Consider the following 121,959-nt stretch of genomic DNA (forward strand, 5'->3'; position numbering starts at 1 on the left):
ACTGAATAGAACAAATTCTCCCGATTTGTCACATTCATGACAGATTAATGACAGAAAGTGACGATACGCAACATCACACAGCTCTGGTCTGCTGCAGATCAAGTATGGGTCGGTAATATAAACTAACCTGTTCAGTCCAGTCAGAGTTCAACTGAAGCTTGTATGGGTCGGTAATATAAACTAACCTGTTCAGTCCAGTCCAGTTCAACTGAAGCTTTCTGATCCACTTTGAGCTTTTTCACGCTGCAGCTCAGGTTGTGGGTCATGAAATTGGAATCCGTAGACGTCCGAGAAGAGAGTGCATTGACTTAATTGTGTCAGACGTGCACAGACTCCGGCTCCGACTACGGTATGGGATGAGGTCCAAACAAGGTAGAGCAGCGCATTTTTCCCAGATAAATTCCACTTTATTTCACGCGCCGGCCAGACAGGTGGCTACTTTTGAGGACCTCTGCTCTACAACATTCCTACAGGCCGTGGTGGCTGTTTTAGCCTTTCTAGGTGGCACTAGAGAGCACATTTTGGAAATCTGGGGGTTCATTTATAAATTTTCTTAAATTTTTTGGCAGTCTTGATGAGCATGCCAAATTTGGTCAACATTAGAGCAGGTTTAGGGCATCAAATTTGGGCTGAATGACGCGTAAGAAGTGGTAAAAAAACAAGAAGAAACATTACAAATAGGGTCCTGGCCTCCTTCGCCCCATTATGTTTACAAAATTGCTTGTTGTTTGGTTATTGATTTTTTGTTGTTGTTTTAAACGTTTATGAGTTGACCTTGGGTGCAGTGAAAGCCACCATTAAATAAAATGCACAATAATAATACTAATAACATCAATGCATAAACGGTCACTTGTGTCCACAGTTCTCTTGTGGCATAATAAACTACTCCGTTGACTGAAACGTTTCCCACATGTTTCACAAGAATACGGCTTCTCACCTGTGTGAGTTCTCTTGTGGACCAACAAACGGCTCTGTACAGTGAAATGTTTCCCACATGTTTCACAATCTTCTTTTCAGTGACGGTTCCTAAGTTGGGACTTGTTCTAGGTTTATTCCGGACATTTTCACCAGATGTTCCGTCACCAAGAAGCTTCTCACCTTCAGCCTGCTGCTCTGACTCAGGAACCTCGTCCACACGGTCGCCAAGAACTAGACTGCATTTTTTCAGCTCCACATTTCTAGTTGATTCGGAGTGGATATGTTTTGTCACATGGTGGACTTCAGAGTCATGAGAGAGGAGCTGCTCAGAGACTGGTTCTTCTTCTGGTTCACTCAGGGAACTTTGCTCCTCAATAGAAGGAACCCAAAAGGAACCATTTTCTACCTTCAGTGTGAGACTCCCTTCCTCCTGGCTGGTACCGAGTTCCTGCTGCTCCTCAAGCTGGGAAACTTCTGATTTTTCCTCTTTGACCTGTGGAGGTTCTGGTTCCTCTTTGATCTGTGGAGGTTCTGGTTCTTCTGGTTCCTCTGTGATCTGTGGAGGTTCTGGATCTTCTGGTTCCTCCTTGATCTGTGGAGGTTCTAGTTCTTCTGGTTCCTCTGTGATCTGTGGAGGTTCTGGTTCTTCCTCTTTGACCTGTGGAGGTTCTGGTTCTTCTGGTTCCTCTTTGATCAGTGGAGGTTCTGGTCCCTCCTGCTCTCCACAGTAGTCTGTTTCCTGGTTAAAGAGCTGCTCCTCCCTGCAGTCACGGTGCTGTTGGAGCTCTGGAGAGACAAACAAGTACCAGATGAAAGGTTAGTTATGTTACTGCTACAGTTCCAACTTAAAAAAAGAAATCTGGGCCTAAAGCTCTGAAAGTGAAAACTTTCTAGATTACACTTATCTTCTGTCATTTTCACACAACATTGTGTTCACTGTTTACCATGCTACCTGAGATGGAGTCATGATGAGACGTCCTGCATTTGAATGAAATGCCTCTTCAGAAAACATCAATGTTCACAACTTGATTGGGCCGTCCATGTGGGACTGAATGTGTTGATTCACACTTTTCCATACCTGTTCTGTGGAACTTGAGTTGAGGTTTCCAGATGTTAACCAACAGTCTGCGCTGACGGTCAATCTCCTCCTCATACTGGACCACAGTTTGTTGAAACACGGTGAAGATTTCTCCGGCAGCAGCAGTTAGTCGCTGGGTGGTCCAGTCTCTCACAGTCGTGGAAATCATCATCCTCAACACCATCCTCCTCCTCTTTAATGTGTGGAGCTTCATGTTCCTCCTGCTCCACACTGGAGCTTGTCTTCTGGTGACCAATGTGTCGCTGTGGACTCTCTGGAGGGAAACAAGACAAAAGTGTTTTCCAGCGACACTTGAAGCATCATTTTTCTTGAGCCCAAGTCCAGTTTGTTTGTTTTTTCCAGTCAATAAATCACTTCTAACGGCACAAAAACCTGTTTCCTCTGTTTGTGATACAGATTAATCTATTTAATGCTGAAGGTTTCTGACTTAAAATCCCTCTTGTTGTTTCACTTTGAACCAGAACTGCAGCCGCAGCCTCATTTCTGTCTGCCAGCTTCAAAAGAAAAGCAAAAATCCTCCAGCAGTCAGATTCACGTGTTCATTCGGACTTTTCCGTACCTGTTCTGTGGAGCTGGATTTGACGTTTCCCGCTGAATTCCAAGACAATGCGTTGACGGTCAATCTCCTCTTGGTACTGGACGATAGTTTGTTGAAACGCGGAAGCTATTTCTCCAGCAGCAGTTAGTCGCTGGTTGATAAAGTCTCTCAAAGCCTGAAGTGAAGTCATTGTTGCTAAAGGAGATGAACTATTTCCTCCATGAGACTGAGGACACAACTGAGTCCAACAAGCTCCTAACAGCTAACAAACCTCCTTCTTCTTTGTGTAGTGGCAGTTTGCTTCCATATAGTTGCAATACCGCCACCTGCTGGTTGTGGCTCTACCAGTCACAAACTGACACCTGCTCGACTATAGACATAATATATGGAAACGGCTCATTTTTATTTAATTAAATTTAATTAATTAATTTGTTTATTTATTTTATATTTGTGTGTCCAGTTATTTCTTTTTTTTATTGCACAAATTGGGGAAGATCCAAACGGTGCAAACAAACCAAAACAAACAACTTTAACAGACGGCGCTCACAAATAACACTTTTGTATAATCTTAAGTGCTATGGTATGAACTTATAAAGATTATAACAAAAACAAATACAAATAAGTATGACTTTTTTATTTTAAAAGAATAGTATAATTAAGAAGAAAAAAATAGACGAGGCAAACAGAGGGACTCATTATTCTTTTTGGAATAGTTATTTAAACTCAATAGTTTTATTACTTTTTTGTGTGTTTATGTTTCTTAGTGTTTTAATGTGTTCTTTAAACTCAATATAAAGCTTTGGGCTTAACTTTGCTAATCTGCATTTGTGAATGTGAGATTTTCCAAATAGGATTATTAAATTAAACTATTAAACTATGAATTCTATATCTTTATTTTTGTAATTATAATATGCAATTACACTTTTACAATCAATTTGAACATGATTTTTAGTTTTACATAGTATATAATTCTCAATTTTAGTCCATAAGGTAGTTGAATAAGAACAGTAAAACAAATAAATGATAATTTCTAAAAATTTGGATAGTGTACATTTGTTATATATATGTGGTGCAAAACATTATTATGTACATGTTTAATGTTATTGATAATACTGTAGTGTGCAAGGACAGGAGTTGGCTGGCTGTTTTAATGACATTAAGACGTTCGCTTTACAACCACTACGTAGCAGACTTTTAACTTTGTGAATTACTCACAAAAGAACAGCAACAGGAAATTACCAACCGTATAAACTGTCCCCCCCGGAACGCTGTAACTTAATTTAGGTCACGTGGGTGAATTATGTAAACTCACTACAATACAAAATTAGTATCTTAATAACCATGCTCTCTGCCAGTCAAGTTAAGATACTATTCCAAAATGATTTTCCTCGGGGATTTATTCTCCTTTTCTCATATAAAGAGTTTCTCAGATGTTTATTACTACAGTTATAATTCAAAATGTCTATACCATTAATAAACGACAAGGGTTTTATTCTCAGAACTCCGTGATATTGTCTGTGACTCTTCAGCAGGTGAAGTAAACCAGTGGGGATGGCTTTTATGACAGAAATATATTCTTTGTATGTTACAGGAAACAACTTAACCTGAAGAAAACGATCATAATCAAGCAATAAGCCATCAGTGTCAAATAAATCAGCATAATATACTATTCAGTTGTCTACCCAATTTTGCTTGAAAATCAATTTTTTTCCCAATAGTTCTGTCGGTAAAACAAGAACATAGTTCTGTAATTGTTTTGTGTGGGAAAGATTCTGCAATAACATAATGTTCAAGCCAAGAGGGCCTGTTGACAGATTCTTTGATCCAGGAGTCAAAGAAAAAAAAAAAAGAATAAGAAACATTACAAATACAATAAGGTCCTGGCCTCCGGGCTCGGTCCCTAATTAGAATTTCAAATTTCCTACTATTTGAATAGCCAAATGGCAGATCGATCCATCTGCTTGGGAAAATGTTCAACGCATTTAATCACTCCAGTTTCACATTATACAATATTGTACAAAGCCCATCAATACACTGACAGAAGATTACACATCAGACTGTCTGCTGAGGAACAATCTCACCATGGTGACTTTCTGATAAAACAAATTTATGGCTATACCCCCCCCCCCACCCCCATATGTTTGTGTATCGTCTGATATGAGCGATTAGTGATGCATTGGCTCTAGAATCACATCAGCCGAAATATTGCTGTCCTGAAAAATCTACATTAGTCACCGGGATCAGATATCTGATCCAAAAGCCCGACTGCGAGGATTAGTCACCACGGAAGAGCAGCATGGCTGTGTGAAGCTCAATGAGGGTTTACTGTTACACCTTTTGATTCAAGCTTAGCTGCATGAGACAGTATCATGTGTCAAACACAGCTTTGTGCTATCAAAACAAACCCGGGAACTGTCAAATCCATCTCGGCAGAGCTGTCCGGGAACAAATCCCCTGCTGTGAATGATGGTTGGGATGGATCATCAAGGTAATATCAAAGTCTCAGGTGCAGAGTTCCTTTTCACTGACGCATACAGTGTACAAATAAAATATGTGTGTGTGAGAATGTATGTGTGCAAGTAACGACTTCCAGTCAGTGTATCCATGCGTGATAGCAGCTGCATTGCTTTTGTTCCATTCTATTGCACATTTACTCAGCTGCACGGATGTTTACCAGGCTCAATGTGTGTTGGCAATATTGTAAAAACTCCAACATAGCACTGGAAACAGAATTTTGATTTAATTGGTTATTAATTGATTATATTTTACTTTATTGCAGTAAGTAAGTTTTTAAAATAGATTTTATCTGAATTAGCGTGGACACACACACACACACACACACACACACACACACACACACACACACACACACACACACACACACACACACACACACACACACACACACACACTTCCAACTGTACAACCTGGATGCCTTCACATGTATCAAGTGAATTTCTCTTTATATACCTATAGTGTTGCAAAATAACAATAAGACGCATGGCAATTTGCTTCCTTTTATGCTATTTTGGCTGAAAATAGTTTTCTCTCTCCTTTTCCTCATAAAAGTACAAAACTTTTGTCTTTATTTGAATGTTTTTTTATATGATAATTGTTTTACTTTGCTGATGGGAAGTTTATATTCCCCATAGTCCCTGAAGGCAGCACCATTGCGGGACATCAGAGAAAACGAGATTCTTAACTTGGTAAAAAATGTGAAAATTAATGCTTGAAACCACTGGAATAACTAAAGTTTAACTTCAGTTTAGCAGTTTTAATACTTTTAAGCTGGTGTACATTAAAAAAGTTCAGTTAATTAATTAATTTTTTTATGTGAGCTTCGGTTGGTCTGTTAGCTAAAAAGCTAACAAATCTCAGCATTAACTTGATTTCACTGGATTAATAATCAAAATGTCACTAATTTCATTTTATCTCTTTCACACAGTTTTATAGAGAAAATCCTTGACTAAATAGATAACATGTCTGCTCAGTCTTTTATTGCCATTTCTGAGCTCCATCCCAACTTCTCTCATCCGGTGAGTAAAAGATCATTATCATACATTTTCTCTTGAAATTAGTTGATTTTATAGGATTATCTGGATTAAAGCTGCTGTAAATTACCCTGATTATTTCATCCAGCTCCCATTTTACTATAGAGTCATGATTTCCATCCTGCTGTGAATGAATTAATGAATAGCTGAGTTTTGTCTTTTCTAAGAAGTTAAACCAGTTCAGATTTGCACATGAAACACACATTTTTAATCTGTCTTGAATGGAAAATAAATTCTATTGTCTATATCATCGGCTCCATTATTTATTTACAGTCACAGAATAGATATTGCATGACTCCCACATGCACACAAACTTAATTCACGTCCATTTAAAAACCGACATGTGAGTCATAATAACCCAGAATCACTGGCAGGAATCAAAAACACAAAGTCATTTTATAATATATCCTAATTGTTGCCAAGAAAGAATTTACTTTATTTGTTTCATGTGTGGGGCTGATGAGGGCTCAGCTTTCTTTCTCGCTGTGTTTTACATTGTCCTGTTGTGAAATATCTACATTTATTATCTATAGATGTGTTTTTCAGAAAGTGGTGGGGATCATCATTGGAAAGACGGATGTCAAAAGCTTCCCGGACAGGAAAAGTCAGTGTCAGTTCTTGTGTCTTCCCTATTTCTGCCCCTGAACTGTTAGAAAGGTCTTGCAGCAGCCCTGCTGCCTCAGTGTTCTGTCCAGCAGCTCCCTCTCCTGCTGGGTTTCAATACGTCACTAAACAAACCTGCGTGTTTGAATTTCAGATGTCGGTGTGGACAGATTCACATTCAGCTTCACCATCAAGGACTCGCCAGAGTTTTTCATTAATGTTTCGGCCTGGGGAAGTGACGGCCATGTCAACGGGCTCGCCAACAGCTTCAACATCGGGGACTGCGGTGCGGATGTTCTCTCGATATTTCAAAAAAGTAGATTTGCTGTAGAGTAGTATAACATGTACTCAGAGATCAGGACTGACTAGAAGTGTTTGATTGTTCCAGTCACTGTTGAAAATCCACTAGTCGCAACTAAAGACTTGGAGAAAGGAGACAAATTCTGCCCTCCAACGCCAAGGTAATGACTGCTTTTTCTTCCTGAACATACTCAAAATAATATTTAAAACAGCCTGAAAGTACCTCATACAGGAAGACAGATGAGAAGATCAAGCAATCGACGTGTTTCATGCTGGTAATTTTACAAATCCTCAAAGCAAGCAAACAAACTATTTCTGTATAAAAACACACACACTGCCTTCATCTTCCTTACAACTGGTACTGATCCAGTGATTCCGAAACTAAAAAAATTACCATAGTTTCTCAAATAGAATTTAAATGATAATAAGCTCGCTAAGACTCACTTCCTTCCTGAACCTTGAAACTGCTCAACCTTATTGAGGAGTCACAACAACAAAATCCATTTGAAATGATTCCCTTTTGTTAAATATCTTACATTTAATTAGATATCTTTTCACAAACTTGAACAACTTGAAGGAAAGAAAGTTTGATTCCAACCTCAGGTTGTTTTTACTGACGGAATTAAAGAAACCTAAAAAGCCCCTGAGAAAATTAGATTTTCTTGCATCCCCCTAAAAAAATGAATATCGACTTTGTGCTTTGTTTTCCAAATGGAACGCTTCCGCCGTTGCATCACTGATGTCTCAGGTTTGTACTGTGAGATCCTCAGTGAATCAGTTACAAACAACAGTTATTCGTTTGGAGATTTTCCTTCTACAATCTAATGATGAAATGACGAGCTCCTGAACATGTGGTGTAGAAAACGTGAGTACTGCCGTGGAAACTATACTCCCGTGTAAACTGTGACGACGGCGTCTCAGCCCCTTCAGGCTGCTGGTGACCGAGGCTCACTCCCGGGTGCTCCTGTGCGCCGACGTGGACACCATCGACCGGCTGCTGCCCCTCATTCACCTGCCTGTGAAGGACCCCCGAGATTTCTACTCCCTGGGCGACATCGTGGCGAACGGACAAGCGCTGGACGGCACCATGATAAATATACTGGCCGCGGTCAAAGTGGTGAGACACGTTAACACAATGTTTTATTTCTCTTTACTTCTTGAAAATATTTTTGCAAATTAGTATTTTTTGATGATATCACATGAAGTTTTTAGCAGCTGTCCGTGTGTGTATTTTAGTCATGCAGTAGTAACTTTTACATGAATACTTAATGCTGTATTTATACGACAAAGTTTGAGTTAAAACTGCTTCAGGAAAATGTTGCGTTTACACATCAAAGTTTTGAAAACTTGTGTTTCCATGGAAACGGCAGAAACATTGGAAACAGTGTGGTTTTCATGTTGGGCCACTAGTGGGTGCTGTTGTTTGTTTTTGTATTGAAACCACATACACAAATCTGATCATTTGAAATGGAAATTGGTCATTTTTGTGAACCGTCTAAATCAGTTTAAAAGAAATTCGGCGGGTTGACGTATGTAAATTTCAAAGCTCTCATCAAGGATAAGGTTTAATTACCGTTGAATCATATCAGAACCAAGTGTTCTGCCACTGTCTCCACAACAGGAAATGAATTGTGTCTTATACAAAGAATGATTAAAAATATCAGAATGTTTAATTTTCCTGGCTGAAGTCGCTCAGAGGAGACGAGTTGAATGAAAACAACATGTTCAGGTCCGTTGGAAGAGTTAAGGTGTTTTCACGATGTCATGAGAGGCTCTGGGTCGTAACTTCACCACGCTGCAGCCACAGCCTCAGGCACAGGACTGCCTTCAACTTTTAACCTGACCTGAGGGCCTAATCTAAACTTAGAAGACCTTCAGTGAGTTCAGGAGTGCGTGAACAGAAAAACAAGAAACTGGAGCCAGAGTCATGTCGGACCCGATACTGGTTTCGTATCTATACTTACCTGTGTTACAAAATGAGGAATACTGAAATCCAGAAAGAAGAAGTGAAAGCATTTATAGTATTTTTAAATACTTAAGTGTTTTGCGGAGGAGAAGTGAATATTTACAGTCAAACATTGAATCCCTCATGGTTGAAACTGGTCTTAAAATCTGCAGGATGTCATTGATTATAGAGGAGGTTTGAAGCAGGAATGACTGTGATCGATTGCAAAAACCAGAAATGGATTTTCCAACGTTTCCTCCCCGCTGATTGTATTGGACATTGTTTTTGTTTTTCTGTTCTTTTTGAATGATAGGCTCAACGACGGTGGAAAATAAGTTTCCTAAGCTGCAGGATCCCGTCAACAAGGAAGGAGGATGAGTTTAAAGTTTAAAGAAGCTTATTAACGTCAGGCATGAAGGCGGCGAGGAGCCTGATACGAACGGAGAAAAACACTCTTGACAAAACAAAAGTGTTTCCTCAGTTATAAGAACCAATGGTGAAACATGCAAGAGTAACTTTTCCAAACATGGCGAATGTTCACTGTTGGCAGCCGTTTACCATAATGCTTCTAAAGAAAGGTTCCCCGGGGGTCACGAGGCTCTGTTGTGTGTTTTTTAATATGAAGGGAAGGCTTTTAATATGAAGACGGGGCCTTGACAACGCTGTGTTTACGTTGTCAGGTCGGGGAGACGAAGCAGTTCACCACTTCAGACGGGCGACACGGGCAGAGGCTGGAAGCGAAGCTCTTTGATGACTCCGTCTCTTCCTTCCTGCTCGTCTGGTAACGTCACGCCGACTTATTCATTTGGGGAAAAGAAAAAAAAAAACCAGCAAAGATTTATCGCCCCTCCTACTTTTCCATGGCACTGTATCGTTGAGTTGACACAAATCTAATCCAGAGAGCTTTTAACCTGCTGAACTGTGTTTCCACTGCGGCGCCCCCGAGTGACTCCCTGACCTCTGTTTCACTCCCAGCTGGGACAGAGAAGCCATTCAGCTCCTGCAAACTTTGATACCCCGAGAGTCGGGTAGGTTACCAGCTGCTGCTCATTCCCAGCCACAAGATGAATCTCAGTGTAGCTGTTGTTCCTGCCCGTCGGGTCCCATTAGAACGCTGTCAGGAAGAGGACCGCGTTTTCATGTTTGAGATGTTTCAACTGCTGCTCTTTCCCCTTTCAAGTGCTCTTCGTAGCCGACGCCAAGATCAGCTTCGACAGCTTTCGGAGCAGCATGGTGGCAACGGTTAGCTCCAGAAGCATTATTACTGTCAATCCCGGTAAGATCACAGCAGTGTTCACACACACACACACACACACCAGATGATTCCAGCTCCTCGCTGTGGGGAAACACATCACCGAATATGATCCCGATTTGTTGTCAGACACCAGAGAGGCCAGTTTACTGTTCAGCTATGTGAAGGAGGCGTCTGAGTCTGGACTTCTGGATCAAGACGAGGCGCTGGAGGACATGCCCGGTACGTTCGAGCGCAGAGCACTGTACCCGTTAGATTACCAATATTTATTTACAGCATGCAAAAAAAAAAAAAAACATTAGTGGCATTGACATCTAATGTAAAACTCCTTGTTCTGTGGGTAAAAGCAGGTTACCAGTTCATTTCATAATGAAAACACACACAAATGCATGTTTTGTCAGAAAGTGTGGCGACAGCAGGAACTAGGAGTCTTTTTCACACATTTCTGTTCTTGGAAGTTGAAGCCGTGTTGCTCCGCATCAAATCCCTCTAAGAAAAGGATTTGTGTGTGTGTGTGTGTGTGTGGTTGGCTCTACAGTGGAGTCCATCACTGACGTGTACACGGTGGTCCAGCTGAAGCAGAAGGCCCAGGAGAATCCCGAGGCCTTCTTCGGCATCACCTACAGCTTCGTCTCCAAGCTGGACCTCGACTCCTCGCCTTCAAAAGTCGTCAGGACCCGGTGGTGGGTTCACAGCACGGAACAATTGTTAGATGGTTATCGGGATCGGTCACCACAACTTCCTCCGTCTCAGTTCCCGCTGCCACTTCCTGGTGACCGAAGACATGCAGAGCTGCACCAACCAGCAGTGTCCGGGCGCCGGTCAGCTGACCTCAGCCTCCACGGGCTTCGACCTGCTGGTCGACATCAGCGACCACACAGGCACCCTGCAGGCCTGCAGCCTCCGCAGCCCCGTGGCCGACAAGACGCTGGGCTGCGCGGTGAGGAGCCGCTCTCGTTGTCGATGCACTGCTGCACGTCGCTTCAGGAAGAATCCTGAAAAGTTTCAATAAGAATTAGGAGAAATTAACAGGAATTTATGGAGATAAACGCAAAGAAAAAAAGAAAATGACAAAATAAAATACATTTTGTACATTTCAGCAGTAGAACATCAATCACACGACATTTTCTAGAATCCTAGACTGATGATATTATGTGGTGATCTATTTAACACATTTGACATATTACTAATGTTTAACTTACAAATATCACATAAAAATATAAGAGGTTTCGAATTTAATCGTTTCTACGACGCATCCCGATGCAGACGTGGACAATTCTGCTCTGATGCAACAAAACGATCGTCAATAACGAATATTTCATACATTTCACACGTTAACTTCCCATGGAAATTTACCGGGAATTTTCAACTTTGATTATCAGTTGGTTGAACGTTTTGTGTGAGTTTGAAAATCCATTATTGGTTTAATTTTGTAATTGATGAGTGAAAGAAAAACAATACGCAGTACTTCTCCTTGCTTGCAGACGGAGGAGTTTACCCGTCTGACCGGCGACGAGCGAACCGCATTGAAGTGGAAATTCCTTCTGGAGAGATGCAAAATACACGTGAAGGTACTGGGAACTTTTGATCTCGTGTCGCTGTGAATCAATTCCTAAAGTTTTTTGCCTTTTATCTCAGATCCTCCCGTCTCCCAGGCTGAAGGCCGGAGTGAGGGCGGTGATCCTGGCCTGCTCGCTGGCCGACCCCGGAGAGGTGAAACAGCACATGTCTGCACTGCTGCAGCCGCGCTGATCACACTCTACACACACACTCTATACACACTCCACGCACACACTCTACACACACTCTACACACACTCCAGCAGTCTGCTCTACTCTCCATTTGGTCCAAAGTCTTCTGTTTGGCATGTTTACAAGGACAATATGAATTTAAGTGTGTGGGTTGTTAATTCTGATTACAGGTGTGTTCGCTGTATTATTTATTTAACTTATGTATTTATAGGTATTTATTAAAATGTGCGGTTGGCTTGTTGAAGTTGCTGAAGTTCTACTAAATAAAATGAAGCTGGTTATTTAAAAACTACTTTTTTTCACAGATGTTCTTTGTTAATCAGTGACATTGATTTTAGTCAGCTGGCTGAGAAGTCGAAAGGATTCCCTTGGTAAAAATTCTACTTCCCGACTCTTATACCAGCTGCAAATCCTTCTATGTACTAAAACTAACTGAGGCTGAGAGAAGGCCTTTTCCAAATTTATCTGCCGAGGCAGAAAACCAAAGCAGCAGCTTAAGATAGTAAGACATGGGCGGTCTTTCTACCCTAATATGTTGTTTTACAACTGGGCCTGAATGCTGCCTCCTCTGGCTTTGGTTATGCTGCGTTTACACAAAGGCACGATGCATTACTAAAATCATTTTCCCATCACTTGTGGCACATTCCTAACTTTCTTAATGTGACATTACGCATCTGAAAGTAACGTTAAGAATGTTAAGCAGCATTACAATCACATTTTAAGAGAGATGCTTGTATTGATTCTTGTCCATGTAGTTTAGTCACACGTGAGGCCGAAAGGATCAATCCAGAAGTAAAACGCAATCTTATTATTCACAATAGCACACCGATATGGTGGGATGTAGCTAAATACCTCATACCTAAATACCTCATACCTTTTTTTTGTTTTACTTTCTCTATTTTCAAATTATGATTGTATTGTTACTACTTTTTCCATTACTTTTATTATTTATTTTGTTCTGTGTTTTGTATTGTCTTTTTCGTTTTAATTTTTTTTTTTTTTTGCATAAAAATCATCAAATGTGTTAAAAAAAAAAAAGGAAAAAAAAGTTTTACTTCCCAGTGATGAGCGTTGACATGAAAACAACAATGAATGAACAAGTGAAATCCTCAAAACTCCAGATTAGTGAGAAATAACTTTATCGTCACCCACTGGTTAAATATGAATTATATTGTTTATTCATATCCCATCCTCATGTACGAGGTGACAGCTTGTCATTTTTATCTTAGCTACAATAATGTGACTTGTCGCATAGTGAATCATTTGATGAAGCCTTTTGTTCGAGAAGTGAAATGTCTTCAAAACTTAAAGTATATTGCTTTGCAGTTTTCACTAAAAGGCGCAGACACAGATGTATATGTATCTTAATTCAGAGTCATTTAATTTATCTTAATTCGTTTGGTTTCTCTCTTCAGCACCTTCAGATGCGCTTTCTCCCGTTTAAACTTGCTGTCTACCTCGTGTAATAACAAATCACGCCAGTAGATGGCGACATTGCGCAGCCGCAGTAGTCAAAACGGAACCCTTCATCCTTCCTGTACGTTGCTGGCGGACACTTTTACGAGACACACTTGATTTGTCGTCAACAGCAGGTAATGTGAATATCAAAACTTTTATCTTTTCAGTGGGATTCTCTGTATTTATTGTGGTTTTTCATGCATTTCCGTGCTGTGCGGTTTAAAACGGGGCTCGTTGATTGACTAAGTTTTTACGTCATGCGGCCCTTTTGTGCTGCTTTTAGCCTGCAGCTTCACTTTAATGACTGTGATTCAGTGGCGGAATGAAAACACCGAGCGTTTTCTCTCTGCAGGACCCGGACCTCCAGCATCCTGCTGTCCAGCATGAATGTGAACCAGGGGACGGTGGGCAGCGACCCGGTGATTCTGGCCACGGCCGGATATGATCACACAGTCCGCTTCTGGCAGGCCCACAGTGGGATCTGTACCAGGACCGTCCAGCACCAGGACTCTGTATCCTTCAATTACTGAGGACTGAGTCTGACAACTTTACATCCTGACAGACATGGGACAAGTCAAAGGTTATGTCAAGTCACCTTATTTTCATGTACTGTTTTAACATATATTTATTACCTTCACCAACTGAAGTTGGGGTGAAGGTTATGTTTTTGTCGGTGTGTATTTATTTATTTCTTCATTGGTTTCAAGGTCAGCAGGGTATTTTTGTCATAACGACATCAGGATAGGGAATTGAAAACTGAACATTTTGGCCTTGGTTTGACGTCGGTCAGATTAAAACTGACTACGTTTCAGTGACCTAGACCTTGATCTTTGACCTAATCGCTCTCAAAATTGAATGGAACCATCCTTGGATAGGGACAAAACATCCCTGAAAATTTCATGAACTGTGACTAGTTTTTGTGAAAAGTTTGTAAAATATAAACATACATACAAACCAATAAATAAATAGGCGCAGACAATAACATAACCTTCACCCAACTTTCGTTGGCGAAGGTACTAAATGTATGTTAAAACAGTACATGAAAATAAATTGAAGGTGAAAAAATGACTTGAGACTTACATGTGTGACTTTGTTTCATGTCTGCATAATGGAGAATTGTATTAATGCTAACATGAGGGATTGAAGGACGCTGGAATGGCAGGAAAAGAACAACATGCGGGATCATTTTTGTTGTTAGTAATCACTAATAGAGCAATGGATTAGAAACAAATACATGAGATATCGTGTTTTCAGGTTTGTGAAAGTTGCATGAGTGGATTAAAGTATTCGAACAGAATGTGTATTAAAAATCACAATGTTGTGAAACAGAAACAGTAAAGTTAATACAAGGTCTAAATGTAACAAGCAAAACCTAAACTGTGCAAAATGTGAATATTAATAATCCACAGTACAAACACAAGCTTGTTATTTAATCCCATAGAGCGCTAACCTGACAAGGAAACCCACATTAATCAGCTTTATAGCATGAAATTCATAAAAGTCTGTAACTGCTTTAACCACGTCTTAAACTTTCAGGATAATCTGTGAACTATTTAATTCTTCGGTCTATTTGCCGACCCTTTACTAAAAACCTCTGTTCTCAGTGAGCAGCTCTCTGAAGCCCACAATGTTTTAGAAATCAGAAAAAAGACAACAACATCAACAGTTATGGATCTTATTATTGTCATCATCACTACAGTTTAAATCTTTTTTTTTTTTTTTATTCAGCTTCACATAAACTGTTGTCCACGAGCCGGCAGGGATTTGTGGTACTTTCAGGGTCCAACCAAAGTCATCTTCATTGTTTGCTTTCCTTAACCTTTGGTGACAGCAAGTCAATTCTCTGGAGGTCACGCCTGACAGGAGTATGATCGCAGCTGCAGGTCAGTTCAGAGCTTCTCCTCGTCTGTTACTCCGGTGTCAGATAGAAAAGTGACCCGCTGGTCACAATTCTGTATGACGGCGGCACAGACGCTTAACTGTACGCCAATCCTCTGCTTTTAAGGTTATCAACACATCCGCATGTACGACCTGAACTCCAACAACCCAAATCCAGTCATCAACTACGACGGCGTCAGCAAGAACATCACGTCCGTCGGCTTCCATGAAGACGGCCGCTGGATGTACACGGGAGGAGAGGACTGCATGGCTCGCATCTGGGACCTGAGGTAATGCCGGGCGGCATCACGCTGCAGAGAAACTTAGGCTTTGCTGCTTAAATCAGATGTTCTTTTGTTTGTTTGTTTTTACCTACGTGAGGCTACTACTGAACCAAGCACTAACTGCGAAGCCAAAAAAATAGATGATGATGAAGAAAAGGACCATAATTGCAGCTTGTGCATATTGTAGCGCCAGCAGGGGGTGCTATGAGTGGATCAATGAGATTTCATATTGGAACTTAGAATTTTTTACTTTATTATTTGAACTGTCAATAAGTAACGCAGGTGTGGTTTGCTGCAGCACTTCTCTCATTGCACTGAAGAGGGTCATGACAATAAGTGATTGAACGGTAACAGAAACATAAAATCAACAGGTGTAATTACAATAAACATAGAGGAGAAAGTTCTGGGAAATAACATCCCATAATCCCTCGCACTGCCTGACCGCTGTGCCTGATTCTCCTCCTGTCAGATCGCCTCCAAGCTTCTCATTTATTTACGCAACAAAATAAACTTGATGGTCGCAGATTTCATGACATTAAAAACACACTGTTAAGAAACGCCGAGTTGCACTCATATCAAATTTATTCCCACATGTTAATCAGGCCTGTGTGGATCTCAACATATCAGAAAGCATGCTTTTTCTTCGTTTTGTTCTGATCTGAGCCACATAATGGCACAAATCTGAAGTGGCTCACGTTACATTGAGAGTGTAAATGTGACCTTATTCTGTCTTTACATCTTCGTTCCTCCTCCAGGTCAAGAAATCTTCAGTGTCAGAGGATTTTCCAAGTAAATGCTCCCATTAACTGTGTGTGTCTTCATCCCAATCAGGTGAGTCGTTACCGATCAACAGAGACTTTAGAACCGATATAACTGTGGTTGTTGGACGTGTCACATTGGCGGGACTTTGTTGGATCTTCTCAGGCAGAGCTGATTGTTGGAGATCAGAGTGGAGTGATCCATGTCTGGGATCTTAAGACCGACCACAACGAGCAGCTCATCCCTGAGCCGGAGGTCTCCATCAACTCGGTTCACATTGACCCGGACGCCAGTTACATGGCCGCCGTCAACAGTTCGGTCAGCCCCAGAACTCCGGTCCATTTGATTGTTGTCTTACTGGGAGGGTCTGTCATCTCATTTGGGTTAAATGTTCACCTGCATAGGGAAACTGTTATGTGTGGAATCTTGCCGGGGGAATCGGAGAGGAAGTAACTCAGCTCATTCCTAAAACCAAGATCCCTGCACACAAACGCTACTCCCTCCGCTGCAAGTTCAGCCCAGATTCCACGTGAGTCCCCGTCTGCTGGTCCACCAACCAGACGCCACTCTGCTCTGAAAAACAACTTCATTCATGTCTCTGATGTTTTGTCTCCAGACTGTTGGCCACGTGCTCCGCAGACCAGACCTGTAAGATCTGGAGGACGTCCAACTTCTCGTTGATGACGGAGCTCAGCATCAAGAGCAACAACCCCGGAGAGACGTCCAGAGGCTGGATGTGGGACTGCGCTTTCTCTGGAGACTCCCAGTACATCGTCACCGGTGGGTAGAGCAGCTCTAACACACTCGCTTAGTGATCCTGATCAGACAGGAAATATTATAAATGACAACAGTTTTACTTAACCCTTATGGTGTTAAAAGTCAACACTTTTCAGGAGTTATTCTGAAGAGTTATTTGTAAACAGATCTCATCTAAAAGCATCTAGTCTGGTTTAGTCTGTGTTTTTGTTGGATAGTTGCTGCTTGTTAAAGTGACGATATGAACGATTGGCCATCAGATTGCAGTTTCCGTTGTTTTCTGCTGCAACGACACTCCTGAGTGAAATCAGGAACAGTCTTTCAGGCTTTTCCTGTACTGACGCAAATATACAAACATAATGAAAGCGTCTGTGCAGACGCCCACAGAGCCGGCAGGCAGAGTAAGACTGAATCTGCAGTCGCATTCCCGACGATCTACGGTGGAACTTCACTCACAAAAGAATGCAGAGATGTAGAAACAGGTTTTTAATGGTTTTGCTTTGGGCCACAGTCACAATGTGTTATAATCTATAACTAGAAATTATCTGATGAAATTCTGTGCTTGCTGCTTACTAGTATCCTCTCAATTTTGTGTTTTTCACCAAAATCCAATCTGCTTTGACTTCTTCTCTACTCACTTAGCGGCTTGATTTTATTCACCTGTGGCCTTGTAAATGATTGGAACAGCCGAATTCAATCATTTTGGAATACTTTTGGCAATCTCGTGTACTTATAAAAGATATATTGAAATTTTTAACTTTTTTTTTTTTTTGTCTTCCATTTTTCAGCATCTTCAGACAACCTGGCTCGTCTGTGGTGCGTGGAGACCGGCGAGATCAAGCGGGAGTACAGCGGCCACCAGAAGGCCGTGGTGTGTCTGGCCTTTAACGACAGTGTGCTTGGCTGAGGAGGAGGAGCAGGAGCAAGGAGGAGGAGCAGGAGGAGACGCTACACAAATGTAAGAAAATGAAGTCTCTGGAAGGTGCTCACACGTCGACAACAGCGAAGACAATTTGATATCTCCCAGAGGAATCGTCTTGAGAGAGCAGAGTGAGTTTGAACGTGACAGCAGCTGCTGTAAATATTCAGCATCAAACACCTTCAGTGGTCCAGTACTTATTCCTTCCAACGCATCTTTTCATTACCATTTGCAGTTTTTTTTTGTTTTTTTTTAAAGAAACTGATCTAAGTCTCTATTCATGCAGAGTGCCATATTTATTTTAGCAAAACGATCATGTTATTATTGTAAGATTAATCGTAGAAATGGAACTTTTAATCCTGATCAAAAGTGGAGCAGCAAGTGTTGAGAATAAATAATTTACAAACAAGTCTTTGCTCACAGTCCTCCTTTGGTTTTCTTTAGACTAATGAAGAAACGTTGCCACATTATGTGTCTTTTATTGGGAAAATCCGAGCAAACGCATTGCAACAAGAGCGGTTACACATAATCACACTGCGGCAGGAGGAAATACATGTACAAAAAAAATGAGGACGGTTCTTGTGTAATCTGTGAAGTGTGCTACCAGAGAGGGTATTATACATGAAGGGAGTGACGACGGGGATTTGGCCAAAACCTCCGACAGCCTGTCTCCGTCTCTTCTTTCTCGGAAGGATGCAGACGGACCGGGAGGGTTGGCCGCTTCGCTGGCGACTGTACGGCACGAAGAAAACGGTCAAAGTGGCTTTTGTTCGCCTCTTGTTCTTATAGAGGGAGCAGAAGAAGGTGGAGAAAAAAGAAAAAGACGACTTTTGTTTCCCTGATCTTTCGCTGGCAGGATACAGAGAATTACAGTCACTCTGGCAAGTAATAGAAACACACGGAGACGCAGATGTTGCTGGGGAAGCAGATGTCGATACAGAAGTAGACCAGTCGCTGTTTACCTGGACCTGAGAGACCAAGACAAAGAAATATGACTAAGCTGTTACCTAATATTAAAATCTAAATGTGCCTATTTCCAAGTACCGGTAATCAATCCAATTAAAAGTATTGGCATGTGCATCCTCTAAGTATACAGTGACATGCAGCCTACAGTTTTTTACATCATGTCATTCCCGCAGTGGAAAGGTCACAGTATGTCACAGATTAGAGTTAGGTTTCAGCCCAGCAGGACACTGTGTTACGGAGCGTGTAAAAACTTTCAGGCTCTGGTGACACTAAATAAACCCCTTATGTTAAAAAAAGGTCCAGACAGACGTTACCTAGTTTTTAAAATTGACTGAATACTTATACCCAGAGAATCCAAGTGTGTCGAGTAGAAATGTTGAAAAGTGGAAATCTCCAAAATTCTTAGTAAATGGTGTAGTTTATCACGACAGAGTATTTGGTGTTCGTAGTGATCCTCTCACCGTCGGCCCTCCTGGTCCAGTGGACGGGCCTGTCCTGACACAGGGCCTGCAGTGGCTCCTCCAGCGATGACACGTTGACCTGACTGGCTGCCAGAACTCCCAGGAACTCCGTCTGCCTCTGCATCTCGTTCCCAGACAGCTGGAACTGGCTCTGCTGAGGACGGCATCGCAGTATCAGGACCCACCGCCATTCACAACAAGGGGGAAGAGCTTCATCTCCCCCCCGAAGATCGAAGCTCAAGACACTATTGACCTGCAATCTTCTGCAAATGAGGTCAACACGGCGGCACATTTGTGCTTTTACTCGTCACAGTGGCCGTGTGTAATTGTACCACTTACACCTCCGATAGTGAAACACTTAAGGTATTCTTGTGCTTCAGCGGGTAAAATAACCACCAGGCTTCCCCTGCTGCAAAAGACCAAGACGACTATTGTGCTAAGACACAAAGACAAAGCGCCCCTACTATCCTGCCGACCAAAGATTGGATGACCACAACAGCAGCGAGCCGAGGCATCGTGCAAAAAGTTGGTAAGAGAGACGAACACAAGTCCACAATGACCCCACACATCATAGCCGGGGGCTCAATTTAAAGGACTGGTTACTGGATGTCGGTATAAAAGACTGAGGAATTGACCTCCAGCCTGACACATTGGCCCTTCTAATGCATCAACCTCTACTTCAGTCCAAATGAGGTGTTTTCAAAGCTAAAAGGTTTTGCACACAGAGCGGCCATTGTGCCCGGACCGGGAGCTCAGACTCCATGCTCCTGTAAAAAGATCCCGGACAGACCGAGGGGGGCCGGAGGGATCAGATGTGCTGAGGAATTCAGTCGTGGAATCGAGAAAGAGAGACTACTGCTCTTCAAGGCTCCGAATGCCTCAGTCGTCTCTTTGTACAGAGCTGGGGGGGGGGGGGGGGTCATGCAGAACCTGTGAAAGCCAGCAGGTCCTGGTTCAGTGGCCGAGTCAGAAATGCCAGGTTGCACATTAGCAAGGCTGCGACTTTAATGAACACTTGGCAGAGCCTAAAGGGCAACTTTCTTTTTCTCTGTGCGCCGGCGGGTAAAAGCATTCGCAAGCGTTCAGTTCTCACGCGCTGAAACGTTTCCTGCTACCTTGTGAGCGGACTGTTGCAGGAGGGAGTTCACGTTGTCGTAGTCCGACTGCTCCATGCGGCGCAGGAAGCAGCTTTCCTGGTGGACCGGCTGGTAACAGACCAAACCCTACAACACAAGACTCCACACGTCTCACCCGACATGCATAACAACGTCAATAACAACCAGAACAGTGAGTCACTATGGACGTACGTGTTTTACGTCAAAGAGCACTGTGGACGTCTGATTTGCCGACGAGGTCACGGAAAACGTCACCACGTCGTTCTGCTGGTCCACGACGGCCGACTGGTTGATCAGAGCGCCGGCGGAGATTCTCACAGTCTGGAGAGTCTACGGAAACACGTCCACGTCAATCAGCGCAGATTTATTAACACCTGGTCGAGGCACGTGCGTCGTACCTGAGCGTGGGGCTGAGCCGGCCCGAGGTGCCCCGTCAAAAACAGCGTGACGACCACCAGGAGCAGGAAGGCCGACAGGCTGACCCAGAATGTCTTGACTGGGAAGTAGTGGGACCAGCGGGGCACATCGGGGCCCCCTTCCTGAATACACGTTGATGCATACATAAAGCAGTCATATCGGTTTGAACAGAGGAGGCTGGAGCCACTGGGACTTAAACCCACAGCAGCCGACTCACCGCGCAGCGTCCGTCCTCCAGCCGGTCCTCTGATTGCTTCCAGCATCTCACCATCCTGTGTCCCTTGACGGCTCCTCACTCGGTCTGCTCCTTTCTCGAAGCCACCGGCATGACCAGCACTGACTGAGGCTCAGTGCACCAAACCAGCTTCTCTTTGTCCCAGGAGTCCTTGGAACCCCCCCCCCCCCCCCCCCCCAACCCCACCCTTCCTCCTCCTCCTCCTTTGCTCTCACCACTTCCCCTCCCTTACAAAGGTCTCACACTTCACGCAGGACTCAGAATCTTGCCAAACTCCCATTTTCAAATTTTGTCTTCCTGCAATTTCCCCTCTTCTTACGTCTCCTCTGACTGGTATGACTTAATACGGCTGTTAAACGTGATCCATCTTCCCCGCCTTCATGGTCGAACATACGCTCACACGGGAGGAGCTGGCCGCCGTCCACACGTCCAAACAATGGACAAAGAGGCGAGGCAGGTGCAGCCCGGCGAGTCTCTCATCAGGGGAGAGGTGATACGCAAATTCTGGCTGCTGCTGTATTGAGACGACGACGACAGGCCAAGGTGACTTTAGGCACGAGACCTGGAGGAAAGCTCACTTTGAAAGTGAAGCCACAGAGAATCAAAGAAACTTCACATGAAACGCTCTGGGACTGTACCCCGGGACCTCTGCTTCAGTGCACTGACCTTTTCTTTAGACGTCTCAGTTTCACCTTTAACGATGAAACTTATAGCATCACCATGGCTTGACTGACTTCTATATCATCTCCAGCATGAAAACATAACCGGACGGCACAGTGGAGGAAGCCGCCTCTCCGCCATGTTAAGAAGTTGTAATAATTTACTGACTGGTTATACCAAGTCAAACCACAGCTGATATTCTGTCCAACAGCCTCGTGTGGCAGTAAGCCTAAGATTATGTGGGAAGAGAAAGCAGTGAAATTTATAGGTATTAAACATCTATGATGCTCTATTTGAGTCACTAATCACGAGGAAGAAGTATGTTTTTACAGCCAGCAGGGAAAATTACCTAAATAGTTTAGTACCTTAATAACTTCTATTTTAAAAAAGCCCTCTCGACAGGCTTTGTCTCGCGTCAATAAAAGCTCCTTCCAGGTCTGAACCCGTCCACACATTTCCTCTCACTGTCACAATAGTTTCAGTTCTAAATGTCTTTTTATTTAAAATACTTTCCCCCTTTATCTCTTTTTTTGTACTCTCTTCTCAAAACTTAAGAATCTGTGGAGGGAAAAGCCCGTCTCACGACTCCAGTCCGTCTAAAACGTGTTTTAATGGCTGTGCCTTCTCCTCCTTCATCATCTGTTCAGAAAGCCAACCAGCTTATTTACCTCCCTCTGAAACAAATATTTACAGTACATAGGGGCTACTGGGAATCGGTGCGAGTACAGACACTGAAATAATATATTTACTTTATTAAGTATATTTACCTTGTAACAACTGAAGAAAGTGTGCAGTAGTGAAAGCACTGGTGCATTCTGGAGTTGAAAATGGCTTTTTATTGAATGTGGGATTAAGTAAAGCAGATGGAAGTGATCTGTAGAGCATTCCGTTTGTTCTGTCGGGTAATATTCACCAAGAAACATCCATAGCAGGTATCAGAGCATCAGCCCTGTAGTTTTAAATGCAGATGTAATCGCATACACATGAGAACAGATTCCCGGGTAAAACACTCCAATTCAGAGCTTTTTGGCTGATATTTGTATAGATAATAAAATGCCTATCATCAAATTGACGCTTTGCATTTAAGTTTGAAAGTAAACTCATCTAGTCACGAAACAAATAAAACATTTGTCACTTTTGTGACTATAGACTGAAACGATACTGATTCTGATCACTTTAAAGTCAAGTCTTTGTCCTCCGACGCACAGCAGCTTTGTTATAAAGAAGATTTTAATTATATTAAAAATATTCCTCTTGACAGACAGTAGACTAAGATGAATCTCTGGGTCTCAGAGCTGCTTCAGTCTCCAGCTCATCCCTGCAGGGCAGGTAGAAGGTCGGCGATGCTCTCCACGTAATAATCCGGGACCATCCCTTGCCTCTCCGCCCTGCCGCTGCTCTGATGGGCCTCGGCGTCGGCCACAGTGCTGACTCCGGTCAGGGTGAGGAGCGTCTTCAGGCCACAGCTGGAGCCCAGCATGATGTCCGTGTCCAGACGATCCCCGACCATCAGGCAGCGGTCCCGCGTCACGTGGAACTGAGACGCCACGCAGTCGAACATGAACTGGTTGGGTTTGCCCACCGTCTGGGCCTGACGCTGTGCTGCCGTCTCCACGGCCTGCAGCAGGCAGCCGGTACCTGGGGAGCAGCGGAGGACAGGGGACGGACAGTCAGTCCAATTCTCAGAGCTTTGTTGATACTTAAGAGTATTAGAGAGAAATGTAGGATAATAAAAAAGAATAAGCAACCCGTCACCAGTAGCGTGCTTGAAAACCCACCAACAGGGCTGCACTATATGAGGGGAACATGTGATTATGTTGTTTAACATTTAACAATACGAGCCACGATAAATACGAACACTGAAGTGAAGGTCAGTTTGCCAAGTATGAATACATAGAGAGATAACGTATCACTACTCATTCACTCTTGTGTAATATGTACATGAAGAAATCACCTAAAAAAAAAAAAAAAAAAAAGTTGTGAAACGTTGTGCAGTCGTCCTCACACTGGGACTCTTTTCAAGTAGGAATGAAACACAATGTGGAGTTTTCTATTCTGGTACAGGCTCCTCACTGAAACATTCTGTGATTGTTGACCCTCCAGGTGAGCTGGAATTGGCTCCAGCAGGATTAATGGGAATAGATTATGTATGGATGGATGGTCAACAAAATGATTTCAGCTGAATGGACTGACTGTCAAATACCTGGTGTCATGGAAAAACATGTTAAAAAACAAACCAACGTGAAAAACTGTGCTGTGGAATTTACCTGGCACTGCCTTGCCCCCCTCCAGGGGCAGCCGGGTGTCTCTGTTGGTGCCCACGAACAGGCAGCCCTGCTGGCTCAGGTACTGCAGGGCCCGGTTCAGCTTCATGTAGCTGAAGTGCTCATCGAACCCGACCAGCACCGCCTTCACCTCCGGGTCCAGCTCCACGTTGGCCCAGTCGGTCTGCTTCCCGGAGATGGGGTCCGGTCCCACCCCGGTCTGCTGGATGCCCACCGCCTCCAGCTCCTGCCTCATGGCGGGGCTCCCGATCAGGTACACCTTCCCCTCCAGCCCGCACACCGTCTTCAGGTACATGGCGGAGCAGTACGCCGTCCCGAACACCTCCTCCTCCGAGGCGTTGAAGCCGAGCGCCGCCAGCTTGTCGGCGTACATCCTCCGGGTCTTGGTGCTGTTGTTGGTGACGAAGAAGACCTTCTTCCCGTTCTCCTTGAGCAGGTTGATGACCTGCGGGGCCCCGGGGATGGCCTGGTCCCCCCGCCAGATCACCCCGTCGCAGTCGAATAGGACGCAGTCCACGGAGTCCAGCAGCGGCTTGACCAGCGCCCCGCTCAGCCGCCTGCACTTGGAGCCGGACATGGGGCCGGACGGAGCGGGAGACTCGAGCTGGGGACTCGGCGCGTGAGCTCCGGAGGACGGTTGACAGCCGGCGTAGGGAGCCGGTTCGATTTACTGGAAAGCAGCTCTGACCTTCCGCCGACTTAAAGTGTGCTGCCAATTCCGGGCTGCTTAAAGTGACAGCAGCCGATTTAAAGTGACAGCAGCCGAGCCCGCCTCTAGTGGTGTGCGACAATTTGGGATCGATCCCATACCAAGTTAGTACAGGGCCAGCCGATACCGATACTTATGCATCGTCAAAGTGCTAAATCTGGATGAATTTTCATGACCCTGTGTTTTAATGATTTTTCTTTTGGTTTTTTAGTAAAAAATTTGTAACAAACAAAAATGCTATAATGTATATATATATATTAAAAAAAACAACTCAGAACTCTGATAGCGACAGACAATTTAAAGACTAATCAACGAAGAAAACAAACTGTGCAAAAGAACAGACAAAATGGAATGATGCTGTTTTTGTTCTCTTGTATATCATAATTCTGTTTAAGTTATGTTAACTTCAATTACATTTGTTCAGGTTATACTGAAAAAACTTTTTAAAATTTAAAGCGGAACTATTTTATACTGGCCCACTCAAGATGACTTTGGGGTCACTGTGGGCTGGATGTGGCCTCTGAAGTAAAACGTGTTTTACACCCCTGCCTGCTCCTGAGTGCATAAATAAACAGAGAGCGGAACCACCACGTGTTTGATTCCAGCCGACCCTTTAAAGATGCGACACCGCGCTGTCAAAAGCAGGAAGTGAAGAATGGATGCGTAATGCGAGCGGCTTTCCTCTCATTCAGCTCGTTTCCTCGTCATGTATTTATTGTGACACGGTGTTCGGTCACGGTCTCATGGAGTGGCGATGTTAATGCTTAGTGAGGTGAGTTTCACCATCCTGTCGTTCTTCTTTAATCCGGGTTTGGCAGAAGTTTAATCCTGAAGTCTGCTGCTAGCCGAGAGCAGCTAACCTGCTAACTGCTCTCACTCTCTTCTTGTCCAACTTAAACAGCCTCACTTGTTCAGTCCAAAGCCTCCAGAAGCTCCAGAAGCTGCTCCGTGAACTTAATTAACCTGGAACGTCCGTGGTTTCTGTTTTTCTGCTGAAGGGCAGGAATGGGTTTCATTGTTTTGCCCTCCTCTAAGTGACAAACCTGTAAAACAAGCAGTAAACAAACAGATCGCCTGAATGCTGAGGTCGAAAAACTAGATAGGAAAGTGTTTGTAATCGTCAGACAGCAATTTCTCAGAACAAAATTATCATTTGGAGCACTGTAAGGTTATCGGTGTTATAACTAGTGTAATTCACATAGAAACCCAGCAGGTCATCTGGAAAGAGAAGTATGCTTTATTTTACTGTGTAGTGATGAAATGTCAGTTTTTGGTGTGAAATAACATTTTTACAGTGTGACTTAACACATTTGATTTGCTTTTCTGTGCCCGGTGTTCGTTTATGCACCATTCTTCATCTGCGGGTCCTAACCTTAAGTCAAATAAGTCACTTTAATGGATTCATCTAGAGCAGGGGTTTCTAACATAAGACCGGTCAGCAAGAGGCTCCAGTCCGGCCCGCCAAGCCTCAAAGCCATGCTGCCAGGGCAAGTTCTTAAGAACACCTATAATGCAACAGCTATAGGAGAAGTGTTTTGGACATTTCACTGTATTTTACATGAGAAGGTTTCATTAAATTTGGCTCTATGTTGAGTAGAAATTGTTTGTTTTAGTTTTTTTTAGACCTTTTCATTGTGTACATTTGGCACCAGAACAAAGAATAACTTTACACTTTAGATTTAAAGGTTGTTATACCGATCCAGCCCACTCAAAATGAAATTGGACTGTATGTGGCCCCCTGAACTAAAATGTGTTTGACACCCCTGATGTAGAGGATTGTGATTGTGTGTTATATATCCTGACCTGCTTGGCTTCACTCTGCAGGCGCGCGGCATGGTAACCACGTTGTGACGGGAGCGAAACACATCCAGACACAAGCTTCACTAATGCTGATGATCAGGTAAAACTCTTCCAGGATTCAGGCTTACATTTTGTTGACAAAAACCTCGACGTTTTTTTTCCATTTGTGCCTCTTGTCTTTTTCCATCACAGTCCCAGAATGGCTTCAGGAATGCAAGAGAAACAGTTCACGCCGTCTCTGCTCAGTTTTTTCATCTACAACCCGACGTTTGGACCGCGGGAAGGAGAGGCGAGTGTTCAGGCACACGTCCTTTATTCAGGGTGAATCAACCTGTCCCTCAGTCGTTAATGAAACCATTGTTTTGTTTCAGGAAGAGAAGAAAATCTTATTTTACCATCCCAGCGATGTCGAGAAGAATGAGAAGATTCGAAATGTGGGCCTTTGTGAAGCTATTGTACAGTTCACCAGGTACAAGGTTTTTATTCTCAGAGGCTCCATGTGAATGGGGCGTCTTGTTCTGTAAGCATGAATCATACCAGAATATGGAAACGTGGGAAATGGAGAGATGCGTATCTAATGCTTTGCTCTCCCTTCCAGGACGTTTTGTCCAACGAAACCAGCAAAATCCCTGCACACACAAAAGAATCGCCAGTTTTTCTTTGAGCCAGAGGATAATTTCTGGATAGTCATGGTGCGTCTCGGTGTTCCGTTTGCTCTTCTCTCGTCAGTTTCAAAACAAACCTCCACTTTATCTTCCTCGTGCCTCTTTTTTAATTTAAAATTTTTGTGGTTGTTCTCCAGGTGGTTCGAAACCCGATGATCGAGAAACCGAACAAAGACGGTAAACCTCCTACAGTAGAATATCAGGAAGAGGAAATACTTGTAAGTTTGGAGCTCTTCTTCCACACATCTTTGGTTTTACAAGCGTTTTCAGTTTTCCTCACTTCCTGTCTTCACCTCCGTAGGACACCGTGTATGGTGCCGTGGTAAGGCAGTGCTACAGCATGTACAAGGTGAGCCCTCCAGCTGGGATTTTACAATTTAAACTTCTTTATTTTGTATTTACAAGGATTAAACATGTGCACGTGTTGTGTAAGGCACTCGTATCAAGCAAGGAAAACCCTATTGTAGAGTAGAGTCCACAGATTGTTTGGCCAAACCAATAAAAAACAGTTGTTAAGTTTGAGGAACGTAAATTCTTTGTTCCCTCTTTTTTTTTCTCAACATAAAATTAACATGCTAAAACGATATAATATTTACTGATTCCATGTTGGGGGGGTGATATCTAATTAATTTAAGAGACTGCCTGATGCAGTGTTTGAGTTTTTCTTTTTCGCTGTCTTTCACACAACTACTTTAATGTCTTTTGTAATGCAAAGAAATACATCTTAACTGAGTTTTGTTTTTTCTTCCTGATGTAGCTCTTCAATGGCACGTTTGGCAGAGCAATGGAAGCTGGTGGTGTGGAGATGCTCATTCAGAAGCTTGAAAAGTTCTTCTACAGGGTCAGTACCGGTCACACCTCCTCTTACAAACCTTTTTTTTCCTATTGTGTCTTGCAAAGAACTGCTTACTACTCCCTCCATATTGTTTTGTTAAAGGTCCAAGTCTTTCTCCTTTGTCTCTCCTGTGTCTGTGTGTGTTTCTCTCCTGGTTGTTTCAGTATCTCCAGACTCTCCATCTGCAGTCGTGTGACCTGCTGGATGTGTTTGGAGGCATCAGCTTCTTCCCGCTGGATAAGATGACCTACCTGAAGATCCAGTCGTTCGTGAACCGAGTGGAGGAGAGTCTCAGTCTAATCAAGTACACCGCCTTCCTGTACAACGACCAGCTCATCTGGTACGGACTGCATGCCTTGCTCAAAGCTCCACAGCTTTTTATTTATTTATTTTTTTATATATATATATATATATATATATATATATATATATTTCTTCTTTCGATTCTTTTAAAAATAGTTTTTATTATTTATATATTTTTTATCTATTCAGTTAAATGTGTGTATTTTTAAATTTCTTCTTTCAATTCTTAAAATATTATTTATATATTTTTTATATCTATTCATGTATATATATTTATATTTTTTCAATTTATTTTCAAAGTTCATATGTTTCGTATATATTGCATATAGTTGAGCAGTCGTTAAGTGTGGCGCATGAATAAAGAGACGAGCAGCAGCCAGTTAATTACCGTGTACATTGTTCTGCATTGTGAGTTTTTTTAAACTCGTAGGTCCACTGCTGAGTAACAAACACCGTCGGGAGACACTTTAACATCTTGTCAGTGACGCACAACACATCGAACAGCTCGGGCAGCCGATGTGTTCCAAGTGTTGGTTCACTGAATGTTTAAGGTTTATCTCTGTGGGTTGGTCTGCAGGAGCGGACTGGAACAAGACGACATGCGGATCCTCTACAAGTACCTGACCACTTCGCTGTTTCCCCGACACTCAGAGCCAGAGGTGGGTGAGGAACCAAGGAAGCACCAGAGATTTTAAAGTTTAACAAATTCTAAATAAGAAAAGGATTCACTTCAGTGCAAGCGTTGATGCAAGAGACATTGAAAAGTTGGTCACTGATATTTTCTCCAGTCAATAAATCCCGTATAAAGGGACATATGCTCTGTATTTCAGCCATTATCCATCAATTTATTCTGCCTTCCAAGGCTGAATCAATCTCACACACATCCACAGGTAATTTTAGTCACTGATTATACTCCCTAATGTTTTTTGCACTGTGGGAGGAAACGATAAAACACACAGCAAACTACTTATTTGTAGAAGAATTCATCCTTTCACGATTAATGTTCCTATGTCTCCTCACAGTTGGCAGGCAGAGACTCTCCTCTGAGGCCGGAAGTCGCAGGAAATCTGTTGCATTATGGGAGGTAAGAGTCTGATTCCAGCCTCTTCAGTCAGTGTGGATGAACACATGAATACTTCCAGTCTCGCCCGCCATGATAGGCGAAGGAAGACGCCATTGCTAACGAAAAGACATGAAAAGGAACAACTGATCTTTGCCAAAGAGTAACTGGACAAACCACAGTCCCAGAGCTTTTTTTAAAAAAATACGCTCTAATGATGGTGCCAGAGGACTTGATCAGATCAGAGGAATCATCGGAGAACTATCAATTATCTTAGTTAAATTACTTAATATCTCCATTTAAAAGATCGTGATTATATACAATCACTACATTTCCATTTATTTCTGAAGCTATGATAAAGTTCATGCAAGACGAGACGAAGGATTTTCAATAATGGTGAACAACACGTCACGTATGGGTGTTTTATGTTTCCTGGCTTCACGTGACTTTCATCCACTCACTAGCAAATTAGTGTTGGCAGAGCGGCTTCCCTGTTTTGTTGGAAGCTTTTCTCAGTCGACATCTTGTAAACAAAGTGGAAGAGGGAAGGAGAATTGTTGCATTCCTGTGTTAATAACTGCCGGAGAGGCCTTTCATTGCATTCCACATATAAATAGATCCACATAGTGATGGACGGCCGCGTTCAACAGTCACTTCTTTGTTTGGTCTGCGGCCTCGTCGTCTGGATTAGTGGTGAAGAAATACCTTTGATGCTCAGTTTGATGAATCCTTCTTCCGTCTGGTAGTTTTACACTAAGTATCTTCATCAATGCTGCAAATGTAAATCAAACCGGTGGTGAAACTCGGCATTCCTCCACAGAGGCCAATCAAACCTTGTCGATGTCGCTCTGCTGACGGTGAAATCGTCTCAAATCAGAGTGTCGAGAGAAACGGAGGGAAAATTCTGCCTCAGATTAAATGATTCTCTGTTCCGGTCTTTGTCGAGCTCGCTTCTTTCTGTTCTGACCGTCATCGTGTTCCTCTCTGCTCTGCTCTTCCAGGTTCCTGACGGGACCGGCCAACCTCAAAGATCCCGAGGCCAAGTTCCGATTCCCCAAAATCTTTGTGAGCGCAGAGGAGGGACACGGGGAGCTGCATCTGATCGTTTATAAGGTAGAGGAATGTGATGCAGGTCGCCGGGTTCCCAAATGTGATTTAAAGGAAAATGAAAGCTGCTCGTATTAAAATGCTGCCACCTGCTGCGTTTCAGGCGATGAGCGCCGCGGCGTGCTTCATGGTCGACGGTAAGAGTTTATCTGGATGTTCTGACGGCGACGCGCCGAGTTTCCTGCTCCTGACGCCGTGGTTTTGTCCTCCTGCGTCTCTTCCAGCCTCGGTGGAGCTGAGCAGGGAGTTCTGCGAGCAGCTGGACGGCCTGGTGGGGCCGCAGCTCACCCTGCTGGCGTCGGATATCTGCGAGCAGTTCACCATCAACCGCAGGATATCGGGGTGAGTAGAGGGGAAGGTTTCACCGTGTTCAGAGTGTCGCCTTCCCTTTCTGGGTTTTAAAGGAAAGAAACCATCTGTTTCAATACAGTACTTTTACTCTTAAAATAACATATTTACTAGTTTTCTTTTTTTTCTCCAGAAGATTTTAACAAAATAAGAGTCCACCAAAAGGCTCCTCCTGTTGTTCTTAACATGTTTCCTCCCGCAGGGATGCAAAGCTCTGGGAATGTTCAAAGTTGGAAACTTTCCATGGGAATAAACGGTATCTTTTAATTAGTGACTTAAATATACTTCAGTGTAATCCTGACTAAGATTTACAGATTTCATGCAAGTTCAGTTGAATATCTGCATCCTGCATCACATCACAGATGATTTCTAGAATCCTGGACTTTCCACACAAACTCAATTCCGTATTGATGATATTGTGTGTAAAGATATTTAACCTTTGCTTTATGTACTAATGTGTAACACACACCGTGTTGAAATTAATCGTTTCTCCGATGCATCACGATGCCGCAAGGACGATTCTACACCGATGCAGCGACAAAACCTAATTTTCAGGACCAAGTCCAACATTCCTGGACTTAACTTTCCATGGAAATTTACCGTCCGTCCTTCATTCAAAGACCGAACCGCTTCTCTTTTTATTATTCAAAGAAAGAAACAAACTCGTTACAACATGTGAACCTCGGACAGGATATCGTCACTGTCCTTCGTCCCAGATGTTTAGATGCGTCTTTATATGTGTTGCTCTCATGTTTCCAGCTCAAAGGGACACAAAACAAAAACTGTCATTGATCCGTTTCATCCTGGTTCAGCTGATAACAAATACTTATATCAATACATCTTAAATATAAAAAAAGCATCTCCATAATCAGCTTTCACTGGGAAGTAGATATAAACAATGAATCTCAATCTTTCTCTGTCAATTCAGTATAAAAGTTTTTTATATAATTCATGTTTATTAAATCATTTAATGAACTAGACAAAGACTGTTTATATATAGACATAAAACTTCATGTGTGTATTCCGATTCATATCAGCTGACTTCTGTTTATCGGACTGGTACCAGTTTTAGCTCATTTAAAATGTGAAACTCCAAACATCCCGCTCGCAGCCTCTAGATGTTTTCTCCTCTGCAGTCCAGAGAAGGAGCCGCAGTTCAAGTTCATCTACTTCAACCACATGAACCTGGCGGAGAAAAGCACCATCCACATGAGGAAGACCGCCAGCGTCTGCCTCACCTCCGTGCATCCGGACCTCATGAAGATCCTGGGAGACATAAACTGTGACTTTTCCAGGTACGGCGGCTTGGCGTCGGTCTGCAGGAGGAGATTTCCCCTCGTCGGTCACCTCGAACCATTTCGGCCGCTCTGCTCGCCACAATAACTCAAACCTGATTATAGACTAGAATCTTCACATTGAGGGGATTTCAGATCTCTGAACTTTCCTCGTTTACAATCCGTCTTTTCATACTTCCTGTGGCGCTCGTGGCATCTTTGTATCGCACGCGAAAAAGTCAGAAGATGTCAGTCATGTGATTCCCAGCCTGGGACGCAGAGTGGCAGCGGCGGTTATATTTCAGTATCACTTCCTCTTCCTGTCCATGTTTCCTCTCATCTTATTGGTTCAGAGTGTAAAACCTCCTCCGTGCTAAACATGCAATTACATAAGACATTTTTTTGTAATTCGATGTTAATCGGAAGTGTTTTGATTTGACATTTTCTGTCGTTGAATTGTGTAAATCTCAAAGTTCTCCTGCGATAGCTTCACTCATGCAATCTGCACTGCTGCTGATAGCGACTGTGCCTCCAAACAAAAAGGGAAAACGATAAAAACTAGTTTGTTTTTCTCGTCTGAAACACGGAAATTTGCCTTTATTCTAGATCAGAAGTGTCAGTCATTTTAGCTGAAGTGGCTACATGCAGCCTGATCTCACTGGTGAAATAACCATAATAACATTTAAATTTAAACTTTTCTTTGTTGTGGCGCAAAGTATCCGCGATGAAAATGTCTTTTTTTTTTTTTTTTACCAAAAACCAAACAATTACTTCAGAAAAGGACTAAAATCTCAACATGAAACCAATTTTAGTTAAACAATCTGGTGTAAAACAATTAAATCACAATCCAAGGTCCAAACAAATGTATTTTCTGTAATAGTTTTACAGTTTTCTTGGTGGTTTGAGTGGATTGGAACCTCTTACCGACAGGTTTGGGGTCTTACGCCCCTTTTCTAGATTCATTGCAAGTTTTTGTCTTATTCTTAATCATATCATCCAATATGTCATGAAGATCAAACATCTCAAAATGATCTATATTGTCACCATATTTTTATTAAAAAAAAAATGTAGGTTTCAGTCAGTATTTTATGCGGTGAGATGTTTTCCTGTTTGTGATCGTTGCTCATCGTGCTCCGGCCTCTATCCTCTCCCAGGGTAGATGAAGATGAGGAGATCATCGTTAAAGCTATGACAGACTACTGGGTAGTCGGAAAGAAGTCGGACCAGAGAGAACTTTACGTCATCCTGAATCAGAAGAACGCCAATCTGATCGAAGTAAACGGTCTGTTAAGAAATGTTTGCTCCGTCGCACCACAACATTTACTGTCCTGATGTTGAATCTGAGTGAAATCTTCTAACGTGTCGTCTTTTGTCTCCCGCAGAGGAAGTGAAGAGGCTTTGTGCGACGCAGTTCAACAACATTTTCTTCCTGGACTGACGCAGCGGACGGATAAATTCAAAACACTAAGAACTGTCAGCATTGCAGGGTATCATGACAGCATCAGCGTAATGCAATAATTGCATTGTAAAATTAAAAACGAATAATAAAAGGCTTTCTCACCAATTTTAATTTTTTTTTTCAGGTTGACCTATTAAAATTGTAATTAAGTGTAAAAAAAAAAAAGATTTTTGACTGCACATTTTCTTAATTTCTCTGATTTTCTTTGTACAGCCTTGTAGGATTTTGGGTTTTAATTTTCTTTTGTTTACTATTTGTTTTTTGTTTTTTAAACAAAACATCTTGACACTGTTTGATGATAATTTAAAAACTGACTTGGCCCAAATGGTTTCTGGGTCGTAGCTCCATGATGTCATGTTTTGTGGTTCGGATAACGATGGGTTAACTTTGATTAAATTAAGATGGAATTTTATGTAAAGTCCAAATGTTTCTTCTTTTGCTCTCCCTGCAACGACTACATGTCCATTAAATATATATTTATTTTTAGGAAAGTAGACTTAAAACACATTAAATGTTAGGATGTTGCTCATTCTAAACCTTTGCTTGGCGAGTAGTAGCTCAACGTTCCTTCTCGGTGTGATTTAGTTGTCTGACATTTGCTCCCATGATCTCTGAATGAGGAAGAAGTGATTTGAGGATTAACCTGCTGGACTGCGACGACTGGAACATTCCAGCGATTAGATATCTACTCCTTCAAACCCCTTGTTGAGTCGTCGTGATTTCATACACTGGCGTCCCTCTTATCATGTGATATGTTCTGGTTGGTGCAGTACTAGAACATTCCTCCACAGCTCAATAATCTGAGACGCCAGGCGGAGGAGTATCTGTTGAATCTAATGTATTTTCAAGCTGTGTAGAGGCGGGAAAAGTGTAAAACCAGGTTGAAAAGCTACATGAAGCTGGAATAAATTGTTTATTTAGCCTTTCTGGTTTTTTTTTCTAGTTAACATACTTCTTTTATTAAAATATTTGTGGAAGTAGACACACAACAGTGGTTTGGCCACTACTCATCAATTCACATTTACTTCTAAGCTATTAGACATTCCATTAATATGTGCATACTTCTATCATTTATTTGCAATAAAAGGTGATTTCTTATCACAATAACTTGTAATGAGTTTCTTCTATTTTAAGATACGTAAACTAAATAAACACTCATCAAATCATATAGTTTTGGAACCACTCGCATTGGACATATGACCATTTACCTCCATTACACATCCATACATTAAAGTAAAAGGCACAATAAATTTCTTGTTGCTGTCCGAACAAGTCAAACGTCCAGCATTAGAGGTGAGAAGAGCGTGAGAGTTGAGGTCATGGTCCAGGTGAAGGATGGTAGAAGTGGGAGCCATGACAGTGAAGGCTCAGATGTTTTTCAATAGAAGCAAATTGGTGTTTTTCTACTGGGAGATTTTAGTGAGAACAGCAGATATAATGCAACCCTGAGACCTGAGCCAAGAGAACAGCAACACTCTGACAGTCACAATCACAACTCGGGGCAATGTAGGGATCATCAATAAACCTGTCATAGGATCTTAGAGTATTGAGACCGGAAACCATGTACACGAGGAGAACATGTAAACTCCACACAGAAAGACCTGGCATTTCAAAACGTTTTAAATCAGTCTCCATCTCCAGTAACTTGCTTTTAGATTTGAATAGACTGCTCAAGTTTTTGAAGTTAGTAAATAATAATGATAATGATAATGATAATGATAAAGCAACATATTTATAGCAATGCAACCACGTGTCCCCCAAAACTTTGCTCTATATTTTCTTTTATTCTTTCATTTAATTTCTTGTACTTTTCTCCTTTCTTTTCATGATACTTTATATCTAAATGCAACTTCTAAATTATCTATTTTTCACTCGTTTTTTAAAAAACAGTGACGTCGTCTCCGGGTGAGAATACTACTGAAAATATCTGGCGAAGAAGAAAAAGAGCCAATCAGCGCTCGGCACTGCTCCTGCGGGCAGCCAATCAGCGTGAGCGGATTCATTTTGAAAACCCTGCCGCGTTTCTCGTCGTGGTTTGTTTTTAGTCTTCAGGAAAAGTTTTCATTGAGCTTCTTCCAGCGATTCGTTCTAAAGGTTTTTTTTTGCTTGAACGATTTATTTTGGAAACGAAGAAAAAGAAGAAGGTAATTCGCCCCCACAGTTTATGATCCGTCGTTTGCTTCTGTCGTTACTTTGCTGATGGAGGTTTTGTTCACCAGTTATAAGAAACATTTCCTCCTAAATCTCGACGTGACTTTGTTGTTTCTCCTGTGAAATTTAATATGTTCAAGTCTTTCTACAAGATTACAACATGTAGCCACAGCCCCCTCGAAGTTCTATTCAGGGTGGAAAAAAAAAACACATTCAGACGATCAAAATCTGTATTTTGAAGTAAATATTGAATAAAGTTTAATCTTCTTGTCGATCAGTTACGAGTGGCCCAACACAATCTAATCCCATAATCTCACCTCTCATTAGTGTGACATTTGCTTTTCTCTTGTTTAAGAGTAGAAAGGTGGGTTGCACAGGGATTTAAAAACTATAAAAAGTGTCCTGGTTTTCTTATTTCGTTATCTGAAGGAAACGTTTTAAAGCTGAAATACACCCATGGTTTGGACATTTCTATTCTGGTATTTTTAGGCTTTAATGCTTAAAAAGATGCTGAAGTATATAATAGTTTGAACCTCGTGGAGTCCGTGAGCACAAAATAGGTGAAAGAAAGTCGAAATCAAGGTTTACTAAGCCGTAATAAAAGCTGCTGTGATGTATGGATTGAAGATGCTGAGATTATCAGTGACACGTGGATGAAATATGGACAGATCAGGGGCTGTTTAGAGACAAAGGTAGAGACTGGCAGGACAGATGGTGGATGTATCTGAAAAGGTGTTTGAGGTGAACCTGCCAGGCAGGAAGTCCTTTATTTCATTCAAAAATAATTTCAATACCTTTACATCAATGTTTATTTCCATTCATTTAAAACAAAAAAAATAGAAAAGCAAAATATATACATTTCAAACAAATATTTTGAATGAAAGGGTGGCAGAAAGAAGTAAAAACTTGTTCAACATTCTACATATTTACAGATATTTTTAAGCATTCTATGTGCAGTACTTACAATATACACAAAAAATTAATAAAAAGAAGAAAAGAAAGATAACCATCATTTTCATGTTTGCTCAGATCAAATATCTAATATGTCATTTTATTTATATTCAAATCTAATTTTCATACTTTTCTTTAACTTTGCAGATTTGATGTGTTTCTTGAATTCCAGGAGAGTTCCTGACTCTTTTACTTCTTTCTGAAGTAACTTCCATTAACTGATTCCTGCCATTTCGTTCCATTACTTTGGAATTAAACCCTTTTTTTTTTAAGATGTCTTTTCCTTTCAAATAATAGTGACACTCTCTCTCTCTTTTTTTCCAACCCTTTCTTGGATGTTTTTTTATTGGCTTTATACAAAACCTGAAGAATATTATAATCAACTCTATCATTAAATTCACGTTCACCGTGGCTGACGTTCTTTCCATCTCCTCTCAAATGTTCCAGGTTCGTCAACATGGAGTCTCGATTTGCTCACCTGCGTCAGCGCGACACCAGCGTCTCCATGTTGAGGACGAAAATGTCCCGCAGAAGGTCGCAGTCGCAGAAGGAGAATCGTGAGCGGACTGTGAACACTCGCAGGCAGCTCTCGGCGTTGGACAGGATTGAGGAGATAAAACCTGCAAGTTGTATGTCATTTTATCTCGAATCTCTCTCGTAGTTTTTTTACCTGCTTTCAGCACGTCATCGGTCGCATCGCTCATGTTTTCTATCCAGCTAAAGTCGAGGACAGGCTGAAGCAGCTGGAGCGCTGGAAGGAGCGAAAGGCGCTCGAGAAAGAGAAGACCAAGAGGGACAAAGAGCGAAAAGGTGTTTTTAAGACTGGACTGTATCACCCAAAGGACACTCTAGATGTTGCCCCGCTGCCTGACGTCCCCGGTGCTTCAAGCAGAACCAGAGGGGTGAGGGACTTTTCAACAACACGACTTTACTTGGTTCATTCCACGTCTGTCGGTTGCAACATTCTCGTGTCTGGGTTCAGTTCCTCGTGACTCTTCTTGTCTTTCAGAAAAAGTTGGATTCGTGCCAGAGCACCCGAGTCACTCGCTCCATGAAGCAGCAGGTAGTTCACCTGTTCAGCGTCGTTCTGACTTTAATCTCCTTGACAGTGAACTGACTTGATTTCTGTTCTTTGTTTTCACTGTGGAGCCTCTGAGGATGGAAGACCCAAACATTGGCACGAAGAAAGGTACGTTGGATCGTTTCATTTCTATTTCTAAATAACGTCCCATCAGTTGCAGATGATTGGGTTTAAAATGTGACTCCCCGTCCTTGTTTTAGCACAACCGGCTGTGGAAAGATCGTCCAGGACCCGGGGAGCGGCCGGCAAACCGGCACCTGTAGCAGCCAAGACCAACACCTGTGGAGGTAAAGAGGAGGGGAAAAACCTCCTGTAACTGGAGTGTGTGGACCGATTCAAGACTTTAGTGTGTCTGTGTCTCAATCTGTGTGTCTGTCATGTCGTTGTGGAAGAAGCTGTGAGAGCTCTGTCAACCCGATCAGCCAACCGGCCTCCTGCTGCAGCCGCCCGTCCTGAGAAAGACCAGTCGAAGGGCAAGTCTGCAGGTACGCTGTGGTCCGAGCCGCTTCCTCGGGCCCGGGGGTGGAAATGAATTGTGATTGAAAAATGTACAATGAGTAAATAATAATAAGAATACGCTCCCCTGCAGATGTGAGAACCACGAGAAGCCGAGCCGTCGATCGTCCTGAGGCTCCATCAGCTGCTGGCGAAAAGAAGATTAACGGTACGTCAGCAACAAATATCTGGCAGGGATTGAATCAACTTTCAGTTTCCTTCATTTCCTGCATCATTTTCTTTGTGTTCCTGACAGAAACGGTCCAGCCTGCCGTCCTCAAGGTGAGCAGCTCCACGCCTGAACGTGACTGCGTGTGATTTGATTTGCAGCAACTCGCTGTTCTTATTGAATTAGTAACTGAAATTGTCACACTGGTGGAGGTGAGGGAACCTGTGCTCTCATCCCTGATCGTTCTGTGTTTTCATTGTTCAGGAGGAAACACCGTTGGAAACTCCGGTGCCCCACCAGGAGGAGGTCCCCGGCGCCCCCGCCTGTCCTCAGGAGGAAGCCATGGCGGTGGAGAATGCCCCTCCGGTGGATCCAGCTCAGCCTCTGCCCTCCCGGATTTCATTTGCCCCGGCGGGCTTCGTCTTCCAGGCTCCTGTCGGGTTACCGGCGTTTAAGTTTGATCCCATGACTCCTCGATCCGCGGACGCCTTCCTCACGCCAAGGTCAGGACACGACGTTGGTTTCTGTTGGAAGAACATAAAATTTAAGGTATTTATGCAATAAGAGGTTAAAGTTTGATCTATTCCTGCTGCGTCTCCTCCTGCTCAGACCTACCCTCAGTGTCATTCCACTGCCTGTGTACACTGATGCTCCTCAAGCTGAACCAGGCAAACCTTCTCCTCCTGCGTCTCCCTCTGGCGCCCCCTGCAGTCCTCTGGAATCAAAACATGACGTTCCATACTTCAGGTATCAACACTTTTCTTTTTCTCTTTTCTTCTTCTTCCTTTAGTGTTTACAAGTAAATATATTGCTAATTTGTCGTTTCTGATCGAAATTCCTCAGGTCAGAAATCACCAGCGAGACGGAGAGACTGATGACTTTCAGCCTCCACTGGGAGTCGAAGGTGGAGGACGAGTCGATCCCGGAGGAAAGTGAGTGTGACTCCTGTCCTCGGGTGACGGGGTTCTCATGTGGCCTCATCGTTTCTCCTGCTCCTTCCCGTTCCAGTGAGGGACCGCATGCGGACGGCGGTCGGCCAGGCCAGGTTGCTGATGAAGGAGCGCTTCAACCAGTTCGCCGGCCTGGTGGACGACTGTGAGCTGCGCCGGGGAGACAAAGTCACCACCTGCACCGACCTGCAGGGATTCTGGGACATGGTGTCCTACCAGGTGAGGCGCCGCCCCGGTTTAGACGTGGCGGCACGGGAAGGAGCAGATATTCACATTTTTCCACTTTTGTCAGGTCGAGGACGTCAAAAAGAAGTTTGATGCTTTGAGAGAAGCTGAAGGCCGAGGCTGGGCGGAGGAGCGCCGACCTCCACCTCGACAGAGGAAAGCAGCTAAGGTGAGAAATTCATGTTTTATTAACTCACAAAATGTTTTGATATTCAAAGCTGTTGCTGGTGCAGGGAAAAGAGCCCCCGATGCTCCATGAACCTGTTTTTGTTGCTTTTGATTGATGAGAAAACATCAAGAGAGTCTGGAGTCGTCAGATAAGTGACAAAATTATGCAAAGAATAAAAAGTATGGACTTAAAAATAATCATTTACTGAGTTATTCTGCTCAGCTCAGGCAACACCCAGTTTGTTATTTCATAAGTTTGAGCTTTCAGTAAGAGTTGATCTTGTCCCGATGACAGAAACCGGCGGCTGCTCCGGCCATCCTCCCGGGAGACAAAGCGGCGGCAGCAAAGTCCCGCTTGGCGGCCGTGAAAGCAGCGATGAAGGCCCGACGGCAGGCGGCCGAGGTGGAGAAAGAGGATAAAGCTGAAGACGACGTCCCACTGAGTCCTGGGAAAGCTCAGCCCAGTCCGGGGCCACAGGCGCTGGAGCAAGTGGTGTTTGATGGAGGCTTCTTCAAAGTGGAGAGTCCAGTCAAACCACCAGGTGACAGAAACACAAGACGAGGACCTGGATTCTTATTCTGAATCTATTTAGTTTTGTGCTTTTCCGTCTAATCAAATCTAAACCGGCCTTCGGTGTTATCTCTGTAGGTTCAGTCAGGAGATCCAGCCGTCTGAGTGCTGCTGCTCTTCCTCCGCCCTCCAACTGCTCCACTTATCTCTCACCCAGAAGAGTCACTCGCCGCTCACTTGCTCTGGTTCAGACTCCAGCTCGTCCTCCTGCTTCTCCAGCTCGTCCTCCTGCTTCTCCAGCTCCTCCACTGCTCCACCTGCTTCTCCAACAAACCCCGGCTCCAGGGTCTCTGGGAGTCACTCCTCTGCGGGACGCTGGAAACGGCTCTCTCTGCTTCTCCCCGGTGAACGAGGCGTTTTCAGGCGACGGCCCTGCAGGATGGGAGGAGGGCGGCTGTGTTCCTCAGCTGAGCACGCCCAGACACACGCTGCTCACCGTCGGTGTGGTCGATGTGGAAATGGAAACTACTGAAACTGTTGGCCTGCATCACTCTCCAGGGCTTCCCGCCCCGTCCCCGTCACCCGGTGGAGGCCCCACCCACCCTCCACCCCACTCCCCTGCAGTCGTCTCCTCTCCTGCCCAACAATCTCTGTGTCTGACTCCAGATGTAAGATGTTTTCTTCTTCTACTATGAGTAAAACACATAAAAACTCCTGCTTCCTCTGAACAGCCTTTATTTTTCTTCTTTTAACGCCAGGAGCTTCCTGGATTGGACTTTGAGCGTTACCTCCAGCCGTCTCTCAGAGGCAGCCCGTCGCCTCTAGAGACCGACTGCTCAGACGTTTGGTCGCCGGCGGCGGTGGACATGGAGGTGACGAGTCCCACGGGGGAACGTGACGACCCGGCCGCTCAGGAAGTTCCAGGTACGACTGACGTCCTGAGGCTGTGTGCATGGAATCGCTGTAGTCACTTGGTTTTTCATCTTTAAATCTGGGTGCTGCACATTGTCGCTTTATTAATGAATGTTACTGCATGTTTAGTATATTTATTTTAACTCACTTTCACTGTCGCCACAGCAACGCCAGCGATGTCTTCGGTGTTAAGTCTTCAGTCACCGCAGGTTTAACTTCTGTTTCTCTTGAATATTGACACACACAGAACATCAGACTTTATTACTTCATTGTTTCTTCATTTCCCGCTTGTCTTCCAGATATTTATTTTCTTTCTTCCTTTGTTTTTCAGGTCCAGGCGGCAGCGTCTCCCATGCTGTTATTCACACCGGACATCAAGGACAAGGTCCGACAGTCCGTCTGTCCCAGTGACCTGATGGTTTTTACGCCTCCCAGCTTGTAGACGCGGATTATTTGAAAATAGTTTTGGTCTTTTGTTGCTCTTTTTGGATGATAAATCTATTTCTACCTTTTACGATGCAGAAAATGTTTTCTGTCATTTAAAACTTTATTCCCACTAGAAAAAAAATTATCCACTTAGTCACAAATCTCCTGTGCAATAAATACTTCTGTTGATATGAATCGCGTTCATGTTTACTTTATTTTCTTGTCGTCCAACAGAACAGAGCAGCAATCAGGATTTCATGAATATATGAATGTAACGTTCTACATACAGGAAACTGCATGAAGTACAAAAGATGAAGTGAGGGAAACTGTTTGGTGCCATCTAGTGGCAGAGTTTGTCTCCCACCTTCTCCCTGTTATCCTGTAACACTCAGGTTCACACCTTTGAACAATTTAAAGAGTCGATCTGCCTATAACTATTCCTCAAATATAACGGTGACGTAAAATACTGTATATTCCAAGTTTGTCTGGTGAGACACAAGATAAAGACTCAAAATGAGAGCAAATGATGGACTGCATTATCTCATAACAGGACATTTTATAAAGGAGAAGGACGGTTTATATGCAGTGGTTAGTCCTCCGGCCTCACAGCCAACCGGGCCGGTCTGTGTGGAGTTGGCATGTCCCTTCCACAGGCGAGGTTAATCCTGCGATGAAGATGGATGTAAACACCTAATTTGTTTCTGGCGCCATGAATGAACACACGTTTTCATCGTATCGTCTCATATTGAATCATGCAGCGTGTTTCTGGGCCTCCTGGTGGCGCCTCGCCTCTTTCAGCCTCGTGGTCAGAATCTTCTGACGGTCAAATGCTGGAAAGAAAAAGTTGTTGAAGAACTGATCGACCGTTTGGATCCTTCGATCCAGTTGATCGTCTTTGGTCTCCATCCCGCCGTTCTTTACGTCCTGTCCTTCGCCTCCACAAGCCTCGGGCTTCCCTGTGAGACATGATCATACTTCAAACGTCTTCTTAGTCGTCTCATCTTAGTAAAAGTGTAATATAAGAATAGATTTAAAACAAAACGAACCTGTGACTTGTCGAGTCTCATTGACTTCAGTTGTGACATCTTGACTTTCCACACCTTCGCCTGAGGAATTCTCCGTCTGAAGAGACGTCAAAGTAATAACTCAAAGCTTGTTTTGTTCATAGGAAGGTTTTTACTGGAATGTTTGGATTCTGAAGAAATATTCATGGTGTTTACAAGATGTTGGTAAAGAGACAGGATTAACTTCAGATAGAGAGAAATGGATCTGACCTGCTGAGTTCTGCTGTTTGTGTTCTGACTGTCAGAACCAGAACCAGACGAGTCTTCCTTCAGGCCTCCGGAGGCCTGCAGACACTTCGCCTCCGCACAGCCCAGAAGAACCTCAACAAACTCCAGGAAGTTCATCTAAAACCACAAAATAAAGCCAGAAAATAAATCTTGGTAAGAGGAAAAGACCAGACACGTTTAGTTTATGCGAACGCTCGAGGCTGACCTCCAGGTCCAGACAGGACGTGAGGTTGGTCGGGTCGCAGCTCTCTGCAGATAGAATCTCCATGAACCTCGCCGGGGTCAAGCGATCGTCCAGCAGGCGCAGATCCTGGCCAACAGCAAAACATCAACATAGTGGGAATGCTTTTTGTGACATTGCATTAAAATCTGAACCCGTTTTGAGTTTAAATATAAGTAATATTGCACCTCGAGATGTTATTCTATAAACTATCCTTCAATTTTAGGGATTAAATTCTTGTAGATTCTAAAGTCAGCAGATTGTTACCAGTTGCCAGACTAAACTGAAATCATTAAAAAAAAAAGAACTAGGCTGATTTATGGTTTTGTTCTATGAATGTGCATCAAACGAAGTGTTCAGTGGGGAAGATGCATTAGAAAGCGTTAATACGCAGAGTTCTGGGCACCTTGAACATCCACAGCAGCTGTCTGCAGGTCAGGGCTGAGTTGATCCTGCAGTGAGCCTCATAAACCTCCCAGCTCTTCTCCACATGCTTCAGAGCCGCCGCTGCAACGCCGGAGTGCTGGAATAGAAACCCTGCACAGCATGTTAGGATTGGTTTACCTGTGTGTGTGTGTGTGTGTGTGTGTGTGTGTGTGTGTGTGTGTGTGTGTGTGTGTGTGTGTGTGTGTGTGTGTGTGTGTGTGTGTGTGTGTGTGTGTGTACCTTTGACATTTTTAGCATGAGGCAGGATATTTCCCGTCATCAGTTTGGACAGGCATGCAGCCAGTAGGTTTTTTTGCGACCTGAAAAAAGGAGAAATTCACTCAGAACAAGCAAGTGAGGATTTTAAAAGTGATTCTTCTTTCTTTTCTGTTTTCATACTAAGTTTAATTCCTCACGGGATGTCTTTACTGTAGAGACGGTAGGCCACCATCACCAGACAGTTCACTAGATTGCGAAACAACAAGGTGGTGAATGGAGAGCGAACGTCTTCTGAACTGCCAGCAGCTCCTGAAACACGCAGACAGTAAAAAGCCTCTGAATAAATTGACTTTGACTGTGCCTCACCGGAGACAAACCCTCTCGTCACTGAGCCACAGCCCCGAAGGGGTGTGAGTCCTGTGGCGGCAGGATCTCTCACCTTGGATGAAGTGGTTCATTTGTGTGAGAGTGAAGCCGTGATGGTGAACGTTGCAGTCTTTCAGCAGGCGCCACAGCTGCATCCGTCTCAGCGGGAAGGTGTTATCAGGGCAGCGGGTGTGGCCGAGTCTGCTGTAGAAGCTGTAGATGGACCGGAGCGCTGCGATTTGCCTCAAAACCACAAATTCCACCTGGTGCAACGAGCAACAACATCACAGCAGCCTTAAGGGGATCATTATCCAAAATTAATTTTTCCAGCGGTGCTAATTGTCCCTATACCTGGACTGACGCCCCAGAAGTGAAGACAGTCTGTCCTCTCTCTCCCTGGCTTGTTTCAGGTTTTAAAAAGTGAGTTGCTCCAACCAGCCAATCAGAAATCGATCACTATATAGTGTCATCGGGGGTTTAGCCAATCCCAATCAAGGTAGGCCCCCCCTTTGACTCCTCCCACAATTAGGCAGCTCTGCTCTGGCACATGGCACCACGAGAGGAAGAACTTCCTCCTCTTCCCAAGATGGGCATGTGTGGGCGGAGCCAGTCCAGCTCACACAGACACAGCAGATTCCGAATGCAGCAGGAGGACAGGAGAACTTTAATGTGAACAACCAGTGACGGAGGACGTCTCACCTGTTTGCGCTCATTGCGGCGCGTCTTCTCCGGGAGTCGGTTCAGAAGGTCTTCCACGTCCAGAGCCACGTCCGAGTCGCTGCCTGGTTGAAGAATGAAACACGTTTCTCACTGGGGACATTCTGCTTCTATTTGTGAAGAATTCCAACATCGTGTACCGAGAGGAGTGTTATCTGTCAGCTGTCTGTTGGACTTCAACATCCTGTCATCCAAGAACTCTCCTTCATAAACGTGTCCATCCTCAAAGGTGAGTTTCCCCTTGGAACCACAAGGAACACAGACTTTGAGGAATCATCACACTGAATATGTTTCATAACTCATTGTTGGTCCACCACATGCAAGTTAAAGTAAAAAGTGAGAGTGTGCTATATTGTGATTAACCTGTCCATGCTTTTTATTGTCCTTCCATTGGCCTTCATACTTGGCACCACCGGCGTACAGAAAGATTCCCGTTCCATGCCTCCGCCCCGCCACGAACTCTCCAACGTACTGATTGTTCTGGGAGTAATGGGATCCATCCACTGCCCCCAAGACCCAGACATGCCTGCCTTTGCCGTGCTGACAGAGACATCGACGCATTAGATGAACAAACCACTGCAGCGCGAGAAGGATTAAATGTGACTGCATCTGCAGGATTTCATACATGAACTCCATCCTGCCATTCCCCAACATACTGCTGTCCTACGTTCAGCCATTTCATGGTTCCCTCGCCATGTCTCAGGTTGTTCTTCCACTCGCCAGAGTATGTGTTACCAGATGGGTAGCTATCAATTTTTTTTTAAATAAAAGGAAACGTGGATAAAATCACAGGAAACTCTCAAAATAGAAGACGTACAACAAGGTACTGTATAGATACCGTCGCTCTCCCCACCCCTCTCTGTTGTTGTCGACCCAGTCTCCTTTGTACCAAGAGGTCATTTCCTCGTTGTAGTACACGGTACCCTGTCAGACACAGTTTAAAAACTGATTTAAAAAAATCTTTAAACCTAAACAGACACGCCTGAAGAGATCTTACCTTCCCATGTCTTTTCCCTAAAAGCCACTGGCCGCTGTAAAACACTCCACCTTTGGCACATTTGAAGGTACCCCAGCCGTTTCTTACACCGTTGCAGACTTGACCCTCATAGCAGCTGCTGTCCGGCCAAGTGTAGGTCCCTCTGCCCCGGGGCAAGTTACAGACAAAGTCTCCCTGGTTGGTAAGAAAATAAAAAACAAACCGGCTGAGAGTCTCTTCTCATAATAACTTATATATAATTTCTGGGGGGTGAAAATTGTATATATTTAAAAACATATCAAAAATATTTGGAGGATTAAAATGTCAACTTACTTCATATTTCAGTCCAGATGCGTGTGTAAAGACTCCAGCTCCGTCCATGAATCCTCTGGAAAACGTGCCCTTTAAACAACACAGACGTGCTGAACAACAACCCCATAGACTGGACATTTTGACATTTGAAAATAATTTCTCAACAAAAGAAAAATAATATTAAAACATTTTACGACTAATAATAATAGTAATAATAAAATGAAGGGGGTGCTGTTGAGCAATGGAGGAGCAACACGTTTTTTGGTAGCTCTGCTAATAATACACTAAACATCTGTATATCCCTTTCAAACTTGTCACTTCTCTTAAATCAGGATTTAAAACTCTTTTGTCGGCTCCGGTATTCCATTAAACAGTAGATTTTACTTATTGTATTGCCTTTTTAGTAATAGTTTTTACTTTATTCACTATAATTGTCTTAATTGCTTAGTTTTCATGTATTTCATTGTGAATGGTTTGTTGTCTGAATGGTGCTATAGAAATACATTTCCCTTATGATAACAGTAGTGATAGTAATAGATTATGAGTTTAACATTTATAATGTTGTGATTGGAAGAATGAGTAAAAATATATTCTTTAAAGAAAAAAAAACCTACGAAAATACAAACACCATATCATCATATAGTAAGCGTGTGTGTTTATTTCTATTTGGTGATTGTTGCTGAATAATAATGCACTTATCGTTAGACTGTGGGGGGATTATTACAGATTCTACCTGGTACACGTGAGCTCCTTCAAAACGAGCCACTCCTTCGCCCTCATGCTGCTCGACACTCGTTTCGCCTTCAAACCTGTCAGTGAAATACATTTCACACTTCTGAAGAAACTTCTTTAAACTCTAGAATTCCATAGGAAGGTTTGTTGTCTGCCTCTCCGTCTCCATGGCAACAGATGGAGATGAAATCACATCATCATTAACCATTATCCGTTTTTTTTTTTTTTGCAATATTAAACCAGCTCCTATGAAAGTAATCTTTGCGCTTTGCCACCGAGGCAGACACCAGAACAAGCACATGAATGGTGGTAGTGAAGGAGACTTGACCTTTGTACAGCGAGATGCAGCAGAGAGACGCGGTCGTTTCCGGGCGTCTCGTGGCTGAAACTCGCTTCGTCCATCGATCGAGACTCGAGTGACTTTTAAAGATTGAAACTCCTTCTTTCGTTCTACAACCTATTTTACCTCTACTTGTGTGATTGTTTACAAGCGCCAGGAAGAAGCGTCTCCATGGTAACGAAATGGACGCAAACGTGTACGGAAGCCTCATCGATCCAAAAAGGTGAAACACACAAAAATATTCAAGTAATTTGAATATATATATATATATATTGTCTTAGGCTGACATGAAGGTGAAGATTTGAACAAGTTGAACTCAGACTTTAAACATGTGGATCATAAAGAAGAGTCACATGAGGACTACACACGTTGGGACAATCGTCTGTCTTGCTGGATCTTCTCGTGGCGGGAGCGCCCTCTGGTGGACACAGCGAGAACAACCCACTGCACTACAAAGAAGGCCTGATTATTCATTCCAGTGCAGCTTTCTTGTGGTTCAGACGGATTTGTCTGGTGGGTCGTCTACTTCTATAGCAAGACTCGCAGAAGCCACTTGACATGGTTTTGTTGCTGACCTCCTCCATCAACTGCCAACACCAACAATATTTTTTGTAGTATGGTAACTACAGCAAGCCTCAAGCGCACCAGTCAGCTGGTCTGACCAGTGGCCCTCCAATAACTCGACCTGAATATGCAAGTGTAGAAACTCACCTTACCATTTAAAGATTCATTTTAAAGTTTGCCCTATTCTTTCCTTTTTGAAAGGCTGGAGGAGATTATGGAGCGTATATCAAGAGTACCAAGACCTCTTAAGTGGCCACAGTTTGAAAAGCTATAAAGCATTAATTCTTTAGTTTCATTTTGAAACTTCACCTATTGAAAATCCACCTTTGTGATCCAGTTAATGTTATTTGTATTTATTTTTCACAACAGAGACAGCCCCTCCCGGCCTACATTATGCATGTATAGTATGTAATGTAAATACTCTTTATTTCCCCCTGTTGTGTTCATGTAGAGTGTAAATCATAATGGCTGTAGCTTCTATCCGTTCACCTTTTTAGTTTGAAACAGTGGAAGACGGTGGTTGTGCAGAGAGAGAGAGAGAGAATAGGATTTACGGTATGAACACTTTAAGAAGGTGAAATGAGAAACAAGACTGGAATTTCTAAAACTTCCACTGTTGGGACGCAGACTGGAGTTTTCCTCATGATCAACCTAGACGTGTTGGGCTGCTGCTTTTTAAGTTTTCAACACCTTTTGTTTGGCAAAACAACGCCTGGATACTTTGATGTAGTTTGAATAAAAAAAGAGGAAAAAAAACTAATGCTGATGAGCAAACATGATGTGTGGGTGTGAATTCAGAGGGACTTTGGTTGCTGGCGATGATGAGGATCAAGGAGAGTGTCAGTCTATTCAAGGACTTTTCAAAGTGGAGGAACTCTTTATCCAGCTGGGGGCGCTGTAATCACGGCAACACCATGTGCTCCATCAGTTCACATCTAGAAATGTGTGATTCAATGAAATTAACAGTTTTGCTCTTTACTCGTTTCTTTTTATAATAATTTTGAGAAAAAGGTCCCAACTCACACTTTAACCTTCTCGTATCAGGACCTTCGACTGAAACGTTTCATTTCAATGCAACTTGTAAACAAAGTCCAAGCACAAGTTACAATTTCTGACATTAACAAATGTATTTTAAGGCTTTGACCTCATACAATGTATAAATTCTGACATGCTAAACTAATGGTATAACAGCAGTTTTTCTCCAACTTCTGTCTCAAAAAAAACAAAAGAAAAGAAAACCAGCCAACCAGACTCGTCACTGACTTCAGTCCAGAGAATATGGTTGAAAAATAACACAAGTTGTTCTAAAAACAAAGTAAATCAGACAAAACCTCTCGGAATCCTGATACAGGATTTTTACATATAAAAAAAATAACTGATAGTACAGTTCAAAATTAAATTCACAGTATATTTTTTTTATGACGCTAGCAGACACAAACTGTATTTTTCATCAAAAAGCAACACAAATGGTCCACAGCTCTGATAAAAACTTCTGACAAATTTCTCTTAAAATGTAAAAAGAAAAAAAGAAAAAGACAAATAAGAGAGAGGGAGACAAGACCCAGAAAAGAGACTTTCAGTTTCTTGTTAAAAAGTCTAATGGAAAGAAGTGAATGGGAAACGATGAATCAAACTAGAGCAGGGAAACGTTGTCAAGTCTGTCCAGGGTTTCCATGGAGACGTCAGTCAGCGACGCTGTTCCCAACAAACTCTGCCCTCCTTCACTCAGTGGGATCGGAAGAAAGAAAGAAGTGAATTAAAAACATTGCAGCTCTGCAGATATGGTGACATCTTAAGACTTGCAACCAACATGGTGCCTGAAGATGGTTGGCTCCTGGGGGCAACACGTTTTCCCTTTTGTGTTCTGCTTTGCTCTGAAGCAGGAAGATTTCTGTGGTGGGATGTTAACGAGTTGAAGTCCTGAGTTCCACTGAGCAGCAGTCGAGATGTTTAAGCTCCAGGCTTTGTTTTGTGTTCGTACAAGTCATATATATTAATATTTCTCATTATAAATGTTTGACAGGTCTTTCTTTTTAAACCACAGTTCGGAGGATTGCAGCACATAAAACCAATGCCGTTAAAATAACAAGAACAAACAGTTAAAAAGACAATAGATGTCCCACGGAGAAGCACCACGTCGAATCGTTGTCAGTGTCATTCCTCTGCTGTTAAAACGGTGCTGATGGTCTGAAATCAAACGAGAGGGAAGGAGCGTCAGTTTAGCGCGCGCGTGCGTGCATGTGTGTGTGTGTGTGCGTGCGTGCGTGTGTGTGTGCGTTCTCACCGGGTCAGTGTTTGCGGCTGCTGGAGGATCCAGGAGTTTCCACTGGACTGACTGCAGCTGCTTCCTACAAAACACAGTCGGCACTTTAAATGTCTCTGTTGTGACGGTTTGCTTCACCGCTGAGGGAGAAAAATCCACGTTACCTGTGTTGCCGTTGAGATACCGGCGTGTCGAACCGTTTGTGGGTGAGGTGTGATGTGAGGGGAGTCGACGGTCGCCGCCGCCGTCAGCGTAGTCGGTGCGGCTGCGTTTTTCCGGTGAAAACCCGTCGGCGTGTTTAGAGTCGTCAGAGTCTGTGTGACGTCGTTTGCGGCTCCGTGGTTCCTCGCTGGTCTGAGCGGCGCCGGGGCTGCGCGGCTCAGAGTCACTGTGGCGGTGCCGCCGCTTCTTCTTCTTCTTCTTCTTTGTTTCAGTGGCTCTGTCCGAGTCGGCCTCCGAGCTTCAAGAAGCAGGAAGACAGAAAAGAATGGAGGTTACTCATGAGCCACAGATTCAGATGAGGTTGAAAAAAGTGAATAAAAACTCTTCCATGAAGCTTCGAGACCTGAACACGGTTAAATTTCCCCGACAGAGCAGAACTGCTTCAAACAGACAGCAGGTCTGACTTCTACTGACTGAAGGGATCTATTTTGCTCCCTCTGCCACAAGCAAAACTCAGGCTGTAATGACTCCTCCCACAATTAGGCAGCTCTGCTCTGGCACACGGCACCACGAGAGGAAGTTCTTCCTCCTCTTCCCAAGATGGGCATTTGTGGGCGGAGCCAGTCCAGCTCACACAGACACAGCAGATTCTGAATGCAGCTCCTATGATCCAATATTAAAAAGGATGAAAATCAAGGAAAAGCCAGAAAATTTGAATCCAAGGTTTCTGGAGCAAAGTGAAAGTGTTGAAGAGCTGGAGAAAAGCAGATCTTTAAATAATCATTTAGTGAAAAACATTTAAGTGGAGCAGGACTGTCACCCAGCAGGAAGACAAAGAGCTTTACTCACCCGCTCTCTCTGTGTTGGTCTTTGTCCTTTGACTTCTTCCTTTTCTTGCCCTTTTTGTGTTTTTTACAGTAACGGACCTCGGTGCTGTCGTCTCTCTCTCTGCTTGCATAAGCAGGATTCCTCCTGCGATTTTCCTCCTCCCTGTTTGGATCATAGTCCAGGGAGGAGAGGCCAGCTCGTGACGAGGAGCCTTTGGACCTGCTTCCTTCTGGCTCGGTGGCCGGTGAAGAAATCCTGTCCTCTGAAGGGTGATAGTCCTTCTCCCTGCCGTTGCTCTTGTCCTTTATGACCCGGGACTCTCGACCGTCGTGGCGCCACCGCCGGCTGCTGTGTGACTCGTTACGGTGGGAGTAACCATACACCCTCCTCTCAAAATCCTCGTCTCTGGATCTGTGTCGGTAGTAGTGGTAATGGTGCGAGCAGCGGTCTCGATCGCGGTCCCGAGGGTGCTGAGGGAACCTGTCCCAGCGACGCTCTGCCTCTCGGTCTCTATGGTGATGATCAAAAGGCAAACGGTCCCTGAAAGAGCCATGATAGTGGTGATCTCTATAGTCCCGTCTGCATCGGTACCGATCGCCGTCACAGTGTCGCTCATGACTTCTGTCTCTGTAGTGTCTCTCTCCATCTCTGCCGCCGTCCAAGTACCGTGGGTCTCGGGAACATTGTCTCTCATTGCCTCGAGGACTGGGCTTGGTCTGATGCTGCTCCTTAGTATCGCTCCGTGTTTCAGTCTCAGCTGATGGACCATTAGTTTGTGGTGAATTCTTGGCTTGAGCGTCACTTTGGCTGACCTTCAGTGGAGCTGCAGATGTCCCGTTGGAGCTTTGAGAGCGGTCTGGGACGCTGGATAAGGCCACCGGTTTGCCATGATGCCCAGAAGGAGAGCAGGAAGAAGCAGACTCTGTAGATTCCACGGGCTGGGTGTTTGTAGCAGTGGCTGAAGGTGACAGACAAGCAGCGGTGGAAGCAGAAGGGGGAGGCTGGAGTTCAGACAGATTTGTAACCCTTGTGTCAGAGGGAGAGACGTGCTTGCTTTCATTAGCAGCATGATGGACGCTCTGAGACGAACTGGCCTGGGATGAGGTGGGACCGGGGGTCTCTTTGCTATAAAAAACAAACACACAAGCATTTATGAGCCATGCTTTCTGTCATAGTGTCAGCACACAGAGGAAAACTGGCATCAATGCTGATTTTCACATCAAAAAACTTCAACAGTAAAATGTGAGCGACAGAAGAAAACAATTTTCCAGCACAACGTGGAGTTCTCTCAATTCGGCAAGCCAGCCGGGGGTTTTTAAGTACCCTGGTCACCAGGCGCTCCAGAGGTGTGTCATAGTGACTTTAAATACTTTAAAATAAAAAACCCTAATCTGCTTCTTAACTTATCAACAAGCAGTCATCTGGACCAGGCTGTCCGAGTCGACGAGGCCTCAGATCAGAGGGAAATGTTTCGACGCTCCCAAACTGAGGTCAACAATTGACTTGAGGAAGCAAAATTTAACAACAAAGACTAAAGTTTTAAGAAGTTCCAAGAACTCTGAATCTTACTTTGATTGACTGCAGTCATTGCTCAGTCCATTGGCAGCAACAGTTGCCACAGAGGATGAACTTCCTGGATTCTGACCAGAAACCTGAAAAGACACACAATGAAGACACAATTATTCACACTGTCATTGAATGACACTCAAGAAAAATGACTGAACATATATTTTACCTTGTCAGGAGTGTTGTGTCCATTCACTTGGTGTAGTCCATAATGGTGTCCATTTTGGTTGGACTTGGAGACTCCATAAGATGTCCCATTTAATCCATTGCCATTATGATGCATTACTGATTCTCCATTAGTTTTAGGAAACGTGCTGAAGGCGTCTCTTGTGACACTATTCCCCCTCAGGTGATTCTGGCAAAAATTGCCATTATTATCCAGATTGCCACAGTTCTCCTGGTCGGATTCCTCTGAAGACTCTTGGCCGTAGGGCACCAGGAATGATGCACCGTTTCCTCCCGTGTGAATACCCCCATTACTGCAAGACGTGCCATTAACATGGTTAAGGTGACGTGGAACGAAGCGAACGTCTGAGGTAGACTGTGAGGAGGATAAAGAGCTGGAGGAGGAGCTGCTGGAGGAGGAGCTGCTGGCGGAGGAGCTGCTGGCAGAGGAGCTGCTGGCGGAGGAGCTGCTGGCAGAGGAGCTGCTGGCGGAGGACTGCGGGCTGTACGAAGATGAGGAGGCGGCTGGCCGGTTCGGTTTGCCTTGCCCGATGAAGAAAGAAAGCTTTTGTCGCTTGTCGTGGTCTGGGATTGTTGTGGGCCGGCTGATCGAATGGGAGACGGAGGAGGAAGCCAATCCATGGTCTGGTTTTCCCATCCCACTGCTGCTGGTGCTGGGCTTGGAGCTGGTGGGATAATCCCTCAGGGAGCCATTCCCATTGATGTGGAGGGCGCTCTGCAGACAGGAAACACTGATCATTCCAACTGTACTGATTATACACTTAAATTGCTTCCCTTTGAAAAAAGGTTTTGCTCAAACGCTGCTGTGGTTACAACACCTGACGTTACCTTGGTCATGTGAGGGGGCAGCTGCGGCCCTATGAAGCCCATGTTGTTGTTGTGGACGGTGGTGTTGATGCGTGGTATGACCACTGGTCTTGGGGATGACTGACCAGAGATACTCGGGTTATGATTCAAGTGGCTGTAGTCTGAGTTTTTCTTCACATCTCCAGACCTGATTTAATGACAGAATCATTTAGTGTCAAATGCTGAATTATAATTGTATTATTTGAGTAGCATTTTTACAGATATTCCAAAAAATATTTAGAGTAAAAAGGAATAAGAGTTTTAATTCAAACGCGTTTCATTTTCTTACTTCATGTAGAAAAGGACATAGGCCTGCTGGTTGAGGACAGTCCTGATGTCACTGACGGACACGGAGGAGTCGTTCATCTGATACCACTGACCATTACTCGCCTGCAACAGACAGAAGTGGAACATTTCATACATAGGATTATGACCGATCAGTCATTATTTAGATGAATTAATAAGAGGGAAAGAGAGATTCACAAGTTTTTAAATGCACACATGGAGTGCTGAGACAAACGTCTCCATGTGTGCTGCTCTGACAATTGTGAGCAGTGGTTGGTAGTCCTGGCAGTACCTTAATATAGCAGTAGTAGTGTCCAGCATGGCAGCTGAATCCAGAATGAACCAGCACGGCGTACAGCCCGTAGACCTGGGGCTCCCCTTGAGGCTGAGACATGAACGGTCGCAGGTCCAGGTACTCTGGATACTTCACATCCTGATGACCAGAAAACAGACAATTCATTCAGAATTACCATCGTTATGCTTTTGATATAATGGTTTCCGTGTGTCACTGTACCTTTGTGATTTTTCCTCCACTGAAGTTTGCAAATCGTTTGAGTGAGAGGGTGAGCACGTTGGAGTTACGGTGGATTGTGAATCTCTTTGAGGCTGTGACCATTTTCTTGCACCTGAAGGAAATAAATCTTAGTATCTCTAGCAAACAGCGACGTAAAGAAAAATCATCAGCCTTGGATTTTCATGCGAGTGACTTACTTGGTGCATTTGTAGGCATTCTCACCATCCAGCTGCTCTGGCTTAACAAACTGTTCCAGAGCCTTGGAGACGCTGGGGGCCGTCTGCATAGAGAAAAATCTCTTTGAAAGAGCTCTGACAAAACTTTTAATCTGTGCACTAATACAAAGACGTGTCAGTCAAACAAGGACTAAGGAACTATGTCTACATACCTTGATTTCTAGAGTAATATCCAAAAAAGGGTCAAATGTATCCGAGACGGCTTTGCAGTTTAAACATTTAACTGAAAAACACAGACGAGTGCAAGTTATTTAGTAAAGTTGTAGAACATCTACATCTAATATCATTGTGAGGAAAAGAATCTGTAATAACAACTCACCTCTGGACCTTAAGTACCCGCCAAATATTTGATGGATTAAAGTGGTTGCCTGCGTGTGTCTGTCCAATCTGCAGCAAAGATCAAATCAAGAAAATAAATTCACTGGCTGTCTTACTGACCAGAGAAATATATATATATATAAAAAAAAGAATGTCTCCTCATAATAGTGACAGCTAAGTGCTAACAACTTCTTACAGCCATTACAGGAGTGACAGAGGGAGGAATTGGAGCAGGAGTAATCAGATGAGATAAAATCTGTAACTACTGAATAAAGACTGAGGTAATGCGTCACGTTTGAAGAGTCCCATGAGAGACATTATGGTCAGCCAAATGTGTCTATTAAACGTGACCCGCTGACACTTTCAGCAAAAAATGCTTGAAGCACCTTTATGGGCAGACAAGAGCTGAACGCTGACTTCATGTGTTTCAGGAGTAAAACATAAATATCACAGAGAATCTACATTGTGTAACAGTGAGTTGTTTTCTTTTAACTTAATGAACAAACAAACAGATATACCTTAACGCATAAACTAAAACAAAGAGTCACTGCAGTCTTTGTGGGGAAGCTTGGGAATATCTCTTTCAGGTGTCGGTCTACAAACCTTAACATCTGTGTCTTTACACTGATAGCATGCTGAGGCTTTTTACCCAAACGAGTAAGAACGCCTGCTGTCGTAATATTTTATATTGTTACGAGTGTTAAACATTTAACAGGCGAAGAGGGGGCGAGATTCCTCATATGTAATCACACATCCAGTCCATATGCAGAATGACAGATTTTAATATTTATGTCATGAAAGAAAAAAATAAGTCAACCTCCATAAACAGTGATGTGTTAACGGTTTCTTCTTCATATGGACAATTTGACACGTACTTGGTTCCAGGCAAGCAGGACTTTTGCATAGCATCCACTGTGTACCGCAGAAACTCATGTGCATCCTCCTGGCTTCCAAAACGGAAGTGCTTTGCAATCCCTGTGTGAGGAGTGGAACATTTAAAAAGTGAGATTCGCTTGTGTGAACAAGGGCACCAGTTATATCTACCCCTTTTTCATCAGGTACATAGAAATGTGCACTGGAGGAGTTCCCTCCAAAATCAAGAAAAAGGTAAAGCGTTACAGCGCCTCCTACCTTTCATTTAAGGTTTACACTTTGTTAAAGTTCAAGCTTTCATTTTATATCCTGACAAATATCAACGTACTTTTGAGTTCATTGAGTACACCGATCGGCTTGATGACATTCCCAGAGTTGGCGAAAACCTGAATGACGTGGTTTTGCATGGTGCACATCATACAGAACCCTGGCTCGTGACCTGAAGCAAGGACGGAAGGACAAAATGTGTCAAGTCTGATTTACGCATTAAAGCGCCTCAGAAAAAACCCGAAACTGAGCTGCAAATATGTGTTCACTACTGTATCACTGGACAAATAAAGGTCAACCTTTCTGGTGTGTATGGATCATTACGGAACATAAACCTACATGTTTTGGAGTGCTCCCGCGTCAGCAGGTAGTTCACCAACGGAGGGGTGTAGGTGAGACACTGGAGGGCTGAGTTGAGAAAGCAGGTGTTCCCCATATTCTGCAGGCCGGCCCCAATGCGATGAACCTGGGTCCACTTCAGGTTGAGCCGATCTGGAGGGAAGAGGACCTTCTGGGGCAGGTCAATTCCATCTCCTGGACATACAAAGCAACTGTTGTAAGCATTACTACTGTGATACATTGCTTATATACACAGCGATAATAGCAGATAAGTGTGCATTAATAAATATCTCTGTTAACAGTTTATGTGATGTGATTCAGAACTCTATATGAGTATAAGGAAAGGCATGACAGAATTCATTTGCTCTGTTCTTTTTCTTCTGCACAAACAATTTTGGCTGCTGGTCTTCATATCAAAACACCAAATGCGTCACAAGCTCAAGTGATTGATCATGCTCTCGCTTCAAAACTGGCCAGGTTATATAACAAGATGAATGAAAGTAGAATAGAAGCAGCAATACAACACCCACAAAAATAGTTGTGTCACACTCTTGTACAAAAATAGGCAAAAAACAAACAAAACCCAGCTTCATTAGTGCAGCTTAGTGCTGTGAAAACATTTTAGACAAAACAGTTCTTAACTTGCTTACAAAAGTACATTACTGACACCTCTTTGTATTCCTGATGCATTTGTATAAAATAAGGAAATGGGTACAGCATTCATGTCGGGGGAAAAACAAATATAAGCAATGTTCTGTAGGAATGACAAATGGAGGGGAAGCAACACTTGATCTACACATAATGCAATATGTCTGAATAGGCATTATCCTTAATAGTCTCCCATCTGCTTTCAAACCTGGAGCATTAAACAGTTGATAAAAGCCAGGCTACTACCTTGCTCCTTGGGCCGTTCCACAGAGGATGGTGTACTGTTGTAGACAGCAGCTCCAGGCGTTGGTCCCAGACAGCCTCCTGGAGCTTTTAACCTGGGAGAGTCACCAGCCATGGTGGGGCCAACGGCCCAGCTGCTGGAACAACTGCTGTCCATGCCCACGTCTCCACTGGTGCAGGAGGATCGGTTACTCCCGACTGACTCGTGGTCAGACTTTTCTGAAGATCTGTCAACTATTGTCATTGTTCATAACTGCAGAGACACAAAGACAAAGGATATAACCTTAGGTTAGTCATCAGAAATAAAAGTCCTGCACACTACAACAATTTAGAACTGATTACTGATGCTTCGGTCAATATCGAAAAGTAAGATTTACCTCTATGATTATGTAACTGATATATTTCAATATCTAATAACTAATAAAACAGTACAAAGCTCTTCAAGTCAAAGTTAGCAGTGGAAAATGCCCTGGTCGGAAGCACGTTTGAAACAGCAGCTGTTCCCTCCCACCTGCTCAAACACGGCGGCTCGTATTGGCCGGCAGTCCACGGCGAGGCCTTAAACACGCAGCGGCGCCGCTAAACTCCTCCACAAAACACGCAGTGAAAAGCCCGAGTTCCCCCTGAAGGAAACCGAGGAGCCATTGGAAAAAACAACAAAAAAAACCCTCTCTCTCGCTCAAAAATGAAACGCGGCCCGCCAGCCCCCTTCGCCTCCATGGAAACGTAGCAGCGCGAGCCCTGTGGCGGACGTGCGGCGGCACCGCTGCTAATGCGGATAGCTAAGCGAGCTAGCTCCGCCGCGACGGACTTTGGTTGACATTGCGGGTGAGGAGCGTAGCTTCGCACAAGTAGCTCGCGGCGACTTCGCTGCGGGGTCATTTGGACCTCCGATAGGCGCGAAACGTGCGGGGCCCGAGAAGCGGGGCGTCCGGCTTTGGAGGAGAAAGGAGGGGCTCGGCACCGGCGGCTTGTGTGCGCTCACTGCGCCGCTCTCGCCGACATGACACACAGAGCCGGTGTAAGACTACTACAGCGAATCCCGGCCGCCCGGACTCCACCAAACACCGCGGCTGCCCGACTAACGCCACACTCGACCGCACGGGTGACGCAGCACTCACCTGGAATCTGTTATGAAGGCGTAAATAGCGGTTGTAAATCCATTCCTTATTTCCAGCGGGTGTCCGGCGGTGAACAATGACGTAGCTAATTGCCCCACGGGTACATCCGGGTAGCTGAAATGAAACGGGGCCTCCGATTGGCTCGCGGCTCCGCGAGGAACGTGCTTCGGAAAGATCCGTCGCATGTGTACAAACCTCTGACCTCTGCGAGATGTCTCAGCCCACGTTACACGGTTTTTAAATGTTTGTTTTCCTCAGTGAAAATAATTTAGTATTTGCTGCATTTAAAAAAAAAAATAGATTGAAAAACTACGAATAACACTAAAATACATTTCTATTATAATTTTATGTCTACTTCATATACAATCCAACATATCAACTAATAGGAAACAAAACGTGCAAAATTTGAGTTTAAGGAATTTCACTGGCGTTGGTACCAGACTGAACATTTTCCTGGTGTAGTAGGGTTGAACTGACAAAATGCCAATCACCGTTCTTCTGCCTTCCCAGGCCCACTCCCTTACTCTACACCACAAGCTTTAAATCCTGTTACATGTCTTAACTTGGGCCTATCTTACTTGAGCGACATGAGCTTAGTTTAAAGCAATACACTCCATTAGGTGTAGGAGAATATAAAATCATTCATGCAAAAATATGAATGATGTGGTCAGAGTATTACAATTGGTGGGCCAATACTCTACGTTATCAAAAAACACTGAGAATCACCATTAAGAATATTTTTGAGGAAGATTTAGAAATGATTCTATCAAAATGCATTTAATCAGTTCAACTCATAGATCAGATACAGAGCACACACTGCTTATTAATAACGGCAATAAAAATATAATAAATACATTTTATTGAACAGCTGCATGAAGGAAAATATACCCTTCAACTTAGTAGTACAAGACACATTTAAATGTTCTCTCTCACACACGCAACCCTCTGGCAAATATACCTAGTCAGCAAAACAAGACAAAGCAGTGAGTTCATCAAGGTGACAGTCTGTCAAGATTTTTAAGGCTCAGGTGTTGTCCAGCTCAGGGAAACTAACTGAGAGCTCTGGAGTTGACTGATCCGTTTCCTCAGCTGCAGGATCTCTTCCTCCTGCTCTTCAACTCTTTTCTGCAAACCGTGGATCACCTGGAATGGAAGAAAGTTCTGTTTTTACTGTAAGCACACGCAAAGTATGCATAAAGCAACTTCGGTATTAGTAGTCACAACCGAAACATTACAGAAGCTTCATATGTGTGATCCTGAATTAATTCATGTTTCCTGAATTTAAAAGTCCATCCATATTAACATCAGCAGCATAAAAGGTCATGGGAATGTAAACAGAATCTACCCATTCATTCATGTTATGTACACTTTTTTCAAGTTGCAGGGGGCTGAAATCAACCAACCAACAAACCAACCAGCCCCTGCTCACACTGAGCAAAAGGCAGTTTCCAGCCTGGACAGGTAGCCAGGGCATTCCTGGGTTAAACGAGACAATCAAACACACACTTGGAGGTAATTTTGAGAGACGCAAATTCACCAGCTACATACGTCTCTGGAGTATGGGAGGAAACTGAAGCACTCACAGGAAACAGCTGAACGGACAAACTTTACAGACGTGCTCCAAGCCTGTGATCAAACTGGGAATCGATACGCCACCATGCCGCCAAGGAGAAATCCACTGAACTGTAAATACCGTGTCTTTACTGCAGAACAGTTCACTCTGTAGAAGCTCGCAAGCCGTGGGCCGAACACTGGGCTCTTTGCTCGTCAGCTTCATGATGTACTTCGTCAGGACTGGCCATCTGTCGCTGAAGGAGTCTGGGATTTTCCCTTCTCTCAAGTCCCCAAGGGTCCGGACTCGCTCCATCTCAGTCCCGAATGGCTGGAAGAGCTCGAGAGCGAGCACGCCGACGCTGTACATGTCTGACTGGAAGAGCAACGTCAGCATCAATATGTTAAAACATCAAGTAGACGTGATTAAAAACAATCATAAATGACTAATATGAAAAATATAACATGCATTTATGATGCTTAGATTTTTGGACAGTTTATATCTTTACCTTTGAATTATAATAGGAGCCACTCAGTTGTTCTGGTGCTGCATAAACAAAAGTGCCAACACCAGTAGTATGGGTGGAACCTGCAAAACCGAGGCGTAACTTAGGGCAAGATGGCGCCATCTTCTGGTGATGTGGTGATACAACATATTACAAATAAATAAAAAATAGGCCAAGACTGTCGTTACCTGTCCCAGGACAGGTGGGGTCTTCACGGCCATCCAATATTATGTCTTTGCAGGCTAAACCGAAGTCTCCGATCCGAACATGGCAGTCCTGACCGTGAAGGAAAATGTTTCTCGGCTGTAGAATAACACAAAAGGTGTGACTATTAGTGGCAGCACAGAGAAGTCATTACATTTAATCCATATACTATGTTCTTATCGTTTTCCTTAAAGGAGAGTAGATATGAGCAAGCCCATATCAAGCAGATTATTCAGTCTTTATAGTTGACTTATTAAAATGTACCAGTTGGAGATTTGATCCTTAATATGCTGCTGAAGGATATTTCTATAGCTCAAGAATATCATATCTTTGTAAAGATTCAGCATTGCGTGCCGATTATACGATGCCGATGTCACATTTTTTGCAAAGTGTCTTATAACTGATCAAAATCTGAGATATTAATCTATTTCTCATTTCACTTATACATCACCCTTGTGCCTGCTTTTAGTGGAAAGGCGCAAAGATTACTATCCTAGGCGTTCGTTTGATTTCATTTTTATTTTTCTGCTACGTAACTAGTCCGGCAGTGTTGGGAGCTCAGACACAAAAAGCATATCAAAACGTGCGGGACGTTCGGGAATAGGTTGCTCCGAGTTTTGTTAATGATTCGGCTGACAGATTCCGAAAAAAATCTATAAAAAACTGCAAAAAAAAAAAAGAACTCCCATATAAAGCAGATGAGAGAAGCACCGTATGGAGGAGATCAGCGTCTGTTGCCATGGAGACACTGAGATCGAAGGAGAGGCAGGCACACAGTTGTGCACTACTGTCCTACAATACAATGTGACACTCACACGAAAGTAAACAAAAAAAAAATAAAAAATGAATATATTTATTGGGTGTATGTTTAATAATGGAGTCATTTGGAGTAATCTTCTATGTACAATGCATATGTAAACAAATGCATCAATTAGCTGGGTATATGAGGTGATTTAATAAAGCAACGTAGCCAAACACTATGGTGATGATTCTACCGTGTGAACAAAATACTACATAAATGACTATAGCAATAATGAGCACAAGTGTATGTTTAGATATATTCTACAATTTCCATCAATTTACAGTTGTTAGTTTAGAAGATAACATTTAGAGAAGCACAAGGCCCCGAATATGATCACATGCCAAATAAAAATGCAATGAAATGAATGAAGCCTTCGAAGAAATTCGGTGAGTATTGGTTCTCTACACCATATAGTTCACCCAGCTACAGAAAATAAAGTTCCTCCTTTTTCGAAAAAAACAAAACAAAAAAAGAAGAAGTGAGGCGACACGAACATTCAAACATACAGTGAACTACCCCAGTGGGCGTCACTCGTCCCCGTAATTGGCCCCGCATGCAGCAACAGGTTATCAGTTGTGACAGGACAGCTGTACGTCAAAGCCAGAGGCATAACCCCACGTGATGAAATCAGACTCAAAACCCACGAGAACGCCACACGCAGAAACCACTTGTAGCCAGGAAGCGTTTTGCTTCTTCTTTTTCACAACACTTTCATGAGAGGCGTCCTTTTGAGAAATGTGCACACACATCCAGAAACCGGAATAACCAGATGTAAATTATCACCGAGCTCCGAAGGCACTAAAAACACGAATCGGACTCGCAGTGTCTCGACACGCTGGCATGATGGAGGAGCGACCGGAAAGTACAGACAAGAGCATCGCTACCAACTTCTACAGCCGTGACTTCTACACAGCAGTTATGGATCAAGACGTGGGACGCATTCAGGACATGTGTGAGAAATACGGGAGCAACTCTCCCATTGAGGTACAAGGCGGCGCAGCTGGAGGCGTTTTCTGTACGGTAAATACAGCTTCTAATACTTTCTTTAAAAACCTTTCATCAATTTCAAATCAATCATATATCATCGTTAATCATGAACATGTTACCAGCTAAATGTGGACGATTCTATGCGATTCTTCAATCCTCTTTTATGTTAAATGATTTGGTGAATATCTGAAAACAACCCCGGTTCTTTCACACTGCCCGTTTATCTTGCTTTACTTGTCTTGTCTGTAGCCCTTTTCTAGTTTTCCCCTTCATGTGGCGGCTTCTCACAGAAGACTACAGAGCATGCAGAGTCTGCTCTCAGCAGGGGCCGACGCTGAACTGAGGTCTGGACCAACAAACACGCCGACACCAAATCATTGCACACCGACACCTGCTTGTGAAAATACGTTTTTCTTTGAGGTTAAATCAATCCGTCATGAAAAGGCACAACTGTATGTTGCAAAGCAGCTCAGTAATGTTTCTGGTTTGGTAACATATTAGTTTCATATTTGGGGTTTGGAAGGCTTCCTGTTTAAAGTGTGGTCAGATGTGATGAATATAAACTGTCAGTTCCATATTGACATTTCCTCCACGGTCACAGGGACCAGCTGGGTCGTAACCCGCTCCACTTGGTATTAACTAGTTGGCCAGACATCGCTGCTGCAGGGCCAAAGCCAAATTCCAAATTCCACAGCGCCGTGATCGACAAGTGTCGGCAGGCAGAGGCATGCTTACGGCTCCTCTGCGAACGCGGGGTTGACGTCAATACAGAAATGGCAAGTGTCGTATCTGGCAATTCCACATCTTTCCTCTTTTAGTTAAATTCAAAAGGTTTGAGTTGTGTAGCGGTTCACTGCTTTGGACCTTGGGTTAGACTAAGTGGATGGAAAGTTGTGTAATACTAAATATGTCCAATCTCACGTAGGCTTCCTGTCTTTCCTCTGTAGATGGAGAAAAACGCTCATCAGAGAGCGCTGCATGTGTCGGTACGCCGCAGGGCTCTGCCTGCAGTTCAGATTCTGTCCGGCTACGGTGCCGACGTTCACGCCGTGGACAGCAATGGGATGACACCCCTTCACATTGCGGCTTGTATTTGCCACACGGACATTATGAAAAGCTTGATTTCACATCAAGCCGAGGTCAACAAGGTTTGTACTGTCGCTTGGCAGGAAACGATGCCGAGGGGTCACCATGAAAAACATTCAGAGTCTAGACAATCTGCTTCCCTGTTTCTTTGATGATTTAAATCAGTTTACGACAGACAGACGCATCCGTAACAACACAATACCCATATAAACTGAAGGTCCTGCACAAAGTCAGTCTTTTTAAATAAAATGCTATAGTTTGTTTTTCCTTGAAGCAATGTGAGAGCAAACAGTCTTTCATCGTTAAACACAACAGAAAAAAGGATGACAGATTGAAAAAGGCATGTGGATGATAACCCTGTCAAAATAAGAGCTGCTTGTTCTACACAGGTAGTAACTCATCGTCATTCTCCTCCAGACGGCGCAGCAGTCTGGGAACACTCCTCTGCACATCGCTGCTTTGACGATGACCATCAAGGCCCCTGCATACCAAGAGCACCACACCAGCGTCATGGCCACCCTGTTCGAGTGCGGAGCGGACCCAAACATACTCAACAGAGCTGGACTGACTCCACTGCAGGTGGCGTGCAGCATGGCCGCCGAGGAGATGGTGGACCTGCTGCTGGAGCACGGTGCGGCCGTTAACAAGCGGAGCCGGGCAGGAGAAAACTGCCTCTTCGTATTCCTGAACCACAAGCCGAACGTGAAGAAGAACTCTCTGTTGGTCAAACTCCTCGGCCTGCTCTCCCCGCTCACCGTCTACAACCAAGAGGGCCAGCTGCCTTCAGCCTTGACGGAGCAGCGTTTCTCCCGACAGAGGGATCAACTATTACGACTGACTGAGCAGCCAAAGAGACTTAAGGATATTTGCAAGACCGTTATTTATCTGAAATATGTCAAAGGCAAACAAAACCAATTAACAAAAGTCCTTCCGAGAAAGTTATACGACTTTGTCTTCAATCAGTGGGAGAATATACACAACATTTACTTTGATACGGATAAACAGGAAGTTTAAATTTCTCAGCTCTTATACTGTTACACTCGGGTCTTAAATTAAAAAATTTCAAAAATCGACGAGTTTTTTGAAAAAAAATGTGAGTTTCGATTCTTTATTTTTCCCTCAATGCACCTAAAAATTACTGCAGACCTCAGATATATTGTCAAAAGGGAAACTTCATTGCTGTTATTGTCCTCAGAGTTAAAATGCATATGAACAATCCCAAAGTAAAAAGTGAACGAGGCTCCGTCATTCAATAAATCCAAGCTTTAGCCAGGTTTAAGTGTAACAGCAACTACAGAAACCCACAAGGTATGGCAGAACGGAACGCGAAAAATGCCAGTAAATAGTTTTAGCTACAAATTCGACAAATTAATTTTTTTGCCCGGCCCTACGATACATGTACTGTACTTGTACTGATGGTTTACACAACTCCTCCATTCGCCTTCTTTGTGAACCAAAACATTTCTGCTTCAGTCCATGAAACCCGCTTTCATTCTGATTGGCCAACTTCCAGGATTCCTTTCATTAAACTGTGCCAACGTACTTGTAATTTCACACCAGCATCATTGTCTGCCATGATCAGATGTTGAACATTTTAACAACTCTTGATGTCAATTTACAGAATTCTTGTGGTTGGATCATTATGGGATGTTATTATTCACACAGAGAACTTTAACAGAGGGTACATCTTGTATTCCAACGTACTACGTAATGATCAACTGGAACGATGCGACTCGGTTTTCCCTCTGAAGTTATGTCGTTCTGAATTAATGTCTTCGAAAATGGAATAAAAGCGTGAACCTTACCTTCAGGTCTCTGTGCATGATTCCCTGGGAGTGGATGTAGTGCACACCTTCAAGTATGAATCTCAGTAGGTTCTGTGTGTGTTTGATGTCGACACAGTCATAAGGATCTGAAAATACAAAGTCTGTTGAGTACGAATGACTGCGCACAGCGCGGGAGTTTACAACGTGTTTTACTTTTAGTGCTCACCTTTGGAGGACCGCTCCTTGGCGTTTCTCTCAGAGATCCAGTCCTTCAGTGAACGTTCACACAGCTGCATCTGGATGTAGAGCATCAGGTGAAACTGGACCTGCAGACACAGAGCGACCGGAACTGAGCGCCGAATCCTTTAGCTTCACTTACTAACACACACACACAGTGATGTTTTGCTCCTTTTGCTCTGGTAAAGCATCTTTTCCTGCAAGTTGAAACAAGAATGGAAGCTGTGCACATCGAAGTCCGAGGTATTTCATTTAACTGCTGTCACTCACCTCTTTGGAGGGCTTCACCGTTTGTTTCTCAACGCGCTGCCGACACGCCTTGTCGATGCAGGAGTTGTTGTTCAGCTCCATGCTGCTCCTGCAGGACTCCTCCTCCAGCAGCACAGAGGCGTCCAAACCCATGGCGGGACATGTGGAGGTTTGCGGGGGGCCTCGCTGTCCCAGGAACACACACGGGACGTAGTTTTCCGGGATGCGGCGCATGGTGTTGGGGCAAACCATGGGGCCCTGCTGGGCTGCGACCAAGGCCGTGACGTGTGGCGTCTCGCTCTGAACATCTTTGGTACTTAAAGCAGCATCTTGTCGCGCTTGACTCAGGCTTTGGAAAACAATAGAGCAGCTGGAGCTATTGCTGTCAAAGCTCTCATCAGAACTGAAAAAATGCAAGAGAGAAGGCAGATTAAACATTGTCCAGGAAAATAACAACTATTTCTGCACGCTAATGGCAATAATCCTACCTGTCTTGCTGCACGGGAGACTCCAGAGCAGGAAGGAGCGTCTCAGGGTCTGCAAAGAACAGTTTACACGGTTTTCAATCAATCCTTCACCGCACCGGTTCTCATTTCAGGAAACTTGTCAAATACTCACAAGACGCTGGCTGAACGTGCTCCATCCACGCAGTGTGGTAGCCCACCACATGTACGTGCTGCAGGCTGGACAGTACTTTGACTTCTCGGAGTACCTACACAGGAAACTGAATTATTCACGGCGGGTGACTGATACACAGAATCTGATGGCGATCTATTGGCCAGCGTCGATAACTCACCCTCATACAGTCTTCCTTTGAGACCTTTTTGATGAGAATTTTCTTCATGGCGTAATACTGTCCATCCAGTTTGTTCAGCACCTTAAAATGATGTTCAAATGTACTCAATTACATCCATCCTGAAGAAAAGTCTGCTAAGTAACGAATCATTTCCAAAGTGAAGTAGAATAAAGTATATTACCTTACAAACTTTTCCGTATGCCCCTTTTCCAAGTTTACAGATTTCTTCAAATTCACTAAGATAACGGGAAGTCTGAGCCTGAAAGAGTCCCTCCTTCGGCCTGCGGTGAAGGTACAAACACAAATATATCAGCGACGAGAAAACACCCCTGAAAGTCATTTTCCCTTTTAAAAAAACTACCGGTACTCAAAGTGCATTTACCTCTGAGTCAAGTTGTTTGAGTTTCCAAAACGTTGCTGGATCTGCATTGACAAAGACGACACGGAAGTTACAGTGAAGCATAACAGAAGACGGCAGATTAGCTGCACCAGTAAACAAACTCAGTTGTAAAACTGAAAGTGACGATTATAGGTCCCGCTCACACCCGGCATCCACATGCAATTCAGATAATCCAATCACAAGTTGCGAGTCCTAAAGACAAGTGTAAACAGGCACTAAAGCGCTTCCGGAGGTGGCCGGGGTCACGTCACACCTCAGCCTTATCGCGGCCCGGGTAGAGGAGACGGTCCAGAGCGAGCTGGACGACTCGGATCGCAACCGGGCCATTTAGCGGACGTGAGATAAAAGTGATAAAACAATCCGACCCCGGGTGGTTCGTCTGAAACGATATGGACAAGTGCGTCAGGACTGGCCACGTGTGATCTGATCACCTGAAACGCACGTTAACAGCGGGTGTGAACGAGCCCTGGAGCGTGCCGTTAAACATATTTATAAAATTGAAAACGGAGCTCTATACAAGTGGAATATTAGAACAGACCAACACAGAACTTCTCAAACTCCTTTAAATAAAAACAATAAAAAGGTGATGAATCTTCCCTCTGACCTGTGGATACAGCGAGGAGCTGGCAGCGTTGAGCAGCTCGGTGAACGCCCGGCTGTGCTGCAGCCTGACGGTGCTGAATTCATCGCTGATGGCCAACGGCGAGAGGAGGTTCATGGCGGCTAAACGCTGGCCGATCACTACGGGAGGAATGACAACAACTCAAAATACGTCTCTAAAATGGGGGAGCGGAATGCAGATTTGGGCACGTTTACAGCCACAACCTTTGAATAGCATGCGTGAGCGCGCCGGATTGCTCTCGTAGACGAAGCACAGGTGCTCGAGCAGCGAGCCGAGGAGGAGGTGGTTGGGAATGGCCGAGGCAAACTCCTGGATGGACGGGTAATGTCTGCCGGCCACCAACACCTCCTGGTTATTATCAGCATCGGAAGCTGAAATCATGAAAAATGGAGAAATTATTTGAGTTGTGAAGGAAAATGTAGGAAACACAGGTACAACTGTATTTATAAATTCATCTTTGTCCTTCTCCCCTCCTACCTTTGTACGAACATTTTACTTAAAAGCTGAAATGATTCCCTGCTGCACTCAAATGACATCCTTGAAAGACTTCCTAACTTGGCATTAGGACTATAAAAACATGGGGACCAGTATGGAGGCAGATTCGATTGCAATGTGTAACTGCTTTTCCTTCCCAGCCAATTAATAACGTTTAGTCATCCCTTCAGAAATGATTGCAGTATATCTTAAAATGTTGGCGGTTTATTTTTATTAAATATACTTGTAACTTCCCGTCTCGCCCAGGGTTGTAATCTCAATGAGACTCACCTGGTTAAATAAAGGTTGTTTTTTTTTTTATTTAAAATTTTTTTTATTCAGGCTGAGCTTGAACAGCTAAAAATTAAGAAATCATACCAAACATGTTCAGCTTACCTTCTTCAATAACTTTAGCTATCATCTCAACAATGTTTTTCTCTCCTAGGTCCATTGTTCTGTTTGAAACTCCCGTTGATCCGATGTCAAGCACTCAAAGCTACCGTATACTCATAATTTGTCCCGTCAACGATGAGCTCATCTTGTTTATCCGTCGGGGGGGGGGGGGGGGGGGGGGGGGCGTGAGCTGAAATAACGCTTATCTGCCACGACCAGCGAACACAAGGCCTCTCCCCCTACTGAACACCAGACTGCGCCGAGAGGAGATGCAAGGAAGGAGGACTTCTCTCAACCTCTCCTCCGTAAGTGACTGAGGATGTGCGAATGGCGACATCTTTACTTGTTACACAACATGAAATATTAAGAATCTGACTTCATTATCTCACATCCTGACAGATCAAATAACATAAAAGCTTTTTTTTCTTTCTTCTATCCACAAAGACGAAGGACTCTGTTCTGAACATGTGTGTTTCAGTAAAATAATGTTTAGTTTTTCCTCAAAAATTAAACTTGTTGGAGAACGGTATCTCTCTGCAGGTGAGGCAGATAAACTGCTGTCATCCACCTGAATCGGACGGGTTTTTTTTTTTTAAGCCAAAGGAAAATGGAATTTAATTCAACACGGACAAACTACACGTAGAAGAGGCCTGCTTTTTATTTCCCCACAAATCATGCTCTTCATACTTTGTCTGTTTTGAAATACCCCCCCCCCTCCAAAATTTACATTTATCAATATTAAGACAGTAAATAAATTGAATTCACTTATATGGTTCATCTTATTCTCATGTAAGAGCAGTTTTAAAGTATTTTAGATTATTAATCCTTTCAAAATTCACACTTACTTGTAATTTGAAGATAACACTCACTGCTAGTTGAGCAAAAGCCCCAAAGGAACAAGTAAATTGTTCACAATTAAAATGACAAAAGAAAAAAAGAAGAAGCTGAAGTGAATAAGGAAATGAAGTTGCATCTATTTTGATTTTGTTCAAATCTACAGGGTGTTTCTTTTAGTATTGTCTTGTGACAGTGCTCATGATTGTGGCAACTATTGGGGACCTTATAACAATAATAATAACAATAATAATAATAATAATAATAATAATAATAACAAAAAAAGCAGGAGACACCAGACTGAACTGATGTATTAAATGTATCACAAACCTACAGAAGATAGTTTTACCTGCTCAAATAAAATATATATTTTCACAATGTGATGTTCTATTTTTCTGGCTGTGATGTTATTTGTTACACTTTGTGTAAAAGCTGTAATACATTCAGTATTTCGATAAGTGTATAAGTAAGTGTCTGTCCATGAAGCCGTTTAAATAAACGGGAAAGGTCGAAGGTTTAACGCTCATCTAAACAGGATTCATAGAAACACGTTCATGCATTTATTTAGTCAGGATTATTGTACCGGTGTGTTTCTGTCCCACATCCAGAGTCGTCACCAACACAAGGAGGGTAGAGTTAAGTAGACTATATAGAATATTACACCTGAGCTTCAGTCTTTGCTCTATAAAGCTTTGAATGGTCCCGGGCATCAATATATCTCACATTTTAATGTACAATATGAAAAATCCAGACCTGAGAACTTCAGGAAGAAGTTTAAGTTCCCAGAGTCAGAAAAGCAAAATGAAGCAGCTTTTTCAAAGTTCCTGCTGACAAACAAATTTAATTCAGACCTTAAAACGCTATTATGAGCACAGGCTTTTCATTAAAAATAGGTTTTACATATTTTATTAACTTTATCTTAATGTTTTTACTTTATTCATTTTCTGTTTTATCATCTTTCATGACTTTAATCACTTAAGATCGCCTTGTTTTAATATATTCCTTTTATTTTTGTAAAGCACTGTGCATTGCTTTGTGTCTGAATGGTGTTCTATAAATAAACTTGCCTTGAAGTGTTTATTACTAAGTGTTTATTATATTTATTACTTGTTTTGCGGTTATTTAAGTTTGAGAATATATTATGAGGAAGACAGAAACTTACAGGATGCAAACTAAAGAAAGGGGTTTAATAAACTTGTGGTTTTCTAGCATGTTTTACTGCATTCATTACTTTTTTTTTTAATGTATTTACGCGTGTGTTTATTTTTGAACTTCATAACATGGATATTTTTTTAGGGGGGGGGGTTGTTAGCACATTGCCCCAAAACTTCTTCTGTCCGCCCTTGACAGACACACCCGGTACTCTGATTATGCGTTAATGTGTCAGTTAACGGTCAGTGACACTAAATCTCCAGCAGGCAAACTGGTCTTACAGTCGAAGTGAACGTCGTCGTCCTCCTCGCTGGACCAACTGGACAGACTGATGAATCCGCGCGACCGGTCCGAGCTGCCAGAACATTCCTCCGCCCGCAGAGCCCCGCTCTCCCCGCTCAGTCGCAACATGACACTGGAGTCCCAACACACGGTGGCCGCTATCCCATACCGGCTCCCGAACCGGCTCCGTGAATCCCGATTTATCAGACGGTGAACTGCAGCTCCGAGTAAAGTAAACTCACAGTGTGACCAGGACCTGACAGCGAGCCGCCATGAGTCAACAGCAAGGGCCCGTCTGACAATGTACGCTACGCACACGGATTGGCGACTTTAGTTTTTCATTATCTAAAAATATAAATAATAATAAAAAAAAATATATATATATATATGCAGAATTCCGGAACAATTTTAAAGACTTTGAATTTGTGTACATATATTTTCCCACGAAAAAAATCAATACTCACCAATTTATGTTTATTTATGCTAAAAGCTTCACAACGTACACAATGGCAATGGTCCATAATTTGCAAAAATAGCAAAATTACCTATTTAAAATGAACTTCAAAATGAAGAACTCTTTTATTGAATAATAAACATAGACGTATCACGTATATATTCAAATCACCAAGAGTAATTTCAGCAAATTGTTTATACGTTTGTTTCAAACGTGAGAAATTTGCACACACGTCCTAACATCTCGACGAGTCGGTCGGTGATGAAATACTTCATAGTTAGCTGTAAGCACTTTTATTAAACATTTTATCCAGCAATATAATTTGTTTAACGTCGATGTATTTCACTTATTCCCCATTTATTAAACCTTTTCGTCCACACACTTTCCGCGTGTGCGTCGCTTTGCGCAGCAGTGACGCTCGTGAACAGGCTGCGCACTGCGCGCGGGACACTCAGGTTTTGTTTACAACGACATGCAGGACACGGACTGACTCATGTCAACATTATATGAAATAAACCTCAAAGATTTGACGGTATCAGCATGATAGTCTGCAGTTTTTAGGTTTTATTGTTTTTTCAAAGGGTCGAACTGAAGATGTCTGACGCCTGGTAAGCTCAAACCATTTATATCACTTGGCTGCTTTTAGTTTTGTCCTGCGCCATGTAAGTCATCGATCTGTCTTTTGCTGCAAAACCAGACTATTTGTGATGCATTCAGAAAGTGACATTCCTCTTTAAGACTAATCAGGTGGTTTAACGTGAAATTAATAACACTTCCATCACTACTCATTAATCTCAGCACAGTTAAAATCAAAAGTCCATCTTCTTTAAGGCTTTATGCTGCTGAGGGTCACAGTAAGTATGAAGGCAAGGTTCTCCCTGGACCTCTCCAGGGGTTTGGCTTCTTTAGCCAATCCCAATCAAGGTAGGCCCTCCCTTTGACTCCTCCGACCATTAGGCAGCTCTGCTCTGGCACATGGCACCACGAGAGGAAGTACTTCCTCCTATTCCCAAGATGGGCATGTGTGGGCGGAGCCAGTCCAGCTCACACAGACACAGCAGACTCTGAATGAATGAATCATTTCTATATATTGCGCAGTGGTGCAGTGCAACCTGTCTGTACAATTTGTGATGCTAAGTTTGATGAAAGTATGTAAAATTGATTTATAATACACCGGTATAATACTCTGAGGTTCTTATTTGCAGTTCTGAAGCTGCTGGAGCCATCAAGGCTATTGACAAGCACTCGGTGCATCAGATCTGCTCAGGTCAGGTGGTTCTGACTTTGGCCACCGCCGTGAAAGAGTTGGTGGAGAACAGTATCGATGCTGGAGCCACCAGCGTAGGTGAGAAGAGACACACTTACTTTTTAACTCGAGGGCTCTGGGACCCTTCATCTTTTCTTGTTTGTTTTCATGAAGTGGCGAAGGAGCCAGGCTACTTAGTTTTTTCTTTTTTATCTTTTCCATCTTGCAGATGTGAGACTAAAGGAGTCCGGCACTGAACTTGTGGAAGTGTCGGACAACGGCAAAGGCGTAGAGGAAGCAAACTTTGAAGGACTAAGTCCGTTTCGTGTAGCTCCTCTTACAGTCGGACATGCTGTTCACGTTCTCCTTGGTGAAGCTGACCTGCTTGTGTTTGTTCCGCAGCGCTGAAGCATCACACGTCAAAGCTGAGGGATTTTTCCGACCTCATTCATGTGGAAACGTTTGGCTTCAGAGGTGAAGCGCTCAGTTCTTTGTGCGCGCTGAGGTGAAATGTTTCGACTGCTGCTTCACATGGAATTTCCACCACAATTCAAAGCTCCAGATGATTGTCTAAAAAAAAAACAATCTCGCCACAGTAACCTGAGCGTGATCACGTGCCACGAGTCCAGCCAGGTGGGAACCAAGCTGGTGTTTGACCACAAAGGCCACCTCGTCCAGCGGTCGCCTCATCCCCGGCAGCAAGGCACCATGGTCAGCCTGCAGCAGCTCTTCTACACGCTGCCGGTTCGCCACAAGGAGTTCCAACGCAACATCAAGAAGGTCCGACAGCTCGGAATCTAACATCACTGCACAATTGTCTCCGTTCGCCCAACAAATACTCGCTGTCCTTTTGTCTTTGCATTTCAAACGGCTGCTTGTTCTGTTTTTTTCAGGAGTTCATCAAAATGATCCACGTCCTGCAGTCCTACTGCGTCGTGTCGACCGGCGTGCGAATCACCTGCTCCAATCAAAACGGGCAGGGGAAGCGCAGCACGGTCCTGAGCACCGGCGGCAGTCCGAGCATGAGAGACAACATCGGAGCCATATTCGGACCGAAACAGGTCGCAGCATCAGATTCACGTTTTCTCTTCGGCCATCTGGGGCGGGGGGGGGACGCCCTGTCACACCGCATTATGTAATAATGGTGCATTATGTAATCATGTAATAAATGTTCCACTCATTATGGGATAACGCCGCATTTTATAATAACTTGTTATATATTGCAACAGTTATTACATAATTATCCAAATTCTTGAATTTTCATTAAAAAAAAGAAGGGGACCCCCCACATTTTGTAATAACTTGCAATATATAACATATATATCAATTATTACAAAATGCTGCAAATTTTCTTTTTACAAAATTCGTTCAAGAATTTTATTACAAAATGCGGCAGATTACACACACACACTCATAATCATCATTTTTATCACTTTTTAAAAAAAATTTCTTTCAAATCTTATTTTAACAAAAAATTTTAAATGTATATTTTAAACCTACTATTTTTGCATTTTCTTAACTTGCACTTTATCTATCTATATCCATCGATCTATCAATCTAGATTATTCCAGAATGAGTTGAAAATGTATTTATAGTCCATATTGCACCATTATTACATAATGCCACAGACCCTCGTTCATCACAAATTACCGCCAGTAAAAAACAGAAACAGATTAACTAAAACGATGGCGACGTTAAGTTGTGTGTCATGTCATTGCTTTGTTTTTATTCCTCCTTTTCGTCTGGTAATGTTTCCCTCTGTGTCCCACAGCTGCAGAGTCTCCTACCTTTCCACCAAGTGTCTCCTACAGAAAATGTAATCGAGGAATTTGGCCTCAAAGACACAGATTTGCCCAAACAGCTGTTTACGTGAGTGGCCGCACGCCCTTCAAGTATCTGTCTCTATGCTTCTGCTTCTTTTTTAGAAATAGTGAAAAGAAGTCTTTTTGGCAGAATCTCCGGGTTCGTGTCACAAGGCGAGCACGGCGTTGGGAGGAGCGCCTCCGACAGGCAGTTCTTTTTCATCAACAACCGGCCGTGTGACCCCCTGAAGGTAGAACACGCTGGATTACAAATGAATGAACTGTTTGTTTATATATTCAAGCTGACTAGTTTTATTGTAACTTTTATTTTAACTTTATCTCTCCGCTGTATTTGATTTTCTGTTTTTCATCATTTTCACCTTTGCCTTGTCATATTGACATTCATCTTGATATTTTCTGTTCTTTAATTCATTATCTGCTTTTTTAAAGTCTTTTTCTTTTCTTTTTTCGTCGTTTTATTATTTTACCTCGTTCGGTTGTGTTCTTAAAGACAAATGAATCCTTGTCCTTCTCAGTCTTAATAATCATTCTAAGTTTTAAATGCTTTTTTTTATCCATTATTTTCAGTTTCTTTGTCCTTCCTGGATTTTTTTTTACTTGCGGTCACTGCATTAACTTCCTAGGACGATGTTTGAATCGGAGCAACCTGCATAAGGAATGTTTTATGTGATCGATTGATCTCCTGGTCTTTTCACACGTTGCAGGTGACCAGACTCGTGAACGAAGTGTACCACATGTATAACAGACATCAGTACCCATTTGTAGCCTTGAACATTGCGGTCGCCTCAGGTGAGAAAAAGTCCCTAAATGAAACTGCAGTTAATTCTGACTCGCACTTGAATATTTGTCGCCCTGTGTGTGTTTTGCGTCGTATTTTCAGAGTGTGTGGACGTGAACGTGACGCCAGATAAACGTCAGATTTTCCTCCAGGAGGAGAAACTCCTGCTTGCCATTCTGAAGACTTCCCTCGTCGCCATGTATGAGGCTGGAGTCAACAAGATCAGAGTGAATCACACACACTGGACCAGTGAGGACCTTTACATTCATTCTTCATGTTTGAAGCTGTGCGTGTGCGTGTGCGTGTGCGTGTGCGTGTGCGTGTGCGTGTGCGTCCACGTCACGGCCTTACAGCATCACCACGTTTACACGACCACAGTGAAGATCTGGATCAACTCAGTGTCTCCGGTTGGATCTAAAGGGGGGAGGTGGATTTTTACGTCATAATTCGTGAGGTCGTGTTTTTTTCCAAGATTCTGATTGGCTACTGTGGCTTCATGCTTCTCGTTACACTGCCCCCTACAGGTTTGGCTGCTCATTGCAGCTCTGAACCAGGTGTATATGTGAGTCAGTGTAAATAAAGATATTTTTTTAAACTTAGAGGGGGAAATGACCGTTTTTGTAAGAACCCAGGTTCGTGTAAACGTGGCCTGAGACTCTTGTGGATTTACTTTTTTCTCTGTGCTTGTTTGTAGACGCCACATCTGCTTCAGAGCTGCATCAAGTCATCCCGTCGAATAAAAGCCACGATGAATCTACTGAAAACATCCCCACACTGATCCCGAGCCCGAAGACATCCTTAAACCTGGCTGGTCTAAAAGCTGCTTTTTCAAATCCTTACTGCTCCAAGTCAAGTGTGGAAAAAGCTTCCAGCAGTGGACCGACACAGAAAACAATCCAGTCTTTTTTTAAAGACCCTGTCAGAGTTTCCCCGGGCGGCCCGAGTGTAAAATCTACCTTCAAACCTCAGAAAGAAGAAGCTCATGGCTCCATGGTGGGACGATCGGTGTCGGATGAGTTTAGACATGGCAGCGGGTCCTGCAGTGATTCCGAGCGGCGAAGCGGCGCGTCCTCGTGTGGATTAACTCCAGCAACGCCTGACGCTCGGCGTCCGGAGTCTCCTGGAGCAGCGGTCGACGTCTCTGATAGAACACATGAGTGTTTCTCAGAAACACCAGATCGCAGTATTGAAGCGTTACCGACCGATGCATCCATTTCCCATGAGGCCTCTGCGAGCCCAGAGGCTAAACGCTCCCGAGCAGAGAATCCACCATTTGACAAACCGGTCGACGCTCCGGTTCGCCTGCGGAGGAGGACGGAGCCGCTGCACTTCTGCTTCCAGGCGCTTGCAGTGAAAGTAAAGCGGATAAACGACCGTCGGAAGGAGAACAGCGACGCAGCGCTGAAGTACCGACGCTTCAGGGCCAAGATCAACCCCGGAGAAAACCAAAGTGCAGAAGAGGAGCTGAAGAAAGAGATCAGGTAGGACTTTACCTGTGCAAACCTGAACGATCGAGCCAAATAGCAGCAGAGTGTGATTTCCAGAGGAGTGAATGCTGTTTCCTCGTTTCCCCCGCAGCAAAGAAATGTTTAAAGAAATGGAGATCATTGGCCAGTTTAACCTGGGATTCATTATCACCAAACTGAACTCGGACGTCTTCATGATTGACCAGCATGCAAGCGATGAGAAATATAACTTTGAGATGCTGCAGCGGCACACCGCGATCCAAGGACAGAAACTCATCGCGTAAGAATCCGGATCAACACTTGTGGTTGGCCTCCTCTTCTGTTCAGGTGTTTTACCTGCGTCTCTGCTCTGTGTTTGTAGCCCACAGAAACTTGGCCTCACGGCGGTCAGTGAGAATGTCCTCATGGACAACATGGAGATTTTCAGGAAGAATGGCTTTGACTTCCTGGTTGATGAGGACGGTATGAGCTCTTCATTCGTCATGGGACGTTTTAAAAACCTTTTTTAATTTCGTAACTTCAGAAAAAAGGCTGAAAGAAACTGTAAAATGCCATTTATATTGGTTAACCCTGAAGATAAACCACTGAGAACTGGTTCTATGATGTGTTATCTTCCTGAAAATGAATTTTTGGGAGGCATGAGGGCATATATGTTTGAGAATGGACATACTTTAACTTGCACTAGAATAGAATCGAATGACCTTTATTATCATAACATAAGATGAAACTTTATCATCAAGATGAGAAGTATGAAGCTAAAGTAATTCAGAATCGTTACAGATTCTAGAATTCCATGTTTTATCTGTCTAAGAGTTCAACATTCAATGTCTAGAGTCCCGGATAACAATCTGCCGCTCTGCCGTCACCGTTGTGTCTGTAGCTCCGGTGATGGAGAGAGTCAAACTGGTGTCGCTGCCCACCAGTAAGAACTGGACCTTCGGCCCGGCTGACATCGAGGAGCTGATCTTCATGTTGAGCGACAGTCCGGGGGTGATGTGCCGGCCGTCCAGAGTCCGGCAGATGTTCGCTTCCAGAGCTTGTCGCAAATCTGTGAGTTCATATCAGAGCCTCGCCTACGAGTATTGATAACTTTAATAAATTCAGAAACTCGCTTATTATATTAAATATATAAACTAGTTAAAATTAATGCCTGAAAACCTTGTTTTTGTTGGAAGATGGTGTATTTTTGACATCTAAAACCTTTATGTATATATTACCATGTACGGTAATTGTTTGACAGCCCTGCAATGTGTTTATTCTCTGGTGTCGGCCTTCAGGTGATGATTGGAACGGCTCTGAGCGTCGCTGAGATGAAGAAGCTCGTGGTGCACATGGGGGAGATCGAGCATCCGTGGAACTGTCCTCACGGCAGGCCCACCATGAGGCACCTCGCCAATTTGGACATCATCTCACAAGATTGAGCCACGAGCTCTGTATTTGTTGTTTTTGCTTGTTTTTTGAGAAATTTTGAATATTAAAATTTTTTTTTAATGTATAATAAAAGTAAAATTCTGTTGTATTTGTGTTGCGTCATTTAACTCTACTTTTACAGAGAATTACAAACAATTCTTTTTTTAGCCAAAAGAAACCTGCAGAACCAGACTCAGGCGGAGACTTCGCGTTAGACTGTCTATTGACTGTCTGATGTATTGAAGTAAAGCCATTTTAAGTAACACATCAACTTTGCCCAACAACCAGTATTGAACTTGTACAACCTTTATTCTATTTGTGAAAATGAAAAAAAGTGAACATTTCACTGTTTACTTTATTTTTGGACCAGGTCCAGGTCAAAAACCACTATACCTGGACCAGACTGTAGGAGTCAGGAAGGATGAGACAGTCGACCTTTTATTACTTACCACAGATTCAATACGACACATCTGACCGGCATCCTCGTCAACTCCCTCGTTCATACTCGCAACACTCCGCCTACAGTGCACAACACAAAACATTAATATGTTGTCTTTAAAAGAAACTGCATTAATAAAGTTTATATTATCATTTATGATTGTACAGGATATCAACAGGTTAACAGGTGAAGGATTCTGGTAGGCACACAAAAGCTTTAAAAAATAAAAATGAATAAATAAGCAGTACATAATCACAAATGCAGGCCGGCAGATGTGGGGAAAACATTTTCGTTGTTACAACAGATACATCTATTTTCTAATGATTTGCAAAAATGTGTTTTCCAGGCGCAAACCCCAGTCCTTGTTTGACTGACACGTCTTTGTATTAGTGCACAGTTTAAAAGTTTAGTCAGAGCTCTTTCAAAGAGATTTTTCTCTATGCAGACGGCTCCCAGCGTCTCCAAGGCTCTGGAACAGTTTGTTAAGCCAGAGCAGCTGGATGGTGAGAACGCCTACAAATGCACCAAGTAAGTCACACGCATGAAAATCCAAGGCTGATGATTTTTCTTTACGTTGCTGTTTGCTAGAGATACTAAGATTTATTTCCTTCAGGTGCAAGAAAATGGTCACAGCCTCAAAGAGATTCACAATCCACCGTAACTCCAACGTGCTCACCCTCTCACTCAAACGATTTGCAAACTTCAGTGGAGGAAAAATCACAAAGGTACAGTGACACACGGAAACCATCATATCAAAAGCATCCATCCATCCATCCATCCATCCATTTTCTTCCGCTTATCCGGGGCCGGGTCGTGGGGGCAGCAGTCTAAGCAAGGATGTCCAGACTTCCCTCGCCCCAGACACGTCCTCCAGCTCTTCCGGTGGGACCCCAAGGCGTTCCCAGGCCAGCCGAATGACATAATCTCTCCAGTGTGTCCTAGGTCTGCCCTGAGGCCTCCTATCGGAGGGACATGCCCGGAACACCTCCCTAGGGAGGCGTCCGGGGGGCATCCCAAACAGATGCCTGAGCCTCAGCTTGGTCCTCTGGATGTGGAGGAGCAGCGGCTCTACTCCGAGCTCCTCCCTGGTGACGGAGCTCCTCACCCTATCTCTGAGGGTACGGAGGAAACTCATTTCAGCCCCTTGGATCCGGGATCTCCTTCTTTCGGTCATGACCCAAAGCTCATGACCATAGGTGAGGGGAGGAACGAAGATCGACTGGTAAATCGAGAGCCTCGCCTTTTGGCTTAGCTCCTTCTTCACCACGGCGGACCGATACAGCGACCGCATAACTGTAGACGCTGCACCGATCCGCCTGTCCATCTCACACTCCATCTTCCCCCCACTCGTGAACAAGACCCCGAGATACTTGAACTCCTCCACTTGGGACAAGGGCTCTCCACCGACCTGAAGGGGGCAGGCCACCTTTTTCCGGTCGAGAACCATGGCCTCGGATTTAGAGGTGCTGATCCTCATCCCAGTTGCGTCACACTCGGCTGTGAACCGCGCCAGTGCACGCTGAAGGTGCAGGTTTGATGAAGCCACCAGGACCACATCGTCTGCAAAAAACAGAGACGAGATCCTGTGGTCTCCAAACCGGACCCCCTCCGGTCCCTGGCTGTGCCTAGAAATTCTGTCCATAAAAGTTATGAACAGAACCGGCGACAAAGGACAGTCCTGCCGGAGGCCAACGTGCACTGGGAACAGGTCCGACTTACTGCCGGCAATGAGAACCAAACTCAAAACTCAAAAGCATAACGATGGTAATTCTGAATGAATTGTCTGTTTTCTGGTCTTCAGGATGTGAAGTATCCAGAGTACCCGTATGGAATCCCAGGAGTGCCAAAATTAAAAGGAAATAAATGTGGAAATATAAAGAGAAACAATAATATAAAAAAAATATACAAAGGTAGTCATATTCTTTTTCTATCTTGTCTTTGCTTATTCCTTTTTGTCAATGCTTCTCCTGTTTTGCCTTTGGGGTTAGGGGTAGCCTAACCCTAAGCAATATAATGCAAATCAGCAAGGGCAGTTTCTTTTTTATATGTAAAAATCCTGTATCAGGATTCCGAGAGGTTTTGTCTGATTTACTTTGTTTTTAGAACAACTTGTGTTATTTTTCAACCATATTCTCTGGACTGAAGTCAGTGACGAGTCTGGTTACTGGTTTTCTTTTCTTTTGTTTTGTTTTTTTGAGACAGAAGTTGGAGAAAAACTGCTGTTATACCATTAGTTTAGCATGTCAGAATTTATACATTGTATGAGGTCAAAGCCTTAAAATACATTTGTTAATGTCAGAAATTGTAACTTGTGCTTGGACTTTGTTTACAAGCTGCATTGAAATGAAAAGTTTCAGTCGAAGGTCCTGATACGAGAAGGTTAAAGTGTGAGTTGGGACCTTTTCTCAAAATTATTATAAAAAAAACGAGTAAAGAGAGAAACTGTTAATTTCATTGAATCACACATTTCTAGATGTGAACTTATGGAGCACATGGTGTTGTCGTGGTTACAGCGCCCCCAGCTGGATAAAGAGTGGAAGGACGGATGTGAGGGAGACAAAGTAAAAATTCTGAATCTGCTTTAGTACAAACCCCTAGCAGTTCCATTCACAGCCTGTTTTTAAAGACTGACTGGAAGTTTCCAATCTAAACTCCTCTTGAACCAGAAGAGTTGTGTTTTTCTGTCACCGTGTGAGGAGGAGGAGTGATGGGGGCTCTTCTTCCTCCACTTTGAAAAGTCCTTGAATAGACTGACGGCGCTCTCCTTGATCCTCATCATCGCCAGCAACCAAAGTCCCTCTGAATTCACACCCACACATCATGTTTGCTCATCAGCATTAGTTTTTTTTTTCTCTTTTTTTATTCAAACTCTACATCAAAGTATCCAGGCGTTGTTTTGCCAAACAAAAGGTGTTGAAAACTTAAAAAGCAGCAGCCCAACACGTCTAGGTTGATCATGAGGAAAACTCCAGTCTGCGTCCCAACAGTGGAAGTTTTAGAAATTCCAGTCTTGTTTCTCATTTCACCTTCTTAAAGTGTTCATACCGTAAATCCTATTCTCTCTCTCTCTCTCTGCACAACCACCGTCTTCCACTGTTTCAAACTAAAAAGGTGAACGGATAGAAGCTACAGCCATTATGATTTACACTCTACATGAACACAACAGGGGGAAATAAAGAGTATTTACATTACATACTATACATGCATAATGTAGGCCGGGAGGGGCTGTCTGTTGTGAAAAATAAATACAAATAACATTAACTGGATCACAAAGGTGGATTTTCAATAGGTGAAGTTTCAAAATGAAACTAAAGAATTAATGCTTTATAGCTTTTCAAACTGTGGCCACTTAAGAGGTCTTGGTACTCTTGATATACGCTCCATAATCTCCTCCAGCCTTTCAAAAAGGAAAGAATAGGGCAAACTTTAAAATGAATCTTTAAATGGTAAGGTGAGTTTCTACACTTGCATATTCAGGTCGAGTTATTGGAGGGCCACTGGTCAGACCAGCTGACTGGTGCGCTTGAGGCTTGCTGTAGTTACCGTACTACAAAAAATATTGTTGGTGTTGGCAGTTGATGGAGGAGGTCAGCAACAAAACCATGTCAAGTGGCGTCTGCGAGTCTTGCTATAGAAGTAGACGACCCACCAGACAAATCCGTCTGAATCACAAGAAAGCTGCACTGGAATGAATAATCAGGCCTTCTTTGTAGTGTCTGTCTCCACCAGAGGGCGCTCCCGCCACGAGAAGATCCAGCAAGACAGACGATTGTCCCGACGTGTGTAGTCCTCGTGTGACTCTTCTTTATGATCCACATGTTTAAAGTCTGAGTTCAACTTGTTCAAATCTTCACCTTCATGTCAGCCAAAGACCTGAGAGACAGCTGATCTATACAGAGGTGATCTGTGTCGTCCCACACGTGTCTGCTGCTCATCCTCCAGACCTGAAAGAACCAACACACACACACACGCACGCACGCACGCACGCACGCACACACACACACGAGAGATGCTGTTGACGAGTGCAGCAGAAGGTGGCTCATCATTTCTTGTTGGCTATCCTCCTCTTCCTGGTGGCCAGCATGTCGTAGAAAGGATCCCTGCTGATGCTGGCTCTGCGGAGGAGAACCCAAAGTTAACATGAGACTGTGTCCCAGTGCTCACAGAAAAATACAACAAAGCGCAAAACGGTTGCATTGCACAGTTTGACAGTGTCGTATTTAAATCGTGTCTGTGGTGTATTTTCATAGGAAGTCATGAAGCAGCAATTACAAAACAAAATGACGAGTTTTACCCCCAATTAAGATGCTAAACATTGCATTACATTTTCAGCAGTTTTTCTACATGATTTTAGTGGATTAATCATTCTTTTCCAGTATTTTTCCGACTATTTTGACATGATAGAATAGAATAGAATAGAATAGAATAGAATTACTTTATTAATCCCAGAGGAAAATTCATTTCAGTATTGCTCCACATCAAATAAATAAAGTTGAATACTAAATGAGACAGGAAAAAAGCAAAATATGTATTTTTTCTTTATGTTAATATGTCGAAGGCTTACCTGTGACTAATATAAGCACAGAAAGAACGAAATTGACTAAAACAGCCTTATTTACAGGGAGGAGTTATAGAGTCTTATGGCCACAAGAAAAATTGACATTTTAGACATTTTATCTCTTTCTAAGCAGTTTTACTTGTTTTTTTATCTCCGTTTTTAAGCTCACTTCTTTTTTTCGTCACTTCCGGGTCACCTCCAGACTTGTGCCCCTCCCTTTCCGGTAGACTTGTCTTTCGGTAATGTCATATAGTTTTCATGATATGTAAAAATGTTTTCCGAAATGTAAATTTGTCTCACGTTTTGTCAAAGTGTTTCACATGTCGTAAAGTTTGAGTTGTCAGTTTGTGCAGCTGCCGAGTCGACGCAGCTCGCTGCAGAAGAGTCATCGACTTCCTGTGCTGAGGTGTTGTTTGTGTCGCACGCCGGCGGCGGGAAAAAAAAAAACGCTGAGAAAATATCTGCTTTCCTGGCAGCCGAACGTCTGACGTGCTGAGGCGGCTCAGACTGCGTGTGCAGGACAGTGACCACTGCAGCATGAGTCAGGTGGGACACTGTGTGTGTGTGTGTGTGTGTGTGTGTGTGTGTGTGTGTGTGTGTGTGTGTGTGTGTGTGTGTGTGTGTGTGTGTGTGTGTGTGTGTGTGTGTGTGTGTGTGTGTGTGTGTGTGTGTGTGTGTGTGTGTGTGTGTGTGTGTAAGTGTAATCTGCTGACCACAGGGCAGTCTGCCGCCTCACCGGCTGAGTGTTTGTGAGGAAGCGCTGCTCCGTCCAGTCTGTGCCTTTCCAATCACTTTAACTGCACATGAAGCAAACCGTCACCCGAACATGAACCCCCTCCCCCCAAAAAAAGCCCACCACTTTCCTTTAAACATACATCTGTCAACCCTAAGTAGCCTTAAAACATCATTCCAGCCTGGTGAAATTGAGTTATATCATCCTCTATCCTGACATTGATCATATTTGCCAGCGGAGCTCAAGCAGAGTGGATGATAACCAGTGAGCTGATCAATTACCCACTGGATCCAATTTAACCACCAACACTTTCCCTCTGCTGGACCGGCCGGAGACGCAGCGCTGGGATATCGAGTGTAAATGCAGCAGGAGGAGGCCTGAGTGGGTGTGAGTGTTTTTCTTTTGCTGGTGGAGCTCCAATCAAAAGGGAAGTGAGTTTATCCAGCGGAGCAGAAATCACAGCAGAGTGTTATCTGCATGGAAGTGTGAGAAACCAGAGTCACACTTTTAGTCACCAGCTTACATGTGTGTGTGTGTGCGTGTGTGTGTGTATCTGTTCTCAAGTGTAAAGAACGTCACCCTTGATTACACACCGTCCACTTTGGTCCATATGAGAGAGATCATGTCGATGTCAGGGGGAGGCAGGTTCTAAAACAGGTTCAAGAGGGTGAACGGACGACCCTGAAAGAGTTGGGCTAAGTTTAAATAAACGGAGTTTACCAGGGAGGGTGTGTGTGTCACACTTCTCACAGCCAAGGTCAGATATGAGAATCCACCCCCCCTCCCCCCTTCCCCAGTGTAAATGGATCCACACTAACTCGGCGTTCGTCTCTTACTTGATGGATTTGATCCACTCCTCCTTCTCCTCTGGGGTCGGGGCTGATATCCTGTACACCACGTGGTTTCCCTCCACCACCCGCCCGTCCGCCTCCGTCTTACAGGCCTTGATCACCTGACCTTTGTGGTTGGGGTTGTAGAGCTCAAAGCAGTTCTGGGGGGAGACAGAAGGAGACAATGAGTGTGTCCTAATAGTCCCTCCTATCTCCTAATAGTCCCTCCTATCTCCTTTCCTATCCACTTCTCCCTAACCCCAGAAGTGTTTAAGTGGCGGCCATGATAAGGAGCGTTGGAATTCTCACTAAGCTAAGGAAAGGAGGCTCAATGCTTCCTTTACCTTTAGTTCCTCTTTTCTTTTGATTTACATTCAAACCTTGAGATATTTGACATTATATCAGAGGTTAGAGCCTCACGGGAAAGTGAGAGGAATCACCTTTATACTACTTTTTATCACATTTTTAGTCTTTTCATCACGGCAGACGTCACTGACCTTCACCGCCATCGGATCATTATTACGCCACCTAGTGGAAGTTTGGTCTGATTGTCACAACAATGTGTTCGCCTTTCCCAACTCCTTTAGGAAGCCTCCTAACACCTTTCCTTAACTATGTTCTGCCATCCATGGGGTTAAGGAAAAGTGGATAGGAAAGGAGATAGGAGAGACTATTAGGAAGCACCCAATGACTTCAGATGCATTATGGGGGAAAAAAACAGGCCAACCTCAAAACTTTTCCAGTATTTTATCTTTTAAATGCAAATAAAAGTAGAGGAAATGATCCTTACTGGTTTCCTGGGTTCATCCACCTCCCTGATACTTAGGTTTTCGAGAGGTATAATCCCACGAGGCTCTTTATCCTGAAAACCAAACATCACAACACATCTCTACTCCAAAATCAGAAGAAAACACACAAAAACAATTCAGAATCCAGCCCACTTTCACTTTTAGCATCCAGATGACACCACTGGTCAAAAATTCTGTTGTTTCCTCACTGGAGGATCTTTAAATAGAAATAAGTGAGCTTAACAGAGCTTTGTTCTCTCTTTTTCCACATAAATTCGGATATTGATTCTTTTCACTTCAGTGAAATTAAGTTGGAAACCACCGAGCTTCATAGTGATGGTCATAACAATTACTAGATATGTTAAAATCAAAAAACAAGGTAATGTTTAAGCGTGATCTAGTTAGTTATTGTGAAAAATGTGAATGCTCTAAACAGGAAATTAGACTTTTCCAACTGGTAACCATTGTAGGTCTCAGCTGTAAATTCCCTGATTAATAGATCTACTCAAATGTCTCATCAACATTTTGTCAATAATTGGCCTAAATCATTCATATCAGTCATAATTTACATAATTTTCCATTTAGTTTTCTGCTGTGTTGATGATATAATTACTAGTATTTCTACATTAAACTGAGGCTGAAGCGTCGGAGAGGAAAACAAAGGTGCGACTGCAGTTTCATTCATTCATCCCGGTCATGGAGAGTACAGCGCCCGGGGGAGAAGTAACCCCCACATTTTTTTCATGCTCCATCTTCCGGCGTTGCCATCGTGTCTCTGAGGCCAGATGTGTGTGTGTGTGTGTGTGTTTGTGTGTGTGGGGGGGGGGGGGGGGGGCAGACCTTGAGGAATAGCTCAGTGTTGTGCTTGTCATCTTCCTCCTAATGAGGGAACGTAGCAGGGGGAGGAAATGCCCAGGGACAGCTGCTCACAGCTGGCTGTGTGTGTGTGTGCCTTTTTGAGTGTGTCGGTGTGTGTGTGTGTGTGTGTGTGTGTGTATGTGTGGGGGGGGGGGGGGGCACTTGGCTTATGACTTAGTGGGACCAGATGTGTGTTCTAGACTTTGCAGATGTTTCCTACAATGTCTCATGTTAATTGCTGGGGTGAGGTTCATTTAGGTCAAAGGGGCTGCATCTGTTAAATAGCAGAGCTGGAAGGCAGAGACGTGTGTGTGTGTGTGTGTGTGTGTGTGTGTGTGTGTGTGTGTGTGTGTGTGTGTGTGTGTGTGTGTGTGTGTGTGTGTGTGTGTGTGTGTGTGTGTGTGTGTGTGTGTTTTCAACTGTTGTGTGCGCAGCTGTTAAACCTTAATATGCAAAACTATAGAAAATGGAGATTCTTAAAAGAATTGTTTGATATTTACCGTCTACACATTCGATGAGAATCTGTCTGAGTTGTGTCGCTCATACAACTGCTAATAATGACAATAAATGGGTATTGTTGATGGGAAAGCTTTACATTCAATTTGATATCCAATTTAAATTATTAGCTGCAGAGACACAAGATGGTCCAACTGTACTCACTGTACTCAATACATTCAATTTAATCACCCCTAAGTGAAAGTACTGACTGATGTACATTGAAAGGTAATATAATATATGATTGTTATATAGTGCTACGTAAGAAAGTAAGATGATGTAGTATCACGTTTGTGGCTGTTTTAATATGAATTTAGTTTTTTGTAGTTTACACAACATTTCAAGCGAAAACGCATCGTTGTTGCTTTTTCATTTGAGAAAAGTTTTTTCTTATTTATGTGATTCTATGCTGGGCCACTAGCGGGTGCTGTTGGTTGTTTTCATAATGAAACCCCGCACATAAGAGCCAGAGGACAACACGCTATAAACATCAACTACGGCGAGTACGCAGACATTCCTATGGGCACACGATGAAGTTGGATTGCTCTCACATGTGAACTAACAGTGTTTAAGCCGTTTCCACGGAGACAGGGCGTTTTTTAAAAGTCCCACCTTGGGAGCCGTCCTCAAAAAGTTGCATTTTTCAATGATTCCAAGTAAACGGAAACCAAAATGTTCCACATTCTGTTTTTTTATTAGATGTTTACTGGCTGGACTTTCATATCCAACCCTCAGTTTGAAAAGCAGATTAAGCAAATTCCTTTCTGTCGTTATTCTGTATCACGATGAACGTACACCCACATCAATCTGCCCACTTACTGTTGTGTATTCAAAGTAGTAGAGGCAGTTGTCAGTCAGAATGAACCACCTTCTCTTCCACGTCTTCACCCGGCCGCCTGTGAGGGGAGAAAACACACACGACAATTCAGCTCAAACCGAGGAGGCGACAACGATCCTGCATGCAACGCCGGATCCTGCAGGAGGCCTCAGCTCCACGTGCCACATCTGGTTCTGATCCCTCTGCATCTGAGGCTGGATGTGCCTCTGGCTTCCCCCCCTCGGTCTCCGGGGACACGCGAGTGGGGGGCTTGTGAAGGCAGTTGAACCCAGAGTTACCTTCCAGTAAAAATCCCCCCCCCCGGACACATTCACAGCATTTCTATCACACAAACTAAGGCAGGAGTGCACTTAACTAGTGTTGAATGCCTTAATTAATGTGACAAGCTCGCCCCCAGATAAGTATATTTTCATAATATAAGACAGAAATTTGTAATTACTCATGGATTTCAGAGGCACCAGAAGTTTATGTGAAACACTATCTGTAGGAAACTGATGCTGGAGTAACAATGGGACTTAACATCTCCATCTGTCTCTATCATAAGATAATGAGGATTATTAGATTTTATGTGAATGACACCATCCGTGAAGCAATGACTGAGCTTCCTATGTAATCAAAGAAACATAATGTGGCTGATGTCAGTGTGTTGGCTCTAATAGCGCCTGTGCTGACTGGAAGGATTGTGCGCCAAGCAGCCGTTACTGATGTAATCAATATGTAATGTTCACTTGACCCAGATTTTCATTGTATGCCCGCAGCTAAAGGAACATCCAGCATCATTTCATTTATGAGCAATACTTATGTCACTTTACTTACATTTGGGGGCAGTCAAAGCATTTCACTCCCAACGAAAACAAAACCTCAAACTCCTCCCAATGTTTGGTACTTTCAAAGCAAGAAGCTGTCTTATGTAACAGCTATTATTTATTTTGGACGTCGACTGAAGAACCGGCCCGGTTTTCAGGTTGGAAATACAGATTTATCATTAACATCTTTGTTTGTGGCGCCACGTTGACAGTGTCGAGAGGGAGTATCAGATCATTTGTCTCAGAGGCAGAAAAAAACAACAAAAAAACTGTCTTCCTCAAGTTCAATAATTCAGATGGTTACTTGCTGAATTGTTTTAGGCCTTGGGCATGCAGAACAGACTGAACTTCATGCAATGACTGGCTGCACACCGATTATAAATGTGGATCAGATGTTAGTTGGCATGCGACACGTCTAAAAACTGTTGGTTGAGATAAGGACACCGATACGTATTCTTGTTTTAGCGTCAGCTCAGAGATGTGTGTTTTTACATCTGCACCTGTTGTGCCTCGTTTATTTTGCCCCGGAGAACAACTGCAGGCTGGGAAACCTGCGGTAAAATATGTAAATAACAACAGATTTTGACATGCTGCTGGGGTTTGACGGTGATGGACTAAGACACGGCAGCAGGCTCGGTGCTTGTTAACGGCGTCGTGTTATGAGAGCGGATGGAGCTTCGCAGCAGCGGCGCATCGGACCGAACACATGCCAGCAGAGCGCTCCATTCAAACAGCAGCACAGGCCTCCCATCGATTCGTGTTCAGAGTGATGGAGATGAAGTGAAATGCGTTTATGTGAAACGTGGACCAAAGGCTGGTGATCCAAACAGAGAGACAGGAATCCATGACGGGCCGGTGAGAGACAGAGTGAGGCCTGCAGGGCAGGAAGTGAGGATGAAAAAGGAAGAGGGACCGAGGGTCACTAATCTCCTCGACGGTGGGTGTGCATCCCCGCCGTGCCGACCCGAAGCGATGCGTTTAGTAAAGCAGCGTGAGGTGACCCGCTCCACTCAACACTTGTGTCAGAGTCACTTACAAAACTACAAACCAAAGCCTGCAGCACTTTTTGATTGTGATTTGATTCAATTACTTGGTTGAATGCATTATAAAATACAAAGTATGACTATCATGTCGTGGTTGTTTTCCTCCTCAAACCCTTTGTGGGGAATTCAGTGAAATGTCAAACCTCAGATTACTGTCTCGGTTTATTTCAGCACTTTAATTGGATCATATGTGGCCCATAGACGTTTAAATGTGTTATACTGACAAAAATCTGACACATTTCAAGTTTGAGAAGAATCAAAATTCAATAAAAATCTCATTGAATTTGATCAAAGTTTATCTATATGCTATTGAGCGCTACTATATGTTTAAAGTACCAGAATCATAAAGGACTAAAAACAGTGTTTTCTGGTTTATTTATTATATTTTCAATTGAATACCATTATCAATGTAAACTTAGTACTTTGACAGAAATGCAAAGTTTCATGAAATGTTCACCTGTTTTCTCGTGAAACGTTTTGTCAACGGGGCATAACACTTAATGTAGAAGACAGAAAATGTAATGACAATATGACTTTTAACCTGATCATATCTCCAATCAAAGTAACCTTCAGGGACGCATGGCATCACAGTGATCCTGACCTTTAACCTTTGACTGACAAAATTAAATCAGGCAATGAAACGAAATAGAATGAGATGCACATGGTTCCATGAAAAAGACTAAAAAAGTAAAGTTTCCAGCCTGTTGAAACTAAATTCAATGTTCCAGCTGCAGAGAAATAAGACAGCAGATGTAAACACAAATCGATGAGTGAGAATTCACCATGAATCGAAAAGATCCCGAAAACTTTCTTCGTCCCACAAAAACACCCTTTAATTTGTTTGCTTGTGATGCTGAAGAACGACGGGTGAAGAAGCGGACATATCGGGTGGCTGTGGTCTGAGGACGGCGAGCGTTCAGGTGAAGGCGCTCTGCGTTTGCGCCAACGATCATCCAGCCTCCTTCAAAGCCATGAAGATTATGCAGCCAATCACCATGCAGCATGAGCGTGACCCCTGACTGTTAACAGCTCGAGCATGTGAAGGAAAAGAACCCACCACCTGACAGTGTTCAATAACTTATTTCCCCACTTCGAGTGCAAATACGTGGTGAATAGCATGTTTAGAGACCGGTAGCACTTAAAGAGTTAATGTCAGCCGATGGACTGGGAGCACGGAGGAGGAAGAAGCGTCACCTACCTCCTAACACAGAGATTTAAGAGTGAAGAGCCACAAAACAGAATAAAAGAACAGAACAGAGGGTGGAAAAAAAATAAGGACAGAGTAAGAAATGGAAAACACAGAACAACTGGGAAAAGACAGCAATCATAGAAGAGTGATGACGAGCTCGTGAAGAGAGGGTAGTAAAGGAGAGGAGACAAGGAGAGCAGATCAAAGCTGACATACAAAGACAGAAAAGACACTTTGCAGCTTCATCCCAATTCTCCTCGAAAACGCATCAAGCATGAAGGCCGGCAGTTATCTGGGCAAAAATGATTCCAGGGCAAATCTCTTCACCTGACAGCACCAGAGCCAACGGTTGAGAGCAGCCATCTTTTGATTTCTAGCTTATGACGCTCTTAATAACTAGACTTAATCGTATCTTAATGAGACGTTATTTCCATATCATCCCAGCAGGACCCTTCAGTCTCTGAGTGACGTTTACTGGAGGTTTCTAATGGGGGGGCAGCGCTTTCAGCCATCAGAGTGCTCTCATGTAGATGGAGCTCACAGTTTCAGTCAGGCTACGTTCACACTGCAATTACCATTTTTAGCTGGGGTCCGATTCTTTTGCCTGATTGTTCACGTTTTAAACTCGAGCTGTATCAGACTGCAGCGTGAACCTGATCGGACCTGACGTTTTCAGGCTCCAGAGCGCAGAAGACGGTGCTGACAGAAGTAAATATGGATGCCACGCCGGTGAGCACCAGGGTTGCCAGATGTGACTCACTGTTTCCAGCCTAAATGTCAGCCTGTGTAGGAATCATGTTCAAACTGTAAAACTATTATATGTGTAACAAATAAACACTCCATAAACACACGCACGCATGAAATAAACAAAGTTAAAAGGTAAGAAAATTTGGCTCCCCAATTGGGGGATACCTGCCATATCTGGCAACGCTGGTCAGCACGTAGATTCATTTTTAAGTGGTTGTTAAATACGAGCAACAGAATCTAATCACAATGAGCTACTCATCAGTGATCTCAGTCACACGTTAATGACGAAGGGGTCGCATGCAGAAAAATATCTGGATTGGTTCCACATAAGACCGAGGCCTGGGTCAGATGTGGGTCACTTGTGAGCAAAAAAATCAGAATTGGGTCACATTTTCCTGCCGTGTGAAGGAGCCTTTTGAGAGGCTAACACAATCTCTACCTTTAACGTTAAATGTTCCTATTTCATGAAGCTTAAAATTAAACTGGCTCTTGGACCATTTTTTGTTCGGCTGCTATAGGTTCAGTCTGCTGGGAGACCTACACTGAGCTTCTTTCCTTTTTCACTCCTCATTTATTCATGTTATTTAGGGATGCACCGATACCGATACCAGTATCAGGACTCTGGTCCGATACTGTGTACTGTAATGCAAGGCTGTACAGAGGTCGTTCACGGTGACGGATAGCCTTCACATGTCATTTGTATATGGAGTATAAATTACTGTGAGGTTACTGGCATTTAACAAGTACTCATATCAGTACTTGGTATCGCTAAGTAGCTAAAGGTTAGGACTCGTTTTAATACTGGTTCTTAAAATGAATAAATGGAGGGTTAATGAAAGCGGTTGTACCAAGAAAATTAATCATCAGGAATGATTCATCATTTAAAGTAGCAAAATCAATTATATGAACTTTGCAGGGATTCCTATTTGTAAAAACTGAGGAATAGCAAATTAATGTATAATTCTTCTGAGGCTAATCGACGTTTATCATCAGCATTGATCAGGATAATTCCACCATTGTTGCCCATCAGCTGTCGGCCGTCAGATCCCACATCAAACAGTTGGTGAAAACCACTTCTCATTCCAGTCCTATTGATGACTTGTCTTTATGAATCAATCAAAGGTTTCTCTGTGTGCGACATACCAAGCTTTAAGAGCCAGCCCTCTCTATCCGGGTTGAAGAACGTGTGCGTCAAGTCGTTCCCGTCGTCCTCCGGGATTTTGAAGGGCTCGTTCTTGATGCTGTCGTAAAGGTTCTGTAGGACAGAAGAGAGGCGGGGCCATTAATCACACAGGAAAAGCCTAATTCGTATGGAGCGCGTAGGACAGTGCCATCACGGAGATCATTCATCACACACACACACACACACACACACACACACACACACACACACACACACACACACACACACACACACACACACACACACACACACACACACACACACACACACACACACACACACACACACACACACACACACACACAGTCATTACAGGCGAGTCCCCACCCTGAGAAGCTCCTCTGGCAGATCCCCCCCCTCATTGATGCCTCTGTTCATGGAGATGAAGCGTTCCACGGGGGGCTTGTCTCTGACGTTGGGGTTGTGCAGGCTGGTGTTCAGCATGATGATGGCGAATGATAACACGTAGCAGGTATCTGACAGCAACAGGGAGAGAATCACATGCTTTACACACGTCTGTCGTGTCATCCAGAAACACACTCCCCCACATCAGAGACACTGAAACGATCTACCTGCCACTTTTTCTCAACCAGAGTCACTCTGAACGTGGCGATTTGGTTTCTTTCATTTGATTTGTATTCTACCATGCTCTACGTTTTAGTTTGTATGGATGGCGTAACATGTTCATATCTCAGAGCATATAAGTGGATGTCGTCAGCATATAGTGAGATTTAGTTTTTTAGGACAAACAGCAGAGTGGTTCAGGTGATTAGCAGCTCACATAATGACAGTCCGGGATCCAGGATCAGGGTTTTAGTTGCATGTTATTCATGTGCAGACATGTTTTTTCTCCAGATCCCACATTCCATAAACATGCTTGTTATATTAACTTAATTGTCTGTCTGTGTTGATGATTTGTTGCCCTGCCTTTCATCCAGAGATAAGCTCCAGCTCCTGTGGCACAATAAATAGATGACCTTCAGCGTTTTGGAGCCATGTTTAAGTTTTTCTCATTTGCAATTCAAATCCAAATGTCACAGATAACAGACAAAATGTTTAAAAAAAATTTAAATCTCAATCTCAATACTGTCGACATTTTCACCAGGAGAAAAGTGAAAATGTTTTTCTAGACAGTTGCACTTCATTCTATCAGCCAATCCATATTCTGTACTTAATCCAGTTCAAGGTGGCGCCGATTCCAGCTCACTGTCTGTAACAGACAACCAGTCCATCACAGGTTGTTAGCAATAATCTTAACTTCATCATATAATCAATACCTTGAAGCTATCCCCTTTGTGTTTCTTTTCATTAGTGTGTTGCTGTTAAGCTATTTGAAATGTATCCAGTCACATTGCTGTATTTTCATTTTGTTGTTTATTAACTTTATGACATTTTTTCAAGTTTAAGCGACACTTAAGAGGAAACGATGGTGGAAACATGGCAGGTTAAAACCATCTTTCCTTAATTATCGCTGAAAAAGAAACGGTATCATATCCAAACACATTTTGTTATTTATTATATTCAATTTAACAAAATTATTTCTACTACATTATTTATTTATTTATTTATAATAAAATTAAGTGAATAATTGAAATTAATCATTATATGGAAGTAATATAATAAAAAATAATAATAATGAATATTATTATTGATATTATTGTTATATTTTTTGTTTCAATATAATTTACATTTTTGTGATCTAATGCATTTGCAAATACATTTTTAAAGGAATCGTTCTTGACTGTCAAGATGCTTCTCATAAATCACTTTTCCCCAATCTTCCAGACTATTAAAGAAAGTATGCAAGAAGGTGGTGTGTGTGTGTGTGTGTGTGTGTGTGTGTGTGTGTGTGTGTGTGTGTGTGTGTGTGTGTGTGTGTGTGTGTGTGTGTGTGTGTGAGATGAGTTTCGAGTCCCTCGGCTGCGTGTTAATGTTCAGACTCACACGGGTCAGTGGCTGCCTGTAAATGAATCATTCATTCTCTGTCTGCTCTCACTGACACACTTTGCCCGTCCTGCATTATCTCCCTGCTCCTCTTCATCACAGCAGCTCTGTTCAGCGGCGGGAGAGGAATGACAGCGAGCACAGAGACTCTCCACCTTCTCCTGCTTGTGGTGATTAAAGGTCTGTGATCACGTTGTGTGTTTGCCCTTGTGTTGATGCTCCACCCTGCACCCACAACAACTGTCTCACTTAAACATTCACGCCTGCTGAAGTGCAGTTTGCTCTTTAGACTTTATAGGCAACTGAGAAAAGAGGCACATCTCATGAACTAGATTGTCTCTGCTGCTTTTTACAGTCACTTTACATTTATACACAAATCTCATATTTTCTAAAACTAATAAAAGCATCGGAAGGAGCTCAGCTTTGCCTAAAAAGGAGAAGAATTACCTGAAGGTCACTGAATTCTAAATCATCCTCCCTCCATGGGACAGCCTGTACCTGTTCAGCGTCGTGCACAACGGATTGCTCCTCAACCACTTTAATTATTCACTGACAGATGTAGCCGGAGGCTTTGTTTATCACCAGACCATGTATCACTCAGCCAGGTTGAGTCCTCCTGAATAATAGATGACCCCTGTTTGCTGCTGGTTGTTTACTCAGCCGCAGCGAACTGCAATCTGTAGTCGCAGTAATCTGGTTAATCCATATTGAGCTGTAGTTACCGTAACTCTTAGAGCTTAATGATAGTGATGCATTTAAAAAAGACAAATAGGCCATCACTCATACATCCAGCCGTGGGCGGTATTTTGTTAGCACATTAGACTTTACTTCTCGTTGACTACACACACTGGACTTAACCTTGTGCACAATAATAAGCCTGCGGTCGTCAACCGGCCCGACTTGTAGCCCAACGGGCAGAAACTGTCGCATTTAAGTGGAAATTAGTAATAATTGATTGCATCACTCTGGTTGATTAATGGTTGAATGAAATCATAATCATTAGAATTATGGTGTAATCAAGGAGTACTGCTGAAGCTGAATGAAGTAAAAGCATGAAGAGGCCAAGAGAAGATTAAAGTAGGTTAAAGATATAGAGAGTGAACGAGGCTCCCGTTCACGCGACGAAGTTTCAAGTGAAAACGTTTTTGTGGCAGAAAAGGTTCCCGCTTACGCAGCAACAGTCTGAAAACCGCTGAAACACTGAGAACTGAGAGATTTGCACAGCTTCTCCCACTCAGTTTTCTCACATGACAAACACTTTAATACTCTAACATTTCCTTCTATTGTAATAATAAGCTGCTTTTAATAAAAAAAAAATTTTTAAATCATGCATGTGATTTAGATTCTATTGCTTCCTTGTCTATATTGTTCCATAAATTGACCCCTTTTACAGATATGCGACGCTATGAAAGTGATTCCAGAAAATGTTGTGGTTGCCCGTTTCCATGGAGATGGAGTCAGACCGTTTTTTTAAAAAGTTCCGCTGGGGAGCGATTCTCAAAAGGTTTTCAGTTCTTTCGAGCTTCGTCGTCGTGTAAACGGACACCCAAAACATAAGTTCTGCGTTTTAACCTGAAATCGTCGCCACATCAGCAGCGTCATGACGGCAGAAACGTTCGTTTCAAGTCAAAGCCGGCATTTAAATTTAAATCCAACGTTGATATTCAGTGAGTCTGACCTGTGGACTGGAAGACCCCGGGGTTACACTGGCAGTACCGCGAGGCAAACGCCTCCATCATACGGTCGATCTTCTGCGCTTCGCCCGGTAAACGGAAACTCCACAGGAACTGCCTGCAGCAGGAGAGGAAGGAGCGTTCACACGTGGTTCTTTTCACACCTCTGGATCTGCTCGTTGTGTTTCGCTGACCGTAGAGCCTGGACCAGGTTCAGATCTGCAAACTCATGCAGCTCCACGAACGCTTGGAGCACCTTGATGTTGAAGTCGTCCCTGGTGGAAACAAACACAACACAGAGCTCAGCGTGTAGAACGTCTTGTTTTTAAAGTAGGAAAATCCAGAGGTGTCACAACACTCCTGCAAATAGAAGAGAGGGAGAAAAGAGCAAATCCAATCCAAGCTGAATTTGTATTGTTCAAATCAAACCGGGTGGTTTGTGTTTTCTGTATGACATTGCTCTGCCATAAAATTCTTGGGATTATTTTTAGCCCCACTTGGGGTTTTTTTCTCGTTTATTTATGGGGTTTGGCTTTTTTTTACACCGCACTGTGCAGAATGAGAGTTATAAATAGGATTATTGCTGAAAGGTTCTTTTATTACAGAAAAAGCTCAACAGTGACTGTTGAGCTTTAAAAATACCAGAACTCAAAGTGCATGTGGCGAAACAAACCGAGCAGCGAACGAGGAGCTAATCTTCCCCCTGGTTGTTTTTCTCTTCCACAACCTCCACCTCCTCCCTTCATCTCTCTATCTGCTCAGCATGTAATGATACGTCTCTGCTTAATTAGTGAAAATTACCGAGGATAAACCCACAGCCTGTGATTAGTGTGATGTGAGTGGGTAGGTGGCCTCTTTCATGATCTTCTATGAATGAAGCCTGTTGGCTCCCCGGTCCCCGACCTTCTGCCTCGTTTCAGGTGTTTGAACGCATGAGGGTGTTTGATTGATTCAGTCGGCGCAGCTCCACATCTGGCTGCAGCTGTAACAGCAGCAGCTCTTCTAAAGTCAGAAAGCTGAGTGTATTAGGAGGTGATTTCCTTGATGGGCCCACTTTTACTGCATTTTGAGCAAAAGTACCAAAAACCTGTCGTTGCAGGGACTTTAAAGAGTCAAAAATTTCGTTTCGTATTTGATTGATGATCTTTGTTTGTAGTAATCCTCCGATGGTACAGGATCGCCGGAAAAAGCCACAGGCTTCAGCCAATTCCTTTTTCGGTTGCTGGACAGTTAATTCTGCGGACCGTCCAATCACAGACTGCATTCAACAGCGAGTCACACGCAGTCAAATCGAAGAACTGCCAAACAATGAAAGGTGAAATCATTTTGAAAAAAGGAGCAAAAGTGTTTGCTCGCTGCCATAAAACCAAAACAATTGCCAGTCGGTCCGGTCGTGAAAGGGTTAAAATGACACGTCTTGACTGCGTCAAACGCAACTGCACTGAGAAGTCTTTGAGATTTGTATTTTCTATATCTTCAAGTGACATTTTGTGGGCCCGCCTGCTGATTGTTGTTCAATCACCTCTCAAATATCATCCATCAGTCACGGCTCGTGTCTGACAAGCTTCTCTTCCTGCTTCCTGATGAAATGTGTATTTTTCACAACACGCCACCACGAATGCTGCTGGTTTGATGCGTTCCAGAGGACGAGAATATGTTTTACTCGCTTTGGTGGATTTGAATAAAACACTTTCCGAGTCTCTTGTGCTACAAACTCTGACGTTCATCTTCTTACAGATCAATTCTCTTTGTTTTGATTCACCGTCTTTCGCCTCCGTCTCGTTCAGCAGATTTAACCCAGAGAAGACTCCATCCATCTCACCAGACTTTTTTTTTTTCATTACCCGGCAGTCTGACCTGAGATGTGAGAGGATTGGATGGTCGTTTTATTACCAGCTATAAGTCCACAAGGCTGGACTGTGACAAGACACCCACACGGGGGGGGGGGGGGGGGGGGGGGGGGGGGGTCAATCATGTTCCCGCTCTTTAATCAGTAAATCCAGTCCATAATTTCCTTTTTTAATCACGAGAAGGGGAGGGGAGGGGAGGGGAGGGTAAATCTCATGTAAGGAGGACTTGTTCTTTCTCACCGCTCGCCTAAATAGTCCCCGATGACCGTCTTGTTGAGCCCCTCGCCTTTGTAGAGGAACTGAGCGATGTCTTCGGGGTTGTGTTGGAGGAGGTCGTTCTCCAGCAGGAACTGGATTCCCTGGAGAAGAAAGACGAGAGAGCGAGACGACAATCACAGATGTATGATGGGAAATGACTCAGCAGAGAGAGGATCGCTCTCATCGCTGGCGCTCAAACAAACATTTATTTCAATTTCAGCCGTGCTGCCCTGCGGCCTTGAAGAAATCACGATACCTTTTTAGGATCCATGTTGAATTTCTTCCTGCCCATTGCGATTTGTTTGTTCCTCTGTGACGTTTTACTGAAACACAAACCACAGGTTTAGGAGGGAGACGTGCTGCATTCACTCAGGAGCAACACTGACAATCGTATTCAGACAAATCAGACGGGAAAATGTACCCAGGAGATTATTTCCCGCTACAGCTGCCCTGATTACAGACATGTCTGTTCACGCTGGAATCTAATCTGAAAACATGGAGTACACACACAAAACAGTCTGCAGACATCAGACTTCTGTAATGCAGGCGACACAAACGCACAGGGTGTTAATCACACACACCGTGAACACGACAAGGATTAATCTAAGGAGAACGTGGCTGATTGATTTATACAGCGTCATACACTGTAACGTCTGAAAATGTTAGTTTTACACAATCGACCTGTTATCATACATCCCCGTGTCAATAACACACCTGACAGAATGTTTGATAACATACCCACACAAACTCTCCAGGTTGATAAGTTTGGGGTCAGAACTCCATTGAAAGTTACTATATAATGTCATATTTGCTTAATCCACATGTGTTAAACACAGAAAACTATTTATGACTGAAGGAAAATAAGTGAAGTATTTCAATTATTACAGTACTATAGATTAGAATAGATTGAAGTATGATACAATACATGAAGAAAAGATACAGTATAAATCATATGATGAAATGTACGATCCATAATAAAATTCAGCACAATATAATATGTAATACGATATATGACACGAGCCTGAACAAGATAAAGCAGAATAGAAGATGGATGGATGGATGGATGGATGGATGGATGGATGGATGGATGGATGGATGATGAGTGATATAATATGACAATACATGGATATGTGATACATGGTAGAATATGGAATGCAATAGAGACGAATACTAGATATGATATACCATCAAAAATACAATATGTGATACAATGTGTATTATGGTAAACAAATAACTGTGATATATCATACACAATATATGATATGATATGATACGATATGATATGATATGATAAACATCGCTTCCATTTTCTATCTAAAACTATTTTTCTTTTCAACAGATTCATCGTTCTCTTCATCCTGACACGTTGCCATTCTTTCTCCTGCAGCTCACAACGTAAGTTTACCTTTTTTGCAGATTACCGACACTTTATATATGTATTTCTTTTTTATTTTATATTCTTTTTAAATTCATGAAAGAGTGATACACTTCAAATATAAATAATTAAACTGAGTAGTTTTGTGACAAAAGTGAATGAAATTCAGACTCACCTCACTTTAAAACATAAAGAAATATAACCCGTTAAAATCAGGTTCCCTTGGTTGGGAATCACTGCTATAAGATATAAAGGACGATATGACAAACAATATACCAACATTATGATGCCTTGCAATATTGTATAAAATACAATATGAGATACAACACCAGATGATGAAATACTGACGATGGTGTGAGACATATGCAACATATTTTTGATATATAATATATTGCAATACCATATATAGTATGACATTTCATCATTATAAAATGATAAATAATGCAATGCACCTTCTCATATTGTCTCTGATTGAGGAACCTCTGATGGCTTAAAAGAAACCGACTGTGTCTTGAACTCTACACGACCACTAATAAAATGAACCTTTATGATCATGTGGCCACGACGGCCGCCAACTTCCCATGGGCTCGCCACCCGCAGGAAGGTTCTTAATTGGTGCGCTGTGATCTGGGTGGCAGAGGACTGCCACCCCCGCGACCCGGAAACGGATAAGCGGAAGAAAATGAATGGATGGATGGACGATTGTGTGGAGACTCTTTGGGACAGGTCGCCGCTTTTGAAACAAACTTTTTTACTGGAAAAAGCTCCAAGTGATTTAACAGAAATATGAAAACAAGTCCAGACAGAGCCGTCAGCAGAGCGACGGATAACGAAAGTGTAAAGAGGAGGTGCAGTGGAAGGACCGTCGCCTGAAACTGCACCAACGTATGTGAAGCCTCTTTTACCTTTCTCCAACACACGTCAGCTGCTCGATCTCCGTCATGACTTCTGCAATCTCAAACTTCAACCTCTGAGAGGGCGAGAGAAGACAACAGGGTGTGAAGCATGAGATGGGGCGAAGAGCAAACGAGACAAAACATGAGGAGGCTGGTCGCATCAATATCAAAATACTGTAATAAACACAGGCGCTGTCAGCTCCTCAGCTTACGAGTTACTGTATATGTCACACCTCGATATCGTCGAGCAGCTCTCTCTTCCTCCGTCGGATGTTTGAGAGCTCATCCCTCTCCTCCAGGGACAGATCCTCAGGAACTGAAACACATGATGGAGAAAACACAGCAGCCCTTCAGTCTCACACTCGAGTACAAATGAGTTTCCACTCAGCTCCGGCTGCTTCCTGCACGGCAGAGAAAAAGATCACGGGTCAAGTGATGGGATTGCAAAATGATGAGGAGAACAAAAAAAAAAATTAAAACAGAACAGAGCTCTAAATCTAATCTAGTGGAGATGGAATATTAGCTTCAAGATTAACCCATCGGATGCGGTGAAAAGACGGGAGCTGCTGTGAGTGTCTCTGTCGCCTGCAGATTGAAAGAGCCTGCATGTTCGTCTTAATCAACTCCAGAAACAAGAGAAGGCGAACGCTTAATTATTCCACTTGAAAGTGTTTGCCCCTTCCTCCCTTCTCCATTTGGCTCAGGGGAATATTCTATTAATAAAGCCAATCCAGATTAAGTTTTCTTCCATTAAATGTGAATTTGACAATTTAACACAGCCTACAACCCCGATGTCTTGGCTGTGGGTGTTTCAGCGCTCAGGGCAGAACAGGGCCGGATGAGTCGCTCTGTTTTCTCTCTCTTAATCTTCATGATTTCACTTCATTTTTTGGGGGGGGTTCATTAGGCTGGCGAAGGCGAACAACTCAACAGGAAAATGGTACATCCAGTATCACGAGCAGGTTTGTGCCGACATGTTGCTCAGAGGAGAAAAAAGAAAACAAACACTTATTTTCCCTCTGAGATGAAAAATCTGCGCCAATTAAAGTGAAACAAGGCCGGCCCGCTCACGAGGAAGCATTCAACCCACGGTTAATCTGACAGCTCGTAAACAGAGTGGCGTTCGGGGCAGCCAGGCGTCGTTATTCACCGACTGAACAGTGGCACAAACGGTGCTTCCCACCCTGGTTATGTAATCCTGAAGCACCATGGCGAGGGTCAGGTGAACGCCGGGGGGTTTCCTGTGTGGGCCGAGGTTTTACTGGCAGGATGTGAAACGCAGGAGACAATAAAAATTGTAATTAGCATCGCTAACCTCAAGCTACCTCTGCATGTTTATGCAATACATCTGTGAGACTGTGTGACTGTACGGCCAATTAATAAGCTAAATAAGGCTGGTTCAATGTTTTAAATGTACATGTTTTGGAAATTGCTTGAATTAAAGGTTGAAAGGAACCGTTCCTGTGTCCTGGAACAGGACTGTTGAATTAATTTCAACCTAAACATGATAGTAAATAACCTTTAAATACTAATTCTATGTTTTCTTTGTTTCAGTACGTCACCAAAAGTCTATATTTAACATACAGTTTAACAGACTTCATTTAATGAAAACCTGAACTTGTTGATGTGCTCAAAGAAAAATAAGTGAATTAACATTTTCATAAAGGAGTCATATTATGTCAAAGTCACTTCCTAAAGGTTCTCCAGCAGTATTAATCATCCCCAAACCTGGACTGACGCCCCAGAAGTGAAGACAGTCTGTCCTCTCTCTCCCTGGCTTGTTTCAGGTTTTAAAAAGTGTGTTGCTTCAACCAGCCAATCAGAAATCAAACCCTATATAGTGTCATCAGGGGTTTAGCCAATCACAATCAAGGTAGGCTCCTCCCTTTGACTCCTCCCACAATGAGGCGGCTCTGCTCTGACACATGGCACCACGAGAGGAAGTACTCCAGCTCACACAGACACAGCAGATTCTGAATGCGGCTCCTATGATCCAATATTCAAATGAGGAAAATCAAAGAGAAGCTGGGCAATAAACTTGTACTGAATATAAGGTTTTTGGACAAACACATATAAAATATCATTGAAACTCCTTGAAAACACACTTGTATTGTTTCTTGCTCGGATTCCGAGTGTATTAAATTTCCACTCTTGAAATAGTAAAAATATAAAATAAGGTTACGTCCCTGAATGTGGCCCGACGCCTTTAACCTGTGATGAGGAGTGAAATCGCTCTAAATGTCGACGTGTTTGACTCACATGCCACCATGTCGCCTGCAGGCCTGCTGCTTTTCCCAGAATCCTGCAGGATGACACATCCTGGGACTGAATAGCCCGAAGTTTGAGCTCAGATTTTAACAAGTGACTCATTAATTGAGGCGACACTGATCACAAACAAAACAGAAATACATTTTCTGTTTCAGTGTTTCGTTCAGTCGACTGTCATTGTGCTCATTTCTGGTTTTGGATTGTGTCACCTGCAAAATTATTATTTTTTCTACAAGATAAAATGGATCATATTAGGATCCGTCTTTGTGCTCAGAGGAGGCAGCAGACAGTCCCATGTTTTCATTAGCCTCGGGTCGTGCATTAGCAGATTGAGATTTCCAATAACTGAAACAAGGAGCACGATTACAATCTGGACTCGTTACAAATCTAATGAGAAGCAGCGGATGCTCCCCTTAATAAAAATCTCACACACTTAATGGAAAGATATCGTCATTATCTTCGATCTGGCTGTTCTAAAAGGATCTACGTTCTACAATAAGAGTGTTTCAAACCGTACCGTTGGTTACAAAGGAGGCTATAAATCCCTTCATGTGAATATTTTCGTTTAATTGATGGAGGGTCTTCTACAGAGGTTGTCCACCAATTACATTATGAACACACTGCCACCCCCCCCCACCCCCCCAACCTTGTTGGAGTTACAAAGGAAATGGGTTTAATGTCTCCAGCAGACAGAAGCAGTCACGGGGTCGAAGCTGGCCGCTGCCTTTCTATTGGCTCAAACTAAACAAACCTGCGCTTGAATGATAATCCATCAAAATCAATTAAAGTGTGAGTCACTGCTTCATAGTAAACAGAAGACCTTGGAGCGTTAGACGGAGCAGAAGCTGCAGTTTGTGAGGCTGTCGCTTCACTAGACTCCTCAGAGAAATCCAGGATCCGGGAGCGCCGGATCGACGGGGCGGCTTTGGAGGGTCCGGGGGTTTTAAGCTGCCGCATGTGTGCCGACGCACGCAACCAGGGGCTCCAGTCATTTCCCCCCCTTAAAAAACGAAATCCCTCAAAATCTACTTTGAGGACTAAATCCTCTGCATCTCCTCACACCCAAAACTAACAACTGTCATCGACCACCCACTGAAAGCAAAGGATTTAATAGTCTTTAAACCGGTGCCGGGAAGGCTTCGACAAACCGTCAACATTTGTATTGAAAAGTTCTACTGCGTTCGTTTGGGTCAATACGATGAAATCAGTGCAGGACTGAAAAAAAATAGAAAATAAAGAAAAGGACAAGTGTCTGAATGGCTCGAGATTTAGGAAGGCAGAAATGAGAATCCAGCGTCACTTCACCCTGGCCCTGGGCCCAGTTGTCACGGATTCATGTGACTGATAGGAGATCTGTCCAGATCCACTGCTTTTAAACTTGGACTGAGACTTTGACTTTAGAAGTCGATGAGCCTTGTTAGAGCCTGAAATGTAACAACGACCCGAATCGTGATAAAAATGTGTGTAATAAAACAACTGGTCGATAATGCAACAAGACGCTGAGCCAAAAACTTAAAAAGGCTAAATATTTTTCCCCTAATAGTGTAATATTCTTTTCCCCATCATAAAATGAGTAAAGGATTTATGGATTGGACTTGAACTTGACCTGCTTCAATTTGAATAACATTGAAAGAACTATTTGTTTTTTCCTATGTCTGTATACAGTTTATAGTATTTATGTATAATTGCTGTTGCCCAAGTCATTTATAATCTTCTGTTTTCTATAATCTGTAATCTATTCAACCAACCATCAGTACAAAATAAAGCATGAACATGAAGCATATTAAGATCACATTTAATTTATTGTTAAATCTTTTTACATTATTGGGCAGTTATTACATTTCAGGTCTTATCGCATTATATTTTATAACAGTTTGCGTTGTTATAACATATTGGGCTCTAACAAGCCTTAAAAAATCTATTAATTAATTAAAAAAATAAAAAGAGAACCGTGTTACCCAGCCTGGCTGTTATGAATCCTGCTGTGTCACATGCAAGGAAGGAAAACTTTTACTGGATCTGGACTCTAATCTGCAGCCCGCCGCCCCAAATCTCCCTCCAACTGTGGACAAAGACCTGCTCTGCATTACAGCCCAGGTCCTACACACACACACACACACACACACACACACACACACACACACACACACACACACACACACACACACACACACACACACACACACACACACACACACACACACACACGGCCAGCTGGCGCTAATCCCACACACTCGTCCTCGCCGTCGCTCTGTGAAACCAATGCGACTCTGTCAGGAAGTGTGATGTACTCCAGCATATACTGACTCCACGCTCAGTACATGAAACGGTGTGTGTGTGCACTACAGTTATCTGCTGAGGCCCTTTGGCACCGAGCCACCAAGCAGGAACGCTGGGACACCAGCAGGGTGGCGCCGATACGGAGGGTGGAAGATCCCGCAACGCTGAAGTCGACATGTATGGGCATAAAGCGCGCCCTCACACCAGCATACGGCTCTGTGATATTACCTTTCTGGTATTTCTTTATTCCAAAACGATACGTTGACACAAACCACATGTCTGGTATGATGCAGTACTGAGGTCTGCAACCTTCCCAACCAAATGAGCGGTGTTTGTGTGTCCCACCATATAAAACTCCTCCAGAGCTGCAAAACATTTTCCGCCTTCAATTTCAAAATAAGAAAGTATAAAACCTTGCTGTATTTACAAAGAGATTATGAAATGAAAGCACTTTAATCAGGAAAAAGAGATCTTTTATTTCTTAAAATTTTTTGAGCAGGTTTAGCCGTTTAAGCCATTTCAGCCATTTGTGCTACAACTTTGGTTGTTTTATCCATTTTTAACCGGAAAAGCCGTTATACAAATTTTTGCAGATTTAGGCTTTTTTTTTTTTAATCAGGTTTAGCTGTTTTAGCTGATAAATCCTTCCAATCATCACTTTTTTTTTTTTTTTTTGCTCTTTCACTCCAAATATGACACATCCAAGGCCAAGGAGTCTGTCCACATTGACTGAAACTCTATTTTCCTCTCAACTTCATCCGTATTTAGATTCCTGCCTGCTCAGCTCACCGAGGGGTGTGGCTTAAAACCTCATCATCCGTCACCTGCAGGTGGCAGCAAAAGGTCACAAAGTTGTGTGTTGTGCCCCGTTTACAACGTTTTCAAGTGACACTGCAGAACTTGCGCAGTGTCCGTTTACAGTGAGTCTGAAAATACAACTTTTCGAAAACACTCCGACTACGTCTCCATGGAAACGAGGGAAGCTCTGCTCCTGCATGCACACCATGGCTGTAGTGAAATAGTTCTTCTGCACATGCTCAGTAGAGCTAATCAGAACAACGTTTCTTCCGTCGTGTCATGACTTCCAGTCCTTATTCTCCTGGACTTGGTACTTTTATTTTGACAGCCACCGTAATAACAATCCAACTTGGTTCATCAAGAGCTTTGTTCTAAATGCTTGTGATTGTCAATATGACGACCAGACTAGGATTATATAAATAGGTGTCTCTAACACTATTGAAGCTGTGGCCCAGTTTATAGAGTCGGTGGTTTTCAAATCACTTCATTCCTCATGTCTCTCAATGGTTTGACACATCTTTCATATCTTCTGTCACCACTGGTGTGTGAGCGTCACAGGGTGAATCTTGTAAAGAGTGTTGAGACTCCTCAAGAGGTCAAATTTAAAATAGGAGTAAAGTCCAGTTACATTTTACGATCAGTTCCGATCAGCTTTCAGTAGCTTTCGTGCAACATGCTTCCCTTCTATCACACAGAATTTAGACTGACGGACGTATAAATGGGCAGATGTCAGATAAACAGAGAGCCTGGGGTCGGCCGCTGTTACCAGGAGGACGCATAAAAATGTGACGCACAAGATGACGCATTCAAATCACTGTTTCTCCAGCCAAGAGACCAAACGCCCGAAAAATTAAAATCTACTTTTGCAAAGGAAATAAGAGTCATCATTCTCTTGAACGGTGACTCATGTGATGTGATGAAAATAGCTTTTAATTCTATTCAGTTCTCCTCTGCACGCTTAATGACTTTATCCCGGAATTTCAACTCGACCATATTTACAATGCATATCATATCAATTATGCACGCGTTATTGTAGCTTGTTCATTATTCAGCATCAGACATTCCCTTCGCGTGAGAAGCAGAGGTTTTGGGAACCAACATGGCTTCCAGTTTTGAGCTACCTCCGGGGTCACGGGCAGAATCTGGGGCTCGGGGAGCTGAAGAGCCCTCGCACTGATTGCTCCCGTTAATCTGACGTTTTTGGAGAGGAGGCCTCCTGCTGTGAGTGCATTTGTTCAAGCATTTCGGATGCATGGGAGGTAGTCTGCTCTCAATGTCCTCTTATATCACACATCTGCTCGGCATCAGCTCTGTGTCAATATTTGATTGGATGAGCGAGGCCAGCAGGATCTGAGGGGGGCTTCCCTGTCCACATGCCGGCAGCCAAAGTAACCAGAATCTGATGATTTGATTGGACTGAGAATGGGAGAGAAGGAAGGTGTTTCTTCTGGCATTCAGGCAGGATGAGGGGCTTTTTACTGGCCGAGTGCAATCCAAGTATCCCCGTGGACCTCTGATCGTCTTCCTGTAGAAAGCAGCTGTGGAGGTGCTTCATTATTGTTTTTCATTTTTACTCACTCACAGGACCAGAGTGTCTCACATTAGGCCAAAAGATGTGCAACATGGCTTTTTAACACCTTCATAAACCTGCAGTGTGGAATCTAATGTGAGATGTCTTTTGTTATGACATGGTGGATGACTTGATTTTAAATAGACAAAACTACTGTCAGGCAGGTGTGTTTAAAGTTCTCCTGTTCTCCATTGTTTCAACTCCTCCTTCTGGTCTGGTCGGTCCAGAAATCTTCAGTATTCTAAGTTTCTAGCTCCTCCTTGATTTTCCTCATTTGAATATTGGATCATAGGAGCTGGATTCAGAATCTGCTGTGTCTGTGTAAGCTGGACTGGCTCCGCCCACACATGCCCATCTTGGGAAGAAGAGGAAGTACTTCGTCTCGTGGTGCCATGTGCCAGAGCAGAGCTGCCTAATTGTGGGAGGAGTCAAAGGGAGGGCCTACCTTGATTAGGATTGGCTAAACCCCCGATGACACTATATAGGGTTTGATTTCTGATTGGCTGGTTGGAGCGAGACACTTTTTAAAACCTGAATCAAGCCAGGGAGAGAGAGGACAGACTGTCTTCCCTTCTGGGGCGTCCGTCCAGGTATGGGGACGATCAGTACTGCTGGAGAACCTTTAGGAAGTGGATTTTGCACAATATGACCCCTTCCAGGTATACTGCAAGAAAACAGCTGAGTTCCTTTTCAATGTCTTTTTTTTTTTTAGTTAACAATTTATTTGATACAGATATGTAACTGACATGTTGCAGACATGTTTGTAGCTTTCATTTAATTTGATCCTCACGTGAGACTTTTTTCTGAAATTAAAAAAACCAAAACAAACCTGAATACACCGAGCAGAGCCAATGCTCCTTTATGTTGCACCAGCATTTTATAATATTATTGAGAAACTGAACCTCCACAGCCTCAGAGCTGATTTGAATCCCCACTGTCCCTGCAGACGTGGCTGGAAAACAATAATAAGATGATAAACTCGGAGAGGCGACATGCGTCCCACAGATTTATTTCCTGAGCGATACCTGTGCTGCTTCCTGCAGACGTCAGCCGACTGGCAAGTCACAAAAGATCTAATCCTTCATCTGCTTCCAGCGCGCTCACCTACATTATTGCGATGGTTATCGTGCCTCCGTGCAATTTCAAACTCTGTAATAGATGCTTTTCATTCTGCACACAATAGATGTGGGTTTTGATGTTTCCAGTGGAGGTGACGGCGTTCAGCCGCTGAGGGTCGACCCAGAGAACCATCATCATCATCATCATCATCAAACTTTGCTGAGTGGATCAGGACTCGTGTCGGTCCGGAGATGCAGGAACTTCCTGTGGCGGCTGCCCAGAACAACACAGCGGATCATTTTCACAACGAGACCAGGGACGATGCAGAAACCTCCCCGAGTGTGAAAGTACAGGAAGTGACGGCAGCGGCTCAGTAACAGATCCTGGTAAATATCTCATGACCTCCTGCTGAATCAAAGATCTTTCATTTAAAACGGCTTCATTCTCATCCAAATCGAGTCCAAACAAAAGTTACACTCAACCAAAGGCAGGAAGTGAAATGAAAATCTGCCAGGAAATGTTATCAAGAGATATAGATATATAATGTTAACCATACATTATTTTCACAACTATTAAAAAACATGTTTTTTTTTCAATAATAATTAAAGTTCTGTGAGATTAAAGGTGCATTTTCTATCATTAGAGGACATTTTGGCAAATGACAAACCCACGTAAATATTGCAATGGGTTTATTATTATTAACACAAAGTCACAATTCTCTGATCATAAACTAAGATTCGGTGTTTGTTACTGTGAAGTGAAGCTCCAACCAACAAGCCCAGGTACGTGATGGAGGCTGACAGCGAGTGACGGTGAGAATTGGCCGGTTCTTTTCCATTTCTATTCAATCAGAGGCCAAGAACAACAGGTGAGGCCTGCAGCACTGCCTGCAGAACTCTCCCCCTCTCCTCTCCCATCTGTGTGGTCAGCTGGACCCCCGGTTCTGGGTTGTCTTCTCCCTCCCTCCACTTGGAAAGCAGTGCCTCTCCTCCGCCGCTCTCTGCCCGCATTCCTCCACAAACTCCTTTAATTTGCCTTTTGTCTCCCACGTCAAAGAGCTTCTCCTCTTTACGGCTCCCGGCAGCAACACTTACAGTCCTGCAGTTTGTTTCGACTCCGTGCACATCAAGCGCCGCCGCCGCCCTCTTGTTTGTGTGCTGGTCGTGTTACATGTGGCGTAACGTCCTGTGTGTTTAATCTTCTAGTGTTGCACCACAGAAACCCATAATCTTGGCAGGCAAAATGAATTTCTGTTCTTTCTAAATCTCCCCATAAGCCTGTAAACAGCTCGGCCAGCCTACTGGGTCAACCAGCCCGATCATTAAGCGCACGTTTTAGCACATCTTTTATGTCCGAGTCGACATGTGCAAAACACACATTTGCAGAAACCTACCAGACTTTTTCTTTCTGGCTGCCGTAGGTCGTTAGGTAGAGTGAGTTACATCCAGCTCCAAGCTTTTAATACCAAAAGGGGTTTTCTACATCCAGGTCAACAAACAGTGGCACCAGAAATAGTGAAATATGTGAGATTTGGGTCACTTTTTCACCATTTTGCAGGTGATCTGATCGTAGAATGGACATGCCATTGATTTGATGATACGAATAACCTTCAGCAACACTTTAATAAAATATTCAATGTACGTTTGCATTTCAATGGGCTTATCCTGTCAGTGACTTTTCTGTGTGAAAACATTGCAGGATTTCTGCAGCCTTCATCGTGTACGTTTTCACCAACTCATTCACTAATGTGATGTTTCTCTCCTGCATCACTGATCTCCACTACGACCACTGCTGCTGTTCGAGTCTTATTATGTACTGGATCATCTATCGGTAAATAGATTCTACTTATTGAGCACATTTTCACCACCTCAAAGCCCTTTTTGAGATTCACAGTTTTATTTTTCCCTCGACCGAACTGAGCCACAGTTACCGCACTACTGGCAAATGTCACACAGATTTCAAAACATTATTTGTAAATGTAGTATTTACCTTATGCGTTCAATCTTGCAGACACTCCCAATATGTGTGAATGTAGATTATTTTGGGTTTAGAACTTTGAAATAGTAACAAATACTAAAAATAGCACTTTTAATCTTTGTATTAATATTTCATGACTGGTGGAAACCAACAGCCAAAGAACCGCTAAATGTCTAAATTCAATCAATGCTGAGTTACTATGATTCCATGATACAGTGCAGTACCTGTTTCAGTTGAAATGTTTATGACGTATGAAGAGTCTCAGGCGATCAGACTGAAAGATAAAACATGCAGACGAAGAGAGAAACAGATGTTTGAGCTCTAATTCGTCTCCGTGAAACTATTCAGCACCGACCGTTTATACACACACACACACACACACACACACACACACACACACACACACACACACACACACACACACACACACACACACACACACACACACACACACACACACACACACACACACACACACACACACACACACACACACACACACACACACACACACACACACACAATCTCCAAAAGCCACCTTATCTTGGGTTTCATGGCTGCCGGGGTTAATATGATATGAAACAACTGTGTGTCCTCAGATGTGCATTAAGTGTGAGGAAATGTGCAGAAGAAAGGTGTTTTGGGGTCTGGTGGGGATATTTGGTAGCAAAAGAAGACCCGGGTTAGTGGTTCTGCTCGGAGGCTGCAGAGTGAACGCCATTAGCTGCTGCAGTCAGATGTGATTTGTTATTTCAGCCCACGCTCACACGTCCAGTACAGAGAGCGCAGGAGAATTGAAGGAAAGGCCTTTTCCCATTCTACTTTTCTACTTTTCTCACGGTCAGAAAGAGAGAAGATACTCGCGTTATTACAACACTTTTGACAGGAAATGTGCCAAGGAAAAGACTCCCGGGACGTCGTAGACAAACATTTTCTGCACATTTTTCTTGGATTTGTACCTACAAAAACAAGGCTTGTGCTGCACAGATGCCCCAGTCATCCCAGGCAACTTCAATCAAGCTGCAACGGTTGGAAAATCTATTTATTTCATCTTTTCAATGCGGCAAACTAACCTAAAACAAGCATTTTCTCTCTCGCGCGTAAACCTGAGCTGCTGTACAGACGAGAAAACACAAGAAGTGTTAAAATCCATGGCCTCCATCCAGCCGCTCAGCTCTCCAGCCAATTTCTGCTCCTGTGTTCTTTCCACTCCTCCATCCAGCTATACAATGACGCTAAAAATAGACGCCAGTAATAAAAACACTATTCGAGCCTGTTGCTGATTCCATCCATTTTGAGGCCAGGCCCCGTCTGCGATGTGGCGTGTAAACTGAGCGGAGGAGCGCCAACTCTGATTAGGGAGCGCCGTAAACATGTACTAATGAATCCCAGGCAACAACACAGAGACACAGATGCTACTTTCATTCAGCGTGCGGTTGAATGTAGAACAGACATGGAGGCTCGGTGGATCTGGACGCTCGTCTCCGACTGAAAGGCCTCGGCTCATTATCTGCAATCCAGTTAGGCACCAGATGAAATGAGCAAAAGTGATCAATCAAGCCCAATTTCAAAAGCCGAAACATCAACTTAGATGTGGGTTGTTTTTTTTTCATTTTGAGACAGTGCAACAGGTTAGAAACACAAAAGGGATTTTTTTTTGACTGACGTAAAACAGAAAAAACCTTTGCTTGCATTTTTTACGCTAAAGAAATAAATAAACCTAAGCTTTGATTTGCGATGGCACATTTATTAATTCTTTATTTTGGTCTCTGAATACTCAACTCGGACATTTCGCTGCATCATCGCTTATGCAAAGAAACCCAGATATCCCTGTTCACACCTCCTGGTGAACAGAGCTTTGATTTACAGACCAGCAACCGCATCACCGTCCCTCCTCTCACCACCTGTGGGATGAGGTTCCCTTTGCACAACATTTCAAGTGAAGAAATGCATCAATTTTGTGTTTTTGTTTCAGAAAAGCTTCATGTTGACATGACGATTTGAAAACGATGTCCGTTTTCACGAAAACAACACTGTGGTGCAGCAGCAGCAGCGCCTGCTGCATGACCGCTGTCGTGTGAATGGACCTCCAAAGGGCAACAGAAGTTTAACGTTTTCAAACGTTGTTGTGTAAACAGGCCCTAAGACCCCTGGGTACTCCACAACAGCATCCAAGAGCAAACGAAACACCCAAAAACTCAACTGGACCCACACAGTGTATGATTTTAATCCTATATAATAGAATAAACAGGTCATTTCATCAACTGAGAGCCGAAAGTGACTGATTCTCGTCACTTTAATATCCAAAAAAGCCTCTCAGTAGAGAAACTTCACTTCCCTCCGTCAGTCTAGATCCAAACTGTTCCTCCACATTTACTGTTTCAGTTTCACGAGAGCCGGCTTGCGGCTGCGTGAGCTGTTTGTATATTTCAGCTTAATCCTATAAAATACGACGGCATCTGTTGGCTCTCCACCCTGTTGTTGTCGGAGTGGTTCACTCATGCAGAACAAAACGTGGCCTCGGCTTTGAGCGTATGCTTTAGCATGCTTCGGTCGTGTACACGCAGGCGTGAGAACCCGGTGCCATTAACGCACGCATGTGAGGATAATGTGCACATTTTGTTGGCATGCAAAACAGCAGCTCAGGGCCTCAAAGCGCAGCTTCACTACTCGGTGGATTTACAGCCAAAAGTCTGAGAGGAGTCTGAAGAGTTTGCTGAACAGATCCTTTCGAAACGTTTTAGATGTCAGAGACGAGGGAAAGCTTAGATTTTGGTGTTAACGTACAGAAGACAATTTATGAATGATGATTAAAAACCTTGAAGTGTACAAGTTCACCCCAAACGAGCTTCTCTTGGTTGGTATGAACCCAGAGCAGAGACAGAGACAGCAACAAGTGCCTGTACTGCACCAGCATATCAAAGTGCGTGTGTGTGTGTGTGTGTGTGTGTGTGTGTGTGTGTGTGTGTGTGTGTGTGTGTGTGTGTGTGTGTGTGTGTCACTTAACATTGTTCACACACACGCACACGCACACACACACACACACACACACACACACACACACACACACACACACACACACACACACACACACACACACACACACACGAGTCAGCGGGAGGCAGCCAGAGAGCGAGAAAGTGATCCACACCTCTTAATTGGTTTATTTAGGGTAAGTTATTTCGACACTTCACTCTGCACAACGCTGCACGTTATCTGAATTTCCCATTCCAGACAGGCGTTCTGACCTCTGGTCACATGACTCACACACTGATATATGGAAAAGCTATGGTTTCACCCGCGCAGCTTCTTTGATAACGCAGGTATATATATTTATATGCCAGTCTTGAAGCTCTGCAGTCAGAAAATAGTGACTGATGGTCTCACTGTATCCTGAGAGCAGCTGGAGCTTAAAAGAAGTGAGCTTTTACTGACTGGGTGGATATTTATTTAGTATGTATGTATCTGTTCCTTTATTTTAACTACTTTTGTTTGACGCCTGATGTTTATCTTTGTCCACTTGTACTCTATATCGTATCTATATGAAAACATGCCTGCATTTCCATCTTAAATTGACCTCCCATCATGATTTACAAAAAGGAGGAATAACAACCAATGGTGACTGGATGAGTGTCAGCTGTGTGAAACCCCATGTGGAAGGCAACAAACGGTGGAACGTGAAGGCCAAAATGCATTTTGGAAGCATAAAACCCAAAAGCTAATGATAAGTTATGACTATTTTAAGTTATATTTTAAATCTGCATTCATATGCATGTTTTGCTCAACCAAACAAGCAAATGTCTGCTTGTGATATCACAATACTCAAAGAGTTATCTGTAACCTGCACAACCCTGTTAGACCCCGATCCCTCACCAATAAAACGAAGAAATAGCTCCCTTCTGAACAAAATTAACCTTTTTAAGGAGTCCATTAAGTCTATAAAATAGAAATAGCCCCCCGCCCCGTGAATTATGAATATGCTCAGTCAATTTCATGGCACATTATATTAGAATCTTCTCTATTCATCACAGCCACAAAAGAGAAAGAGAAATTTAAATTGCAGAGGTTTACCTTCTGGACAATATTTATATACAGTATACTGCCAAATTAATACTGGTCGGAACTGTAATGAAAACATATTGGCAGATAAAAGAATTACTTTCAAACATTGGCTCACATTCAGGGAGAAACATGTTGGCTTTGAGAGGTCACAAATGTGAATAATATGAAGGGAAAATTGTGGAAGTTCATTCGAGCATCTCGGCCAGCTCCGTTAATCTCCCAGTGTAACTGACAAACTCTTATCAGACTGCAGCCGTTTGTTTCCACCACACCGCCTTGGAAGCCCCGAGCCCAGCAGACAGTTTGGATTATCTGCTCAGGAGCCTGCTGCATGTGTGTGTGTGTGTGTGTGTGTGTGTGTGTGTGTGTGTGTGTGTGTGTGTGTGTGTGTGTGTGTGTGTGTGTGTGTGTGTGTGTGTGTGTGTGTGTGTGTGTGTTTGCTTCCACGCTTATCGTGGAATAACTGACTCCGAGCAGCGGCCACCGTGTGAGCAGGAATCTGCATTGTGCAGCTGCACTGGTTGAGTTGATTCAGCTTCAGCAGCAAATCGGGACTCCACAGGTCATCATGCAGTGCAGAGAGCATCTCTGCAGCCTGTTTGACACGGAGTGTGATTTTATCCTGCTTAACTTCCACTTTAATGATCGTTTACAGTCACTTCGCCAAGTTCAAGGCATATACGCTGGTCAATATTCCAACTAGTCCGATAAATAATTGAATGATCAAGCTCTGAGCCTACAAAGTGAGAATCAATGTTTCAGGACCTTTCTGTTCAGGTTGCATGTTCTTCCTGGACCTGCACAGGTTTTATCAGGTTGCATCAACAGCCATTTGACCTGTGATGGACTGAAGACCTGTCCAGAATTTATCCAACCCCCAAAGCATTTCAGAAGATAGATGATATCAGAAGCAGTTGGATTAAATGGTTTGAGACGGATAAAAACATCCGACTCTGTGAGAAAGAATAAACATGTTACTGCAAACAATTTGCTTCCAGGCCAAATATCAAGACGTATGAAGCTTATTAGTGTGTGTGTGTGTGTGTGTGTGTGTGTGTGTGTGTGTGTGTGTGTGTGTGTGTGTGTGTGTGTGTGTGTGTGTGTGTGTGTGTGTGTGTCTTATCACTTTCCTCCGGTTCACAGGTTTCAAAAGGCTCCACAGAGATAGAGACTTCAAAGCTTTGCAGCTCGACATCAAGATGGAAAAGAAGGAGCAGCACAGACAGAAAAAAAAGAAAGTGCCTGTTTGTAGTTTGTAGGTTTTTGGTTTTTTTTACCCTCCCGCATGACTTCGCCTTCTCCAAACGTGCGTCCGTGCGGACTTTCACCTGCGGGGATGGAGAGCTTAAACTAAACGCGCTGAAAAGGTGCGATGCTTCTTTGAACGTGTTTCTTTCCTGACATTTCGCAGAGATGTGGATTCATGACAACCGATCAGGACTGATTTATGGTGGCGGTGGCTCGAAATGAAATCAATAAGAACTGGCTCCTGTCCTCCGTGCGCCCTGACTCACACCCATCCATCCTCAGTCCCTCCGTCCAACAGGAAAACAGCCTTACCGTGATTGTCTTCATCCATATCGAGAGAAACGGGAGCTCCGGCAGCAGGAGGTTTTCTTCCGCCTCCACTGACACACAGACGAGCCGGTCGGCGGCGCGTCGGCAGGCGGACGGCTGAAGTGGACCGGTGCGCAGCTGTCAGCGGCTCGGAGGAGAGGAAACCAACCGGAGGCTGGGTGTGAACCGGAGGAAGGTCCGTGATGGAGGAGGAGGAGGAGGAGGAGGAGGAGGAGGAGATGTGATCGAGGAGGTGGGATGTGAGGCTCCTCTCGACTCCTGGTCCATCCTCAGCTGCTCCGTCCACGTTCACGTTAACGACACACCGCCAGGACGCAGGAAGCCCCGCCCCTGAAGCCCCGCCCCTGACCCCCCCCCAAAACACACACACACACACACACACACACACACACACACACACACACACACACACACACACACACACACAAACACACCCTATCTATCTATCTATCTATCTATCTATCTATCTATCTATCTATCTATCTATCTATCTATCTATCAGCTGTATGAACACAAAACGTCATGTTTTATTTCTCTTTGCTTGCATTCTGGTTGTAATTTTGCTTTTGGAAATTATCCACTCAAATTGATTGTGTGTGTTTATGCAACTTGTGCTGAAATTATAGACTATATATAAGTGTGTGTGTGTGTGTGGGGGGGGGGGGGGGGGGGGGGGGGGTCGTAGCGTTTCATTTTCTGAATGCATAAATCAATTAATTAAAAAGGCTGCACAGTAGCTGTGTGAATAAATAAATAAAGAAGAAAATGACCGACTGTTTGCAAGAGGCCCAAATGTTTAGAAATGTATAGAAAACAAAAGAAAAGAGAACAATAACCATGAGTTGTATTTACATTTGTCATAGTTTTAGTAAATTGATCACAGATTGTGTGAAGCAAAGATTTTCAGTTCAGGTTAGTGATTATAATGCACACAAACCCACTGCTGGCACATATTGCATCAGTAAAACTCCCAGAAATCCATTTATCCTCTATATCCACTTCATTCAAATCGAGAGACTTGATTGATCAGGATTCTTTTACAACACCAAGAGGACAAAAACATTAAAGATAAGATGTTTAAAATCAGATCAATCCCTTCATTGATCAACATTCTAGTAAATTAGAATAGAATTAACATGAATGCTCAATCGGGATATTTCCTCATTCTGACCTCATGTTTCCATGTTAGGTGACGCAGGTCTTTAATCGTTCTCTGTCCTGGACCATGTAATCATGACTCACTGACGCTTTCCCAGTTCCAGTCGACCCACAGCACATGAACATGAAGTTCACCCAGCGCAGGAAGGGAGGAGCACCAGAGGCTCATTGTGCGCCACTGCAGGGGCACAATAGAAGAAAGTTACAGAACAGGAAGTGGCGTGACGGGCCTCTCCGCAATATGTTCTATCACTCCTACAAAGCTGGGACTGTTATAAAACAGGCTTGGAAAATAGTAGCGTACGCCCACCTTGAGTTTCCCTTCTGGTGTCCAAATCCAAGTATATTTCTCCTGCTGCCTGTCAGCCTGACACAACAGCAGTCATTGTTTGTGACATAAGAAATGACCTCATTGTTACTGGAAATAATAAAGCATTTACACACTACGGTACCAATTTCAGCCTGGATAATGGACACAGTATTATATTCTATACAGGCAAGTAAGTGTTATTGGCAGATCAATCTTTATTTGAAAAAGAGCAGTGAATGTAATATAAACTGAAAAAAATTTACATACAACAGTCGTACCATTAGCAGCACATTTGCTTTATGAGGCAGAACCGATGAATAGTCAATCTTCAATAAGTTGGTCTAATTATTATTCTTTCCTGTATTCCTTTAAATGGATTACGTGGGGTTTTACTGTCAAACACAATATCTTCTCTCCCCTGAAATAAAAACACTGATGACCTCTCCCGTGTGTCTTTCTTCCATTAAAACAGGCATAAACAAGCTCAGTCTCCACAGCAGTGGAAGTTACAGTTAATCTGAAGCATGAATCGCTGCTCTCGCCCCTCGGACACCAGCGTCGGTTTCTTCTGAATCTTAACCAAGAAACTGAGAGGAGAAGTTAATTGGACGCAGGCCGTGTTTATTGTCGCCGCTCTGTTTCTTCACTTCTTCTTTTCCTTCGACGGAGGCTGAAGTTTGATCCTCGGGGGAAACGACAGCTGAAGGTTCTTGTTTTTTTTTTTTAGCCTTTATTTAGTCAGGAGAACCACATTGAGATTAATAATCTCTTTTACGAGTGTGTCCTGATGAACGCAGGCGTCCAGGCCAGAGCAGGAAGAGGCTCCATTTCCAGGCTCAGCGGCGCCGAATGGGTGGAACCCAACAAAAGCACTCTGAGTCAAAGAGGTCCTTCAAAAAGATAAAACCTCTCATCTCACCTCCAATCTCACTTAATATTGAAGAACCAGATGATTAGGAACAGCAAGAGTCATTATTTGATTATTTGTTTTGGAGTGATAAACACATGCATTGTACCTAATCTTCTTCACATTTAGTCACATGGGTGTTATTCTCTCCTGTTCAAAAGCAAGAAGGGAAAAAAAAAACCCATGACGTGATTGCAGTGTGAGCTGAACCAGAAGAGGGTTTCTGGTTTCATTCGGCACAGTTTTGGCGCTGAAGAGCAAATTGCACATCGACTCTGTATGAGTGGATGTGACGTTCACTTCTTCTGATTGTTTCCTGATTTAAAAAAAAAAAAAGGAGGAACAATCAAGTGTCTTTTCTTTGTGATTTCATTTTGCCATTTTTTACAACCAGCATTCTGCACATAAACCTGCCGAATGCTGGTTAACAAACTGAAAACGTTCTTTAGGAGGCAGTGACCGTGCTGATTGCAGAATAAAATGGAGGCCAGCTCTTGTTGCAGCCTCCAATCATACGTATTTAGATTATATAGCCTTTCCCATTAAACTTCATTTTGAAAATATTTTCTGACTTAAACTGTATTGCCAAAAGTATTCGCTCGTTCACATATGAACTTGAGTGACCTCCCATTGATAACCACAGGATTTCACGTGACGATATGGTTCAGGAGTGTTTTTATGGGAATCTAGGACGGTTTGTCAGGTCAGACTCTGACGTGGGACCAGCAGATCTGGCTCGCAGTCTTATTCATCCCTCAGCTCTTCTATCTGCTTGATGTCCGGATTCTGTGCAGGACTGTCAAGTTCTTCAACAACAAACTGGCTCATGTAAGTGCCGCTCTCCTGGGAACCTCCAAACCCGAACCGTCCATCAGACTGCCAGACGGAGACGCGTGATCGGTCCCTCCGGAGGACTCGTCTCCACCGAGTCCAGTGTCGGTGAGCTTCACACCATCGCATACGACGCTTTGCATTATGCTTGGAAGCAGCAGCTCGGCCATGGAAACCCTCCATGAAGCTCTTCGCTCTGTTCTGGAGCTCATCTGAAGATCACGTCTGTAGATCTTGACTCTGCAGAAAGTTTTCAACCTCGGCGCTCTGAGAGCCTCGGCGTCCGCTGATCTGCTCGGATTTCTCACGGCTGAGTTGCTGTTGGTTCCAATCACTTCCACCTTGTTAACAGCTAAATGTGAGGAAATTTCACGGCTATTGCACAGGTGGTGTAAACCGTGTGTCTGTTAGCTGGTTTATGCAGCAGCAGGTTTGTACGTATGCGACGGGCTCGCTTCATGCTCTTGAAGCAGTACAGCTGATTAAAATATCCTGATTACTGTAAGTCTGGTCGTGTCTCGTTGGCACAGAGTGAAAAACAAGAAATGTCTGATGATTGATGTATCATCAATAAGAGTTGTACGGTTGTATTTTTCATTTTTGAGCTTGTTGACCTTCTGAGGAATTTCTGAATCCTGTGGAAGTCATCATGACAAGTCCCACACACATTCCTGCTAGTGCAAACACACAAGTGGAGGAACACACATCCTGTCCCACGACGGCTGGGGGAGAGAGTGAAGCCGGTCAGTGTCGGTAACAATCAGAGGACAAAACTGGAGGAAGGAGGACAAAGGAAACACGTGGGATATTTTCCAACCAAGTGCAGCAGAGTCACTGTGGTGTGACCCGGCGCTCGGAAACTTTCCATCACAGCAGCATGTGACTCTGCAGCCCCTCGCATTGAATGTGATTATTGAAGAAATAAAGTCACAACACATTATTAGAATTTCCTCAGAAAAAAACCCCCACAAACAAAACAAAACTAAAGCTTAGTGAGGAGATGAAACTGGACACAAGAGCTGAACCAGAAGTCCCCTTTAATCTCATGACTAAATCTCTGCATATGTTGTTTGTCAGTGTCGCTCTAGAATGAGGACAAAAGTAAAGTTTATTTTTAGGGAGCTGCTGCCACTGGCTGATAAACAAGCTGCACAGCTCTGCCTGAAACCGACTTCAAATCCAACTGAGCATCCTTCTGTAAAAGCACAACCTCCAGCTGAATGGGATGTCGGAGAAAAGCCTTCAGGAGACACCAAAAGGCACTTCGTCGCTTTCAAAGAATTGAGGAGCCATTTATTACTGCTGCTACTCAGCCCTGTTTTTTTGTTTTTTTAGAAAAGATTTGTGGTTTCGTGCTAATTTAGTAGTGCGAGGGTGGAAAGATGTCACAGTTAACAAACCATATCATCACATCAAAACCACCTTAATCTGATTCATGTTTCCATCAAGGTTTTTCACTGACCACCATGCAAACTATCGTCAACACGCAGTGACAGCAGGCCAGCGGCGCTCCGTTCAGCTGAAATGATGAAATCCAGTCAACTCCTTTCATTTAGTTTGCACTGCATTTAAAAAAAAGGAAAAACTTTTGACTCCTTCCTCAGTGTGTGACTGCAGACGTCCCACCGTCCCTGCTTTGTTTTCACGACAAAGCACAATCATGTGTTTCAGGATGACTGCCTGCGGCCCGTCAATCCCACTCTGGGAGAAATGAGAGCAGCGACAGGGTCGTTAAGTCTCAGTGCTTATTAGAGAGCTAATGGTCGAACATAATGATCCGATGAAATGTCTCTTTGAACCGCAGCTTGGAGGAAGATGCATATGGACTGGAGGCAGTGGCAGAGCTCAGGGTTTGCAAACAAAAACCCACCAAGTCAATTTCACAGCAGTTCTGCCTTGTTTGAGCCTCATTTCTCAATTTTAATTTGTGTGTCTGTCTCTCTGTGTTTGGCCTGTAACCTGTCCGGGATGTCTCCTGCCTTTACCCACAGTCCACTGAGATCAGCTCCCCCTGACGCTGATTCAGGTTTAGTAATATAAAAGATAAGATAAATGGAGAAATCGATGGATTATATCATCTCCTCTTTATGTGCAAATAGGGCATATTTGTTTTTCTACAACCACTACCATAAAAGGCTCCATAAGATTAAAATAAACATGCAATCCAAACCTGTTGGGCTCTCCAGAGCACCGTAGTGTGGCTGCTTCATGTGTGCACAGGTCGACCGTGCAAACTCTGCAGCCAGCTTCTTTCTGTGAAGCAGGAGTACGCCCCACTACACTGTGCCTCTGTCATGGCTGCAAAACTGAATCTGAAGTAACAATCAGGAGCTGTCCACTTGAATCGACATAGAGACCTTAAATGTGCGGTTTTTCTTTAAGTTGTAGGCTTAAATAACAGCTTGTCAGTGATGTAGGAGTCCAGAGAGGCCAGGTCATGGCCAGCGCTGGATGCTGAAAACTGGGATGTAAACACAGCAAGACGCCAAACCTCGTTGAACTTTGCCACATTTGGAAATGCACCACTAAATC

The 121,959-nt window shown here is 43.4% G+C and overlaps 12 protein-coding genes across 19 annotated transcripts; 6 read left to right on the forward strand and 6 right to left on the reverse strand.

Moving 5' to 3' along the window:
• Positions 1 to 5,030: 5,030 nt before the first annotated feature.
• On the forward strand, positions 5,031 to 11,980 carry meiob (meiosis specific with OB-fold; the record flags this gene model as incomplete). Its single annotated transcript, XM_080479559.1, has 12 exons — positions 5,031 to 5,043; positions 6,864 to 6,995; positions 7,098 to 7,170; positions 7,931 to 8,126; positions 9,635 to 9,735; positions 9,930 to 9,982; positions 10,135 to 10,230; positions 10,336 to 10,428; positions 10,745 to 10,889; positions 10,960 to 11,146; positions 11,691 to 11,777; positions 11,845 to 11,980. The coding sequence occupies 12 exons, from the start codon at positions 5,031 to 5,033 to the stop codon at positions 11,956 to 11,958; spliced, it is 1,290 nt and encodes a 429-aa protein (XP_080335685.1). The 3' UTR covers positions 11,959 to 11,980.
• Positions 11,981 to 13,511: 1,531 nt separating this feature from the next.
• Positions 13,512 to 19,101, forward strand: mlst8 (MTOR associated protein, LST8 homolog). 2 transcript variants are annotated; one of them, XR_013935980.1, is made up of 10 exons: positions 13,520 to 13,549; positions 13,768 to 13,927; positions 15,247 to 15,298; positions 15,421 to 15,583; positions 16,333 to 16,408; positions 16,502 to 16,654; positions 16,741 to 16,865; positions 16,953 to 17,116; positions 17,881 to 18,050; positions 18,704 to 19,101. XR_013935980.1 is itself a non-coding variant. In XM_080479983.1 (9 exons), exons 2-9 carry the CDS (start codon positions 13,799 to 13,801, stop codon positions 17,997 to 17,999), a joined length of 981 nt encoding a protein of 326 aa, XP_080336109.1. In that variant the 5' UTR covers positions 13,512 to 13,549; positions 13,768 to 13,798; the 3' UTR covers positions 18,000 to 18,570. The 2 variants fall into 2 exon arrangements, 1 of the variants encoding a protein (XP_080336109.1); XM_080479983.1 differs by lacking the exon at positions 18,704 to 19,101 and having other exon boundaries at positions 13,512 to 13,549; positions 17,881 to 18,570.
• bricd5 (BRICHOS domain containing 5) lies at positions 18,475 to 21,379 on the reverse strand. Its single transcript, XM_080480000.1, has 6 exons — positions 21,188 to 21,379; positions 20,952 to 21,092; positions 20,746 to 20,883; positions 20,554 to 20,661; positions 19,439 to 19,592; positions 18,475 to 18,979 (listed from the first exon to the last, which is right to left on the reverse strand). The coding sequence occupies exons 1-6, from the start codon at positions 21,239 to 21,241 to the stop codon at positions 18,885 to 18,887; spliced, it is 690 nt and encodes a 229-aa protein (XP_080336126.1). The 5' UTR covers positions 21,242 to 21,379; the 3' UTR covers positions 18,475 to 18,884.
• A 1,282-nt stretch (positions 21,380 to 22,661) lies between these two features.
• Positions 22,662 to 24,890, reverse strand: LOC308108467 (glycerol-3-phosphate phosphatase-like). Its single transcript, XM_080461432.1, has 2 exons — positions 24,133 to 24,890; positions 22,662 to 23,503 (listed from the first exon to the last, which is right to left on the reverse strand). The coding sequence occupies exons 1-2, from the start codon at positions 24,725 to 24,727 to the stop codon at positions 23,178 to 23,180; spliced, it is 921 nt and encodes a 306-aa protein (XP_080317558.1). The 5' UTR covers positions 24,728 to 24,890; the 3' UTR covers positions 22,662 to 23,177.
• A 590-nt stretch (positions 24,891 to 25,480) lies between these two features.
• ccz1 (CCZ1 homolog, vacuolar protein trafficking and biogenesis associated) lies at positions 25,481 to 34,812 on the forward strand. Of its 2 annotated transcripts, XM_080465118.1 has the most exons (18): positions 25,483 to 25,631; positions 26,684 to 26,759; positions 26,852 to 26,948; positions 27,031 to 27,128; positions 27,258 to 27,351; positions 27,462 to 27,542; positions 27,626 to 27,673; positions 28,082 to 28,165; positions 28,324 to 28,499; positions 29,040 to 29,121; positions 29,293 to 29,352; positions 29,485 to 29,546; positions 30,524 to 30,635; positions 30,733 to 30,766; positions 30,854 to 30,971; positions 32,114 to 32,272; positions 33,406 to 33,533; positions 33,634 to 34,812. In XM_080465118.1, the coding sequence occupies exons 2-18, from the start codon at positions 26,746 to 26,748 to the stop codon at positions 33,687 to 33,689; spliced, it is 1,503 nt and encodes a 500-aa protein (XP_080321244.1). In that variant the 5' UTR covers positions 25,483 to 25,631; positions 26,684 to 26,745; the 3' UTR covers positions 33,690 to 34,812. The 2 variants fall into 2 exon arrangements, with proteins under 2 accessions (XP_080321245.1, XP_080321244.1); XM_080465119.1 differs by lacking the exon at positions 29,293 to 29,352 and having other exon boundaries at positions 25,481 to 25,631.
• Positions 34,813 to 35,759: 947 nt separating this feature from the next.
• On the forward strand, positions 35,760 to 41,942 carry dlgap5 (discs, large homolog-associated protein 5). 2 transcript variants are annotated; one of them, XM_080459001.1, is made up of 19 exons: positions 35,760 to 35,854; positions 37,260 to 37,441; positions 37,530 to 37,714; positions 37,822 to 37,875; positions 37,962 to 38,001; positions 38,094 to 38,180; positions 38,286 to 38,378; positions 38,483 to 38,557; positions 38,645 to 38,670; positions 38,822 to 39,060; positions 39,167 to 39,304; positions 39,401 to 39,489; positions 39,566 to 39,726; positions 39,800 to 39,901; positions 40,196 to 40,442; positions 40,550 to 41,079; positions 41,170 to 41,335; positions 41,489 to 41,532; positions 41,655 to 41,942. In XM_080459001.1, exons 2-19 carry the CDS (start codon positions 37,270 to 37,272, stop codon positions 41,763 to 41,765), a joined length of 2,559 nt encoding a protein of 852 aa, XP_080315127.1. In that variant the 5' UTR covers positions 35,760 to 35,854; positions 37,260 to 37,269; the 3' UTR covers positions 41,766 to 41,942. The 2 variants fall into 2 exon arrangements, with proteins under 2 accessions (XP_080315127.1, XP_080315128.1); XM_080459002.1 differs by having other exon boundaries at positions 38,289 to 38,378.
• A 4-nt stretch (positions 41,943 to 41,946) lies between these two features.
• rsph10b (radial spoke head 10 homolog B) lies at positions 41,947 to 47,509 on the reverse strand. The gene is made up of 17 exons (XM_080479570.1): positions 47,338 to 47,509; positions 47,011 to 47,086; positions 46,299 to 46,367; positions 45,987 to 46,160; positions 45,828 to 45,913; positions 45,615 to 45,735; positions 45,353 to 45,529; positions 45,130 to 45,229; positions 44,972 to 45,054; positions 44,346 to 44,535; positions 44,104 to 44,215; positions 43,928 to 44,007; positions 43,668 to 43,798; positions 43,247 to 43,351; positions 43,024 to 43,158; positions 42,796 to 42,871; positions 41,947 to 42,705 (listed from the first exon to the last, which is right to left on the reverse strand). Exons 1-17 carry the CDS (start codon positions 47,409 to 47,411, stop codon positions 42,500 to 42,502), a joined length of 1,995 nt encoding a protein of 664 aa, XP_080335696.1. The 5' UTR covers positions 47,412 to 47,509; the 3' UTR covers positions 41,947 to 42,499.
• A 1,258-nt stretch (positions 47,510 to 48,767) lies between these two features.
• usp42 (ubiquitin specific peptidase 42) lies at positions 48,768 to 58,716 on the reverse strand. Its single transcript, XM_080474171.1, has 18 exons — positions 58,609 to 58,716; positions 57,491 to 57,740; positions 56,597 to 56,791; positions 56,319 to 56,429; positions 55,993 to 56,092; positions 55,119 to 55,186; positions 54,952 to 55,022; positions 54,761 to 54,843; positions 54,564 to 54,675; positions 54,342 to 54,482; positions 54,054 to 54,154; positions 53,747 to 53,912; positions 52,902 to 53,633; positions 52,736 to 52,818; positions 51,188 to 52,291; positions 50,341 to 50,636; positions 50,198 to 50,261; positions 48,768 to 50,100 (listed from the first exon to the last, which is right to left on the reverse strand). The coding sequence occupies exons 2-18, from the start codon at positions 57,729 to 57,731 to the stop codon at positions 50,082 to 50,084; spliced, it is 3,687 nt and encodes a 1,228-aa protein (XP_080330297.1). The 5' UTR covers positions 57,732 to 57,740; positions 58,609 to 58,716; the 3' UTR covers positions 48,768 to 50,081.
• Positions 58,717 to 58,937: 221 nt separating this feature from the next.
• Positions 58,938 to 71,240, reverse strand: eif2ak1 (eukaryotic translation initiation factor 2-alpha kinase 1). 2 transcript variants are annotated; one of them, XM_080470695.1, is made up of 15 exons: positions 70,949 to 71,240; positions 68,018 to 68,185; positions 67,797 to 67,933; positions 67,175 to 67,215; positions 66,974 to 67,073; positions 66,793 to 66,873; positions 66,615 to 66,708; positions 66,485 to 66,533; positions 66,018 to 66,399; positions 65,737 to 65,836; positions 65,550 to 65,656; positions 60,854 to 60,968; positions 60,669 to 60,748; positions 60,302 to 60,535; positions 58,938 to 59,751 (listed from the first exon to the last, which is right to left on the reverse strand). In XM_080470695.1, exons 1-15 carry the CDS (start codon positions 71,076 to 71,078, stop codon positions 59,626 to 59,628), a joined length of 1,944 nt encoding a protein of 647 aa, XP_080326821.1. In that variant the 5' UTR covers positions 71,079 to 71,240; the 3' UTR covers positions 58,938 to 59,625. The 2 variants fall into 2 exon arrangements, with proteins under 2 accessions (XP_080326821.1, XP_080326822.1); XM_080470696.1 differs by lacking the exon at positions 70,949 to 71,240 and adding an exon at positions 68,685 to 68,833 and having other exon boundaries at positions 59,363 to 59,751.
• Positions 62,293 to 65,547, forward strand: LOC308114075 (ankyrin repeat domain-containing protein 61-like). 2 transcript variants are annotated; one of them, XM_080470714.1, is made up of 5 exons: positions 62,293 to 62,691; positions 62,908 to 63,002; positions 63,260 to 63,434; positions 63,606 to 63,806; positions 64,162 to 65,547. In XM_080470714.1, the coding sequence occupies exons 1-5, from the start codon at positions 62,512 to 62,514 to the stop codon at positions 64,756 to 64,758; spliced, it is 1,248 nt and encodes a 415-aa protein (XP_080326840.1). In that variant the 5' UTR covers positions 62,293 to 62,511; the 3' UTR covers positions 64,759 to 65,547. The 2 variants fall into 2 exon arrangements, with proteins under 2 accessions (XP_080326840.1, XP_080326841.1); XM_080470715.1 differs by having other exon boundaries at positions 62,404 to 62,686.
• A 609-nt stretch (positions 71,241 to 71,849) lies between the features above and the next one.
• Positions 71,850 to 78,234, forward strand: pms2 (PMS1 homolog 2, mismatch repair system component). The gene is made up of 15 exons (XM_080470734.1): positions 71,850 to 72,011; positions 72,609 to 72,748; positions 72,879 to 72,965; positions 73,052 to 73,154; positions 73,246 to 73,429; positions 73,543 to 73,710; positions 74,421 to 74,518; positions 74,603 to 74,702; positions 75,177 to 75,261; positions 75,353 to 75,499; positions 75,945 to 76,731; positions 76,829 to 76,996; positions 77,078 to 77,178; positions 77,597 to 77,766; positions 77,994 to 78,234. The coding sequence occupies exons 1-15, from the start codon at positions 71,998 to 72,000 to the stop codon at positions 78,135 to 78,137; spliced, it is 2,496 nt and encodes an 831-aa protein (XP_080326860.1). The 5' UTR covers positions 71,850 to 71,997; the 3' UTR covers positions 78,138 to 78,234.
• Positions 78,235 to 80,760: 2,526 nt separating this feature from the next.
• LOC308113982 (cytohesin-3) lies at positions 80,761 to 116,524 on the reverse strand. 3 transcript variants are annotated; one of them, XR_013935584.1, is made up of 14 exons: positions 116,204 to 116,524; positions 100,863 to 100,945; positions 100,639 to 100,703; positions 98,615 to 98,681; positions 98,341 to 98,459; positions 96,445 to 96,525; positions 96,256 to 96,368; positions 92,961 to 93,109; positions 92,594 to 92,705; positions 87,647 to 87,723; positions 85,477 to 85,548; positions 84,693 to 84,847; positions 84,450 to 84,537; positions 81,392 to 82,680 (listed from the first exon to the last, which is right to left on the reverse strand). XR_013935584.1 is itself a non-coding variant. In XM_080470584.1 (13 exons), exons 1-13 carry the CDS (start codon positions 116,220 to 116,222, stop codon positions 82,608 to 82,610), a joined length of 1,185 nt encoding a protein of 394 aa, XP_080326710.1. In that variant the 5' UTR covers positions 116,223 to 116,524; the 3' UTR covers positions 80,761 to 82,607. The 3 variants fall into 3 exon arrangements, 2 of the variants coding, with proteins under 2 accessions (XP_080326710.1, XP_080326711.1); XM_080470584.1 differs by lacking the exon at positions 84,450 to 84,537 and having other exon boundaries at positions 80,761 to 82,680; XM_080470585.1 differs by lacking the exon at positions 84,450 to 84,537 and having other exon boundaries at positions 100,842 to 100,945; positions 116,204 to 116,496.
• Positions 116,525 to 121,959: the final 5,435 nt, after the last annotated feature.

The sequence above is a fragment of the Lipophrys pholis genome (genome assembly GCF_963383615.2).
Source record: "Lipophrys pholis genome assembly, chromosome: 1".
Taxonomy (NCBI): Eukaryota; Metazoa; Chordata; class Actinopteri; order Blenniiformes; family Blenniidae; genus Lipophrys; species Lipophrys pholis.

Bases quoted from the DNA above. Each gene is read 5' to 3' on its own strand.
- mlst8 (XM_080479983.1), top strand. From the start codon at position 13,799: ATGAATGTGAACCAGGGGACGGTGGGCAGCGACCCGGTGATTCTGGCC. The intron at 13,928-15,246 runs GTATCCTTCAAT...CTTTGGTGACAG, and splicing joins CCGTCCAGCACCAGGACTCT to CAAGTCAATTCTCTGGAGGT. The intron at 15,299-15,420 runs GTCAGTTCAGAG...TCTGCTTTTAAG, and splicing joins GAGTATGATCGCAGCTGCAG to GTTATCAACACATCCGCATG.
- bricd5 (XM_080480000.1), bottom strand. From the start codon at position 21,241: ATGGTGAGATGCTGGAAGCAATCAGAGGACCGGCTGGAGGACGGACGC. The intron at 21,093-21,187 runs GTGAGTCGGCTG...ACGTGTATTCAG, and splicing joins TGGAGGACGGACGCTGCGCG to GAAGGGGGCCCCGATGTGCC. The intron at 19,593-20,553 runs GTAGCAGGAAAC...TGCCGTCCTCAG, and splicing joins TGCAACAGTCCGCTCACAAG to CAGAGCCAGTTCCAGCTGTC.
- LOC308108467 (XM_080461432.1), bottom strand. From the start codon at position 24,727: ATGTCCGGCTCCAAGTGCAGGCGGCTGAGCGGGGCGCTGGTCAAGCCG. The intron at 23,504-24,132 runs GTAAATTCCACA...GCTGCTCCCCAG, and splicing joins GGGGGGCAAGGCAGTGCCAG to GTACCGGCTGCCTGCTGCAG.
- ccz1 (XM_080465118.1), top strand. The intron at 32,273-33,405 runs GTACGGCGGCTT...ATCCTCTCCCAG, and splicing joins ATAAACTGTGACTTTTCCAG to GGTAGATGAAGATGAGGAGA. The intron at 33,534-33,633 runs GTCTGTTAAGAA...TGTCTCCCGCAG, and splicing joins CAATCTGATCGAAGTAAACG to AGGAAGTGAAGAGGCTTTGT.
- dlgap5 (XM_080459001.1), top strand. From the start codon at position 37,270: ATGGAGTCTCGATTTGCTCACCTGCGTCAGCGCGACACCAGCGTCTCC. The intron at 38,181-38,285 runs GTAAAGAGGAGG...TCGTTGTGGAAG, and splicing joins CAAGACCAACACCTGTGGAG to AAGCTGTGAGAGCTCTGTCA. The intron at 41,080-41,169 runs GTAAGATGTTTT...TTTTAACGCCAG, and splicing joins CTCTGTGTCTGACTCCAGAT to GAGCTTCCTGGATTGGACTT.
- rsph10b (XM_080479570.1), bottom strand. From the start codon at position 47,411: ATGGACGAAGCGAGTTTCAGCCACGAGACGCCCGGAAACGACCGCGTC. The intron at 46,368-47,010 runs GTAGAATCTGTA...TGTTGTTTAAAG, and splicing joins AAGGAGCTCACGTGTACCAG to GGCACGTTTTCCAGAGGATT. The intron at 42,872-43,023 runs GTCAGATCCATT...ACGTCTCTTCAG, and splicing joins CAAACAGCAGAACTCAGCAG to ACGGAGAATTCCTCAGGCGA.
- usp42 (XM_080474171.1), bottom strand. From the start codon at position 57,731: ATGACAATAGTTGACAGATCTTCAGAAAAGTCTGACCACGAGTCAGTC. The intron at 54,844-54,951 runs GTATGTAGACAT...TTCTCTATGCAG, and splicing joins ATATTACTCTAGAAATCAAG to ACGGCCCCCAGCGTCTCCAA. The intron at 50,637-51,187 runs GTGAGTAAAGCT...TGCTTCTTGAAG, and splicing joins GACCAACACAGAGAGAGCGG to CTCGGAGGCCGACTCGGACA.
- LOC308114075 (XM_080470714.1), top strand. From the start codon at position 62,512: ATGATGGAGGAGCGACCGGAAAGTACAGACAAGAGCATCGCTACCAAC. The intron at 62,692-62,907 runs GTAAATACAGCT...TCTTGTCTGTAG, and splicing joins CTGGAGGCGTTTTCTGTACG to CCCTTTTCTAGTTTTCCCCT. The intron at 63,807-64,161 runs GTTTGTACTGTC...ATTCTCCTCCAG, and splicing joins ATCAAGCCGAGGTCAACAAG to ACGGCGCAGCAGTCTGGGAA.
- eif2ak1 (XM_080470695.1), bottom strand. From the start codon at position 71,078: ATGTTGCGACTGAGCGGGGAGAGCGGGGCTCTGCGGGCGGAGGAATGT. The intron at 67,216-67,796 runs GTCAGAGGGAAG...TTGTCAATGCAG, and splicing joins GCTCCTCGCTGTATCCACAG to ATCCAGCAACGTTTTGGAAA. The intron at 60,749-60,853 runs GTAACGACAGTC...TCGGTTTTGCAG, and splicing joins CCCCACCTGTCCTGGGACAG to GTTCCACCCATACTACTGGT.
- pms2 (XM_080470734.1), top strand. The intron at 76,732-76,828 runs GTAGGACTTTAC...TTTCCCCCGCAG, and splicing joins GAGCTGAAGAAAGAGATCAG to CAAAGAAATGTTTAAAGAAA. The intron at 77,767-77,993 runs GTGAGTTCATAT...GTCGGCCTTCAG, and splicing joins CCAGAGCTTGTCGCAAATCT to GTGATGATTGGAACGGCTCT.
- LOC308113982 (XM_080470584.1), bottom strand. The intron at 100,704-100,862 runs GTGTGACATATA...TCGCCCTCTCAG, and splicing joins AGCTGCTCGACGATATCGAG to AGGTTGAAGTTTGAGATTGC. The intron at 96,526-98,340 runs GTGAGAAAGAAC...TGTTTCCACCAG, and splicing joins GGGGACTATTTAGGCGAGCG to GGACGACTTCAACATCAAGG.